The sequence below is a fragment of the Temnothorax nylanderi genome, unplaced genomic scaffold (genome assembly GCF_030848795.1).
Source record: "Temnothorax nylanderi isolate EJ_2023f unplaced genomic scaffold, tnyl_v1.0 TNYL_tig0015_pilon, whole genome shotgun sequence".
In the NCBI taxonomy this organism is placed as follows: Eukaryota; Metazoa; Arthropoda; class Insecta; order Hymenoptera; family Formicidae; genus Temnothorax; species Temnothorax nylanderi.
The window spans coordinates 139,624-255,000 of NW_027249077.1; the positions used below are offsets into that span (position 1 = coordinate 139,624).

The 115,377-nt window shown below is 39.2% G+C and overlaps 16 protein-coding genes and 3 long non-coding RNA genes across 38 annotated transcripts in view; 12 read left to right on the forward strand and 7 right to left on the reverse strand.

Annotated features, from left to right (window-relative positions):
* The first annotated feature begins 1,396 nt into the window (after positions 1–1,396).
* Sumo (Small ubiquitin like modifier) lies at positions 1,397–3,604 on the forward strand. Its single transcript, XM_071698137.1, has 3 exons — positions 1,397–1,634; positions 1,750–1,875; positions 2,317–3,604. Exons 1-3 carry the CDS (start codon positions 1,617–1,619, stop codon positions 2,452–2,454), a joined length of 282 nt encoding a protein of 93 aa, XP_071554238.1. The 5' UTR covers positions 1,397–1,616; the 3' UTR covers positions 2,455–3,604.
* Positions 3,605–4,229: 625 nt separating this feature from the next.
* On the forward strand, positions 4,230–13,346 carry Taf1 (TATA-box binding protein associated factor 1). 2 transcript variants are annotated; one of them, XM_071698138.1, is made up of 16 exons: positions 4,230–4,390; positions 4,473–4,907; positions 5,300–5,712; positions 5,820–6,065; positions 6,153–6,281; positions 6,362–7,536; positions 8,450–8,712; positions 8,876–9,237; positions 9,317–10,561; positions 10,679–10,921; positions 11,148–11,586; positions 11,686–11,828; positions 11,938–12,075; positions 12,225–12,354; positions 12,427–12,639; positions 12,912–13,346. In XM_071698138.1, the coding sequence occupies exons 2-16, from the start codon at positions 4,559–4,561 to the stop codon at positions 13,136–13,138; spliced, it is 5,715 nt and encodes a 1,904-aa protein (XP_071554239.1). In that variant the 5' UTR covers positions 4,230–4,390; positions 4,473–4,558; the 3' UTR covers positions 13,139–13,346. The 2 variants fall into 2 exon arrangements, with proteins under 2 accessions (XP_071554239.1, XP_071554240.1); XM_071698139.1 differs by having other exon boundaries at positions 4,237–4,390; positions 4,525–4,907.
* Positions 13,347–13,769: 423 nt separating this feature from the next.
* LOC139768195 (uncharacterized) lies at positions 13,770–15,416 on the forward strand. The gene has a single exon (XM_071698140.1). The coding sequence runs from the start codon at positions 13,810–13,812 to the stop codon at positions 15,367–15,369; it is 1,560 nt and encodes a 519-aa protein (XP_071554241.1). The 5' UTR covers positions 13,770–13,809; the 3' UTR covers positions 15,370–15,416.
* An 858-nt stretch (positions 15,417–16,274) lies between these two features.
* LOC139768196 (uncharacterized) lies at positions 16,275–20,614 on the forward strand. 3 transcript variants are annotated; one of them, XM_071698142.1, is made up of 6 exons: positions 16,296–17,034; positions 17,259–17,446; positions 17,516–17,692; positions 17,901–18,381; positions 18,980–19,039; positions 19,942–20,614. In XM_071698142.1, the coding sequence occupies exons 2-6, from the start codon at positions 17,264–17,266 to the stop codon at positions 20,385–20,387; spliced, it is 1,347 nt and encodes a 448-aa protein (XP_071554243.1). In that variant the 5' UTR covers positions 16,296–17,034; positions 17,259–17,263; the 3' UTR covers positions 20,388–20,614. The 3 variants fall into 3 exon arrangements, with proteins under 3 accessions (XP_071554242.1, XP_071554243.1, XP_071554244.1); XM_071698141.1 differs by having other exon boundaries at positions 16,275–17,034; positions 17,259–17,692; XM_071698143.1 differs by lacking the exon at positions 18,980–19,039 and having other exon boundaries at positions 16,303–17,034.
* A 3,061-nt stretch (positions 20,615–23,675) lies between these two features.
* Mah (solute carrier family member mahogany) lies at positions 23,676–27,416 on the reverse strand. Its single transcript, XM_071698144.1, has 9 exons — positions 26,883–27,416; positions 26,291–26,411; positions 26,020–26,132; positions 25,662–25,794; positions 25,451–25,585; positions 25,174–25,283; positions 24,730–24,936; positions 24,331–24,655; positions 23,676–24,172 (listed from the first exon to the last, which is right to left on the reverse strand). The coding sequence occupies exons 1-9, from the start codon at positions 27,013–27,015 to the stop codon at positions 23,779–23,781; spliced, it is 1,671 nt and encodes a 556-aa protein (XP_071554245.1). The 5' UTR covers positions 27,016–27,416; the 3' UTR covers positions 23,676–23,778.
* Positions 27,417–27,567: 151 nt separating this feature from the next.
* LOC139768368 (DNA-directed RNA polymerase II subunit RPB1-like) lies at positions 27,568–34,888 on the reverse strand. Its single transcript, XM_071698486.1, is given in 7 exon segments — positions 27,568–29,532; positions 29,640–29,831; positions 30,503–30,734; positions 30,861–32,198; positions 32,200–32,529; positions 32,901–33,170; positions 34,176–34,888. Coding segments are annotated over 7 exon segments (3,573 nt in total). The 5' UTR covers positions 34,254–34,888; the 3' UTR covers positions 27,568–28,399.
* Positions 34,889–35,869: 981 nt separating this feature from the next.
* On the forward strand, positions 35,870–38,600 carry LOC139768199 (uncharacterized). Of its 2 annotated transcripts, none has more exons than XR_011717297.1 (2): positions 35,870–36,451; positions 37,086–38,600. It is a non-coding gene; the product is annotated as an uncharacterized lncRNA (long non-coding RNA). The 2 variants fall into 2 exon arrangements; XR_011717298.1 differs by having other exon boundaries at positions 35,870–36,382.
* Positions 38,601–41,828: 3,228 nt separating this feature from the next.
* Kdelr (ER lumen protein-retaining receptor) lies at positions 41,829–43,494 on the forward strand. Its single transcript, XM_071698147.1, has 3 exons — positions 41,829–42,292; positions 42,422–42,611; positions 42,697–43,494. Exons 1-3 carry the CDS (start codon positions 42,202–42,204, stop codon positions 43,052–43,054), a joined length of 639 nt encoding a protein of 212 aa, XP_071554248.1. The 5' UTR covers positions 41,829–42,201; the 3' UTR covers positions 43,055–43,494.
* Positions 43,419–44,657, reverse strand: Dnapol-gamma35 (DNA polymerase subunit gamma-2, mitochondrial). The gene is made up of 2 exons (XM_071698145.1): positions 44,112–44,657; positions 43,419–44,004 (listed from the first exon to the last, which is right to left on the reverse strand). The coding sequence occupies exons 1-2, from the start codon at positions 44,655–44,657 to the stop codon at positions 43,570–43,572; spliced, it is 981 nt and encodes a 326-aa protein (XP_071554246.1). The 3' UTR covers positions 43,419–43,569.
* Gatc (glutamyl-tRNA(Gln) amidotransferase subunit C, mitochondrial) lies at positions 44,654–45,364 on the reverse strand. The gene has a single exon (XM_071698148.1). The coding sequence runs from the start codon at positions 45,167–45,169 to the stop codon at positions 44,654–44,656; it is 516 nt and encodes a 171-aa protein (XP_071554249.1). The 5' UTR covers positions 45,170–45,364.
* Positions 45,365–50,842: 5,478 nt separating this feature from the next.
* On the forward strand, positions 50,843–58,972 carry LOC139768203 (probable ATP-dependent RNA helicase kurz). 3 transcript variants are annotated; one of them, XM_071698150.1, is made up of 17 exons: positions 50,847–51,094; positions 51,868–52,047; positions 52,119–52,397; positions 52,470–52,842; positions 52,981–53,216; positions 53,317–53,668; positions 53,752–53,992; positions 54,069–54,252; positions 54,380–54,612; positions 55,118–55,335; positions 55,502–55,750; positions 55,844–56,033; positions 56,220–56,360; positions 56,430–56,633; positions 56,886–57,104; positions 57,184–57,281; positions 58,838–58,972. In XM_071698150.1, the coding sequence occupies exons 1-17, from the start codon at positions 51,020–51,022 to the stop codon at positions 58,900–58,902; spliced, it is 3,537 nt and encodes a 1,178-aa protein (XP_071554251.1). In that variant the 5' UTR covers positions 50,847–51,019; the 3' UTR covers positions 58,903–58,972. The 3 variants fall into 3 exon arrangements, with proteins under 3 accessions (XP_071554252.1, XP_071554251.1, XP_071554250.1); XM_071698149.1 differs by having other exon boundaries at positions 50,850–51,094; positions 58,826–58,972; XM_071698151.1 differs by lacking the exons at positions 56,886–57,104; positions 57,184–57,281; positions 58,838–58,972 and adding an exon at positions 56,729–56,816 and having other exon boundaries at positions 50,843–51,094.
* A 591-nt stretch (positions 58,973–59,563) lies between these two features.
* On the forward strand, positions 59,564–61,876 carry LOC139768204 (uncharacterized). Of its 4 annotated transcripts, XM_071698156.1 has the most exons (6): positions 59,564–59,790; positions 59,894–59,985; positions 60,243–60,425; positions 60,594–60,660; positions 60,778–60,881; positions 60,968–61,876. In XM_071698156.1, exons 3-6 carry the CDS (start codon positions 60,261–60,263, stop codon positions 61,658–61,660), a joined length of 1,029 nt encoding a protein of 342 aa, XP_071554257.1. In that variant the 5' UTR covers positions 59,564–59,790; positions 59,894–59,985; positions 60,243–60,260; the 3' UTR covers positions 61,661–61,876. The 4 variants fall into 4 exon arrangements, with proteins under 4 accessions (XP_071554257.1, XP_071554254.1, XP_071554255.1 ...); XM_071698153.1 differs by having other exon boundaries at positions 60,243–60,660; XM_071698154.1 differs by having other exon boundaries at positions 60,594–60,881.
* A 369-nt stretch (positions 61,877–62,245) lies between these two features.
* LOC139768205 (uncharacterized) lies at positions 62,246–64,171 on the reverse strand. Of its 3 annotated transcripts, none has more exons than XM_071698159.1 (5): positions 63,862–64,171; positions 63,598–63,748; positions 63,219–63,517; positions 62,882–63,075; positions 62,246–62,769 (listed from the first exon to the last, which is right to left on the reverse strand). In XM_071698159.1, exons 1-4 carry the CDS (start codon positions 63,868–63,870, stop codon positions 63,055–63,057), a joined length of 480 nt encoding a protein of 159 aa, XP_071554260.1. In that variant the 5' UTR covers positions 63,871–64,171; the 3' UTR covers positions 62,246–62,769; positions 62,882–63,054. The 3 variants fall into 3 exon arrangements, with proteins under 3 accessions (XP_071554260.1, XP_071554259.1, XP_071554258.1); XM_071698158.1 differs by having other exon boundaries at positions 62,246–62,593; positions 63,191–63,517; XM_071698157.1 differs by having other exon boundaries at positions 63,191–63,517.
* Positions 64,172–64,313: 142 nt separating this feature from the next.
* LOC139768206 (probable ATP-dependent RNA helicase DHX37) lies at positions 64,314–66,395 on the forward strand. 4 transcript variants are annotated; one of them, XM_071698161.1, is made up of 6 exons: positions 64,314–64,524; positions 64,579–64,694; positions 64,771–64,973; positions 65,069–65,280; positions 65,524–65,624; positions 66,170–66,395. In XM_071698161.1, the coding sequence occupies exons 4-6, from the start codon at positions 65,129–65,131 to the stop codon at positions 66,232–66,234; spliced, it is 318 nt and encodes a 105-aa protein (XP_071554262.1). In that variant the 5' UTR covers positions 64,314–64,524; positions 64,579–64,694; positions 64,771–64,973; positions 65,069–65,128; the 3' UTR covers positions 66,235–66,395. The 4 variants fall into 4 exon arrangements, 2 of the variants coding, with proteins under 2 accessions (XP_071554262.1, XP_071554261.1); XM_071698160.1 differs by having other exon boundaries at positions 64,315–64,524; positions 66,158–66,395; XR_011717299.1 differs by having other exon boundaries at positions 64,316–64,524; positions 64,579–64,699; positions 66,158–66,395.
* Positions 66,396–68,038: 1,643 nt separating this feature from the next.
* LOC139768207 (uncharacterized) lies at positions 68,039–68,557 on the reverse strand. The gene is made up of 2 exons (XR_011717301.1): positions 68,421–68,557; positions 68,039–68,315 (listed from the first exon to the last, which is right to left on the reverse strand). It is a non-coding gene; the product is annotated as an uncharacterized lncRNA (long non-coding RNA).
* Positions 68,558–70,489: 1,932 nt separating this feature from the next.
* Positions 70,490–71,483, forward strand: LOC139768211 (uncharacterized). Its single transcript, XR_011717303.1, has 2 exons — positions 70,490–71,172; positions 71,278–71,483. It is a non-coding gene; the product is annotated as an uncharacterized lncRNA (long non-coding RNA).
* Positions 71,484–71,763: 280 nt separating this feature from the next.
* On the forward strand, positions 71,764–82,255 carry LOC139768210 (uncharacterized). 5 transcript variants are annotated; one of them, XM_071698164.1, is made up of 14 exons: positions 71,764–71,965; positions 72,195–72,863; positions 73,878–73,939; positions 74,208–74,281; positions 74,789–74,873; positions 74,979–75,070; positions 75,151–75,437; positions 75,534–75,833; positions 76,072–76,200; positions 76,569–76,725; positions 76,990–77,289; positions 77,354–77,493; positions 77,580–77,938; positions 78,571–82,255. In XM_071698164.1, the coding sequence occupies exons 2-14, from the start codon at positions 72,792–72,794 to the stop codon at positions 79,292–79,294; spliced, it is 2,781 nt and encodes a 926-aa protein (XP_071554265.1). In that variant the 5' UTR covers positions 71,764–71,965; positions 72,195–72,791; the 3' UTR covers positions 79,295–82,255. The 5 variants fall into 5 exon arrangements, with proteins under 5 accessions (XP_071554265.1, XP_071554264.1, XP_071554266.1 ...); XM_071698163.1 differs by lacking the exon at positions 71,764–71,965 and having other exon boundaries at positions 72,015–72,863; XM_071698165.1 differs by lacking the exon at positions 71,764–71,965 and having other exon boundaries at positions 72,015–72,863; positions 76,656–76,725.
* Positions 81,463–97,998, reverse strand: LOC139768208 (alpha-1-inhibitor 3). Its single transcript, XM_071698162.1, has 25 exons — positions 97,720–97,998; positions 96,935–97,107; positions 95,293–95,534; positions 94,670–94,786; positions 94,420–94,586; positions 94,235–94,343; positions 93,819–94,052; positions 91,820–92,062; positions 91,253–91,584; positions 90,723–91,084; positions 90,240–90,391; positions 90,001–90,154; positions 89,761–89,908; positions 89,271–89,499; positions 88,264–88,469; positions 87,614–87,963; positions 87,296–87,540; positions 86,975–87,226; positions 86,470–86,862; positions 85,044–85,278; positions 83,921–84,093; positions 83,646–83,835; positions 82,774–83,118; positions 82,297–82,524; positions 81,463–82,185 (listed from the first exon to the last, which is right to left on the reverse strand). Exons 1-25 carry the CDS (start codon positions 97,809–97,811, stop codon positions 81,986–81,988), a joined length of 5,571 nt encoding a protein of 1,856 aa, XP_071554263.1. The 5' UTR covers positions 97,812–97,998; the 3' UTR covers positions 81,463–81,985.
* A 16,481-nt stretch (positions 97,999–114,479) lies between these two features.
* LOC139768212 (putative ATP-dependent RNA helicase rha-2) overlaps positions 114,480–115,377 on the forward strand; it is a 1,941-nt gene continuing 1,043 nt past the window's right edge. Inside the window, exons 1-3 of one of the 2 annotated variants that reach the window (XM_071698170.1) lie at positions 114,480–114,878; positions 114,955–115,156; positions 115,220–115,377. The exon at positions 115,220–115,377 is cut by the window's right edge and continues 54 nt beyond it. In XM_071698170.1, coding sequence (XP_071554271.1) covers positions 115,229–115,377 — 149 coding nt within the window. In that variant the 5' untranslated portion in view covers positions 114,480–114,878; positions 114,955–115,156; positions 115,220–115,228. The remainder of the gene's footprint in view (positions 114,879–114,954; positions 115,157–115,219) is intronic. The other variant, XM_071698169.1, reaches the window with a different exon arrangement.

Consider the following 115,377-nt stretch of genomic DNA (forward strand, 5'->3'; position numbering starts at 1 on the left):
ATTTAATACGCGTATCGAGTGATCGGTGTAAACTAGGCCAATGAAACTGCTACTTTTCTGTAAGAGCTGCAAGTTGATTGGCTTAAACCAAAACTTGGACACAGTTCTAGCATCGTGGACACCGGGCTTTAACTTCGGCGTAAATTGAGCCGTGTAAACGTAGCCATAAATCAACCTTTAGGCTGGGATTCATAAGTGTTGGGTACCTATTCTTGAAATTGTTTGTTATGAAACGGAATTCGTTTATGAACGAAAAGGTGAAGATTTCCCAGTTGACGCACCTTTCCGTTCATAAACAAATTCGTTTCATAACAAACGATTTCAAAAATATAGGTACCCAGGGGTGTGTTCCGATTCCCCACCTGGGCTGGGTTCGGATTCACCACCCGAGTGCCAAAAATCCTATAGTATATGTTACGTGCACTATAGATTTTCAGCACCTAGGTGGGGAATCGGAACGCACCCCTGGGTGCTGAAAATCTATAGTGCACGTGACATATACTATAGGATTTTTAGCATTCGGGTGGGAATCCGAATTGATCCGAACGCAGCCCAGAGTGTTAAGGCCCGGTCTACAATGGATGTCGTAACTGTCGTAAGTCGTGAGTCGTAAGAAATTGACCAATCATTAGTTGATTATTCTCCTCAAATTCGACTGTGTTTGGTCAATTTCTTACGATTAACGACTTACGACAGTTACGACATCCATTGTAGACCGGGCCTAAGAGCCACCGCACAAGACTCTCGTATTGTCACGTAGTGTAACGTAACGTGACTCAACGCACAAGAAACGTATCGGTTAAAGCGGGGAGCACACACTTCTGCACAACGCATAATGCGTAAGCATAAGAAAATTGATTGGTCCATACACATGTGCATAAGGAAATAGACCAATCAATTTTCTTATGCTTACGCATTATGCGTTGTGCAGAAGTGTATGCTCCCCGCTTAAGGCCTTCACACATAAAATCGCGTAAGGACGTAAAACGTAAGCGTAAGAAAATCGACCAATTCCAATCAAGTATTGTGCTGTCTGGAACCCCAGTAGGGGAAAATACTCGATTGGGATTAATCGATTTTCTTAACGCTTATCAAATGTCATTCAAATCTCCCGCGGTATGATAATCTAGATGTGATAACATTCATGTTGAAGAAAGACAGAAGTGAGATTTATCTGAGTTTTGATGTAAATGGAAAGCAACTAATGTGTGCGTTCCGGCAAGACACAACTGTTGCACAACTGTTGAGTTCGTCTTATCATCACTCTGCGTTAATTGGTTGGTTCTAAAAGTAAGAGCCAATCACGTTCGACTGCTACTGAGCGTCTTGGTCTGCTGAACACGACCAATCATCTGATTTCGAAATCCGCAGACTCGCGGCGGATCTTCGTATCGCGCATCATTCGAGCAAGATGGCGACGTCGTAGCCGCCGTTTTGAGGAAGAAGCGGGACTTTGCGGCGAGTTTACGCTACAGGAATCGTCAAAGTTTAGAGTAGTTTAGAGCAGTTCACAGCAGTTCAAACGCACAGATCGACTGGTCAGTTCTGTCATCGATCTCGCGACCGTCACGGTAACCCCTGGTAAACGCGATCAGCCTTTGCGGAACCACGGTACCATGTCGGACGAGAAGAAGGTAAACGCTCCCCCCCCCCCCCCGATCCAACCTAACCTATAATGCCGATTATTTACGATATACGTCGTGGCGTCTCCCGCGCGCAACTCACGACAATTGTCCTTTGTTTGTGCAGGAGACGAAGACGGAGTCGGAGCATATAAACCTGAAAGTGCTGGGTCAGGACAATGCGGTAGTCCAGTTTAAAATTAAGAAACACACACCTCTACGTAAACTGATGAATGCGTACTGCGACCGTGTAGTAAGTATTTACTTGGTATATCTTCCGTTTTATTTTTTTTTTTCTTATGTTTTTCTTATATATGTACCTTTAACACCACAATGCGGTTGTATAGCGCATGTGTATTTGTATTTATTCTTTAAAACTTTCTAATTTCTTTAATTGACCTCTTGTAAATCAAGTTGTATATGGAGTATATGGAGTCAGGATTGTATCTGAGACTTATCAAATGTCGGGTATGAATCAGAAGCTCTAATACAGAGCGTCACTCTTTTGATATCCCCATGAAATTGCAACTATGAATAGCTTTGTTCGTTGAGAGCTTTTAATGAGTTTTACATATTTTGAGATTGCTTTGCATGGAAGATATATATTTTTTTACATTATATTGAAGTGTATTGAATTGTAATATTTCCTAACACAATTTCTAACAATATTGTTATTATTGGTGCTGTTCTACAGGGCTTGGCGATAGCAGCAGTAAGATTTAGGTTTGATGGACAGCCCATAAATGAATTAGACACACCTACCACACTGGAAATGGAGGAAGGAGACACAATAGAAGTATATCAACAGCAGACCGGTGGTTTCTCGTGTTGAAACGCAATGCAGCGCGTTTACAAATGGACTAAATGAAATTTACCGTTCCAGCAGTGTTTATTAACAGAAAGCATGATTTATTTTTCTTTTGTTTATTTTCCTCTGCGCTCTGCGCGAGACTTCAATCCATTACATAATACGCGAGATTCACTTACGTGTACAATGTTTGATGCCTAATCTCGTTTTTATCTCATTGCTTTTTATCCATTGAGTATGATTACATATTTACTATTTCGAAATATTCGATATATTCTTTTGATATTTAAAGGTGTCCATTATGTCATCGATTGAAGTCTGTTTGGCCGAAATGGCCCTTTACTGTAAGTTTTAATACACATTCGAGTACAATCGTACACGCGATTTGGCGTGAAAATGCGAGTTTTTGTTACCGCCGAGAGAGAGAAAAGCGAAACACAAGTTATGTAAAGGGAACACCCATTACACCCATCGCCGTCAAGATCCTCTAAAAAATCTCGAGATTCCTCGTGTACATGAATTTTTACGTGAATATAACATTGTAATGACTTAACGACTTAGGCTGCGGTCCACTTGACGCTACAAATGTTTTGGAGCGTTCTTCTTCTCCTTCTTTCTTCATTGAAAGAAAAGAGAAGAGGAATGCTTCGAAGCATTTGTAGCGTCAAGTGGACCGCAGCCTTAATGCATTCTTTAGATATCCTCTTTCTATATTTGTAAAGGGTGTACAGGAGAATGGTATGTAGATTAAGGGCGTACATGTCCATGATGTGTGAGTAAGAAACTCTGCAAGGCTCTGGCTTTCGTCTGCTTCAGAAAACCGAATTTTGTACCCGTACTGTCATTATCTATAATTTCTACGTGGCCCACGTTACTTTGTACATGAACGAGAATAAATTGCACATTATCCTTTCTAAAAGAAAAAAAAAATCCGTCTTTTGACAAGCGGCTCTTCGCTGCTACATTCTTAATGCTGCAAGAGAGAAATCGATATAATTCGTTTTTTTTGTAAGCCGTATATATGCAATACATATTTTTATCAGGGTCTAAATATCGTTAATGTAAAGTGTATCTCGGATCCATTAATTATATTCGCTAAATGTAAGTTTTACATGAATGTAAAATACATGTATTTAAAGTGTTTGTGAAAATATAATTTAATTTTACACTCCAACTGTACGTGAGAGTAGCACAGATTTCAATGAAAAATTTAAAACGTATATCTCGCGATATATTTTTAATTTATTAATTTCTCCAGAAATATTTATTTACGGACTCAGATTTTCTTTAAGAATATTAACTAGAGAATATAAAGAAAGAAAATCTATGGAGTTTAAAGTATTAAATTAGAACGTATATTTGAATATGAGATAGAACGAGCTAAAGTAGGCTAGTAATTCAAATTTTAAAGACGAGTATCTGAACTTTGATTGGCTGACATTATAGATAAATATTTTAAATTTCCAAGATAGAAGTATTGAAGTGAGCTGCTAATTTAAATTTCAAGAATCTAGGGTAGGGGTTTTCTAACCTTTTTTGTCAAGAGAGCTATATTAAAATTTTTGCAGTAATCGGAGATTGGATAAGTTTTATTTTTTTAAATCTTTCAAAATTTCTTGGCGGGCCGAATAAACTTTCACGGGGGTCGGTTGGGGACCTCTAATCTAGGGTAATCATGATTTACAAAGTTCCTAGACATCGCTAGAACACAACGCGATTTTAATTTTAATTGATTCTACAGATGTCGCGACTTGCGACAAAGGAAAACCCGATTCGTTCTACGTATCTAGTATCCGTACGATCGGAGTTCCAGATAAATTCAGCGAGGTCGTGCTTTTGGTTATTAGTTGGTTCCCGTTTGTTTTGCGGATGGTTGATCATCGCGATGATATTTATGTAAACAAACTGCTGGACCGGGTTTCGTGCGCGAATCGCCGGTGCCGGGCATAATTCGCGTGAGGTAAGATCGATACTATTTTGCAAATTATGAGAGCGAATAAAAAAAGATGTTATTGTATTCTGATTTCGTGATTGACTTATAGAACTAGCGTACGTTCAGCAGGCAGACATTTATACGGGCTTTACATTGCAAAGGTTGAATTTACCGTTAAATCTCAACAAGGGAGAAATGGGGGATTCCGACGAGGAGAACGAGAAGGACTTGGCGTCTGGCCTCAACATCACTGGCTTCCTCTTTGGCAACATCGACGACAATGGTCAATTGGAGGATGATATCTTGGATCCTGAAGCTAAGCAACATCTAGCTTCACTCAGTCACCTTGGTCTGAGTTCGTTCATCAATGAGATGATGTCCAATGACAACAATGCCGAGGAGAAAGAGAACGGCAAAGCGGATGATAAGGAGGATCAAAACACAACTGTGAATGATACAGATGTGGATTACTTGGCAAAATCACCCACCGCACTAGATTTTTCGGATATAAATGAGTTAGCCGATGATACAAATGATGAGATCTGTTAGTAGCTGCATTGTGGTTTTGTATAGATGTCATATTTATATACAATTGATAATTATAGCATTAATGTAATGTTAAAATGTATATTATGCAGTAAACTATACACTATATTGGAGTATGCATTACCATGCTTAGCACCTGGGTAGCAAGAAGAAAAAGATGGATTGATTAGGGATTATTTCTATTTAACAAATTTTGATTAATCAATGGTTTTCTATTGTCCTTGAAGAGTACAGCAATAGAAAAAAAAACAGCTGGTTATAGTCTTCCATCTCTTTTCTCCCGTTTTCTTCTAGAATAGAGTTTACATTCCAGTATATAGTTGACTGATATTATGTGTCCCTATTTTCAATGATTAATGAAGAGTCATGAGTTTTAATATTTGTTTTTAGCTAAAAGTAATGGACTCGACAAGAAAGTTGACAAGGAGAATGCAGATTATGATGCCGACGATGAGGAGGTCATCAGCAAATCAGATACACAATTGATGCCACCTCCGCCAATACCAGAGGAGAAAGAGGCATTGACTGCAGAGGAAGCAGAGGCGGCGCGTCAACGTAAATTGGAGACGCCCCTCGCTTCCATGCTGCCATCCAAGTACGCTAATATCGACGTCACCGAATTGTTTCCAGACTTTCGCGCCAACAAAGTACTCAGATTCTCACGACTGTTCGGTCCAGGCAAGCCGAGCAGTCTGCCACAGATATGGAGAGGTGTGAGGAAGCGACGTAAGAAGAAAAAGCATCATGATGTCAGAGATTCTGATTCTGGCTCTGATCAGGATGACAAAAAGCCCAAATTTAAGGTATAATCTCTTCATATCAATCTCTTCTTTAGATCTGTGAAATTGCTAATTGCTATTGTTATTACACTGCTGAATACAGAGGGTTAATATTGCGTTATTTGTTTCAGGGTTGGATCATGCATTACGGTCCTGAGCCGAGCGCGGAAGCATGTCGCTCGGATGACGAAAACAAACTTCTGCGACCGGTAGAAGACAAGGAACAGACCGGTAAAACCGGCGAGAATGGAGAGAACGGTGACATGGGACCCAAAGTGGCTGACTGGAGATTTGGACCCGCGCAGTTGTGGTACGACATGCTGGAAGTTCCAGAAACTGGAGACGGGTTCAACTACGGCTTCAAGACGGTTGAAAAAGTGCGTTCTTATTATGTTGTGTTTAACATACTGATTACTATTGCGTAATTATCTTTAAACATTTATACTTTCTTGTTCTGAAATTAGGTGGAAGAGCAAGAAGGCGACAAACCAGAAACCCAAGATGAGGAGTTTGCTGATGACGCATTTTTGATGGTGTCCCAGTTGCATTGGGAAGATGATGTTGTCTGGAACGGAGATGACATAAAGCACAAGGTACAATTTTGTTAATAAAGCGGTCAGTATTATCACATGCTTGCCAAAAATAAGAAATAAATTTATTTCTTATTTAATAGGTAATGCAGAAGTTAAACAGTAAGAACAATGCTGCTGGCTGGGTGCCATCGAGCGGTAACAGAACCGCGCAAGCCTTCAGTCAGCCAGGAAAGGGTGCCCCGGTTAATGTAGCACCTAACGTTAGACTGGCCACTTCGCAAATTACAACGCCAATGCATATGCAATCTCAGAAGAATAAGATGAACATGGGTAAGGGAAATCAGCAACAACAGCGGGAGGAGGACGATACTTGGTATTCGATATTTCCGGTGGAAAATGAAGAGCTTGTTTATGGTTTATGGGAGGAAGAGGTCATTTGGGATCCTGAAAACATGAGAAAGATCCCAAAACCGAAGATACTTACATTGGATCCGAACGACGAGAACATAGTTCTAGGCATACCGGACGACATAGATCCCGCTCTTCTTCACAAGGATAATGGTCCGCAGCCCAAGGTAAAAATTCCGCATCCGCATGTCAAGAAGAGCAAACTACTGCTGGGCAAAGCGGGCGTCATCAACGTCCTTGAAGAAGACACACCTCCGCCACCGCCAAAGTCACCCGACCGAGATCCGTTTAACATATCAAATGACACGTATTACATGCCCAAGTCCTCAGAAACTACGTTGAGGCTGAAAGTCGGCGGCGGCAATTTGATACAACACAGCACTCCGGTAGTGGAGCTGCGCGTTCCTTTTGTACAAACGCACATGGGTCCAATGCGATTGAGAAACTTTCATAGGCCGCCGTTGCGAAGGTTCAGCCATGGGCCGTTGGCTCATCCAGGACCGCATGGTGTCTTGCCTCTACTAAAGCACATTAAGAAGAAAGCCAAGCAACGAGAGCAAGAAAGGATTGCTTCCGGTGGGGGCGATGTGTTCTTCATGAGAACACCTGAGGACTTAACCGGACGGGACGGCGAGTTGGTGCTCGTTGAGTTTTCAGAGGAACATCCACCGCTTATGAATCAGGTTGGCATGTGCTCCAAAGTGAAGAACTATTACAAGAGGAGGGCGGGCAAGGATCAGGGACCGCAGACGTACAGATACGGAGAGACGGCATACGCTCACACCAGCCCCTTCCTGGGAATTCTCACGCCTGGCCAAAGCATCCAGGCAGTCGAGAATAACATGTACAGAGCTCCCCTTTACGAGCACAAAATTCCCGAGACCGATTTCTTAGTTATAAGAACGAGGTAATTTGCCTTAATATACAATCATGTTTATATTCCTCCATTTTCTACGCTTGCCAATTTTTATATTATTTCTTGTGTACGGTCACCGGTAGGAATGCCTGGACATATACATATACATACGAAACATTACAGGATGTCCCAGGATTTAACCGACAAATTGCGGGAAGACATTCTACAAGTAAAAATAAGAAAAAAATGTTATATGAAGTTTAACTAGAAATGCCTTATTACAAAGTTATGAATAAATATTGAAATGGAACATAAAATAGGCAAAACTGGTCCTCTGATATTCGAGATCATCAGATTTAACGCCTCTTGATTTTTACTTATGAGAAATTAAAAGAAAAAGGTTTACAGTACAGAAGTAATCATATTGGCAACAAATATTGAAATAAAACATGAAATATAGATAACAACGGATTTTTCTACGTACAAAGTATGAATGAACCGACTTTTAGTAATGACAATTAGTAACGTATTTTAAAATGTCTGCATGACAATAGCACCTTGACATCGATGTAATACGAAACTTATTACAAATGCAACAAATTTCCTGAGAATTTTGTTGCATCTTACTAATTGAATTATTAATTCGTTGCATTAAATTTTCACGGGAAATTACTTCTGTACTGTAAACCTCATTTTTCAAAGTTCCCCGTAAGTAAAAATCAAGAAGCGGTGAATGGCGATCTCGGAGATCCATTTTTACCTATTTCATATTCCGTTTCAATATTTGTTTATAACCTTGTAATAAAGCATTTCTAGCCAAACTTCATATAACATTTTTTTTTTATTTCCACTTGTAGAATATCCCTGCAATTTGTCGGTTAAATCCTAGGGCACCTTGTGTATACATATACATATATCTATCGAAATGTTGTATTTATTTTCATTGATTTTGTAATCTTTCCAGACAGCAATATTATGTTAGAGAAGTGGACGCCTTGTTTGTTGCTGGACAGGAATGCCCACTTTACGAAGTTCCTGGACCTAACTCAAAAAGAGCAAACAACTTTGTACGAGATTTTCTACAGGTGTTCATATACAGATTGTTCTGGAAGTCACGCGATACTCCCCGACGAATTAAGATGGATGATATAAAGAAGGCCTTCCCATCTCACAGCGAGAGTAGCATCAGGAAGAGATTGAAGCTGTGCGCTGACTTTAAAAGAACCGGTGCGTAACCAATATCAAGTTGTTCGTTATTTTTTCTGCAATAAAAGCTGGAAGAAAGCAAAGTAAAAGTTGTATAAAAAAAGAGCGTTGTTGCTGTTATATTTCATTTCTAAACAAGTCTATAAACGTTTACATCACTCAGAAACCTTTTGATATTGAATAGGCATGGATTCCAATTGGTGGGTAATAAAACCGGACTTTAGATTGCCAACGGAGGAAGAGATCCGCGCTATGGTGTCGCCGGAGCAATGCTGCGCTTATTTCAGCATGATTGCGGCCGAACAGCGTCTAAAGGACGCCGGATACGGTGAGAAGTTTCTGTTCACTCCACAGGACGATGACGACGAGGATATGCAGCTAAAGATGGATGACGAGGTGAAGGTGGCACCATGGAACACGACGCGCGCATATATCCAAGCCATGAAAGGAAAGTGTTTACTGCAGTTGGCAGGTCCAGCCGATCCAACTGGGTGCGGTGAAGGCTTCTCTTATGTCAGAGTGCCGAATAAACCAACTATTAGCAAGGTTTGTTCTGACAAGTATCTATTAATTAAAAGTGTTATTCATATTAGAATAAATCATCATGAAATGTTGTTTCGGATAGGAAGAGCAAGAAGCTCAACCAAAAAGAACTGTAACTGGCACAGATGCAGACTTGAGGAGATTGTCCTTGAACAATGCAAAAGCGTTGCTGCGAAAGTTCGGCGTACCCGAGGAAGAGATTAAGAAGTTATCGCGTTGGGAAGTAATCGACGTAGTTCGAACTCTGTCGACAGAGAAAGCGAAAGCCGGTGAGGAGGGCATGACGAAGTTTTCACGTGGCAATCGTTTCTCTATCGCCGAACATCAAGAACGTTACAAGGAGGAGTGCCAACGAATCTTCGACTTGCAGAACCGCGTATTGTCGTCAAACGAAGTATTGAGCACAGACGAAGGCGAGAGCTCGGAAGAGGATAGCTCTGATATCGAGGAAATGGGTAAGAACATTGAGAATATGTTGTCGAACAAAAAGACCAGCACGCAGCTATCGCTGGAACGGGAGGAGCAACAGCGGCACGAGCTACGGAAGATGCTGATGGGCGAGGCGCAGGAGCAGGAGAGCAAGAAGGCCAAGGAGAGCAAAAAGAAGGACGACGAAGAGGATAGCCCGGTTAACAACTTCAATGCGCAGCAGGGTCGCGTATTAAAGATCTACCGCACGTTCCGTAATCCGGAGGGTAAGGAGTATACGCGAGTCGAGCTGGTGAGGAAGCCTGCTGTGATCGACACGTACATAAAGATCCGCAATTCGAAAGATGAGACGTTTATCAAGCAGTTCGCCACATTGGACGAGGCGCAGAAGGAAGAAATGAAGCGGGAGAAGCGTAGAATTCAGGAACAGTTGCGACGGATCAAACGGAATCAGGAGAGAGAACGTATGTTGGGTGGGCCGCCGATAGTGAACGGCAGCAGCATCAACAATTCGAGCAACAACATATTCGATCGCAGCAACACTAACACCCCGACTACCACTTCCTCAACTAGTATCCTTCCATTCTGTAATTTCCAATCCTCTACTTCCTCCACCCCCGCACCCAAACATCCTAAACCGGAGGTATCGCCTCCCAAGCGCAAAAAGCCTAAACTCAAGCCAGATCTGAAGCTTAAGTGCGGCGCTTGTGGCAACGTTGGTCACATGCGTACCAACAAGGCCTGTCCGCTCTACCAGAACAGCATTGCCACAGCACCGGTTAACGTTGCGATGACCGAGGAACAGGAGGAGGAAATTGAAAAGCAGCTAAATACCGACGATCAGGATCTAGTTAATGTCGATGGCACTAAGGTGAAGCTATCCTCGAAACTTATCAAGGTGAGTTGATGGCTATTGAAAATTTAATGACAGGGGCTCAATCTGAGGAATATTCATATCAATTACGGAATCCGAAGAATCTAAAATGAGCTGATCAAAATCTATGGTTTATTTTAGCATGCCGAGGAGATGAAGAGACGTACATTGTTGCTCAAAGTGCCGAAGGAGGCGGTGAATTCGAAGAAACGCAGGAAACCGCCCACAGATGACCACTGCGATTATTTGAAACGCCACCAAAGGCCGGTTAACAGGCGTAGGACTGACCCAGTTGTCGTAATGTCAACAATGTTGGAAAGCATTCTGAACGAGATGAGGGATTTGCCCGATGTGCAACCATTCCTGTTTCCAGTCAATGCTAAAGTAAAAGCTATTTTAACTTACGAGATTAAACTAAAAACTTCGATTGTGAATCGAATTGAAATAATATTAAATTTCAATTATAAGAGCTTTATATATATAAGTTTATATAAATATATAAAAGTATATATAAAAATTTAAACAGAATATTTGTGTAGTGGAAATATCTTAAAAATCGAAAAATATTTTTTTACGAATATATATCAATCGTGCTATTATTTGTCATCAGGTAGTCCCCGATTATCACAAGATCATACAGCGACCCATGGATCTGCAGACCATACGTGAAAATCTGAGAATGAAAAAATATCAAAGCAGAGAAGAATTCCTGGCGGATGTCAATCAGATCGTGGAGAACTCGACACTCTATAACGGAACGAAGAGTTCGTTGACTGTAGCCGCCAGGAGAATGTTGGATACGTGCGTCGAGAGGCTCGGTGAAAAGGAGGATCGTTTGATGAGGCTGGAGAAAGCAATCAATCCTCTTCTTGACGACAATGACCAAGTTGCCCTCACCTTCATCTTGGACAACGTTGTCAATAACAAATTGAAATCCATGACAGAAGTATGGCCGTTCATGAAACCTGTGAATAAAAAAATGGTGAAGGATTATTACAGTATTGTCAAGAGGCCGATGGACCTAGAAACAATATCTAAAAAAGTTTCTGGTAAGAAATTTTAATTTGTTAATGTATAAAAGATATAGATTTGTATGCTTGTAATTTATTTTCTTGAAAGTAATTTATCTATTTTTAAAACCCTTTCAGCGCACAAATACCACAGTCGTAACGAATTTCTTAGAGATATCGAACAGATTTTGGAGAATTGCACGCTTTATAATGGCAAGGAATCTCCGCTCACAAATAAAGCGGAGTTGCTGGTTAAAGTGTGTAAAGACACATTAGACGAGGTATAAATGTTTTTATGTTAATTAGATGAAAAAAAGTTATTAAGAGTTCTTAAAAATAAGAATAAGGAATTACTGGAATAGTTACAAACAATGATGAACTTTGTTTTAGTACGATGAACATCTAACGCAACTAGAGAACAATATAGTGCTCGTGCAAAAACGGGCGATGGAACAAGCGGACATAGATTCCTCGTGGCTTTGTCCGGATGAGGAAAACTATACTATCACAGAACCTGAATACAGAGGCGTAAGGATTATGTTTATTCTTATGTTTACTGAGCGTATATATTTCTTGCTTATAATTCACATTTTATTATTTCGTTACTTAATCTCCGCTTTTTCGATGCTCGACGTCTTCAATTTCTACATTTTATTCAATATTGAAATTTTCTTCAGAGTCAGACCAGTTCTCCGGAAAATCCATTTGGCAAATCAAATATGGATGACTTCGATTTTGTCGATGTAGAAGGAGACATGGAAGCGGATATGGATAGAAACTCGAAAAAGAAAGATGTACTCGAAGAAGGTAAAGCAGTATAATCCTAATTTTATTTTGTATCTATCGGAGTTTGATTAACAGTCTTTCTTTCTGTTACAGATCTTCAATTCTCCAGTGAAGATGAGTTCGATGAAGTGCCATTCGGCACAGACGAACATTCCGAGCAAAACGAAACGGAGGCACTGGAATTAAGTGAAGTCAGAGAAGAAGGTGTCGTATTAGCGGACGATGATAGTCAGCAAGCCGCCGAGGCGATGGTCCAGTTAGGCAACGTCGGTTTTTATATGGGCGAACAGCAGCTGCTTCAACAAGGTAAGAAGACAAAATTTCAAGTAATCAATAATTGATTTTCCTATCGCTTTGCTTGATAATCTACTCTTTTGAAGAAAATAGAAACCATACAGGAATATAGATAATTCAAGAGAAACCTATTACTATTTTTAATCGCGCGTAAACGAACGGTTTCAAGAAATACGAGGTATAACTCTTCAAAAATAAAACGACTTTTTCATTGGATTGTTTGCTCGATAATAAAGTTGTATCAATTTTTCGTTGACTCGTAAATTTTGACTTTCCACTCGTAGATGAGAGCATGGACGTCGATCCAAATTACGATCCGTCAGACTTCCTGTTGGCTGGTTTACCGACCAGAGACGATAAAGGCGAAAATAAGATCCAGGACGACTTGGCCGTTTCCGAAAGCGACGATGACGCCGAAAACACTACATTAAAGCAGGAAGTAGAAGAGCAGAATCAGCAGCAACAGCTGCCGCAACCGGACGAGGACGTCGGCGGTGATTTGTGGTTCTAAATACGAAAGCTTTGTTACATTTGTTAAAATAATATGCGAGTACCGTGTATTTAATATATTTAATAATGGGTTAGAGATATAGTTAAAGACTCGCGAATTCTTAAGTCCACTTTGTAAAATCGAGAATTTTGGGACGTACTCTTCGTACATTATGTGCATAAATGTATAGGAACTTGTAAATATAGAATAAAGTATTGTTTTTTATCTATGGACGTGTACCGCTATATTATATCGCTGTACTTATGTAAATAATATTTATTATAGACGTCGTTATTACTTATAGATCTTTTTATCGCGCTATTTTAAATTTAATACGTCGGCAAGAATAGGAGACAGGTAATATGAACATTAAAATTGTGGACTGGTAATTACACTGAAAAACATCACAACACGAATCTTTTAATACGAGGGGTAAGCTGCAATTTCACGTTTCTATTATAATCTTCCAAAAAAATTGAAAGTTGAATTTTAACCCGCATAAAATATTTTGGTTTTATTATTCCATATTTTTATAAATTTCAGTCTCTTCTACGTATTATATATAATATTATTCATATATTATTGCTCTCTATTATATTTCTATTTTTAATATCTCGTATTTCGTTTTTTAGGAACTCCGGCTTCTGTCACATTTCTCTTAAAATCTAAGCAACTTTGTATCGATTCTACGAATGATCACCGATGAAGAACTCGCACGAAGAATGGATGATATCTCTAAGAGCTTCTCGTCGACTGTTTTGCACTCCCCGGCGCTGCAGGATAAGACTTTGGATAAGATAACGATGATCGTTAGAAATGCGACGAAGAAGCAATTGCAGTCTCGCCATCCTCGCGCACTTGTCACGTGCCTCCTGAGGATCCTGTTGCACTATGAGAGCGTGCTGCACATGGATGGGTTTTGCGAATGGAAACGTCGACGGAAGTTCAGAGTCGCTCGAGACTGCTACCACTCCCTGCTGAAGAGCTACCTGCCGGAGAAGTCGCGGGAAGTTGTAGAGACGATCGTGGAAGCCGTCTACCACGAGCGACTCTGGAAATTCGAGACGTTCTGTTTCGAAGTGATGTACAGTCTACTGGACGTCAGTCCTGTTAGCGTCGGGCTGATCATCCACGCAGTCTGGAACAAGTTAACGCTACCGGAGATCGGCGTCGAGGACGCCCGCGGCCTCGTCAGAGTATTGTACGAGCTCCTTGACGTGTATGTGTGGCCGGCAACGCAGGATACAGTGGCGACGATAGAGAGGATGCTCGGGCTCTTTCACGCCAGCATCATCGCACGATTGACAACCATTTCCGACTCTTCTTCCTCCGCTTCCTTGGCGCCATTGCCGCCGCCACCGCTCGCAAGCCTCAAGAAGGGTTTGGAAGTTTGCCTGAGAAACACCATGAAGCATCTGTCGAATGATCAGCTACTGGTGGTCGTGCAGCACATGTGCTCGTGGACAGTAGCCGCAGGCACAACTGATGAATTCGTTCTGGAGTTTGGCAGCACCCTGGAATTTGCCGCTTATACGCATCAGGCGGATCTGTATGAGCAGACACTCACGCCGACGATCTTCCCGCTGTTAATGCGAATGGTGGGCTCGTCCAGTCGGTTGACCAGCCTTCTGGGCAACCGGGTGCTTCAGTACTTGATGGACCGCAAGGACAACCGTGCGATCTTCGACACGCCTAGAATCTTTTTCGAGCACACGCGTCTCTACCTGCGTGTCGCACAGTGTCGCAAAGAAGACAGGCTGTTCTTCAAGCTGCACCGCGAATTGCTGCACGACAGCCTGTTGAAGAGTCTGATAAACCACATGGACTCAAGGATGAATCTCGAAACGACGTACTGCACGGTGTGTCTGATTGCCGTCGAGGTACCATGCGGCTTCACGGCCGCTGCCCTGGTTTGCCTCGCAATGAACCTGCAGGAGATCATCCTGCAGCAGCAGAATAATCGCGTGGAGGTAGCCTGCCACGTGCACGCTACGATCATCTCCATTATGTCCCTCATCTGCTGGATACACAAGGCCGAAGTGTTCTACAGCTACGTGAACAGGATCGTGATGGAAAGGGCGCAGTGGGCGCCGCATCTGAACCCTCCCATCCAGTCCCAGTATAACTTTGCGTTGCATCACGTTCTCTGGAACAAGCCGGAGCTGTTCTTCATCGACTGGGAGGCGCGCTACGGCCTCTGGAAATGCTTCCGTCTCACCGACAGCCATGACGGCACTTCATTAATCGTTTGATATAAGCTCCACAAATCGAATGTGATTTCTGAAATAAATCAGGATTTCACAGATCTCTCTCTTCGAGACCAACTCTATTATATTTCGAATGAAGAAAGATCAATGGAAAGGTTAGAAATTATTTAGGGCACTCTGAATTTAAATATTGGAGAGGAAGAATGAAGAATTATATCTTACAATGTAAATAGATATTAGTAATAGGTATTAATAGAGAGATTATTGTGCAATAACAGACTAGTTCTGTTGTTATTTGTATCTTACTTTATAAGACGTTTGTAGAAAGTTACATTGATGCCCAGTTGAGCCTGTTGAATTATATGATAATTCATATACAGGGTGATTGAGGAGGAATCTGCAATATTCCGGGAGGTGATAGTATTGATGATTCTAAACAAAAAGGGTCATATGAACATATCCTATTCCTAACGGTTACCGAGATATTCTGGTTATAACGTGAAAAGGCAAAGAACGTCTCGTTCTCTACCATCAGCCTTAGTTGTTGTTGCACGACCGAATATCAAACGACTGACAGTACTGAAAACTGAAGAAGGTGGTGTAAACGTTGTCAGTCTTTGTCTTTCATTTCTATCCCTCCATACGCATGGTGCTTTTTTCACGTTATAACTAGAATATCTCGGTAATCAGTAGGAATAGGACCCATGTTCATATGACCCTTTTTGCTTAGACTCATCAATACTATCACCTCCCGGAATATTGCAGATTCCTCCTCAATCACTCTGTATTATATTATATGAATATAACTATGGCTGCGGTCCACTTGACGCTACAAATGCTTCGAAGCATTCCTCTTCTCTTTTCTTTCAATGAAGAAAGAAGGAGAAGAAGAACGCTCCAAAGCATTTGTAGCGTCAAGTGGACCGCAGCTTATATTGTGTATAATTAAAGCTAAAATATATACAGTGTGTTATTTCGTATGCCAATTATCTCCGCCAATTACCCCCCAAAAATGTAGGTTTTTATTTAAAAAATTTGACTTGGGCCCTACTGGGCTCAACACGGGTCTCGGACCCAAAATCTAATAAGATCGTCTATTGGCCTCCATTGAACCCTTTAACTTTTTTTTATCTGAAACATTTTTCCAATAAACCAATACTTTCTGATTGTGAGATAATTAGCGGAGATAATTGGCATATGAAATAAAACTCATCCTGTATTGTATATATATTATATATGTGTGTTTGTGTAAAATATGTAAATATCGTTGTATATATCATATCTCGACCGCATTGTTATTGGTCATTGTTGGTTGCGGCGCCATTGCGCGAGATTGCACGCGTCGCCATCTCGGAGCGCGACGAAGATCGCATGATTTATGGCGCACCGCTTTTGTAATTCGCGCATATCGAAGTGACTCAGGCCTCTGCGCGCGGGACCGCGTTCTAAACTGTCCTGATTGCGTCTTGCACAGTCTTGCATCTTGCACCTTGCAGCTACTACTCCTACGGTGCTCGAACGATCAGTCAGGCCTCGAATACTTGAAGTGCAGCTCTATACTTGCGATATAAACGATCTGACAATGTTATAGAGCAGTGTCGAAAGCATTGTCAGTTAATTAGTTTCGTCGTCATCGTTATAGTCATCGTCGCGGGGAGGATTCTTGTTAAAGGTTAACTTCCTCCGCTTGTAAACACGGAATCATCGAAGGTAAAGAAATTGTGGTTACTGTACCGAAGGATAACGTTATCTAGTTTTAAACGACACAAGTGTAATATAGCATAGTGTAATATAGCAGTTCATGCATTGACAATCGTAATGACAGTGCGTCATAGGTAGTTATAGAAGCAGCCTGATGCGGCACTCGCGAATTCTCTAGGCTATCTAACGTTCTCTTGCTTTTCTACCGAGTATACGAGATGTCTTTCACGTAGGAACAATGTCTGACGAACAATTCTCCTTGGTGTGGAACAGCTTCCCCACAAACTTGTCTTCGGGTTTGTACACTTTGCTGACAGACGAGCACCTTGTGGACGTCACGTTGGCCGCCGAAGGTCAGATCCTGCGAGCCCACAAGCTGATATTGTCGGTCTGCAGCACGTATTTCCGAGAGCTTTTCAAGGTATATTATTCTAGTAGTGACGGTTGTGCGAGCGCTTCTGCTGAAGCTCCAGTGATTTGTTGTACACAGGGAAACTCATGCAAGCATCCTATTGTCATCCTGAAAGATGTCAATTATCGAGATTTGTCAGCTATGCTGCATTTCATGTATCAAGGGGAGGTCAATATCAAGCAGGAGGATATTGCTGGTTTTTTGAAAGTTGCAGAGGCTCTACAAATAAAAGGACTGACTACAGAAGCAGATGAGGTTCGTTATACGGCTGGAATTATTTTTGCAAAGATAGAGAGTGCTTTGGGAAAGTGCTAATGTTAAAGTAACAATGTGTGGAATGTGAGAAAGAGTGCTATTACTTATAAAAGTTGTTACTCTTTTTCCAAATCAATTTCTATATAAACTCGAATAAAATATATTGAGAATGTGCAGTGCTTTTACAGAGCTGATTGTTGCATTGCAGAGATTCAGAGAAAGTCTTGGGAAGAATGACGAGGACTTTGAGGATCGTGATTTCTATGAGATGGAGAGGGACAAATGCGATCCCAGCGGTACGGATGAAAACGTTTCCACATTTGGCAGGCTGACGCATATTGTGAAAGAACAGTCGACAACGAGGCAGAGCACTTCGACAGACGATATCTCGATGAGAGAAAGACCATTTACCGTACAAACATCAACTGTCACTGACACTTGCCACTGGCAAAGTTGCACTGAAGCCGACTACAATGCTCCGGACGCACGGACGGCATTCAGCGAGAGAAGCAGAAGTACGGATGCGCCGTGCGAAGAACAGCCGTTGGATTGCACGTCCGACGTGAGTCAGCCACAGTCAACCAAGCACGAACCGCTGGATTACACGATGGACACGGACACGGATTCGGGATACAGATACACGGCGGAAAAAATACTCTATACCGGCAACGAGAACGTGCCGAAACAAGGTAGTGATTCTCCCCCCATCCTGTCGGCATCTCGTGTACTTTAAAGACAACGCTAACGGTAGATCGAATGACGTCGTCGGAACGTCATCCGGAGCTGAAACGCCCTTCGGCAAAGAGAAAAGTTTGCTGTACCAGCAGTATCGGCGCCCCAAAGGTTTGACGCACTCAAGTCTTGCCACGGATAGATGTGTACTTTGTTATTGAGACTCATTATCACATGTTTGATTGCGACGCAAGCTCCTAAGCACTTTTACGTACTGAATAATTAACCCCCGGTATTTCTAGCGTGGACATTTTTGATCTCATTGCCATCCTTCCAACAAGCGACTTGGTTTCTCTATCAAATTTCTAACGCATTACGATTTAGCAAGGAATATGGTCATTTATCACATGTAAAATCAGTTCGTTGAACCGCAACGCCGGGGGTTAAAGTCAATTTAATCTCTGTGATCAACGCAATATCACGTTTGCATGTTCACGCGAATGGGTGTTTCAAATCCGAGCAAACGATGTTCCTCGAATTATACTCTGCATAAGTTCATCAGGCACCTCATCTCATCGGTCATGAATGTCTAGAGAAAGCGATGTTATCTTACAGATATCACGCCAGATACGCAGTTAGTTCCCTACAATCAGAATTCACAAACTCAGCCGTTCGGTACGTTTTACACTTCTACCGCATTTCGCTTGTCGTTCACATTCTTCAACTTGTTCAGCAGCATGTACGGAGAGAGAACCAATTCGCAAGATACTTTTTTTGCAGGCGGATCATATATTGGCTAGTTTCATATCCCAGTACTCGTGAATTGGTTCTACGCTGACGATGGTCTTATCCTCTGTTTCTTTTTAAATCGCAAAACTATGCGTTCTCATGCTAATTTGTCACTTATCTCTTTAGATGATGACTCGACTGTATAATGAATGAAGCAATTTTGTTACAGGAAAAATACAAATTGCATCATTCACCTTTTTTATATTTATCTTTTTATATTTTATATTTTTATATTTATCAATCTTTAAATGTAAATATACAAGTCATACCTCGCCTTCTTTTATCGTATAAGTTATTTTCCGATGTCTCAGAAGTCGCATCTCTGCTATGCACATTGCTTATAAGTATATTAGATTGGTGCAAACTTTTGGTTGTCGCTTCCCTATCAAACTTTGTATTAAATAAAATTAGGAAACTTGAGTTCTTTGAAGATGGAATTAAAAGTTTTCTCTGTACATGAAAGAGGGAAGCCTATGATCTTGCTTCCACTTTACTGAAATTGCGTTTTTAATTTTATTTGACAAATACAAGTCTTTCGCAGCAATCTAATATTTCTCTCTCTCTTTCTTTCTCTCTCTCTCTCTCTCTCTCCTCTCTCTCCCCCTCTCTCTCCCCCTCTCTCTCTCTCTCTCTCTCTCTCTCCCTCTCTCTCTCTCTCTTTCTCTCTTTTTCTTATACATTTATGTACATCCTATTTAACACTCATCTTTCACACTCTTTATGTAGTTCCGTGATAGCTTTATCGAATCGAACGCATCTTTGATATTCTCTCACATCTTTCTCGCCAGGTCTGAGCGACACGGCGACTTATCCGAGTGATTTCACGTATGAGACGGCGAATTCCAGCAATAAGGGACGACGTACCGTCAAGGGTATCCCCGGCAGCAGCTTACCGTTGGAGACAACGTTACGTGTCGTTTCAGAGCTGGGACCGACGTTGCGCATGGAGCATGGCAAGGTAATACGTATGTACGCGTGCCCGTGGTGCTTGCGTCAGTTCACGCGCAAGGAGAACCTCAAGCTCCACGTCCGTTATATTCACGGCCCGCTTGAAAGTCTCACGTGTAAGCTTTGTGGTAATAAATATAAGAACAGTAACAGTCTGCGTGTACACTCCTACCTCTATCACAACGCCAAACGGGATAAGGGCAGCAAATCGCTGGCAGCCGGCGACGACGGTGTCAGCGTCGACGGCGATGGCGGTACCGGCGACAGCGGCGGTGACGGCATGTGAAGGGACAGTTGTCTCGGGAAGGTCTCCCTTCAACATGCCCGCCGAGAAAGGGCAACGAAGATTAACGAATGCTAACGAGACGGAGAGCGACGAGCTGCGACTGAAATTTATTATATTTATACTTGCGCACCATGCTACAACTCGCACAATCTAGACATAAGAAGTACTATTTCTATACGATGCTAAATGAGCGTGAGGTTTTTAGAAATAAAGCGCCTTATTGTACACGTTCTTGCAGAGCTATCTACCCTTTCCATCTACCGTCCGATATTCATCACTCCCACATCTTTTTCCGAAATTCATCGTCATTCTCACGATATGTGCGGGCGAATTAATACGAGTATTTATCGAGTACATTACTTCGTGTGTACAACCATTGCGGTGCAATCGCGAATATATGGGAATAAGTACCCATCTACAATAGGTGTTTTAAGCCCTAAGCCCTAAGAAATTGACCAATCACAGTCAACTATTCTCCTCAAATTCAACTGTGATTGAACAATTTCTTAAGGCTTAGGGCTTAAAACACCTATTGTAGACCGGTACTAAATATATATGGAAAAATTCAAAGGTCTCGTACAGCTTGGGCTTCTGGCAGTTTTTCTTAATTCTATATTCTCGTATTTTTCTTTTCAGGACAATTACATATTTTAAAACATTGTATCAATTCTAGTACATAGCATAAATGGATCGATCAATGCGGTAATTTTAATACGTATTACAAATAATTCATCGAACATACTGTAAAAAAATGGCAGTACATTTCGATTTCATCGCAACACATTCCATGCAATTCGAAGTACCTATATTACGATTTTCAAAATATTAAAATCATCGGACATAAAACGAGATAATCAAAATAATAAATTGCATACGTTTAACGTCGTAAAATAAAATTTCTAAGATCTTTCAGATATATATTAGATATAGAAAAATGATCGAATGTTGCATTGTGTGATATTTTCCTCATATTTTTAACGTAATCGAAAAAATTATCGATTTCTACGATGTTTCCGCAACACTAATAATGAGATTATAAATGTCGAATAGAACAAGAAAGAATTAAGGAGAACATGAAGCACGCGGTATAGGTATCCAACAAGTGTGAGAACAAAGAATGTTTCGAAGTCTGCTATTGGTGACAAGCGCCTGAATGTTATTGGTCGAAATACACGTGTCACGAAGCATGCTTTACACGTGCGTTGTCTCTTGGCGAGCTGCTAGCCTACTAAATCTGTTGCTTTAACAATTTTCAAGTTTTTTTAACACTTTAAACTGCCAAGAAAGCTAACTGTTTTATATTGTATCTGTATACATTTTTTATTCATTATTTGTTTTTATCATTCATATATGACCTATTATACGTACATAATTTATTAGTTTGACCGGCTTATGTACCGTTCGTACTCATCGGTTTTAGTCAGTATCCAGACCACCGATTTTTAATATAGTACGCTGGCGATTTTTCCACGAAAAACGAAGCATAATACTGGAATGAAGAACAGAAGACAGGCCTATGATTAGCGCAATGTTCATAAATCATATTTTGATTAGGCAAGTTTAATAAAGTTTACGAGAGATTCTTTTTGTAATAAATATGTCATCTATTGACGAAAAAGTAAAACATAAATTGAAGAGTTACATCATACGACAACATCAACGGAAGCAGCAGCAAGGTATACCGTTTTATTTGATTTTGTGTTTGTATTTTTGCCTTTTATATATTTTATTTCGGAACAGAAAATAAAGAGCAAACTCCAAACGCAGAAAGGTGTGAAATAGAGAGAAAAATCTGCTATGTGCAAAGGACGATTTCCGAACTAGAGAAGGAGAGACGTATGTTGATCCAGGAATTCAAGCAGGTATTGAATGAGGAGATCGAAATTGAAAAACGACGATATATATGGAGAGAATGAGGTTCGTACGCCGATTAAGATTCCTGTTCACTCACAACTATTATCTCAGATTGTGACGTCAGAAGTGAAAAAATATACAATAAAAATTCTTACTAAATATATTTAAATGGAAATATGTTTCAATAAAGCAACACTTACAATCGATGGAACCGACTTGTAAAATATACCGAAAATTAATTTTTTGTTTCGGGGAGGAATTAAATCATATTTATTTCTATATATTATTAATTTGACAGTTGTTATTAGCTGTGAACATAGCTTATTTCGTTTTTGATTATACATAATTAATTAACGAAACAAAAGGAGAGTTTTCGGTATATTTTACAAGTAAGTTCTATCGATTGTAAGTATTGTTTTATTAAAACGTATTTCCATTTTAATATTTAGCAAAATTTTTACTGTATATTTTCTCGCTTCTGACGTCACAATCTGAGTAGTGATGAGTGAACAGGAACCTTAAAATATCATTGCAAGATATCAAGTTTAACAATCATAGAATTATAATATGATTTTGACTTTTTAGTGCTTGCTTTGAAGACTCAACGATGGAAAATGGTTATGTGTGAAAGTAAGAACAAGAATCATCACATTCACCAGTGAATGCGTCTATGAGTAGAAAATGCTTTTTATATTTTAATTTTAAACTTTATGTATTCTATTTGTTGGATATCGTGTTTTTAATACGATTAAATATATCAACATATATGTGAGATTTTCCAACGATTGAACCAAATAAGAATACTAGTGATGTATTATTGCTCAAGCAGAGGGGCTCTTTATAAGCCAGTTTCAGACAGACAAATGATAGAAATAAAGTATTGTATACCAAAAGGAAATACGCCATGAGATTAATTGTATTTATTCGCGGATCATTATCATCAATGGCTCTACAGTTCAAGATCGAGTAGGTCGAGCCATGGCCTTCTGAAGTTTGGCCTTCAGGTTTCTTAACAGTAATTTTTAAGGGGGCAGGTTGTTAGTCTAGGCACCCAACTCTCAGTTTAGAAAACTAGCAATCACTATTATGGGGGGATACACATAGCAGTTGCCAGTTGCTATGTGTGGATCAACAGCTTAACGTCTCTTCCGAAAGACGGAGCCCAGTTTCTCCGCACGAGAGCCCCCCTTTATTTCTCGTACGGAGGGTGTAGTTTATAATATTAAAATTTCTGTGATCAGGCGGACTCAAACCTGGTTTTCCGTGGTTACAAGTCTGATACCCTACGCTAGACTGTCATCCCGATTTTTTGTTCGCGGATAGATATTCTAAAAAAGAAAGAAATATGATTTCTAGATTGAAATGAAATATGTAAGGATAAATTGCAGAATATCGCTTTACATTCTCACACTCACAAGATATCCAATCCTGGCATCCGATATTATCGCACTCTTCATATTCGACAGATATTATACAAAATACAAATGTTACAATTAATTGGTGAAACTAAACGAACATTGAGAAACTGTGCGAAGATTTAGCCCGCAGTAGCGTTAATGATGCACGGCGGCGTAAAACGCACGTAGCGTATGGTATTCCAAATGTTGACATATGTCGAAGACAGCGTGATCGCTATACCAATCATTACTATGAAGCAGCCGAAGTAATTAATCATCCTTTCCAGATTCCATAATTTCTTCCTCTTTGCAACCGTTCCTGCGGTCTCCTCTTGCGGATCACCTGTAGACCTGATTCGACTTCCGATTGGCTCTGCAGCATCGATAAGAAGCGGCTGGTCCTCCCGACGAGTTTTGGTCATTGGAATTTGAGTGGCTTCGTCCCTGCGTTCGCCCTCGTAACAATCAGCGGACTCGCCGCTCAAATGTGAATTTATCTCGTCATCCAAGTCGTCGAAGTAGAGATACGTGTAGCTAGTAAAAATTCAATATTAAAATTAAATATTAAAACGCTAAATGTAGGTCGAATGGATTTAACAAAGATAACATGCTTTGGAAAAATAAGTTTTTCAATTTACATATAGAGTTAATTAATAAAAAAAAGTATTTAGATATATCTAAGCATTCGATACCTGCGAGGATTATTTGTGGCACTCAGGAAACCGTAGTAAATTGAACGGGAATGAACTTCGGGATCCATCAAATGTTGCTCTTCGCCGTTAAGTCTTTTGCGAGAACCTGAATAAATCCGTCCCTCGACAGTTGGTACATGATTCGATTTTTTCTTTAAAGCTAATGCTCGAGTGTATATTAGAGGTGGTAAAACAAAGACCAATGATCCGGTTAACGAGCCACCGATCAGAGCCATAACGATGTCGAATCGCGATACCGATTCGCCTACAACCACGCTGAGAAAAACTACCGCCGATCTCATGGCGCATCGTTTCCATCCGAAAGCTGATTCAACATAATAGTAGGGTAAATTAATTATGGTTTTAATTAAATCACAGTTAAATGTAAAGTTTCTTTACTTCTTTGCACGCTCCATTGATCCTCCAGATGTTGAAAGAGTGCCGAGTAGCCAATTACGCTGGAGAAGCATAACTGAAGAGCGGCTAATAGAATGGCGATATTTGCAATCGATCCGGATGGCACACCCTCAAGAATATTGGCAGTCGTATTGCCGCCGTATTTCCACACGGCTAGGCAAGTGGTAATGGTGAACAACGATCCGCTTGCTATTGTAAACAAAAATTAATGTAAGGAATATGCTAACAGAGAGAGGAGTTGCAAGAAAAGAAAACGCTCGGAGCTATAAAATATTATTTCAATATTGAGGAAGTAGATGCGAAATTATTTAAGATTATAAAAAGTGGAAATTTGAATAAATGGAAGAAAAATATTTTATATTGTGACTCCGCCCCGAAGTATACAGAGACAAAATACAAGAAATAATTTTTTCCGCTATTTCTTACCCATGAAAGAAAAGAAGATGGCTTTATCGATGTCTCGAGGACTGCGCATATCAACCTGTATCGTCATTAAAGTAGGATGCACATCGAACTGAAAGGCTAGCATACCATATCTGAAAATTCGTTCAAGTAATTATTAAATAATTAATTAATAGATCGTTTGATTTGGCAAATTTATACTTAATATTATACTATAATATTAATTATTTTATGATGTACTTTGACTATGGAAAAAGCTCTCGCTAAATGCATATTTGTGTGATACAGGAATTGCACGTACCCGGAAATAAATTTATCCCACGTCGGGGAAGTGACAATTGGTGCGACATCAGATGTTCGGTCATCAGTTATAATGCTCCACCACGTTAATATCGCTGTTAAAGCGACCGTTATACTAGAGCACGTTGCGATCCATCTATAATAATTCAATAAATAGTATTCATTTCCGGGGTATACAAATTATAATAATGAAAAACAGTTTATTGACTTACTTCATGTCTCGCGGACTGCCCAGCCACATTAACGGGCAAAGTAAAAGGCCGACTATCAACAGCCAATAACAGAAGGAAAGATCAAAACGCTGTCCCGATATCTTGAGCCCGAACAGATGCAAGTTCTGTGAAGCTGAAAAATCATTTGCGTTTAACAAAATTATTATATGCAGGATATATCTCAGAATATCTTAGAAAAGTTTATTAAAAAATGCAATATAAAGAGGATATTCTTCTTTGCATTCGTTCAACGTATCAACGATGTCGAGCGCAAAGAACAAATTTTTGAACGGAATAAAAATTATTGTTACTTGTGTTTTAATGCATGAGTATAATTGCAAGGTACCCATTTACCTACCGACTAACAAATTCGGGATCCCGCAACCAAAAACTGTCAGATCCAAAAGCAGAGTAACGATGGATCGTGCGCGCTGCCCCATCGTTAATTCCGTCACAGCGGCGAGAGGATAGCTGCAATTTTAATTATATATCTAGACGTAAAATCTACATTTTTAAATGTCTTATTGGAAAACATTGAAGAATCTAATAGAAAGGTGTCTAAGAGAAATTTGTACAGACATGCGTACAGTTTTTAAATGTGTTATTCTAGATGGACGGTGGAGAGATACCGATTTTTTCGTGAAATCTGTGGATCCAGAGCAGTCGCGATAATCCATGATCTCCCCAACAGAATGGCCGTATAAATTTGCAAACCAAGAACAATAAGCACCAAAGGGATTCCGTACAGTCCTAATAACAAGTACACATATTTTTTCAACAAGTACATATTACATTCCATCCTTCTTTGTGTATTAATATATGTCCAATTTTTTCATTCCAAGGATTATATCTATCAACAAAACGGAATATAGGAAACCATTAACAAACGAACAATTTGTGCTTGGCGCTTTTATCGATAGATTAATACAGGAATCAATAATTATTACGCGATACTCTTTATTTTAATTAACATTAACTTATCGCTATATATAATGTCATCGTAAATATACAATCGTTACAAACACTCGTCGCAATCAAGCAAGCCTCTCTTTCGTTATACAGAGCTTCTCGTATAAATTCCTCTTTTATTTCTGGTAAATATTTTTAATTCATAATTGAGAAAGATCACAGAGATTTCTCAGGATGTTCGGTATTCTTGCAAAATATTCCATATCGTGAGAAACTTCTCTTAGCCCGATAAAAATTGCAGCGAGATCTCACCGCACTGGACAATCGATCGTGGTAACGCGATTATCGGGAATACGCCGAAAATATCGACGATGCACAGAGTGGCGAAGAGCAACGACAGCCCCGAATTCCCGTCCTTCCACAACGTTGCGCTTTTGGGATCCATGTCGCTCGCTGCGATGTCACGGTACTGAGACACATAATGTTCAACGTGGTAAGAATCTGGACCGGTTTTCGCCGCGATACGCACCGTACCGCAGCACCGAGGTAACCCGATACCGTATCGAACACGAGTGACTTAGCCCGGACTTGAGAGCTACGAAGAAGACCTACAATGTATATGACTTTTGTATTTAGCAAGCTATCGTAGACTAGACGATAGAATGTACTCGAAATGCTGTGTTTTACTTCGAATAATATAGTGGTTGTCATTCTTGATGTCACAACTATTTATTTTAAAAGCGAGTTAGAGTTAAAATTATACCGAGTGAATATACACTTTTTCTTCTATCATATGCTTCGTATTTCCGCATTTATTTGATCCTTATCTATATTTGTATATGTGTATTTGTATTTCAAGATATTGTCAGTGATTTCATCAATTTCTATCTTTACTATCTTTGGATTTATTTGTAACGAGAATATTGAAGCTTGTGACTTGATATACTCCAAGTCATAAGAATGATCGTTGTTGCATAAGAGAAACAAAAACGTTAACAATGCTTGCATAATACATTTATATAACTGAGATAATACAAAATAGTTTCACTTCAACGCAGATTTTCACTCGCGTTCTTCTAATAAAATCACAGATATCTATACCTAATAGAATAAACATCAATGAAGTACAGAGTTTTGAATGTACAACGTCGTGCAGCTTGCTAGATGTAGAAGATAAATTGTATCTCTACAAGAATAGTAGTCGTAATAACAGTATAGTTGTAATAAAGACGCATATACAAATGATCTCCCTGAATTTTTAGACATTTCTTGCATCAATAATCTCCCTGAATTTTTGCGTATTTTTTTATTTATCAGTACAGTCTTCCAGTAGCTCGTTTATTTTATCGATTGCTGGTTTACAAAATTCTGTGGTCCCTAAGATACTCTCATATACAATTCGCTTATAACACACGAATCAACACGCTCGCTTATAGCACACTCAAATTTTTCCCCCAGGTATGTACCTCACTCTTGTCATTATGTTTGTCACAACCTTCCTGGTACGAGTGGCGAAAGCGCATCATAATCTGTGCACTAATAATATAATTAACAGCCGAAATTATCGGCTACATATTTCTATTTGATAGATAGCAATTTTTTTTCATGTTTCTAATTTTCTCTTAATTGCCCTCGAATTTCTAACGTGACTGAACATGATCATGTTATGCCCAACTTATTAAGTACCAAAAAGGTCACATCTTAACAAACATATACGTCAAGTTCATTTGCAGTTATGTGCAACCACGATAATTACAATCGGACTTGAAATTAACTTACTAAAATAAGTATCTAAATATAATAATTTATGAAAATAACTTGAAAACAAATTACTCGTCTATCTCGTAAGCGGGTGAGTACGTGGGACTCGTGGACGAGTATCCCGGTACGGGCGGCGAGTACGTTGGACTCGTCGGAGAATAACTCGGGCTTGTGGGTGTGTACGTGAGACTCGTGGGCGAATATTTGGTGCTTGACGGCGAGTACTGCGGACTCGTGGGTGAGTACGTCGGGCTGGTAGGTGAATAATTCGGACTGCTGGGTGAATACCGGGTGCTGCCAGATGCGGTGTGCTGCGGCGAGCTCGGCGAGTACGATGGGCTTGTAGGCGAATATGTCGGGCTGGTCGGCGAGTACGTGGGACTCGCAGGCGTGTATTGCGGCGATGTACCGGCGAACGACGGCGAGGTAGGAGAATAACTTGGGCTCGTCGGTGAATATTTGGGACTGCTGGGAGAGTAGCTTGGACTCGCGGGCGAATATTGCGGCGAGCTTGGCGAATAACTGGGCGAAGTCGGCGAATATGAGGGTGAAGCGGGTGTGTAGTTGGGCGAGCTTGGTGAATAGCTCGGTGAAGTTGGCGAGTAACTCGGGATCGTGGGTGAATAGTTTGGACTTGTGGGCGAGTAACTTGGACTGGTCGGGGAATAACTCGGCGAGGTTGGCGAGTAACTCGGACTCGTCGGTGAATAACTCGGCGAAGTTGGCGAGTAGCTCGGCGATGTGGGCGAATAGCTCGGGCTAGTTGGCGAATAGCTCGGTGAGGTAGGCGAGTAACTTGGACTCGTCGGTGAATAACTCGGAGAAGTGGGCGAGTAACTTGGACTCGTCGGCGAATAACTCAGCGAAGTGGGCGAATAGCTCGGACTTGTCGGCGAATAGCTTGGTGATGTCGGTGAATAATTCGGGCTGGTTGGCGAATACGTAGGACTTGTGGGCGAATAATTTGGACTCGAGGGTGTCATGCTGGGCGATGTGGGCAGATACGCCGGTGATGTCGGAGAGTAACTAGGTGACTCTGCACCAGCTGGTGACATCGGGAATGGACTCATACTCGGACTCGGACTACCGGGACTTCCCGGTTGCGGTGAATAAGCCGAGTATGCTGGCGACAAGCCCGATGCATCTGAGGCTCCCGACGGTGAAAAGCATGCACCACCTGGCGTCATACCGCTGCTCAATGCTATAAAACAAAAAGAGAATAATTGTTAATATTGTTCGAGGCGCATTTAGAAGCTAAAAAACAGTTTTATTATTTTGTTTTAAAATTATATACTATACGAGACTTACCTGGCGACATACTTGATGCACCATAACCAGGAGTAGCTCCCATCCAAGGAGTCATCTGAGGACTCATGCTGGACATGCCAGTTACGCTGCCAAAGAACATTTCCGCCGTTCCCATCATTCCTGCGCCAACTGCCATAGGAATCTCGATACCAGATTTACATTTCTCAGCATCCAATAATAGATCAAAGCATCCTAAACACACGTATGAAACCATTGACATCGCATCACTATTATATATAGCAAATAACAGTCATTTGATAAAATACTGATCATAATCAAAGAGTTCAAAGAGTCCTAATGTCTTTCTTAGTACATCAACCGTTTCTTCGAAGGAACACCTAAAGAAATTCGATGTCTTACTAACTTTCGATCTATTATCTTCTATCATTGCGTAACATATATCTGTTCCTTAGAGGTAAAAAATTGTATCTCCAAGTTTTGTCATAATTCAAGTTAATACTTTTTTTTAATATACCAGGAGTTTTTAAATTGTATAAAGATAAAAGGTCTTATATATATCCATTATTACTAGTTTTTAAGATACAATGTTTAGAAAATGTCGCGTTGAAAATTTTCTAAAAATTAATAAACTTTAAATCCTATTTTCTTTAAATTTCTAAAAATAGAGAAACAATTCTTTATTTTTAAGGTATAGATATACTCCTTTCAAAGATCCCGATGAAAAACGAAACTCGTTTACTAACCTCATCAAAGCGCCGGTATCTTGTCTATTGATTCCGTGACGTGTTATCGCCATGAGATGACCTTTCGCTGTCATGACGTCGCAAAGTAAAGCGAGATGTCGGTAGTTCACGTAAAGACCATAGAACTGCAACACTGCGTTCATCTCCTTCTCTACCGACTTTCGCACGGCTTCGATGCCGAGCACTTGGAATATCTCGCAAATATCATTACTGAACGTTCGCACCGGAGATCCACGTCTCTCTCGCTCAACACCTTCATCAAGCTCGTCCCGTCGGTTTCCAAAAGCCATTCCGCAATGGCCTTGAATTCGCCGGTTTCCGTGATAACGATGCGTTTCTTGGAATCCGTTTGCGGCAGATGCATGTAAACTTTGCCGATAGCTTCAATACCCTGAAATATTCAATAGAAAACGTAAAAACAATTTTCTCTATAATTACATTAAACTAATTAACAACAGTAACTGAACAAAGATGCGAAAGACTAATTAGCGTTTACTTCAGTATACCTGCAGAGTCATGTCGCTGAGCATATTGGCTTCGATACACCGTAGAAACGTCCGCATACCTCGTGACCCAGCTCGAGCATACAGATGTGAAGCAAAGAACCGGCGGAGGTACCCAAAGTTTTTTTGCAGAGAATACCCATCACGAGTTCCCCATGTTCCACCATTACCTTGGTGTCACCCGGCGAGATCCATTTGTACGGACCATCGTCCTCCTCATCGGGATGCGTGCTATGCGTCCGTATCATGTTCACGTTACCTGGGATGATGAGGGAGAACAGCTGCTTTCCGGTCCATAGCGGTTTCGGCTTCAGAATACACGGTTGCGGCATCTTGCCGTCCCAACTGGGCAGAAACATAAGTAAATTCATCATTTGCTCCTTCTCGATGAACACATCACGCTTGGTCATCTTCCTCACAGCGGTTAGAGTGTCCTGTACAATTCCCATAACTGGCTTGTTCGCCTGTGGGGTGATAATCTGTCGTGGGGTCACGTGAATGTTCTCTACCTCCGCGCGGGTCTCCATTGACTGCGGAACGTGTAGATTCATTTCGTCGCCGTCGAAATCCGCGTTATACGGTGATGTACAGCTTAGATTCATGCGGAATGTGCTCCAGGGAAGCACCTTAACGCGATGGCCCATCATACTCATTTTGTGAAGAGTGGGCTGACGATTGAAGATCACAAGATCACCGTCACGGATATGTCGTTCCACTCGGTAACCACATTGCAGATGCAGATCCGAGGACTTGGGATGGAAACGCAGATCGATCCTCTCGCCATTGTCGCGAACTATATATTTCGCACCGGGATATTGCGAATTGCCGCGCCTGACTAACACCTGCATCTTGTCGATGTTGAAGGGCGTCACGATTTCGGGGAATGTCAAATTTTGCGCTATACTACGCGGCACGCCTACTTGATCAATGCGCAAGTTGGGATCCGGAGTGATAACAGTGCGCGCGGAAAAGTCCACGCGTTTACCCATCAGGTTTCCACGAATCCTACCCTCCTTTCCCTTCAGCCGAGCTTTGATCGCTTTGAGTGGTTTGCCCGACTTCTGCATCGCCCGGGGCATGCCGGGCATGTCGTTGTCGACAAGCGTCGCCACGTGAAACTGTAGCATCTTTATATTCTCAGAGATCACGTGTGCCGCCGCGCCGGATTGTTCGTTTCGTAGTAACTCGTTGTTCGATTTAATGATGTCCGCCAGTTTATGCGTCAGATCGTCTTGATTCTTGGCGGAACCGTACATAATGACCGCAGGTCTGACGGACAACAGCGGTACCGGTAACACCGTGACTATCATCCAATCCGGACGGGCAAATTTCGGGTCCATGCCCAAGATAAAAAGATTCCTCATCTTTAATGTGCTTCAAGATTTCCCAGGCCCTCTCGGCTGAGAGAATTATCTTCTTTTCTTGCGAGTCTTCGTTCACGTGCTTCCACTCTGCAGTGACGTCCAAGCCGGATCGTCTGAGATTAGGTTGATATCTACCGCAACCACCATGACCCGGTTTTCTGTCCATCAGTGGCTGGTTCTCTGCGTTCTCCTTGTTAATATCCATTTCATCTCCACCTTCACAGATATTTTTGCTTTTGCACAAATCATAAACGAATCCAAGTCGCTTCCGCGGCTGCCCCTTCGTCTTCATGACGATTTCTTTAATCTTTGGATTATGCTGAAAATTACAAAAGAGAAAACAGCATTAGTGTTCTGAGAAATTCTTTTATCTTTCTTTGATGTCAGTTAAAGATAACGTGCTTAAGATAATATAATTCAGTCATTAATTTTTTGGGGGACTCTAAAAAACTTAGATTATATTATTTTTTTTATAATCTATATATAATTATGTGTGATTTATTTATTTATAATCCATGTACTATTTTAAAATTATTTTTTTAAATTACTTTTAAATCTCTATAATCAATTATAAATTTTTGGAAAAATGTAGAATGTGAACAAATCAATTTAATGAAATTAAAATGTAAAAATTTCTGGATTCAATAGAGATAATATTTCTTCAATATATCTTGAATAATAACTACTTACAGGGTTGACGAGCAGTTTGGAACAGTAAAAACACACGCATCTCAATATCTTTATAGTTTTTGTAATGAATCCCACATAGAATACTGGTTTTGCTAGGTCTATATGACCAAAATGGCCAGGACATTCTGTCATATTCCCAGCACAAGTTTGACACCTGGAATTCCTGTCGATAACACCTTGCCTCGGGTCCATGAGGCCACCCAGTTTAGGGCGGCCCCCTTCCATTGTTTCCGGAAATCGTATGCCGCCATCAGTGACTGACATACGACGCTGCACAAAAGCATAACATCATGTAAGAAATCTTATAAAAAATATAAATTTAACATAGAACATTTTATTTTTAAAATTTTATAGAACATCTTACAAGAAAGTGAATCTAGATATATATGATTTTTTAATAATTTATCAAACAGATTGACACTTTGACTATTCTTGGCTCAATTCGAAAACTTCACTCAGGTCTACACCAGCGTCGCGCGCGCGTTCTGTCCTTGTTCAATTTTTAGTAAGTAACAAAGATAGAACAACGCAGTATGCACCCAAGTAATGTTTTCAAACACAAGCTCATTACCATATATTTTATACACAAGAAATAAGATTAATTCTTCTTCGTGTATATTACTTTCTGTTCATAAATCATTTTGCATACATATTTACGTTGAAAATTGCAATATTAGAGCAATGAATACTTTAAAAAGTCCTCATATAAAAAATGTACTTTGAGAATCTTTATTGATATCATATAGCTTTCTCATAATTAAATACAAATATGTAGTAGTTGAATATACATTTTAAATATAAATAAAGTTATATTCAATATTTATAGTCGCATTGTCTTTCCTGATATTTTCCCATAACTTCATAATTCTCAATAATACTTTTCAATAATCAACTTGACAAAAGTATGATAGCCAATATATGGGCACTAATACACCAATATTTTACACACAATTTTATTATTGGTTTCCATTAAACTGACATCACAAACAGCAATGAAATCAAAATTCGCAAATACTACGGTTGCGTTCCAAAATTCACTCTGGGTAACTAAAATTTATAGTTTACGTCACCACCACGTACGCTATAGCATTTTAGTTAACTAAAGTGAATTTTGGAATGCAGCCTACGATATCTACGACAAGCGTTTCGACGGGAAAGTTCTCGCAAGCGACCAACGTGCTAGGCGCGCGGGTTGCACGACATTGCGCCATGAAGCTCCAGGACAGTGCTTTCTGCGAGAATTTTGTTTCGCGAGTTATCGTACAGTTTACTTACTATCTCGTCGGGCGAGAGGGTGCCGAATTGGACGCGTTTCACCGTCCTCAGAGGTGCCTTGGAGTCGGACGTTGCCATTTTGCTTCGATTCACAGAAGCTCGCTCGAACACTGTTCAACCATTTCCAACGCCTTCTGCGTCGTGACTCCACAATACTCCACCATACTCCACACCACACTCCACACGACGACACCGTCTCCCACCGCCTTCCGCTAGAAATACGTTGATCCCCCACCACCTTCATTCGGTCACAAAGCCGCAGGCGAACTCGATCAGCGTCGATAAAGAAGTGCTCACCGACTATATCTGTCCTTGTATAGACAAGGATATAGACAAGGATAGCACCTAACCTTGCATCTTCCACTGGTCTAAGTAATATCTTTTTTTTTAGGCTTCAAATCTTACTTCTAATTGCACGATATTATTCCTGACAGTTTTTTGTAGAGGGCTGCATCACTATTTTCTATAGAAAAACTGCAGAATTTTTGTATAAAGCAAATATTGTCGTCAGGTGAAGACAATATTTATAAAAATAAAATTTTTTTTTAGTTTATCAGAAAAAATCATGTACAGCCCTCTACATTTTTGTGCGTACTTTAATCGTGTAAAAGGATTTTCCATTCTGTTCAGCCAATTCAAAGATATTGCTTAGACCGATTATGCCTTGTCGCTGTCACTCCAGGATCCCCTTAAGGGGATGCTAAAGTGACTCAAATTACCGACAATTACAGTCAACGCTCGTTCTTTGAAATGGCTTTATAGATCGCAAAATCCTTTTACAGGAGTAAAGTAGAGGTACTAATGAAGGGTGGGATTGTCAAATAATTAGTAATAATTGAAAAAAATTTTTTCTTCATACCTCGGTCGAAAGTACGTACTTTCGTCCCTAATAGCAGGGACGAAAGTTTAACATTTACTCCCTGTGAGAAGTACACGCGCGCCCTCTATAACCTTAAACCTTAACGCCCTTTAACCTTAAAAATAATCATCAATATTGTTCTGTCGTCAGTTAATTTAATATTAAAATATTATTAAAGTCAATTCAATAATCTAGCAAAAATGAACAATATGTCATCTGATGAATCCGTAGACGAGGAAGAAGTTATACGAAATTTCGATGCAGAAGCGCGATTGATAATAAATACAGATACGTTGCCAAAGAAATCTGTTGATCGATACAATCTTGTTTACAACACGTATAAAAAGTGGCAGATAGAACACAAAACTTCACTGTCAAACTGTGAAGAAAATAATTTGATTGTGTATTTTAAGGACCTATCTAAAAAATTAAAGCCGTCAACTTTATGGAGTGTTTGGTCAATTTTGAAAAGCACATTAAATTCAAGAGACAATGTTAACATAAATAATTTTCAACAAAATATGACAAGACTTGACTCTTCGAATGTATTTGATGCCTGCCCCCACGACCAGCAGCACTCGCTTCGCTCGTGCCGCAAATGTCGGGGGCAGGCATCAAAAACATGCTTATTCCCAGATAGCCAAATCTGTTCGAACAAATAATGCCAAATACCCCAGATAGCCAAATCTGTTCGAACAAATAATGCCAAATACTTGCTACAAATTTTGGTTTCAGAAATGGTACAAATTTGCATCAAAATTTGTTTTATCAAATGTTGTCGACAAACTGCTAGCAAATACGTATCAAAACATGCGTACACAATTAACGCCAAATTGATACCAAATATCGAGCAAAGCTTAGTAGTACCTGATAACAAATTGGCACCAAATTGCTGTTAAAGTTTGTTGACTAAACCTAACGCCAAATTGATGCCAAATATTGAGCAAATTTTGGTAACAAAACTTAAGAACAAATTGACGCCAAATACCAAGCGATGTTTAGGGCGTTTCATTCAGATGGCGCGACACGTGAGTCGCCACTTTCAACGCGCCCCCACCTCCTTCCTCGCTCTTGTTCAGTGTCATGGCCGCTCTTGCTGCGTTTCTTCGGACGAGACGAGTACGTTTTCCTTCTTTCGTAACTGATTGAGCTAAGCGGCACGTATTCTGGAGACCAACCGAGCGAGATTCGACTTCCCAAGGAGAGCTCACCGCCAGGAAAAGGAGAGCTTGAGGGAGGATTGAGGCGAGGAGTCCGGTCCAGCGAGCAGGGCCCTTCCGATATTCTCATTTGGGACGCCATATTGGAAGATCGACATTGATCGTGGTAGTACAAGGGGCTCTGCAAGGTTAATTCTCGTCTTAAGATCTGGAATTGCTCTCATTCTTGTGGCTCTGGTTTATATTCTAGCCCTAATGTAATTTTAATATATGCATTACAATTTTACACTGTCAAATAATAAATAATATCGTTTGATAATAATAACAACAGTATAGATAATAGTAACAATTTTATTACTTGACTTATTTCATTCTATTTTTGACAACTCGTATATACATTAATTGTGGCTAAGGTCTATACTATGTCATAGTGTAGATCTTAGCTACATTTCTGGCAAGTCAGTCCAAAGTATGCGGCTTTGTTCTCTATCCTTTTTATCTGTAGCAATTTTATTTCTTTTTATTTTTTAATTATTTTTTATGTATTATCTCTTATGTATCAGGTTTCTGAAGAAGACTAAGTATATAAAGTCGAAACGTAAAACGTTAATTGTATTTAAAATTTGTTTAATTAAACGAGATTTTGTTTTTAAATTTAAATTGATGACCTTTTTATAACTCGAGAAAATCAGCCAGCCTTCCATCCTATAAGTTTATTTTGTACTGTTAGTTTAATTAATTTAGTTATATTTTTTTCCATTAACATTTCATTTGTTATAGTAATTGTGCAGTAGAAAATCTGAAAAAATAAATGTTTTTAAAGAGTAAAGATAGTATATATTTTGAAATCTATGTATTTTATGTAAACATAACATTTAAATTTATTTACAGTTTATTTTAGAACATGCCAAAAAACACCGTTTCATAAGCTTTCTAAGAAAGTTAAAAGGCAGAAAGTGAATGTTGAAGTTGTAGAAGAACTCAATTCAACAGATTCTTTAATTGAATTCGATCAGTCGCATATTCAGCAAGCACATGCTTCCGTTAAAAGCCAAAGTTCCGTAATACCAGATTTTCTTCATAATCAAAAAGAATCTGAACTTTCTCATTATTCTTAACTTTTTCATCATTCTGAACTTTCTCACCATTCTGAATTTTCTAATAATTCTGATCATTTTGAGTACTCTGAACACTTTGATTTCGAAAATAACGATAATTATAGAGATATATTTAACATTAACAGACACACCGGCAACAATAACGAGGCTCATTCAGATGACAACGATGATAATTCTGAAAACTGCGAGAATAGTGATGAGAATAAAAAATATTCGAAATGTTTCGTGAAAATAAGAGTTATAAAGAAGAGTTATAAGAGTATAAAGAGTTATACTCTTATAGTCTTAAAGAAGAGTTATAAGAGTATAAAGAATATGTAATATTATGTAATAAAATGTTTCATTCTACTTGCCGTTTGAATCTGATTAAGGCAAAATTGTAATATTAGTTTAAAATAGAAACAATTTAAAACAATTTAAAATACAAGGGAAATGCTTTAGTTTTATAACTATTATATTCTTGCAATATTAAAAATTTTACATATTCTTTCTTTGATTAAAATATTTCTCAAAATAATCTTGGAACTGTTGATGAAATATCGTGTATTTTTTTATCTGTAAAAGTTTAAAGTTTTGTTTGAATAGTTTAAAAGTTTTGTTTGAACGGTTTAAAAGTTTTGTTTGAACAGTTTTTTTCTGCTGTATATTAATTTCTATTACATCAAACACTACAAAATTCACTTCGGTTGCTTGCACCTAAATGATGTATATTATTCTTTTGTTATTTCTTTCTGACAACAGTACTGCATTATTCCATCGTAATCGACGAACTATGCACATTGTGAACATTTGTTTATTTCAATTTTGCATTCTTGCAAATAATAAATCGTGTTTCAAGTTTGAACTAGTTGTTTAAATATGCACGGTAGTTATTATTGTATGATTAAAGAAAGGAAAGTTAGTAGTATTAGGCTTATAAGAATATTGTTTTAGATGCATTTTCATAGAAATTATACTCGTGTTTTCAGTAAGATTCTATAAATCCTTCTTATACCGGCCAATGCATTATCTGCGCACGGAGTATGTGTTACAGGCATTATATAAGATTCTCGAGTGTTTACAAATATTGTATGTGCTGTTGACAAAGTTAAATGTTTGCATATGTCAGTAAATTCACATTGTATAACATTTACTGTAATTAATATATAATTAATTACTTTATTGCCACCGTTAGATTTTATAAATGTCTTATAATGTTTTATAAATATAAAGATTTCTTTTAACATATGTAACATATGTATAAAATAATTTATTGTAAATCAATAACAAATTATATGCTTTTTTATAATTTAATGCTTTTAATTTTTCCTAAAAAAAAAAAAATATTTTAGTATTTATTAATGGCTACGTAACAAGGCTTGCTGCAATTTGGCGTCAAGCTGTGTCATCAAGATTTGCTCGGTATTTGGTGTCAATTTGGCGTCAAGTTCTTTCGTCAAGGTTTGCTCGCAATTTGGCACAAATTTGCTGTCGAGCTTTTGTTGGCAAGCCTTGTTCACAATATGGCGCAAATTTGCCGTTGAACTTTTGCTGCCCTGTTTTGCTCGATATTTGGCGTCAATTTGGTGTCAAGTCATGTACACCAGCTTTGCTAGCAAAACACAAGCGTATTGCAGACACAGATCGCACCGAATTTGTCGACAAGTTTTGCGCGTATTTGGTGTCAATTTGGTTACAATTTGCTGACAAATTGTTTACTGGGATTGCATCCTACAAGTGATTTATACATATAAAAAAAATACATATAAAAATACATATAAAATATAAGTAAGTAAGTAAGTATAAGTAAGTAAGTAAGTAAGGGCCAATTCCTTTTAGTGACACAAGTCGACACAAGTGTCGTTCTGTCTTTGTTATTCATTGAATGCCAAGAAGGATAGAACGATGTTTGTGTCGACTTGTGTCACTAAAAGGAATTGGCCCTAAGTAAGTATATAAGTAAGTATATATATAAGTTTATATATAAGGCCATCTTGACGCCGACGGCGGCGCGTATGGGGGCGCGTATGGGGGCGCGTATGGCGGCGCGTATGGGGGCACGTATGGGGGCGTGTATGGGGGTGCGTATGGGGGCGCGTATGCTTTTGCCACAACTGTAGCCTTAGGAGGCAATCCTTGTGATGAAAAATATTCCAAGGACGTAAAGTGCATGAGACAACACTTTATGAAAATTATAGAGGGAGATGAACTGTTGCCTTTCACAAGATGAAAACATACGATCTAATATTATTTAGAAAGTTACGTACACTGTAATAATATTTAGAAAGATATTTGAATATCGAAAACATACCTGGGTAAAAAAGTAAAAATAAAATAAAAATAAATGTCAGAAGCGTCTATTCGGACGGTACTGATTGTAATAAAAATCAGATACGTTTATTCTGACGGTACTGACAAAATGCCAGAAGCGTATGTTGTAACGTTACTGATTTTTACAAATGTATCATTTGTAAATAAAATTCGGAGAGACGAAAAAAAGATATTGGTTGCGTTCTCACGGAAATGGGCGTTGGAGGGGCCCATAATACAAAAATAAAATAAAAATAAATGTCAGAAGCGTCTATTCGGACGGTACTGATTATAATAAAAATCAGATTCGTTTATTGTGACGGTACTGACAAAATTAATGCCAGAAGCGTCTGTTGTAACGTTATTGATTTTTACAAATGTATCATTTGTAAATAAAAATCGAAGAGACGAAAAAAAGATATTGGTTGCGTTCTCACGGAAATGGGCGTTGGAGGGGCCCATTTTATATTCTCAATATTCAAAATCACAATTTATAAATATACATAGATATGTATTTGTAAGAAATAAGTTTGTACATATATATATATATATATATATATATATATAAGTATATGTAAAACATATAATTATTGTGTAGCACGTAATGCAATAATTAAATTATTTATTTCAAACAAATAATTTGTAAAATAAGTAATTTATCTGAGATTATATATATATATATATATATATATATTCGTAATTTTTTTACGAATTAGTAGAATTTAGCCAAAATATCGAATGAATCTTATTCCATTTAGGATATTTTTAATCAGTAAGCTCATATGTAGTTCCCTACACAGCCCGATTTTGCATTTTTGCTCTTAAACATTTATAATAAATAAAATTCGAGTTAAAGTGTGCACTTAGTGCATAAAGTGCACTGCCGCTATAGGATCCCCTTAAGGTGGATTTTCATGAGTAGGCTGCGGTCCATTTGATGTTACAAGTGCTTCGAAGCGTTCTTTTTCTTCTTCTTTCTTCGGCTGCGGTCCACTTGACGCTACAAATGCTTTGGAGCGTTCATCTTCTCCTTCTTTCTTCATTGAAAGAAAGGAGAAGAAGAATGCTTCGAAGCATTTGTAGCATCAAATGGACCGCAGCCGTAGTGAAATTGTGAAATGCAGCAGCAGCGAGCAGCAGCGAGCAGCAGTCTAGTAATTTCCTAGAAATTACTGGCCTAGTTTACATCAATCACTCGGAGCCAATGGGCGCATTCAGCAGAACAAACCGCTCAGTAGCAATCGAACGTGATTGGCTCTTAGGCCCAGTTTCACAGTGGCCAGTTAGCTTAACTAGTAGTTAACTCTCACTCTCTGTCTCTTTCTAACCTCAAAGGTTAGAAAGAGACGGAGAGTGAGAATTAACTACTAGTTAAGCTAACTGGCCACTGTGAAACTGGGCCTTAGGCTGAGTTTCCAATGAGCGCGTCACGCGTCGCGTCGTCTGTCGTTAACCAATCCAAACATTCCATCACAAATAATGTAATAAAATTGGATGTTTTGATTGGTTAACGACAGACGACGCGACGCGTGACGCGCTCAGTGGAAACTCAGCCTTACTGTTAGGGTGCGGTCACATGGACTGATATTTTCCGCGTAACGCGTATCACGTAACCAATCAGAAGCGCGAATATGCGTAAAGCCCGTATCAGACTACGGATTGGGATTGAGATTGGATTGAAATTTAATCAATCAGAACAGCGAAAACTGATCTCAAGTTTAGTAAACTTTGCTCTGATTGGTCAAATTTCAATCCAATCTCAATCCCAATCCGTAGTCTAATACGGGAATAAAGCCTGTATCAGACTACATATTGGGATTGAGATTGGATTGAAATTTGACCAATCAGAGCAAAGTTTACTAAACCTGAGATCAGTTTTCTTTATTCTGATTGATTAAATTTCAATCCAATCTCAATCCCAATCCGTAGTCTGATACGGGCTTAACCGAAAATGCGAAACGCTTCTAATTGGTTACGCAGTTACGCGTTACTCGGAAAATACATGCCATGTGACCGCACCCTTATGGCGTTTTCGATTTGCTACTCGACCCGACTCGGGTCGCATCAATGGACGTGGAATACATACACAGATATGTATGTATTCCACGTCAATGATGCTAGAGTCCTGTATACATGATGCGACCTGAGTCGGTTGAGTTGCAAATCGAAAACGCCATTAGACCCAACAAATCAACGTAGCGTGTTGATAAGACGACACTCAACAGTTGTGTCTGCTGAACGCGGCCTATGGCAGCTTTCCAGCAAGCGACACAAGTATCGTTTTATCTTTGTTACTCATTGCCAAAAAAGAAAGATAGAACGATGTTTGTGTCGACTTGTGTCGCTTATTGGAAAGCTTCCTATCATACTGAAAATTGAACAAAGATAAAACAATACTGGTGTGCAGTTGTGCACCCGAGTGAAGTTTTCGAATGCAGTCCAACACGGTTCAATCTGATTTGGGAGGGTCGGCCATCTGCTTTAGCCGCAGTCAGAGCCACGTCATATTTGTGTGCCGCCGTCGAGCGAGCTGCGCGAGCTGGCTCTCTGACTCCTCCGCGGGTTTTTTTACGTAAAATCACACCCCCGCGACCGTAAGCATGAATATATTCCGACTGCTGGGCGACCTGTCGCACCTTTTAGCCATTATCATCCTACTCCTCAAAATATGGAAGACACGGAGCTGCGCCGGTGAGTGAACCGCCTTGATCGTTTCGCTCAGGGACGCGCGTGTTCATGACGAGCTTGATGTGTTACGACCGAACGCCGGTGACGTTCCGCTCCACTGACAGCGATTATCGACGCTTGAACTGTTCGCAGGTATCAGTGGCAAATCGCAGATCCTCTTTGCGATTGTTTATACCACCCGTTATTTAGACCTGTTCACCACATTCATCTCGGCGTATAACACGTTCATGAAGATCATATTCATCGCCACGTCCCTCGCCACGGTCTTCTTGATGTACGTCAAGTTCAAAGCCACGTACGATCATAATCACGATACGTTCAGGTGAGGCCCAAGATTGTTATCGAGAAGTTGTCCAGGGCGTTTTCACTGTGGATACTTCCATTGACAGACGGGCTTTCTGTTGCAGGATCGAGTTCCTGATCTTACCCGCGTTTGTCCTGGCACTGTTAATCAATCATGAGCTGTCCCCTGTCGAGGTCTTGTGGACGTTCAGCATTTACCTAGAGTCAGTGGCGATATTACCCCAGTTGTTCCTGGTGTCAAAAACAGGCGAGGCGGAAAGCATTACCAGCCACTACTTGTTTGCATTAGGATCATACAGAGGCCTGTATCTGTTCAACTGGGTCTACCGCTACTACGCTGAGGATCACTACGACTTGATCGCTATAGTCGCCGGATTGGTGCAAACAGTTCTCTATTGTGACTTTTTCTACCTCTATATTACCAAAGTACTCAAAGGCAAGAAGCTACAACTACCTGCTTAGCTTCAGTTGAGAGTATTATCCTCGTGTATCAGAGAAACAATCAACTGCCTCTGTGGCATCGCCAATTCGAGATAAATTCGGGCAATCCTGGGCGGCTCGTCGAACGTGCACGGTAGTGTACGTTTCAACCAAGTATGAAATATCTGGCAGCGTTCCCTTCCCAAACATTTTCTTCCTTCCTTCCGTCGTCCTTCGTACAATGCCACGTGCTGCGTCTCCTTTCCCAGGACGAGAAAAGTCTAAGTTGCCTTTATTATTTTCTTTCGCGTACTTCATTTCAAGTAAGTGTATCGCAAGATCAAGAGATAGCTGTTTATCTTAAAATTCAGAGAGTCAGCAAAATAGGGATAAAGAGGAGAGAATGTAGAACCAGAATTTTCACTTATATTTACAGTTTATATCGTTGTAACTGTCAGTAATAAATATAGTTAATAATTAAATATAGTTACATGATAGCAACATCTCATGATTGGTAACATCGATCGAAAAAAATCCGGTTGTGCCATTGTAGCAAATCAAGAAGAACGCAAACTAATATACTTTACCAAGTCGGTAATATGAACCGTTTCGCTAAGAGTCGTCGAGCGATTTTTAACATGTACAACGCCATTCTTAAGACTAGTCTTATCCACCGACACGACGTGCGGGATCAGGCACATTTCTATGATTTGTTCTGTATTCGTCAATATGGTAGAGATTCCTCTCGTCCTAAGCATATTGCTTAAGTATAGCACAAAGCGATTTAAGTCTTCTATATCCGAATCAGTTTCATTCTCCTGTCTCGCTATGTGGAACGTAATTTTGTATGGGGATAACTTAGGATGAATATACGCTCTATTTGATTTATCCAACATGTGGCTGTCGCAGAGTAACGCCAAGCAGCCCCAATCCAAGGAAGCGACATGCTCGACCATATGCACGTCTGCAGCATTATCTTTATTATTTTCGGCCTGTAAATAAATACCCCATTTAAATAATTCTCTCTCTTTCTCTGTCTCTCTCTCTATTTCTCATTATGTTATCGATATATCGCAGTTTATTAAGAAAGCGTTATTACCTGAGGATACAACTTGCGTACGCCAGGATAATGAGTGATCGTTTCCACGATAATATTTCCAAAGGAAAACCGCGCCTCTATCTCCGTCACGTCGAGATTCCGTGTCTTCTTCGCCTCAGCGAGCACAAATCTCGAGGGGTGCTGGGCGAGTTTGCGCCACCACACTTTGCGCTCCCTCTGCTTCTTGTGTAGCAGACTCTTCGCGTCCGGCGCATCGACGAACACGTTGATCTTGGCTGTTCTGTGGGACGGTATCCTACCACCTGCCGACAGCAACGACTCGTTCCACCCGCTTTTGGATGTCGCAAGCGTGGCGAGCGCGAATGGCAGTACCTCGTCCATCGAGTTGCTCCGCAGTAGCTGCAACGTGTCTACGATCACGTCGCATGGAAACACGTTGTAGTGTGGCATCGTGACGCAGTGTGTAAACCAGTGCTCCTCCAGGTTCCTCAGTAGCAACTTGCCCTGGGGCCCGTACACAAACATTCGCTCGGACAGACTAAGGAAATGTGGGCCAACAGCCTTCAACACAGCTTCTAGACTCATCGTTTCGGCTCGCTCTCCTTTTCCTTGTTTGTCGCCAGTGGCGCGACAAAGTACTCTTCTTCTAACACTGCGGCGTTCTTCAGTATCTCGCGCCGATCGACGTCGTGTCGCGCCACGTCGTCCCGCAGGTGAATACAATCGTTCTCCAGGGTGCTGTACATCGGACGCACGGTCTCGTCGATGCCGACCGTCCGCAGCCGCTCGGTGAACGCTATTGCCTCCTCCAGCACCCGTTTGTTCTGCCTGTACTCGAAGCCGACCAGCGCCAGTCTCTCAATCCTCCGGATCGTCGTTTCGTCGATAACCGGTTTCTTGTCACCGCTCGACCGACTGTCGCAGTTTTTCACTTCGTTATTGGTCTCTGGTTGTTGATGCTGTTGCTGTCTCGCTGATGCCGTCGAAAAGCAGCACGTTCTGAAAGATGGAACAGCGTTACCTCGACGCGAAAAGATGACTACGACACCTTCGCCGAAGAGTCTGTATGCTGGTTGAATTCGTCGAAGCAAAGCCATGCTCGACGACGTCCCGCTGATCTGATTTGACTCAGGATTCCAGAGCCTCAGATTTTAAATTTTTAATGCGTGTCCGAGAATATGCTCCCTTCGATTCCTTTTGGGTACACTTTCTATACTGTTCTATACTCATAAAACCTCTCGTTCCAGTCGTTCCTCTCGTCTTTCTCTTTTCTTTGGACTTTAAGGGGATGCTAAAGGCCATGGCACATAAAAGAACTTCCTCGACGTCGGTAATGTCAACTAAAGCAAAGGCCGAACTCCGACGCGAAAACGCCACCACGTAAGGTGGTGACCACTGGTGGTGACAACGCGAAACTCCGTACATGTACACACACCACTGAATTGCTCACACGCACGGTGGTAGAGAGACATATGCTATAGACGCGGCAACGCCGCGCGGCGTTGCCGCGTCTATGGATTCTTAGCAATACGGCCTGAACCTGAAAATGCTTTCTGGCCGTCCGTAGCAGAAGGCAGTAACGTATCAAGGCTAATAAGCACCCGCTTTTTATAAATTACATATATTCTTATGCACACATGTGCGTATATATATATAATATGTATCTAATTATTATGTGTATGTTTATAATTGTCTGATGACAAATAATAACAGTAGCATAATTGAGAATGTGAATTAGTATACATAGTATGTATTGACGCGGGTATTTATTAGACTTGGCAATTTACTGCATCTCTTGCACGTCTAATAATTTTTTTCTTGTAATGTAAATGAATGATGTAAAACTCTTTCAAAGGATCTATCCATTCTTGATGGGGTAAAATAATAACTTCTATAACAAATGCAATAAATATTAAATTTATAGTATTGATTTATATAACTAATTTTATTCTGTCTTTATATAGAAAAATATACCTCAGTCTTAGCATCAGAGTAGAGGGTAACGGCAGCTGATGAACAGTATAGATAACAAACTGAATAAAAATTTTAATTATTATAACATAATGATATTAATAAGATTTTTATTCAGTTTGTTATTATATCTATACTGTTCATCAGCTGCGTTACCCTCTACTCTGATGCTAAGACTGAGTGTATATATTTTTCTATATAAAGACAGAATAAAATTAATTAGATAAATCAATACTATAAATTTAATATTTATTGCATTTGTTATAGAAGTTATTATTTTACCCCATCAAGAATGGATAGATCCTTTGAAAGAGTTTACATAAAAAGCTCAGCGTTGGAAACCTCATATTATTCATAATTCTCCATTATTTGTTTAAATCTACGCAGGTTCCTTTTCAGTAAGATTGATAGTCTGAAGTAATAGGTGATGGCAAAAAATCTGAAATTATTGCACTATCATGCAGAAGCACTAAGAATTTAAATATATTTTTTTATGCATATTAAAAGATATATTAGCAATCAGTCTAATTAGAAAAAAGATGTACCAGATAATATAAAAGAAATTGTATATAAAAAAAATGGTTTCTAATATGTATTCAGAGAATGTTGATTTATCATATTATTCTTTCAAACTTGCTTTCCTCCTTTTGAAAATTTACACCAAGAGAAACTTTTGTAACATATTACTTTGTATTGATTTTTTTTAACATCTTTATTTCTTAAAAAGGAAACGAAAACCGTAGAAGAAAATTATTAAACTTATTTTTATCGTGTTGAGAATTCATTCAATTTTATCGCTACGTGTCTCAACTTCTCTTGTTCAAAACAAAAAACTAATTTATAGCTTTTGATTTTATATATAATTGTTAAATTTCAGTTTTGTCAGATGCGATTTGTGCGAGCTTATTTCGTGGAGCAAATATTTTGTTGCGTTTTCGAGAGTGTTTATCCGATCATTAGCGAAGCGACGCGATGCATTTATATTTGATCACGAGGGACTATGCGCAAATTTTCGCATTGTTTGCGGATTTTATAACTTTATTGACGAATATAAGATCTAATATCTTTCGCATAATTGATTTACGATTACTCGCGTTTTATTGAGGCTCAGTTGTACACCCGTCTGCATCACGTCAATAAAAATCTGGCAGGAAAATGTGTATGAATTTATTCGTTTAGCAAAGGATGCGCGTTGACCTTAGAAGCGCACGTTGGAATTTCATCCGGAGGGAAAAAACTTTGTCGCGTTTTTTTAATCTTTCTGATTCTCAAAATAAATTCTTCGTGTATATTTTTTCGCGCTTATAATATTATTTGATTTTTGCAGATTAATTTTCTTTTCACGCATGAAATATATTTTGGCAACTATGCCGCCTATAGGAAGAAATCTGTCGGACTGTGCTAACTCGGACCACGTGCGTTTCTGACGTTTAGATATTAGTGAAATTCGGTTAGAAAACAAAAAAATGACCTGTCTCGTTTCTTGATAGAAATTCGAGATGCTAAATACTAATTTATTGGGTGCGTTCGGGAAGACACTATTAGTGCTATTTGCTTATTTTATCCTTGTTTTACACCTGATGAACGATAAAGGCTGCGGTCCACTTGACGCTACAAATACTTTGGAGCGTTCTTCTTCTCCTTCTTTCTTCATTGAAAGAAAAGAGAAGAGGAATGCTTCGAAGCATTTGTAGCGTCAAGTGGACCCCGCAGAAAGATAGAATGATGCAATAGCGCTAATAGCGCGGTGTTCCCGAACGCAGCCATTGTGTTATAAATTCGACGTTCGCTTTTCGCGTGAGACTGGCATCGGCTTCCTATGTCGCTAAACGGGCCTTTTTCAGTTGGATACGTTTTTTTCATTATAATATACAGAGGAGAAGAAGCTAGGGATAGTGGGATAGGTAGACATACATTTTGTACGACAATATCGGGGGTCTATCGTTAGTACGATTATTTTTTCTCTGGGCCCGGAGCCTCGTCCACGATGATAATATCGCGGACACGGGACGTCTCCAGAATCGTGCTCCGATTACTTTGTACTAAGAATAATTCTGCATAAATTTCTTTTGTGCCTTTATATCATATGTATTTTTCAAGCAAAGTTCATTTGCAGAATTTACGCGATGGAAGATATATGTATACATATATAAACACACACACACGTGTGTGTGTGTGTGTGTGTGTGTGTGTGTGTGTGTGTGTGTGTGTGTGTGTGTGTGTGTGTGTGTGTGTGTGTGTGTGTGTGTGTGTATACATCTTCCATCGCATAAATTCTGCAAATGCACTTTGCTTGAAAAATACATATAAAGGCACAAAGTAAAAAAAGTTTATGCAGAATTATTCTTATTGTTAGTACAAAGTAATCGGAGCATGATCCTGGAGACGTCTCATGTCCGTGATATCGTCATCGTGGACGGGGCCTGGGGCCCACAGAAAAAATAATAAAAATAATATGTATGTGCGTATGCGTATGTATATATGTGCGATTGCGTATGCGTGTGCGTGTGTATGTATATCTATGTTCAATTGCATTACTGGTTTTATGTAATATTATTTACTTTCGACAGTAACAATAAAAAAAATAATATATTTCATTTATACATGTATTTTCGTTTATATTTCCCAACATTTTATCAACGAAATAATAAATACAGTTTCTTGTCCTAAATAACATTACCGTTTTTCTTTCTTCAAATATACCCTGGAATCCTAACACCACTTCCAAAAAATCCTGATTTTACCATACTAATACGCTATCCAGTATACTAAGAGAGAGAGGGACAGGGATGTAGAGAGGGAGAGAGAGAAAGAGAGAGAGACAGAGAGAGAGAGAGAGGAATAAATGGGTGCATGTAAATTACATACATAGGAGAGAAAGGAATGGGCGCGTTCAACAGACCAAGCCGCTGAGTAGCAATCGAACGTGATTGGCTCTTACTTTTAGAACCAACCAATCAACGCAGAGTGTTATAAGACGAACTCAACAGTTGTGTCTGCTGAACGCGGCCAATAATACGAGAAATATCTGTTCTTGTCTAACGAGGCATCTGTTACGACATATCTGCCAAAGCTCATTCTTTGAAACGGCTTTATAGATCGCAAAATCCTTTTACAGGAGTAAAGTATAGATACTAATGAAGAGTGGGAATATAAAAAAAGTAGTGATAATTGGAAAAAATGTAAAAATGCCTAACGAGATATCTGTACCACATATCTTTCAAAGCTCGTTCTTTGAAACGGCTTCATAGATCGCAAAATCCTTTTACAGGAGTAAAGTTTAGGTACTAATGAAGGGTGGGATTGTAAAATAATTAGTAATAATTGAAAAAAATGTAAAAATGCCTAACGAGATATCTGTACCACATATCTTTCAAAGCTCGTTCTTTGAAACGGCTTCATAGATCGCAAAATCCTTTTACAGGAGTAAAGTTTAGGTACTAATAAAGGGTGGGATTGTAAAATAATTAGTAATAATTGAAAAAAATGTAAAAATGCCTAACGAGATATCTGTATCATATATCTGTCCTGGTTCGATTGCTGTGTAGGAATCAGACAATGTAGCCAACCCCGAAACTGCCCACAGCTGCGTGCGCCATCGCGCCGTCTCTCGCAAGATCCGTGAACTACTGCTGTGACATGATTGCTGCTCTGCGTGAATATTTTTGTGAAAAATATACACGATTGTTTCAAAGCTCCCATTTTTATTCTAGGCTTTCAATCTCAATTTTAAAGGTACGTTATTGTTTGTGCACGTCTTCTGAAGGGGAAGTTTAATTTCGTACATATTACGTATACAACTGTTTATATTAGAAAATAAGGTTATGAGGTGACAGCATTTTAAAAATTTTTTCAATTATTACTAATTATTTGACAATCCCACCCTTCATTAGTACCTCTACTTTACTCCTGTAAAAGGATTTTGCGATCTGTAAAGCCGTTTCAAAATAGGAGCTTTGACTGTTTTTGTCGGTAATTTGAACGGCTTTAGCATCCCCTTAAAGCCCCGGACACACACTTTTTCGTAACAGTAACAGTAGAGTTTCGACCAATCGCGTTGCTCGATTCGGGAACGTACGGCCGTACGTTCCCGAATCGAGCAACGCGTTAAGGTGCGATTTCACGATGACGCTCGACGCTGGATTCGAGCGTCAAACAGCGCCAAAAAGCTAAACTGTGTTTAGCTTTGACACTCGACGCTCGAATTCAGCCAATCCAGTGGTTAGGTTATATTTCGCGTCCCTCTGAATCTATCACGTGACCAGATTTGACGCTCGAATCCAGCGTCGAGCGTCATCGTGAAATCGCACCTTTAGGTCGAAATCCTACTGTTATGCTGGGTCTACAATGCGAGTCGCAAAGTCGTGAGTCGCAAGAATTGACCAATCACAGTCGATTATTCTCCTCAAATTCGATTGTGATTGGTCAATTTTTGCGACTCACGACTTTGCGACTCGCATTGGGAGCTTTCCAGCAAGCGATACAAGTCGACACAAGCATCGTTCTATCTTTCTTTTTTGGCAAATGAGTAAAAGATAAAACGATACTTGTGTCGATTTGTGTCGCTTGCTGGAAAGCTCCCATTGTAGACCTAGCATTACTGTTACGAAAAAGTGTGTGTGGCCAGCTTAAAACTTGAAGTGCAGGTGCACGTACTATAGGATCTATTTCATGAGCAGCAAAAATTTGCGCCGGAAGTGAGCCAAACCAGGTTAAGTAATTTCTAGGAAATTACTAAACTGTTGCTCGCTGCTGCTGCTGCATTTCACTGCCCATGAAAATCCACCTTTACTCTTTGAACCTAACCTTTAACCAAAACCACATTTTTATTTTCTATTTTTATTTTCAAGACTCTAACCTAAAAGTGTCATCTTATTTTATGTTTTGAAAACTTTGGTTTTCGGGAGGAAAGAGAGCCGAATGACTACATTCCCAAAATCCGAGATTGAACTGGGCTACTTTTTCAATTCTTAACAATGGGGAAAAAACGTTATAATTCGAAGTCAAGAGCTGTTGCAAACGTGGAAGTCGATAATTCTACCACTAAAGAGGTAAATTTACTTGTAATTACTTACATTCGTTTTGTTTCCTCATGAAAAAGATAAATTATTGTTTGTGTAACACTTGTAACTTATATATACTGTCTATAGTATTTTTATTGCGTAAAATGTTTATCAAGTTGTTTAAAGTCATTTTTGTTGTTGCTTTAAATATATTACTTATTAAGGATGTATGTGTGACAAATCAAATCCATTACCAAAAATCTAAAAATTTCATATAGATTGTTCTATTATTACGTCTAAGTATCTGTGTAAAATTTCAGCACAATTCTCTTACTGGTTTAAAAGTTATTGTAATTAAGGATGTATTGGAGGTATTTCAAATATATTCAGAAAGTGCTGTAAATTGTTTCTAAATTAAATTTAAAATACTCTGTAAAATTTTGAAGTTATTTAAGAGTTATTTAAGTTTAAAGTTGATAAAATTAACATTATCCCTTATAGAGAATCGACACTTTGCTGTAAATATAAATAAAATATAAATAAACCATTAAGATATTTCTTAAACTTTTTTTATATGTAAAACATACATCATTGATATTGTATTTTAAATTTCAATTTTTTTTGCCACAAAAAATTTTTTTTAATTGTTTAAACAATACTAATTATTTAAATAACAAAAAATCATACTCAAACTGTTAACGGTAATCCCTTTTAACATATAAAACATTTTGAGTTTGACATACATGCAAAGTCTTCAATCAAGAAAACAAAATTATACTACATATAGCTATAGGTAAAACATTCTTAAACACATTTGCCAGATTGTAGTGGACATTGAGCATCGCACTGAGAATTATGACAGTTGCAATGCGCTTGTCCTGCCCACTCAAAAGAGAAAGACAAAAAACATAGATAAGAAGGTAACAACTACTCGATTGTTATCAAAGAAGCGCAGGAAACAACTAGAAAAAGTAGTAGAACGAAAGAAGAAAAAGTTACAGGTACCATAATTTTATTCTATATAAACAACGTAAAACGTTTACTTGAATTCTTTGAATATAATATTTTGTAGAGAGCAACGTTGTTAGAAGATCTGGCAAAAGTGCAAGCATCTCCTACCGAACTGCAACAGTATGTGAGCCTAACATCCCTGCAAAACAAGGGCTTAAAGCGGCATTTTCGAGAACTTGAGATGCCTGTTGAAAAATTAAAGCGCAAAGCGGATGAGGAGGCAAGCGATTTGATAAAGTCTGTAAATTCTATTAAAATGAGCAAGAAAAAAAGATTAGCTATTCTGGACGGTGTAAAACAAGACGAAGCTAAGCTTGATCCAAATATAGTTGGGTTTGAGGTAAGTTTGAAATAGCGACGATGGAAATTTATAAAGTTATAGTACAAGTAATCGAATAATGTTTATTTTAAGTCCAGTGATAGTAGCAAGGAAGAAGATAGTGATAACGAAGAAGAAAATGAAACACATGTTCTTGATAATACTACTGGTTCTAATGTGACAAGTGAAAAGGCCGAAATAAATGAAAAGAAAGATGAGAAGAATTTCACGAGAGATGCGGAAAAGGAAACACTTTCAGCTAAATCTCAGGAATCTAAAAAATCAGTGGAAGAAGTACAACAAAATGTTCCCAAAGTCCACACGCCAGCTGTCTTTATACTTGTAAATAGAAAGCCTGAAATACAAGCAGCCAGATTGAAACTACCCGTTGTTGCGGAAGAACAAATTATAGTTGAAACAATAAATGAGAATCCAGTAGTCATAATAACTGGAGAGACGGGAAGTGGTGAGTAAAATTACACAATTAACAGACACTTTAACAAAGTCTTTGTTAATTTTTTAGGTAATATAATAATATTAGGCCAAGCACAATTTTTCATGTGCATTATCTTAATTATTGTTTAATAGTTCAATCTCATTATAGGGAAGACAACGCAAGTGCCTCAATTTTTATATGAGGCTGGATATGCGCAAAATAAATTGATTGGAATAACCGAACCAAGAAGAGTGGCAGCGATGTCAATGAGCAAGCGTGTAGCTGAAGAACTGAATCTTTCCGAAAAGGAGGTTTCGTATCTGATTCGTTTTGAAGGAAATGTTACGGAAGAAACGAAGATCAAGTTCATGACTGATGGTGTTTTACTGAGAGAAATTCAAAGTGTGAGTGATATATCTTAAATTGTCGCAGTACAAACAATTGTGTACATATCTGATATATAATTATTATATATCTAATATGATCTCTCAATTTTTTTAATAGGATTTTCTATTAACCAAATACTCTGTCATTATACTCGATGAAGCGCACGAACGTAGCGTCTATACCGATATTTTGATCGGTTTATTGTCGAGGATTTTTCCGCTTCGTAACAAACGCGGCAACCCTTTGAAACTGATAATTATGTCAGCTACGCTGTCCGTGAAGGAATTCGTAGAGAATACGAGGCTGTTTAAGGTAAAACCACCGGTAATTGAGGTCAAAGCGCGACAGTTTCTTGTAAAGATACATTTTAATAGAAGAACAAGCAAGGATTACGTCAATGAAGCATTGCGAAAAGCGATAAAGATACATACTCGCCTTCCAGAAGGTGGCATACTAATATTTTTAACAGGTAAATTATCGAAAACGTCTCTATTTTTATATACTATTATTACAGTACAATCTTCGTATTCTTAACGAATTTGTTTATTGCAGGTCAGCAAGAGGTGCATACTGTTGTGCGTAAATTACGCAAATCGTTTCCATTGAGGAATAATAAAAAGCCCCAAGTTAAAGTGGTGCAAGACTCTGAGAAAAATGAAACGACAGAAGCACTGGATAAAGAACATAGCGAACAAGAAGATTCCGAAGATGATTTCGATGCTAAGGAAGCGTTGCGCCGTAATAAACAGAGGCAGAAGAAACAGATTATACTCCCGACTATTAATCTCGATGAGTACGTATATTCGTATCGCCATATTTTAATCTTTCATATTTTTCTATAATTTATCATAACAAATATTTATGTTTAGCTATTTGATAAATCCTATTGATGACACACACGAGGATTTAATCAATGCGCAGGACGATGAAGAGAACTTTGACGAGGATGAAGATGAAGATGAAGATGTTATTGATTTCAGGGGACTGACAAACGTGCAGCCATTATGGGTCTTACCCCTTTACTCCCTTTTACCTGGGCACAAACAGGCTAGAGTAAATATGTAGTGCATAATGATAAATCAATTGTGATCCTTTTGATGTTAACACTCTCTGTAGTAAATTAAAACAACAGACCTATTTTGTGATGAAATAATTAATTTTAAATTTAATATGATTTTAGGTGTTTGAGTCACCACCAGAAGGATGTCGCTTGTGCGTGGTATCTACTAATGTTGCAGAAACCTCGCTGACAATTCCTAACATCAGATACGTTGTAGATAGCGGGCGTTGTAAAACTAGGCTGTATGACAAGGTGACAGGTGTAAGCACGTATCATATTAGCTACGCGAGCAAAGCAGCGGCCATCCAACGTGCCGGCAGAGCCGGTAGAACTCGACCTGGTCATTGCTACAGGTATCTCGAAACATCCCGCAATTTACATGCATGAAAATCTTTAATAAGGTGGACCTTACAAATTATAGATTTAGGCCGGTATTTATAGTCGGTTCTTATTTCAAGACCGTCTTAAGTAATGTCTTGAGATGCTAATACGGCTCTGTGATTGGTTAATGACATCTTAAGATTGTACTTAAGATGTACTATGTTTACGCGAGCGTTACTTCTGTAGTAACTTACGATAATTTCTTCGCGTAAACGGGATTTTGTAGTAACTTTTACGATGATTTACTCCGCGTAAACGAGTGAATTATCGTAAGTTACTACAGAAGTAACGCTCGCGTAAACGTAGTAACGGTCTTACATATAAGAACCGACTATGAATATCGGCTTTGATCATTTTTTCTTAGAAATTTTCAAAGTTCTTTTTTCTTAGAAACTTTATATTTAAAGTATAGTCATATTAATTATGCACTTAATCTTTTGCTTTGCAGTCTTTATACATACATTTCTTTTCGTATAGATTATACTCATCGGCTGTATACGACAACGATTTCGAGGAATACAGCCAGTCGGAGATTCAGAGAAAACCAGTGGACGACTTATTACTGCAGATGAAGGCGATGAATATAGACAAAGTCGTGAACTTTCCATTTCCTACGCCACCAGATGTCGTGCAGTTGAAGTCTGCGGAGAAACGGCTTACGATACTTGGAGCATTAGAGCCGCCTTCGAAGAAAGGTAATCGAACGGGGACATTATATTGTCATTTAGACGGCATTGCAAAATTTCAATGCGTAGAGTTGAAGCACTCGGAGCTTATTATATGAAACGTCAAATTATTCTTTTATATTTAAAATATTATTACATTGTCTAAAGCACAGAATTAATGTTTCATCATATTTAGAGATATACTGCGCGAAAGTGACGCCGCTTGGACGCAGTATCGCCGCGTTTCCGGTTTCTCCGCGTTACGGCAAGATGCTGGCACTGTCACATCAGCACAACCTCCTGTCGAAATATACGATATGCATGGTAGCGGCTCTTAGCGTACAAGAAGTGCTTATAGAAGCTCGCGACATGGAGGGTCCAACTAAGAGCAAATGGTTGCAAACGCGCCGTTACTGGGCCGGGATTGGCAATAATTTGCTCCTCGGTACGTAATCTCGAATTCATTTTCCGTTCATATAATTTCCACTCATATAATACGAATATGAACGATAAACGATACGTTTCTGTTTGTGAACAGGTGATCCAATGGTTCTGATAAGAGCTATCGGAACTGCCGAGTACGCAGGATCGAAGGGAAAACTGTTGCCTTTCTGCGAGGAAAATGGTTTGAGACATAAAGCTGTGGTCGAGATCAGGAAACTTAGGCAACAGCTCACCAATGAGATTAATTTAAATGTGCCAAATCTAAATTTAATCATTGATCCCAAGTACGTATCTTTTATTTATTACAAATGCCTTTATTCGGACCATTCTAAAAGATAAATCCTAAACTGTATAGAGTTCAGTAATCTTTTGGAATAAAGGGAATGCTCAACCTCGATTAGATCAGAATGCTGGAATTTGACTGTATGCAATATGTTTGAGACGGTTGTCTACAACAAGAATTGTTACAGAATGCCGTTACCAACCGACATGGAAGCGAAATTGCTGCGCCAGATAGTCCTTGCAGGTATGGCGGATCAAGTCGCGAGAAAGGTTTCGCCCGACGAGGTAAAAGAGGATCAGGATAAGGCCAAGTGGAAACACGCTTACAGGTGTTATTAATTATCATCGATAATTAAGACCTATTGAATGCGACCTCTCCATTCTGAACCATCTTTCAGAACACCAGAAATGGAGGAACCTGTGTTCATGCATTCTTCGTGCGTTCTACGGAAAATCAGTCCGGAATGGGTGGTTTATCAAGAGGTGTACGAAACAAATAAGATGTACATGCGAGGTGTCACGGCGATAGAACCCGAATGGTTGCCGAAATTCGCTCCCATGCTATGCCATTTTAGTGAACCATTGGTTGATCCACCGCCAAGGTATTTTTATCACAATTCTTGCTTTATAATGTTTTTCCTACTTATTTATAAAGATATTAATCTTCATTATGATCGAATATTACTCTTATTTGGAGGGGTTAAAGCCATAGTGGTGTAAGTCAATTTTTTTGACCACTTTTTTTTTCTTCTTTTTTCAACATATCTGCATGTGTAGACTGCATCTATGAACTTAACTCGATAGGTTAAAAAAAGTGACTTACACCACTATGGCTTTAACCCCTCCATTTATAGATATAATCAAGAAACCGGGAAGATCATCTGCCGCGTGTCTGGTACATTCGGAAAGGCCGGATGGGCACTACCATCGATGGATATAGAGCATCCGTTGACGGTGGACGGTGTCAAGTGGTTCGCGTATTTCTTCTTGGAGGGTCAAGTGTGCCCTAAGCTGAAACTATTTGTCCCGTCGCTGCTGACGACACCTGGGAGCATCACCAAGTCATGGGCCAGGTAAATCGTTATTCTATCTCCTTTCGATTTCACGTTGATTCATCGAATAGATTACGTCAATTTAATACGATTTTTTCAGGTTGATACCACGCACTCAAGCAATAGTACAAACGCTGCAGTCGCAGGGAGTCGTGTCCAAAGACAAACTTCTAGAAATCTGGGGTTCGGATAAAAAATGTGAGATTTGAACTTATAAAATAATATTTAGATATTATCATAGACTTCTATGCAATACTAGACCGCTAACAGGCATCTCGGCCGTGATGCTTGCCGCCATATTGATTTTAGTCAAGATATGCTATACTACAGATTCTATACAAGTGGTTCTATACAAGATTTCTATACAATAGTCTGGCATATACAGAATGTTCAAAAGAAAGGGTTTAATACTACAGGAGTAGTGGTTCGATTTCGGCATCCAAGTACGCTACATGTCGAAGGCACGATTACAAACTTATTGATAACATGTACCAATATTTAACACAAAAACATTCGCCTGCTTCGTTACGTAGTGTAATAACGAAACGCAGATAAACGCATATTATAAGCAATTGAACACCCGATAGTGACTCAATTCAATATGGCCGCACCCTTTACTACCACTTGCACCTCGCACTCGCATCAGCTTTTCGGCTGTGCGTCCATAGATGTTAGTGGTCTAGTATAAAAGAGTCTGTGGATATTATATATTTACAATATTATATATATATTATATATATATATAACAATATTATTATATACTAGCTGGTTACCCGGGCTTTGCCCCGGAGGACATATGTAATAAGACACGCAAATAGTCTCTCTCTCTCTCTCTCTCTCTCTCTCTCTCTCTCTCTCTCTCTCTCTCTCTCTCTCTCTCTCTCTCTCTCTCTCTCTCTCTCTCTCTCTCTCTCTCTCTCTCTCTCTCTTTCTTTCTCTCTCTCTCTCTCTCTCTCTCTCTCTCTCTCTCTCTAAAATGCTATAAATTGAAAAATATTACTTTTTTATCGACTGAAGTTCAATTCCGTCGTATACAATTCTTTGAGATTCACTCAGTTATTTCCTAAAAAATTGGAAAAATTTCGTAACCGATTTCCAAAAAGATACCGGTTCCCAAAAAGATCGGTAACGAAAAACTATACAGTTTGTAGCACTCCCCGAGAAATTCTACCCCTGTTTTATATACAATTCTTTAAAATTCGATCAATTATTTCCCAAAAAATTCGTCAAACTTCTGATACCAGTTTCCAAAAAGATCGGTAACAAAAAATTATATACTTTATAGCACTCCCCGGGAAATTCAACCCCTACTTTATGTACAATTCTTTGAGATTCGGTCATTCGGAACCGGTTTCCAAATAGATCGGTAACAAAAAATAGTACACTTTATAGCACTCCCCGGGAAATTCTACCCCTACTTCATGTATAATTATTTGAGATTCAATCAATTATTTCCCGAAAAATTAGAAAAATTAGAAAAACCGGTTTCCAGAAAATCGGTAACAAAAAACTATACACATAGTGGCACTCCCCGGAAAATTCTACCCCTATTTCATATACTTTTGGTAAAAATTCGGTTCAGGGGTTTGGGCTGGGCGTTGATGAGTCAGTCAGTCAGTCAGGACATCTTCCTTTATATATATAGATTTACAACATTATGATAATAATATGATATATATTATATATATTTATATAGCTAATTTTGCATATTCGCGATTAACGCTGGAATGTTTTAATTTTAGTTCTGTTGTCAGCTTACCAGAAGTGGCTGCCGGAATCCGCGCACGCAGAAGTGGCACAGATATGGCCGCCTTTGTAATTAAGAATAAAACATTAGGATTGTAATTATACAGTTTTTTAAATTAAATTATTTTATATATGAAAAAAAATCGAAATGCATCAGTTTTAGCCCTCCAGCAAGGGGTCGATTGTGTATCTTGAAATAATGAGGTAAAAATTACAAAAGTGAAAAAATTCATTAGCGTATCTACGATTTTATTTATCAAAATCTAATAAAATCTGTTAACTTTTGTCATTTTCACCTCGTTTCAAGATACACAACCGACCTCCAGACGTACGCGGCGGTTTATTTTATCGACTTTAAAAGTTGGCGGGAAGTCGACTTTTCGTCATGACGGGAAGTCGACTTTTCGTCATGACGGGAATTCGACTTTTCGTCATGACGGGAGTTCGACTTTTCGTCATGACGGGAAGTCGACTTCTTGTCATGACGGAAAGTCGACTTTTAATCGGTGATTTTTGAGACATTCGCCGACTTCAAGTCGACTTTCATCCTTGTGTAAGTTTGCAATAATGCTTTTTCACAGTAAATTTTTTTGTTTAGAGTCTAAACCTAATTCTGACAACGGTATCGTATTTTTGGATGTAATCCGCAGGGCATGCCACAGTCTTTTTATAACAATACATTGTAGAATTTTTATATAAAGCGAATTTAGCGCTTCCCTAAGAGCACAGTTGACGGAAAGTCGACGGCAAGTCGACTTTTAGGGTGCAGTCCCATGCACAGCGAAAAATCGGAAACGACAAAAAGGGAACCGCAAAATGGAAATAGAGCATGCGCAGCTGCACAGCGCGTCGTCTGCTTATTCCGTTACTTTTTTTCAACTTCAGGCGTCCCATGCACGCTAAAAAATAGGAAAATTGAAGAAAAATCAGATCTTGTTAAAATCGGAAATGCTATTTAAAGGTAAAAAGTAATAAAATGTATTATTTATATAAAGAAAATAATTATTATTAAACATTTGTATAACAACTACACTCGAAATTACTAATTTTTCGGTTCTATGAAGAAAAATTGGTTAAAGAAAGAGGTTAGAGTACCATTCCTTGTTGAAAAAGCTGCTCCATGGGACGCTAGAAATCGAAAAATAGAAACGGAAAGGTACGCAAAATTATATTGATTGAAAATTTAAGTTAAAAAAAATTTTTATTTATTCTATAAATATTCTGTAATAATAGTGTCAATTAAGGCTGATTTATAGAGGCCGTAACCGTTGATTTAAGCCGTAATCTTTAAGAAATTGACCAATCACAGTCGAATGTGAGAAGAACAATCGACTGTGATTGGTCAATTTCTTAAAGATTACGGCTTAAATCAACGGTTACGGCCTCTATAAATCAGCCTTTACCATTGTTTAGGTACGTGAATAATTCATAATGAGATCAAAAGTTTATTTGATGCTAATACTGCAAAAATGCAGACAGTTGCAACAAATGCCACAAACACCTTGGCAATCTGAAATAAATTATGAACAAATTAACAAGATGTACTGCCTTTATCTTTTACTAAAAAGAAAAGAACTTGTTAAACGAAGATTCTGGGTAAGACCCATATTTACAGAAGAAATGAGATTATTACAAGGGTTTAGCGATAACTTAATTATTGAAATGATGCATCGTGATGAAGAAAAATATTTTGATTTTTTCCGTATGCATTTGCAAAGTTTAAATGAATTATTTACTCTTATTGAACCACACATTACAAAACAGACTGTGGTGAGGACTCCCATACCATCTAGAACTCGTTTTGAAATCTGCATTCGCTATTTAGCTACAGGTGATAGCTTTCAGTCTCTTAGTTATGCTTTTCGAGTAGCACCAAATACAATATCTAAAATTATATCAGAAACTTGTCAAGTTATTTGGGATGTTCTGGCTGAAATAGTTTTTCCAGAACCAACAGAACAGTTGTGGTATCAGAAAGCATGTGATTATGAAGATTTGTGGGACTTTCCTAATTGCATTGGGTCTATAGACGGTAAACACGTTGTCTTACAGGTATTTATGAATTTAAAAATGACCAACTATACATATACTGTATAACAAATTATTATGAAAAAAATTAACAAAAATTTTATTTACAGGCACCATATAAGAGTGGTTCTACCTATTATAATTATAAAGGTCAACACAGTATTGTATTGCTTGCCATAACAGATGCAAATGGATTATTTACTGTAGTAGACATAGGAGCAGAAGGAAGACGTAGTGATGGAGGAATTTTTATGCACAGCGATCTTGGTATCAGTCTAAACAATAATGAAGTCAGTTTGCCTCCATCAAGACAATTAGAAGAAAATGGTCCAAATTTACCTTATGTGCTAGTTGGAGATGAAGCATTCGCTCTTACTAACTACATGATGAGACCATATTCTAGAAGAAATGATTTAGATCTTTCTGAAAAAGTGTACAACTACAGACATTGTAGAGCCAGAAGAAGTGTTGAATGTTCTTTTGGAGTGTTAGCAGCACGGTGGAGAGTTTATCGTAAACCCATGGAAACCTCAGTTACTACTTCTGTTAAAGTTGTTCAAGCAACAGTATGCTTGCATAATTTTCTAATGGCTAAAGATATAACTCGATCATTTCAAGAGAGGCAATATTCGCAACTTCTTCCAGCAGAAAGAGATGCACCTGCACATGCACTTCATGATCTGCATGTTCAATATGTAAATATAAATAATGCTACTGGGATAAGAGATGCATTTAAGCAATATTTTAATACAACTGGTGTTATTGAACAACAATGGGAGAGAGCATTGCAAAATAATTTTTAAGCTTAATTTATACAAAGAACAGTTTATTTAAATTTTTTAATAATTGTAACATGAATAAATTGTACATTATAACAAATACATGTTTGTCATACTTAAGTTTAAATATGTGCTTATTACATAATAAAGTGCATTTTAATATAATATTCAATAACCATATATGTATTTGTAACATTAAACTTAAATTAGTTTGTAATACAACGAAAAATCTTATAGTTATAGCTTTCTATTTATTTAGCCTATCTCCACTTAGTTTGGCATTTAATTTTGGCATTAAATTATTTATTAATAATATTGCTGATGGTTTAAAATAAAGGAATTAGGCATCAATATCTTGTAAATCTTTTTCTTGTTGTAAGCGAGTCAAAAAATCTATTTCTACTCTTGCTCTAGCTTTATAAGAAAGTCGTCTCATTCCAGCAGCTAACCTCATTGCAAAACTATCTATTTCATCCATCTTTTTGGGCTCTGTTTTTATATGTTTCATTATTTCCTTTTCTACATCGGCAGTTCTTTTCTCTGTTAATAAACAATGTTTTATTACAAATAATACAAGTTTAGAGTATGTTACAAAATAAAGGTACTTACTATTGGAACTACTTGATTGCCCTTGTGAAGGTAGATTTTGAGTACGATTATTTGAAGATGATGGAAATAATGTTCTACAAGCACTTTGTACCTCTCGTTGTATTAATACATTGTCTGCAGGCCTTTGTTGAAACACACGTTGTAATTGGGATTGTGCTCCTGTACAAGATTTTTCACTCGGAGAGAATTGCATTTGAGTAATACCATGTGGTGTTGACGTATTCGATCGTGCTTGTGATGAAACAGTGGAGATTATAGATCGAGATGGAGATGGAGAAACTTCTGGCATGATTGCAGACTGTGATATTGGAGAAACACACGACCGCCTGCTATCGTTACTGGAAGATCCTGAAGCAACAGTATTTATTGTATCTGAGATATTACTTAATGCTGAAATTGGTCGAACAAATCTCTCTTTAGAAATACTGTCGTGAACAAGTGTCTGTTGTGAATTGAATTCCATATTTTCTTTATTTGATGTACTGTTTGCATTCTTTCTCTTTAACTTCAATGATGATATTGTTCTAAAAAACAAAAAGTTTAAAAAGATATTGTTTAAACTCATATTTAAAATAAAATGTTTTGGAATAAATGTTACATGTACGCGTGCGTGTGTAGATATATACATATACGTACGACTTGTATGTTAAAGGTTCATTCAAAAAACTCATTGTCTCATAGTATCTAAAAGATGTTTAAATCATCATTAGCTGCAGCTCCACTTCTTTCAAAAGCTGCCTTCTCTTTCATTAGTTTATTTCGAGCTTTACAATAACATCCTCTTAGATATGCCCAGCGCCTAGAAGCATTTACAGGTGTAAAATCACCTCCTGGAAAATAAGAAAATATATTTTAAAATATCTGTATTTTATGTTTTAATATGATACATCTTAATACATAAAATAATACATATATTTTAAAATACACTATCTCCAAAACTATTACTTATTAATTTCCATAAATCAGCTTTTACTTTCTTTGCTCTCTGCTTGGCAAGAAGTCTTGAGTCATAAAGCGCAGGCTTAAGTTGCACCTGGCCAATCAGACTTTCATCGTACTTGCCAGAAGCAAAAGGACCGTATACTTCCACAGCTTTACCAAGCTTTTTTCCTGATGGATCATTTTTCATCATATCATCATAATCATCATATTTATTATCAGAAAATTCACCATTTTCCACATCATCTGCTTCATTTAATTCATTTCCATCAAGTTCTTTATTTATGCATTTACTGGAACTGTCATTTCCTACTGATATTTCTTGTTTATTAACTGCAAACAATGTGATAATCATTATAAAATGTTTGGGGTACAAATACAGCGTTACACTATTTACAACAAACAATATTTACCTATTACTAACATTCCAGTCTTATCCATACAAAATTCATGCAATTCACTGTCATATATTTCTTGGTAACAACTGTGTTTTAATAAATTGTTCAAAAAACCATTCATAATATATCCACAATAGCCACATTTTATCGGATTATTCACTATTTGCTAAAAGAAAAATTTAAATATTACTTTCTTATTAAATAAACACGTTCGTATTAAAATTATCTATATTATACAATTTTTCATTAATACAGACAAATATTCTTAAAATTACTTACTTCTGACATTTTTAATCGCTATCAATTTGCTCGCTCGTACTTTTAGCTTATGCCTTCTTTTTTTAGGTTTAACGTGCATGGACCTGCATTTAGGTATATTGCACTCTTGTTCTTTATTCTTTTCAAAACGATGTGAATCTTTTAGCTTGTGCGCAGCGTCTAAGGTTATGTTTACAATCTGACGTAGATCACGTAGATACAAGATTGTAATTCTGCACAGTATGCACGCGCGTCCATTCCCCTTTTGTCGTTTCCGATTTTTCGCTGTGCATGGGACTGCATCCTTATAAGTCGACTTCTAGTCGACTTCTAAAAATGGCGGAAAGTCGACTAAAAGTCGACTTCTAAATAGTCGACTTATAAAAATGGCGGAAAGTCGACTAAAAGTTGACTTCTAAATAGTCGACTTATAAAAAGACGGAAAACAGTCAAGCGGCGCGTCTTGCATCATCAATATGGCGGCGAATCTCGAGGAGGCTGGAGGAGCAGAGCTTACGCGAGTGCGAGGAATACGTGCCGCGAGACAGGACACGATAAGACGTCGTAAAGCGCCGCGCTATCAACCACCGCCACGAAACGTCGTCGTCGTCGTCATTCACAGTCCTCGTCATCATTGTCTTCCCGTTGACTTCCTCGATTAGATCAGAATACTGGAATTTGACTGTATGTACGTTGCAATATGTTTGAGATGGTTATCTACAACAAAAATTGTTACAGAATGCCGTTACCAACCGACATGGAAGCGAAATTGCTGCGCCAGATAGTTCTTGCAGGTATGGCGGATCTAAAAGAGGATCAGGATAAGGCCAAGTGGAAACATGCTTACAGGTTAGGTATGGTGTGTTATTAATTATCATCGATAATTAAGACCTATTGAATGCGACCTCTCCATTCTGAACCATCTTTCAGAACACCAGAAATGGAGGAACTTGTGTTCATGCATTCTTTGTGTGTTCTACGGAAAATCAGTCCGGAATAGGTAGTTTATAAAGAGGTGTACGAAACGAATAAGATGTACATGCGAGGTGTCACGGCGATAGAACCCGAATGATTGCCGAAATTCGCTCCCATGCTATGCATCTTAGTGAACCATTGGTTGATCCACCGCCAAGGTATTTTTATCACAATTGTTGCTTTATAATGTTTTTCCTACTTATTTATAAAGATATTAATCTTTATTATAATCGAATATTATTCTCATTTATAGATATAATCAAGGAACCGGGAAGATTATTTGCCGCGTGTCTGGTACATTCGGAAAGGCCGGATGGGCACTACCATCGATGGATATAGAGCATCCGTGGACGGTGTCAAGTGGTTCGCGTATTTCTTCTTGGAGGGTCAAGTGTGCCCTAAGCTGAAACGATTTGTCCCGTCGCTGCTGACGACACCTGGGAGCATCACCAAGTCATGGGCCAGGTAAATCGTTAAGGCTCAGACGCAATGACAAAAATAAGGAATAAGATAAAGGAATAAGGAATAAGGGAATGTCGCGTCTCACTTCAGTACACGTACATTAAAGTGAGATGCAACATGCCTTATTCCTTATTCCTTTATCTTATTCCTTATTCCACTCATTGTGACTGAGCCTTTATTCTATCTCCTTTCGATTTCACGTTGATTCATCGAATAGATTACATCAATTCAATACGATTTTTTCAGGTTGATACCACGCACTCAAGCAATAGTAGTACAAACGCTGCAGTCGCAGGGAGTCGTGTCCAAAGACAAACTGCTAGAAATCTGGGGTTCGGATAAAAAATGTGAGATTTTAATTTATAAAATAATATTTAGATATTATCATAGACTTCTATACAATACTAGACCGCTGACAGGCATCTCGGCCGTGATGCTTGCCGCCATGTTGATTTTAGTCAAGATATGCTATAGGTACTACAGATTCTATACAAGTGGTTTTATACAAGATTTCTATACAATAGTCTGGCATATACAGAATGTCCAAAAGAAAGGGTTTAATACTACAGGAGTAGTGGTTCGATTTCGGCATCCAAGTACGCTACTCGTCGAAGACATGACTTACAAACTTATTGATAACATGTACCAATATTTAACACAAAAACATTCGCCTGCTTCGTTATGTACTGTAATAACGAATGCAGATAAACGCACATCATGAGCAACTGAACATCCGATAGTGACTTATTGTTAATTCAATATGGCCGTACCCTTCACTAACACTTGCACCTCGCACTCGCATCAGCTTTTCGGCAGTGCGTCCATAGATGTTAGTGGTCTAGTATAAAAGTCTGTGGATATTATATATTTATAATTTTAGTTCTGTTGTCAGCTTACCAGAAGTGGCTGCCGGAATCCGCGCACGCAGAAGTGGCACAGATATGGCCGCCTTTGTAATTAAGAATAAAACATTAGGATTGTAATTATACAGTTTTTTAGATAATTAAATTATTTTATATATGAAAAAAATCGAAATGCATCAGTTTTAGCCCTCCAGCAAGGGGTCGATTGTGTATCTTGAAATAATGAGGTAAAAATTACAAAAGTGAAAAAATTCATTAGCGTATCTACGATTTTATTTATCAAAATCTAATAAAATCTGTTAACTTTTGTCATTTTCACCTCGTTTCAAGGTACACAACCGACCTCCAGACGTACGCGGCGGCTTATTTTATCGACTTTAAAAGTTGGCGGGAAGTCGACTTTTCGTCATGACGGGAAGTCGACTTTTCATCATGACGGGAAGTCGACTTTAAGTCGGTGGTTTTTGCGACATTCGCCGACTTCAAGTCGACTTTCGTCCTTAAAAAAGTCGACTTCTCTGCCAAGTCAGTTTCGGTAGAAGTCGACTTCAAGTCGACTTAAAGTCGACTTTTTGCTCTTAGGGTTTTTTAGCATCCCCTTAAGCCGTGATCAGACTACGGATTGGGATTGAGATTGGATTGAAATTTGACCAATTAGAGCAAAGTTCACTAAACTTGAAGTTAGTTTTCTTTATTCTGATTGATTAAATTTCAATCCAATCTCAATCCCAATCCGTAGTCTGATCACGGCTTTAAGCCCGTGTCACACTACGTATCGCGGACGCGGATTCGGATTGGGATTACGGATCGCGGATCGGATTCAGCCAATCACAGATGAGCCGCTCGTCTACGATTGGCTAGATTACGATCCGCAATCTCAATCCGATCCGTGTCCGCGATACGTAGTGTGACACGGGCTTTAGGGGATGCTAAAGCCGTCTGTAATCCCGACACTTGTTTTAACCTCAACTTGCGAAAACATTCGCTTTATATAAAAATTCTACAATGTATTGTTATAAAAAGACTGGCATGCCCTGCGGATTACATCCAAAAATACGATACCGTTGTCAGAATTAGGTTTAGACTCTAAACAAAAAAATTTACTGTGAAAAAGCATTATTGCAAACTTACAAAAAAGTCGACTTTTCTGCCAAGTCAGTTTCGGTAGAAGTCGACTTAAAGTCGACTTTTTGCTCTTAAGCCTTGTGTACACGATACTAGAAATCGGTCCGAGTTTCGGTTTAAGCCAATGAAACTGCTGCTTTTCTGTAAGAGCTGCAAGTTGATTGGCTTAAGCCTTGTGTACACGATACTAGAAATCGGTCCGAGTTTCGGTTTAAGCCAATCAACTTGCAGCTCTTACAGAAAAGCAGCAGTTTCATTGGCTTAAACCGAAACTCGGACCGATTTCTAGTATCGTGTATGTACACAAGGCATTAAACCGAAACTCGGACCGATTCCTAGTATCGTGTACAGTCGTTCACGGAAAGGTTGCAACACTTTTTTTTTGATGATTTTTGGAACGCGCAGAAATTTTGAGATCGCGATCCACCATCTCTGTATACACGTAGTGAACGGTTATGATAGCTGTCAAAGTGAGCTATACAAGGTGGAGGGTGGAGGTTCACGAAATGTATCTTGTGCGCCGCGGAAAATCTTAAGATATCAACTGGATACTGTAATATCGGGGTTAGTATAAAAGAATAAGCTAAATAGACCATTTTATTTTATAAATTAATTTTTATTTTCAAGACATGTGTAACATTAAAAATTAATGTAATATAAACATATTAATATAATTATTTATAATAATTATATTAATTATTATAATAATTATATTAATTATTATAATAATTATATTAATTATATTAATTATTTATAATAATTATATTAATATATTGTGTTATATGTTATGTTAATTTTAATTACATAATTAATTACATAATTAATAACATTAAAATTACAATAATTAATAACATATTAATTTTAATACATAATATTAATACATAATTAATATAACAGTAAAATTAACCGGTGTCTGGATTAATGTTCGGCAAGCAGAGGACATCAGTCGATTGAAGAAGCTGCCGTGGAAGACGTGGATGCTGAGACTGCGAAACCACATCAATGCTTCAAAGCCAATCCTTCTCGTCAAATAACGATGAAGTAATCTTTCTAAAAAATTACAATTATAAAAATTAATTACTTGCAAATTCTGTTTTAGTACAAAATCATTATTTTATTATAATTATATTAAGTTGAGGAGATAGATTTACTTACATAAAATTGCCAGATCGCTGATTACTATTGACTGTTCAGTAAGAACAGATCAATCGCAATCTGTTGTCCGCTGCAATCCAGAGCGAATCTCTTGTAGAAATTCGTTGTGGGATTAAGATGTGCATGTCTTTGTTCACTCTAGTACTGGGATCTTCTCTCGGCTGCAGGGCCCCTGGACCGATATTAGGCAGGCATGTTTGGAAAACGGCGATACGCCCTCGGGTGGTAGAGAGGAGTTTGTGAACAGCTTGACGACCGGCACCAAGGGCGTTGTTATTATTAAGAGTGCCACAGAACTTGATGGGCAGCTAGGCGAGAAGGTCGCGGAATCGGCAAGCCCATAGATATTTCAGATGACTTTTGCCTTGTGCCGTGTTCATTCAAGATTTTCATTCCTTCATTCGTTCATTTATTAACGAGAGTTGTTCACGTTAAAATCATTCAATGTCAAACATATTATTCATTTATTCATACATCATCTTGGTGAAAAAACTTCTCATATTTTCTCAGAAATTTTGCAAGAATTGGAACTTATAAAAAATTCTGAAGAAGTATATGATATTTCTCAGATACTTTCAGAAATAATTGAAGATTTTTAGAATATTTCAATATCCGTATATATGAAAATTTCTGATAAATTGCACAGATTTTCTCATATTTATTCAAGTTTCTACAAGGATATATTAGCGAAAAATATTTTATTCTTATTTTGTCTGAGTTTTTCAATTTGTATAAAAAATCTGAAAATTTCTAAGTATTCTAAAAAAATCTAAAAATGTTTATAGAAATTTTGATTAATAATGTGAAAAATTTTGATATTTTTTCACCAAGGCATCCATGGAAAGTATTAATACCGTGTGACACTTCCATGATTCTCTATTACTGCATTTAATCTTTGGGGCATAGATAAATTTTAAAATAATTCAGGCCTTGCGCGAAAACCTTCCCATACGTTGAGAACATGTTGCGCTAATGCCTCGCGTCTACGTGGAAATTGGGGATTCCATATTTTCTGAGTAGCTTGTTCCTCTCGTTTTTCATAATGTTACACGCTCAGATTCATCCGACGAAAATACCTTCTCATTCGAGAAAATGGTATTTGTCCATTCATGCTCCCATGCCAAATGCTGCAAGGCAAAAGCCATCCGTTGTTCTTTGTGGCGTTCAATTAATTGTTTATATGGAGCCAGTTTATATCGATTATATCTCTGTTCCCGCTCTCTGCGCCGCACGGTTTGCGCTATCGCATATTAGGAGCCTATCTCATAATAGGGGACTTTCCTCTACATTGCAAAGAAGTACGGTATACAAATTAGTGCGACAATTTAAAATAGACGGCCATATAAATTCTCGGCCAATAACAAGGCGTCCACGATGCACTACCGTCGAGGAAGATCAACAACTTTTAAATTTAGTTCAGAAGACCGGATTCCGCTCAGCGGCGCAGCAAACGGTAGCGGAAGTTGGTTTGAATTGTTGCGCGCTAACCGTGCGACGCAGATGGCGGGAACAGAGATACAATCGATATAAACCGGCTCAATATAAACAATTAACCGAACGCCACAAAGAACAACGGATGGCTTTTACCTTGCAGCATTTGGCATGGGAATATGAATGGACAAATACCATTTTCTCGAATGAGAAGGTATTTTCGACGGATGAATCTGAGCCTGTAACATTATGGAAAACGAGAGGAACAAGCTACTCAGAGAATATGGAATCCTCAATTTCCACGTAGACGCGAGGAATTGGCGCAACATGTTCTCAACGTATGGGAAGGTTTCCGCGCAAGGCCTGAGTTATTCTGAAATTTAGTTGCATCTATGCCCCAAAGATTAAATGCAGTAATAGAGAATCATGTCACACGGTATTAATACTATGTGATCTTCCATGGATGTCCTGGTGAAAAAATATCAAAATTTTTCACATTATTAATCAGAATTTCTATAAAAATTTTCAGATTTTTTTTTTGAATACTCAGAGAAATTTTCAGATTTTTTATACGAATTGAAAAACTCAGACAAAATAAGAATAAAATATTTTTCGCAAATATATCCTTTAGAAATCTGAATAAATATGAGAAAATCTGTGCAATTTATCAGAAATTTTCACATATACGGATATTGAAATATTCTATAAATCTTCATCTAATTAATTCTGAAAGTATCTGAGAAATATCATATACCTCTTCAGAATTTTTCATAAGTCCCAATTCTTGCAAAATTTCTGAGAAAATATGAGAGATTTTCTGAGAAATTTTTTCACCAAGGTGATGTATGAATAAATGAATGATATGTTTGACATTGAATGATTGTAACGTGAACTCTCGTTAATGAATGGAATGAATAAACGAATGAAGGAATAAATCTTGAATGAACACGGCACAAGGTAAAAATCATCCGAAATATCTTTGGGCCTGCCGATTCCGCAACCTTCTCGCCTAGCTGCCTATCAAGTTGTGTGGCACTCTTGATGATAACAACGCCCTTGGTGCCGGTCTTCAAGCTGCTCACAAACTCCTCTCCACCACCCGAGGACGTATCGCCGTTTTCGAAACATCCCTGCCTAATATCGGTCCAGGGGCCCTGCAGCCGAGAGAAGATCCCAGTACTAGAGTGAACAAAGACGTGCACATCTTAATCCCACAACGAATTTCTACAAGAGATTCGTTCTGGATTGCAGCGGACAACAGATTGCGATTGATCTGTTCTTACCGAACAATCAATAGTAATCAGCGATCTGGCAATTTTATGTAAGTAAATCTATCTTCTCAACTTAATATAATTATAATAAAATGATGATTTTGTACTAAAACTGAATTTGCAAGTAATTAATTTTTATAATTGTAATTTTTTAGAAAGATTACTTCATCGTTATTTGACGAGAAGAATTGGCTTTGAAGCGGTGATGTGACTTTGCGGTCTCAGCATCCACGTCTTCCACGGCAGCTTCTTCGATCGACTGATGTCCTCTGCTTGCCGAACATTAATCCAGACACCGGTTAATTTTACTGTTATATTAATTATGTATTAATAATATGTATTAAAATTAATATGTTATTAATTAATTTTAATGTTATTAATTATGTAATTAATTATGTAATTAAAATTAATATAACATATAACACAATATATTAATATAATTATTATAAATAATTAATATATTGTTAATATAATTATTATAATAATTAATATAATTATTATAAATAATTATATTAATATGTTTATATTACATTAATTTTTAATGTTACACATGTCTTAAAAATAAAAATTAATTTATAAAATAAAATTGTCTATTTAGCTTATTCTTTTATACTAACCCCGATATTACAGTATCCAGTTGATATCTTAAGATTTTCCGCGGCGCACAAGATACATTTCGTGAACCTCCACCTTGTATAGTTCACTTTGACAGCTATCATAACCGTTCACTACGTGTATACAGAGATGGTGAATCGCGATCTCAAAATTACTGCGCGTTCCAAAAATCATCAAAAAAAAAAGTGTTGCAACCTTTCCGTGAACGACTGTACACAAGGCTTTAGGGTATATATATATATAGCATTTCACTGCCCATGAAAACCCACCATAAGTGTCGATGTAGCCAACCGTAGCCAATCGCAGTGCTTGCACTCTATGCAATCCGGAAGATGTTCCCCATCTGTCACTCTCTCTCTCCTTTTCTCTCTCACTCTCTTTTTTCCTTGTCCGTCTCGCTCTTCTTCTTGGGATAACGATTAGGCATATACCGAATAACATCGATCCCGATTTCTAGAACGGGGTCACCACCAGTCACCACGCAGGGGGCAACGATCCAGTACGGTGCGACGTCCGCGAAAAATAGATTCGCGCGCGAAGCGAGCAAGCTCGTCCGTCCATTCGTCGACGATCGCATCGTGCGAGACGCCGCGCGTGTTCCCCGTCGTGTCGCGTGTTGTGTTTACAGCAGTTTACAGTGGTTTACAGCGAGCGTCGAGGAGAGAAGAGATTCACCTCGCGCGCCTGTCGCTGGTAAAGTCTATTCTCGCGGATTCTCGCATTGACAACGACCTCCTCGCGTCGTGGACGCGTCCACGTTTCGCCGCTGTCATCCTATCCAAATCCAATCCTATCGCGGTTTCCCTCCCCCGTCTCGTTCTCTTCCCCCCTTCTGTCTCTCTTTCTCTCTGTGTCTTCCTGTGTGCGTGTTGCTTTCTCCGTCTCTCGTTCCCGCACGGTCGAGAATGACGGGCCGCACCGCTTGTCCCCGCTGGCGACGGTGCGTCGTTTCCGTCAACGTCCATCGCGTCGACGACGCGGAGTGAACTTCGCGTAAGCGCGTTCGAGCCCCCCCGAGTCGTTGGAGCCAGGCCAGCCCTGGAAAGCAAGGAAGATGGATGCGACGATAGAGCGGGAGTGCAGCGCGTTGGGTGGTTTGTTCCAGCAGATCGTCACTGAAATGAAGGTGAGAAACGTCCGTTTCACTTGGGCTCGACCGACCGCGCTCGACGCTCTTCACATTTTTCGCGTATGCGATGTTCGGTCGGGGCGATGTTTACTTGGCCCCCCCCCCTTGGTTTAGAGATTTCATGACCCTTAGATTTTATTCCGTTATCCCACTATGATTGGTTCACAGATTTTTTTTGTTTTGGAAGGAATGATATTTTGGATACTTTGTATTATAATGTTTAATGTTGCAAATGCAATTTGCAAGACGTATAAAATATATCAGATCGTATGAGTGAAAGTGGAGCAACTGCTGTTTGAGTGTTTGCAGGGAATAAAATCAAAAGTGTTCCTCTTGAATGATGAAGAGAAGAGAGAAACGACAGCCTATGTTTCATATGATTCTTTTGTTTTGTAAGACGTCTGTTTATAGTTCAAAGCACTTGCAAATGTCACTGTTGTCATGACAAATACTAATGTTCTAATAATGCTAATGTTCTAATTCTCTCCATTGTTCATTTTTCATTGATTTTTCTGTAATTTCTTGTGAGAATAAATGCTTCAATTTTAAGCACAAGCAAAAAATCTCAATATTGTTATTTTATTGTTTTAAGTGTTATTAAATTTTTTTTAAGGAAACAGGAGCAAAAGCATTGATTCTACTTTATTCGTGCGAGTTAGTTTCTCCTATGAGTCATAGGCTGCGGTCCACTTGCCGCTACAAATGCTTCGAAGCATTCCTCTTCTCCTTCTTTCTTCATTGAAAGCATTTGTAGCGTCAAGTGGGCTGCAGCCATAATATTGCATTAGGAAATATATTCTATACTAGTATTTTATATACACACATACACACACATATTATATATATGATTGAACAAAATGTATGGGCGTGTATGATTACATTATCTCTTACCAGTATATCAGTCTAGATTGCTGTTTGCCTAACACTATAGAAACTAATATTAGAGCTGTGCCAATATCAATAAATGGAATTGAACTTGCATGCGTTATAACACTTTGTTTCTTTTTATAGAACGGAGCACCACTTTGGGAAGATTTGATTTCGAAAGCTACCAAGTTACACGCGAGCTTGAGGTGAAGAGATTTGTATAATTTCGAATACATTGTTATTATACTTTATAATAATTACGCAAGTTCAAATGTATAGGAAATTCTTTTGTGCTTAAGATTTTTCAACGGTATATTTTATTGTATTTATTATATATTTATGCTGTCTTCAACGTGTTAATGTGAAAGATTCTACATGTTTATTTTATGTTGTACTTTTGATAAAATAAAGTTTGAAAGTATTCAGGATGCTTTAGACATTTTTATCTTTAACATGAGATATATATTATTGCAGAGCTGCCATCTTGGCTATTTCCGCTTATCTTGAGGCTTTTCAGAAAATAGCAGATGCTGCGACTAATGCCAGAGGTAAGTCCTAATTGATTAATTAATGATAATGAAACTTTTATTGCCTATATAATTCTGTACCTTAGAGGTAAAGAATCGTATTTCCAGGTTTTAGCAAAATAGAGTTAATACATTTCTCAATATACCAGGAGCTTAAATTGTATAATGGTAAAGGGTCTGTTATAATTAGTTTTTAAGATACAATGTGTATGTGTGTTTAGAAAAAGTCGTATTGAAAATTGTCATAGTGTCTTAATTTTGGGTATAACGTGTTATTAGCAGTTGCACTATTAAACATGTCAGTTAAATTACTTTATTAAAAACTCAAATCAAGTTGCTTATTTTATTTTATATCTAAAAAATACACCATTTCCCTATCTAAAACTTTAAACCTTGTTTTCTCTGAATTCATAATAATGAAGATACGATTCTTTACCTCTAAGATACAGAATATAAATTGTTAAATGCATCAAATACATTTAAATGAACAAAATAAAGTAAATAAATGTTGAAATGTTTGCTATTAAGGTGCAACTAAGGAAATTGGAACAGCACTGACACGAATATGTCTAAGACATAAAGCGGTAGAAACTCGTATGAAATCATTTACTAGGTACGTTAAAATGTTCTGTACAGCTTAATTAAAATTTTTTAAAATTTCCATTCAGTAATTTCAAAACATTCTTTACACTCATATCTACTGTTTGCTTCTTTCAAGCGCTATTATGGACTGTTTGGTGCTGCCTTTACAAGAGAAATTGGAAGATTGGAAGAAGTCTTTAATCAATTTAGACAAAGAACATGCCAAAGGTTAACGATTGTAGTACTCTGATAAACTACATTTTCATGAAGAGTCGTTCTTCTGTAATCCGATATCTCGCTATTTTTAGAATTTAAAAAGGCAAGAGCGGAACTAAAGAAACGTTCTACCGACACTCTGCGTCTGCAAAAGAAGAAAGCACGAAAGGTTCAAGTTCACTTACACGTTCAAGGACAGTCTCAAACCCACGGGACCTGTTCCGATGTGGAGCTCAATAGGATGCTAGAGTCATCAGCAGCGGTTGTTCAGGAGAAAAGACTGAGTTTAGAAGAAACGGAACGAAAAGCCGTCCGTGCGGCCCTTCTCGAAGAGAGGGGCAGATTTTGTCTCCTTGCCCGATTCCTGAAACCCGTACTCGTTAGTAGATGCATTCTAAAGATATACACGTATATACAATTCGTTAACCAATGTACAAAGGCGATGATATATATAAATGCATAATCAACCGTTTAGGACGAGGAGATAGCGATGTTAATGGAATTGACGCATCTGCAAGAGGTCTCCGATCAATTGCAAAGACACGCCGCGTCGCCGCATCACTTACCGCCTGCATCCGAGCAGGTAATAACGGACATAAAAGGTTGCGACGTTACTCAGTGGTCATTGGCTACGCCGCCGTCGAGTCCGTCATTGTCTCTCGGATCGAGGAAGAGTTCTATGTGTTCGATCAGTTCTCTAACTAGTAGCAGTAGTGGATCTTGTAAAAGCCATCCGAGCCCATCTGGACACCCGTGGCACAGATCGCTTTCTCAGGTAATTACGCGCCGATAGTATTTTTTGTTTCCTCCGTCTTTTTCTTCTTTCTCGGTTTTCTCTATGGATTGATCTATTAGATGTTTTTTATTTATGTCGCATGACATAGTGACACCGTTAATGCATCAGCTGCAATGCACCTAAGTAGTTACAAACATAGATTTTATAGCACGAACTAATCGCTACATTTGCCCGCCGAGCTTATTGTATGTGGTAGTCGATGTTGTACTCATTGTAGCCAGTTGGTGTCAGGCCTGCCAGCATCAGCGGCATTGCAACGCTGCGCCACTTGACCAGCGGTAGTTCCCGTGACTCCGGTTTTACATCACAGGACACATTGTACAACCAACCGATTTCCGAACATCAGGTAAGGTCGTTTAGCGATTAGCAGAACTACGATGAGTAGTCTTCTCGGGACGGACGATGTGTGCAGCGAAAGCCAGTCGTCTCTCTTCAACAACGAGCTCTTTAAAAGAACATTCAGTTTTTGACTAAATATCGATTTTATAAGTTTCAAGAAATGTACACATTAAAATTTCATAGCACAGTGTAGAAAATTCAAAGTGTAAGACCTTACAAATTTCCACTGCCTAGTGATCATGTTGCTAGATTTGCTTATGTTCCCAGTTTTGAACGAATTTTGTAGCTTAACTTTAAGAATGCATTTTCGTACGTTATTTCTCATTTTGTTCCGCATTGTTGGCGGTCGATTAAAGAGGCGGCTCGTGTTTTTAGGTATCGAATGTGTCTTCTCTAAGTAATCAAAGTACCGGTTGCACTGTAACACGACCCGTGACAACTTCTACTTGGCCTGATTTGCAGGAAACGTCCGCTCAGTACGACCGGCAAAATCCGAGTGCGGTGAACGAACGGCCACATACTATTTCCTCTGGTAAGTGAGATTTACATACATGTTCGTCATGTAATCGGGGGCTCGATTCTTGAATTTATTCGTGAGAGAAACGTATGCGAAAATTCTGCTCTTACAGAAACGTTGCAAATTGATTGGTTAAAAGCTATGCGATAGCCAATCGACTTGCAACTTTTCTGTAAGAACAACATTTGCACATACGTTTCTCTTGCGAATGAATTCAAGAATCGAGCCCCCGATTTGCTAATTTCGATTCAATCATGTTATTTTTTTCATCTATTTTAGCGTACGAAAAGGGGCATCAAAGACCGGCGCTCAGCGTCTACACATTCCAAGCTCCGGATCGCGACGGTAGCAGTTGTTGCCACAGCCAACCAGCCTCTCCGGTTTCTTCTTCCTCTTCATGTTCTTCCTCGAATCAGCAGCTATCTAGGGTGCAGCTCCGTAGAAATAATAGCGGCAATCGTCCACCTATACCGAATAGATGTTCCAGTTTGGAACGACCGACTATTCCGGTGAAGAACGAGCCGCCTGGGAGTCCTCGAGGAAAACCGAAGTTACCGCTTCCGGCTCATTTGGCGAAAGGTTCGTATAACATCACTACGTATGTTTCGACGCTAGATTTACCGTTATAACGATTTTGATGCAGAATTGGCGACCCATCAGCTCCAACAACCGATGTATGTAAACATGCACGAGTTAGCGAATCTAGCTGCCAGTCGTGCTCAGGAGATGCAGCTTCCACTGCCTCCCCCTCCGGCATCGTTAACGGCTCCAGGAACTGTCAAGGTACATGAGCAAGTGCGACGAAGTGTACGATGTACAATATTTTAAAACAAATACTTTTGTCGCTTATGTTCCGTCGAATTGTACAGACTGACGTCCCGGAGAAAGACGCCGGCAGTCAAACATCCGAGTCCAGTTTGGAATCCAGCAGCGGATACGGAAGCCAAAATACTTTGCCGCATTCTCATTCGCTTCACAATCAAAACGAGAACACATGGAATGTATCTGGCGCCGCGGCCACGTTAACGACACGCAGAGGGTCGACACAGCATGTGAGCAGACCGCCGCCGCCGACAAGACGCACATCCACTGTTATCAACGCACCCCCCACTTCGTCCGTTAATGAAGATCGGGGCGAGAACGTTTGTGACGAGACAGAGAACCTTCCTCCTCCGCCTGCGTTCCTTCTCGAAAGCTCTTCACCCACAGTCAGCCCTACGCCTCAGAGGTAGAAATCGACGTTGCTCTTTTTTTTTAGTTGTAATAAATTGCTCTACAATTGAAGACTTTAAGGAGGTTCGACTGTTTCCTATATATAGTATAATTTTGTTTTCATGATTAAACAGTATAAAGGTAGTTTCAGAAATAATTCATAAACATGTTATCATTGAGACCGAAAAAGAAGATAAATCGCAATTTTGTCCCATTTTTATATTTGATATTGTTTAAATAAATTATTTAAACATGAAAAAATACAACTTAAAAAATTAAAAAACCGTGATTGCAATTCTCGATGTCACAGAAGTGTAACATAAATTAATTCATTTTTACCGCATAGAAGCAGAGATACATAATATGATATTTACTTGGGGGGGGGGGGGGGGAGTATATCTATACATGTATATACAATTTCTGTAACTTTTAAAGCGAATATCTTAGAAACGCGACGGTAAATTGTTTTGCAATTTCACTCACGGTAAGATTATACACATTCCAAGACTTACACAAAAATTTCAAATCAGTAAGTTGGATTTGACCTGATAATCGAACCTCCTTAATACGATGATAATTTAATCTTTTTCCGTTTCTTTATACAAGTCCGCACTTCTATCTAATTCTTTTTTTCTTCTTTTCCGTTAGATCCATCTCGGTTTCCGAGACGGTAAGGACTCTGACCGAACTCCGTCATACGCCAGCCAGTCCGTCGCTCTTACGGAAGGCTACCGGACAGCAGCAGGCGCATAGTAATCCTGCGGGTGTCATTCAACACAATACCGTGCTACATATAACTCGTTCGTCAGTGGAACGCTCGGCTGCCCGTTCGACATCCCAAGAACGCGGATCTGTCGGCGCGCAAACGACCAATGTATCCAGTAATGCTACCGTCAGCCAAGCTGGTCAAGCTGCGGGTCAAGGGCAGGGACCGGGTGGCGTGGGCCAGGGATTCATGGCAGTGCTCAACGCTAAACTTATCGGTACCATAAGCAGCAATGCCGCGGCGGGCGTGAATGCGAGCGGCAGTCCGAAATCTCTCAGGAAACAGTCGCTCTCGGAGCAGCAGCAACAACAACAGCAGCAGCAACAACAGCAGCAACAGCAGTCCAACAAGAACGTCAAAGCGGCGGCTCCCGGCTTCCTCGAGACGTTGAACGCTAAACTGGCACAGCAGCAACAAGCCCTGCAGCAGACGGGAAACAACGGCACGAGCAGATCCGCGAGTATCAGGCGCATTATGGGTAATCGCGTGCCCATTATGGACCCTCTGCAAATGAGAGACTCCCTCATGGATCAGATTAGACGGGGTACCCCGTTGAGGAAGACCAGCGGCCCGATCAACGATCGTTCGGCGCCCAAAATCTACTGAGTAGTCCAGCAGCGATCTTCGCGTAAGTTCGTAATAACGTCGCGTTGCTTTACGAGCAACGTGTTGTTCTCATTCTGACATGATTGACGCGCGAGATACGATAAAAATCAGTCGGATAGAAACCAGTATCTTCCGATTCTTCATCTATATTTTTTGCGCATTAGTTTTGAATTTCATGCGTAAATGTACCGAGGCCGCCGTTTACGTTTATTGCGTCGCTGTAATTTTAGTCCGCCCGTTGAAATTTCCCTGATAACACGCAGGCTCCATATTAAATCGATATATGATTTATTGTACAATAACGAGGCGCGTGATTGAAACAACGCGTGATTAAGTAAGAATCGAATCGGGAGTAACTTTGCGTAGGTTTAACGGTGTTATATATATATATATATAGCGATTATATTGTAGCGTAATATCTCTCCGAAAAGAATGCAGCATGTAGGAAGATTTTTATAATGCGTATTAATATTTATAAAGGAAACTGATTTGATTAGGGAATTGTCTCATAAGATCCATACCGATACAACGACAATACTTCAGTACAACTTGTGTCTTATAGTTCTATATTTTTTCTGCTTAACACAGCTTGACACGAACAATTTTCTTATTGATCTATTATCGCCACTGCTTAGCCTATAAAACGAATATACGGATCCTTGCGATCCCGCGAGAAAGTCATACATAATTTAATATCGAGCTTGTGTATTCGAGTCGTGAAACTTATAAATGCATATCCGCGTAAGATGTTAAAGACGTTTACACACGAGTTTTTTTCATTTTTATATGAGAGGCGCGAGTCTGTTTTGCTAGTTTTTGTTTTTTTTTTAAATTTAGTATTCCATGTTTAACTTCGTCGAGATGGCCGTTTTCCGGTAGTGTATTCTCCGCCGTCGAGGTGTATCTCTCGGTTACGAATCGGTGATACATGTACTAATAGTATATACTATACGACATCTTTCTCAATGTCGATAAATGTTAATAAGCGTATGTGTCGCGCCTTCGCGAAGGTGATGTATTTTACGGTTGTCATCGCTTGCAAGCTACATTCACTGCGTTTCTTGGCGAGTTTAAAAGAAAAAGAAATGTGTCTCTCTCTCTCTTTCTCTCTCGATCGGGCGAACGCTCCGAAATCGAGCATCGCTCCGTTATCAAATGTTAGACGTCACGTTGTTAGAATATTCTTTTTTACATACTGTATCTTTATGCGCGTCGTTTTGCGTTACTCGTCGTTCTTGCCAATGCATGCTCGTCGCAAATGTACACTGCCTACTCCTGTCTTGGACATCCGCAGTCGAAAACACGTGTTTCAGTCATCTAACGCGAGATAGACGGCGAATATTGATTATTACTGCCAATTACATTCATCTTTTCATTCCTTACGTAGTTAAGTTCTCAATGGTATTGTAGCGAGCCAGCGCGATGGATAGTGTATAGTAAGCAATAGTATATGTTTATTTATTTCAAGCATTTAACTGTATACAGCGTGAATAAATAATAATACTTCCAGAGAATCTCTATCCATTTGATATTTAATAGCTCGTCCTTTGCAAAATACGGGGTTTAATGTAGTAACACACGGAGAGTAGATTCGATTAAAATATCGTTTTGCTGGTGGCAGATTCGATCTTATCAATGTTAAATGTCAAATGGACAATATAATCACGGATTAAAATTGTATTAAATAAATAATCGTACATACATTATAACGAAACACTATTTAATGTAGCGAGAATTCGATTCGGGTGATTGTTAACTTGTAATAACTATTACAATGCGATCAAACATGGGCAACAAATAAAAGATACAATACATGCGTTTGAAATTCAAAATATTTTCACACTCTTCTTGCTTGCTTCTATCATTCTCGTACGCGTGAAAGTAATTCAAATCGAATTCAGATTTTTCTTCGTTTAGAAAGGGGATCATTTCTTTTTTCTATAAGAGTGTCGCTTCTTGGCTCTCTAGGATCAAACTCGTACAGTAAATTTATCTGGAAAAATCAATTCTCAAATGTTTAAGAAAACTTATATGCAAGCTAATAATAGTAAAAAAAATTGACGTTATTATATGTACATACCCATTTTAAGGCATAGTGTACGTTCAAATTGGTAATAGGGAATATGACACTAGAGGCTAACATTTTATGGATGCATTAAATTACCCAATTATTATATCATAAATCGCTGTGCTTTATTTACAGTTTATTTAATTCATTAGTTATTTGCTATTCACAATTATGAGAGTTGAACGCATATAACTTTCGCTGTAAAAATGACACTTTATTTTATTACATATTGTGTTTACTCATCGCACTGTTAACGTAGAGTTTGTGATGTTGTGAGGATATGTTGTACGGAGGGAGCTGCAGAAGAGATTTGCGATGGAAATTCAGAGTGTATTCGACATTGATTACAATATCCTGTGTAAAATTTACTTCTTCAAACTACATACAAGGCGTGCTAAAATTAACGAGTCAGATTATAATGAAGAATTTCTTGGTTCAAATCGCCTTGTATAGATCTTATTGTACTTTAAAATTTAAATGTGTGTGTATTTAATTATTATACGCCTGAAAGCGATCGAGTTCTTCTCTCGATTGTTGAGTTTTGTTAATATGATACGTGACGTGTATTCTGTTATCTGTTATGTCTATTCGTATTTAGTATATTCTTGGCGGAACGCCGAAGATCAGTCAACCGTAGGAAGATTAAGAAATGCGCTATTATCTCGATTCGCACACGTTGCTCGAGCGTCCGTTATCTCACGTGGAACCCCACCAACCGGTGGTAATCCGTATATAGAAACCTGTTCGTCTAAGACATATCGATTATGCGAACTCTTAGCAAACTCGCCGTCCTCGAAATGCATCAACAGTGCCAGACTTCCAGCTGTAATATAATTCAAATTACAAATAACAAGATAATAATAGTGAATATATAATATGTAATAACGATAGTATATATGTAGTTGTTCTTGATTATTCTCAGTTATATACTTACGGTTATCTAAAGGCGGGCAAGAACAGTTGGGTCTTAAGACAAATGTGATCGTCGAATGCAGGCGTTTGACGTCTTCGTGCGACGGTTGTATATCTAATAGGAGTCTTGCCTTTCGCAATCGTCTAATCGCCGCTTTTACAACGGTACTGGCGGAGCAATAAAGATCATTAATGTTCGACGGTAGTTCGTCGGCGCATACAGGGCAGGACTCGTTCGAACCAAGAGGTGCTAAAATAAAAAAAATTAATCGGTTTGGTATCGCCATTTATAACGAAGAAGATTAATCTTGCCAATTAAGATTGATCTTTCCAATTTCAAAAAGAGTAAATATAATAATGAGTATAAAGTGAATTGAAGCAAGCGTGGGCTATACTGTACGTTATTTTTAAGATCCAAATTCTCTGAAGAAGGGAGAATCAAAACGTGATTTCAACTTTATATAATAATTTTCACGTCTATTAGTTTGAATTCACGTACGTAATGTTTGCGCATTGCTCAGATCCACTTCTATCTTCTGTTCCGTTTCATTAGTCACATTCAACAGTGGATTGTCGTCAAAATGTGTGATGTCGGGTTTCACGGAAACCGGCACGGGCCCTTCGACCCCTTCGGGAGTCGCCAGTTCGTGATCGACCACAACGAAGAGCGGATTTCCGTCGAAATCCGTCCCAAAGGAATTTTGTCCCTGTCTGATAAGAGTTGAGAACGGTGCCTCCATATCCTCGAGATCTATGCTAGGAGGTCCAAGCCTGTCGAAAACGGGGTTCAGATTGATGTCTGGTTCGTCCGGTGCCTGGCCGCTTCCAGCTTCTCTTTGTGGTACTGAGAAATTTGGAAAAGTCAGAAAATTGCGAAGAAAGCATTGCGTAAAAAGAAGATTTATCTCGAAAATAACGAGAACAATTTAGCCAAAAGTTTCGCCTATCAAGCTTATTATTGATATGCAATTGAATGTGATTTCGTAAAATATGTTTCTTCTGGAAATGTGTACTGGAAGCATACTTTACGCGTTTTTATTTAATCGCGTAAATCATTCAAGTATATAACTTTAATAAGAGATTTCGATATACTAATCCTCCTCATTACTCTCGAATTGTGTACGTAATTTTCATCAATTATCCATATTATCAGACATGATGTTGTTATTGTTAACTGCGCGAAAGTTTACAACGGTATCCATATCGTCGCTATTTATTTCGAAATTGAAATTTTCTACCGAAGGAACATCTTCGCTTCTAAATTGTATGCCGGTCACTGATTTTCCGTTGTTACTTTGTTGTGGAATTGCTCGGCCGAATCAGTTTGTGGCTTTGGCTGACAATGAAACACAGTGTTCTAAGTCGCGTTACCTATCTGCTCTATAGTTCCATTTCGATCGTCCGGGGTTTCGGCCGCTTTTTCGACTGTCTCCTCTTTTCCCACGGTATTCTTCTTCGCGTTGTCCTTGCCTATTTCTTGCACTTCTATTGGCACTGGATTAGGAATCTCCACTTCTTCGCTCGGAGTGGCACTGCTGCAAGTCGCCGCGAAGCTATAGCTCTGAAAAAATATATAATGCATATATATTATAAAATATACTTATTCTATATTTAATGATTATGAAACAATATATTTGTGAACTTACGCTAGATATCGTCAACTCCTGTTGGTAGTAATCGTAAAGTTTTGCATTCGCCGGTTCAAGTCTGTCCACGATATTTTCTCTGGTCACCGTAAACGATATACAGGTTTTCTGATTGATTAACTTGTCGAAGTAAATGGTGACGATACCGCGATCCTCTTCGAAACGTTTCACTTCTGCAAATATTCATATATTGGATGAATTGGGGAATAAATATTATCTTAATATCCCTTAATATGTGATAACCAATATTATTAGCATATAACAGCGACATCATCCCTTGGTTTACCCGGGCGTTTTTTCGGGAATTTTGAGATTGCTCGCTCGCGATGTACACAGAACCTCGATATTTCACTTACCGATTACCGATTTTATCCCTTGGTTTTTTAAGTGAAAAATCGAGGTTCTGTGTACATCGCGAGCGAGCAATCTCAAAATTCCCGAAAAAACGCCCGGGTAAACCAAGGGATGATGTCGCTGATCGGTAAGTGAAATATCGGAAAAGCGGAAATGACTCAATAGTGTGAAACTCGAGTAGAAAAAGACCGGTTACGACATGTTTAATCCATGAAAACATTTATGCGGTCCGATTTGAAATTAGAGGCATTTAGTTATGATTCAAATTACGAATATCAATTTCATCCGAGAGTAATAATTGGGAAAATGGATGCAATATGTGATCATTGTCAAGCAAAAAAGTTTAAAACTTAAGCACCTAGAATGTGTTATTCATGCGGAAAAGTTAAACTACCGTCTTTAAATCAACCACCCGACACACTCCTTATGTTTGTCCACAATAAGGATATTGAAACACAAATGAAGTCGTTTGAAGAAAAACGACTCCCGGGCGAAGCCCGGGTAACCAGCTAGTAACAGTATAATTGTGATTTCGCAATGTTTCTTATTATAAATATGATCGCTATAAAATAATTATGAAAGTAATGATTATCATTTATCAAATTTATTACAGAGTGTCTTAGATTTAACGAGCCACTTTTATTTGTATATTTATTTATAGATTTCTTTGATCAATTTGGAATTTTTCTTTTCGAAAAATTGTGACGTCTAATTTACGATGTCACAATTATCCGGATTGATTTTAACATATTCTCGGTTGCACACTCACTCGTAGCCGGATCCTCCAATAGAGAATGAAGACTCGTACGATCCGGGACGTATCCACTTATCATGTCGATCTCTAGCAATGCCATGTTACTTTCCCCATCTGCCATTTTATATCGCGTACAGATTGTAATTTTTTGCATCGAGCATTCGTCCAGCCATGTCGCGGGAGCGGCATTAACCGAGAGATCAAATGCTTCGGAGCCGGTTGCGCGTGCAACGTTGTATTTTATATTGCTCTGAAAAATTACGGTTTTTTATCAACATTTAAATGTTCTCAAGGGACCATTTCCCACTTACGCGAACTTTTGGCTTAAAGGAGACAACCAAAATCCTTGACCTCTTGAGTTTTGCTAAATTTTTAATGTTACAGTATATCCTATTCACTAATATAAGGTACAGTAACTCTGTCTAGAGGGAGAGGGAGAGGGAGAGGGAGAGAGGGAGAGAGAGGGAGGGAGGGAGAGAGAGAGAGGAGGGAGGGAGGGAGAGAGAGAGAGAGAGGGAGAGAGAGAGGGAGAGAGAGAGAGAGAGGGAGAGAGAGGAGAGAGAGAGAGAGAGAGAGAGAGAGAGAGAGAGAGAGAGAGAGAGAGAGAGAGAGAGAGAGAGAGAGAGAGAGAGAGAGAGAGAGAGAGAGAGAGAGAGAGAGAGAGAGAGAGAGAGAGAGAGAGAGAGAGAGAGAGAGAGAGAGAGAGAGAGAGAGAGAGAGAGAGAGAGAGAGAGAGAGAGAGAGAGAGAGAGAGAGAGAGAGAGAGAGAGAGAGAGAGAGAGAGAGAGAGAGAGAGAGAGAGAGAGAGAGAGAGAGAGAGAGAGAGAGAGAGAGAGAGAGAGAGTTAAATGCGCAATAATAGTTTATGAAATATTAATGTTAAAAATTTTTTGTGTGCATAATTGTTTTAAAATTCTGTAAAATAAACTTTAATTTATGTACTATAATTATATTATATTATAAATAAGAAAAATATAACTATATAATGACATTACAAAGAAGTACATCACAATTAACAAAAATACATTACATGACAATTAATCTTCGGTGTCGGGACTTTCAATTTGTGCACTATCAATATTATGATTATAATGTGTACACGTTTTTGGATAGTCATATCTATCATAGAAATATTTAAAACACATTACTAATTTACACCAAGCGCATTTTATGAATGCAACTTCTTTGCATAAACATGGTTTATTTATCATTGATATCGAAAGAAACATTTTGAACATTAATATTTCCTAAACTATTTTGGTTTAGGGCCAAATAGTGATCCTAAACCAAACCATTTTGGACAGAGTTACTGTACCTTGTATTAGTGAATGGAGTGTACTGTAACATTAAAAATTTAGCAAAATTCAAGAGGGGTCAAGGGTTGGTTGCCTCTTCATTAGACGAAATATCTTATGATATTTCTGTGAAAATGCAAAGCTACCTGCACTAAGACGCAGCCTTCACCCTCAGCGAAGATCTCGACTATTGTGGGTATTACGGGCAAGCGAATCTGCGTGAGGACCATGCGATTGTCGTTGTGCATTCTATACACCTGGTCCACCTCGCCGGCGGTCACAAGTACCGAGAGATCAGTGGCGTTGCTCGACATCGTGGTGGCGTACTTGGTGAGCGCCTCCAGGCCGAGCACAGTGTCCTGCGTGGACGTGAAGCCGCCCTCTGCGTTGCGTTGTTTTGACATCCAACGGACTGCCTTCAATGCCTCGACCATGTTCGTCTCGCCACCTAATTTCACTAATGACAGCACAGCGTACGCCGTCATCTCAATGCTCAATCCTAGAGACGGTTTATACTTGTCCTCCCACCAGAGAAGATCCTAGCGAACGAAAATTTGCTATGAAGATTACATCGACTGATTGTGAGATTTGTTGCCTCGCAAGAACTGTTTTCGTTAACATTAAAATTAGCGTCAACTTTGTTATACTTACGTTGTTCCGCGTGGCACGTTTCATAAGCGATTTCATGCTATTGTTCGCTTTCGGGTGCTCCAATAACGTTAAGGCGTAGGTGGATAAAGCTGCCGTGTACGTCGTACCGCCGTCGTCCTCCATTCCTTTCTCCAGGCAATGTAGAGCGTTATTAATGAGCGATGCTGTTAACGGTACGCCCGATTCTAAGAGCGAGATCAGGATATAAGCCGTTAACGCCGAGGAAGAATTGTCGTCATCTTGCAAACCACCCTACGAACACGTTTAAGGGTGTTAGGTATCACTTTTTGGAGGAAGAATCACAAATGTCGCTTGTAATACCTTCATATCCTTGTGGAATATCCTGCCGATCACAGGGAAGCATCCATTTTCCAATTGCTTCTTCACCATCCATTTTACAGAAATTTTAAGATCTCGTTCGTCGATGTGAATTATACTCTTCGCCTGAGCGAAAGATTTGATCACAAATGCGGTGAGCCAAATCGAGCTGCCGTCTTCCGAGCTTTCCGGACCGAACGCGGAGTACGAACCATCCGGATGTCTGTATATCAATTCGCGCTGGTATCCTGTGTCGCACGACCAAATGTAAAATCTATTCTTAATTGCGAATTAAATTCGGATCAAGATCAAAGCACGTACCTTTCTCCATATTTCTGATCGCTTTCGCTTTCAGCTCTGGGTTCTCGACTCCGGTCGCGTCCAAGTAGCCGATCACGTGGATGTTAGGAACAAAGAGAATCATATTTTGCTCGCCGCATCCCATCGGCAAGCGAACAAGATTGTCTAGATTTTCAAGGACCGGACCTAGGATATCTCCTATCAGGGACACGTATGCTCTCGCGCTTTCGGGCACCAAATCGTCGGGTAGATCGAGATTCCAAGTTATGGTGGAGTCGTCGCTAAAGTCCTTCGGACAGATGAACGCGGATTTCGTTATTTCCACAGGAAAGCCTTCCGGTAGAACCAGTATCGGCTTTACAATCACGTCCCTGAAAAAGTGTACAAATTGCTAAATACTGTCGAATGTTTTATTTACGATTTCTATAATCTTTTTTTTAAATATTTAACCAATTTTTTAAATATTTAAACAATCCAGAATTATATTTGACAAAATCATATTTTTCTTATTTCGATAAAATATTGGAAATTTTTAATTCCCCGATATATGTGTGCGGGTATGGTCTAAAATTATATTTTCGTCAAGTTCACTGCATAAAAAAAACTACGTATTTTTATAGAATTCTTAAATATTAATAATTGCGAAGAAATATTCGATTGGTTCCATTTACCGTGTATACAGAAGCATTTCCGGGCCGCATGGTTCAGCGTAATCAGAGTCGATCGAAGCGGAGACTGTGATATTAACATCGCCAAGAACTCGCGGTCTGAGAATATATTCGTGCACCACGCTGTCTCGCGGTTTTACGCAGAACGAAGCTACTGCGTGCGACAGATGCAAGTCGAGCCCCGTTGCATCTTCCAACTTGATCTTGACCTACGAACGTCAAAGCATCGTTCAATCAGTTATAATATATTGATTAGTTATTGTCATTGTGATTAATATGCATTTAACATCTCTCAATTAATTTATTAAGTTCTAGGAGGTCGTCTTTTTGTCTTAAATCTTTGTATAACTTAAATCCTAATTAAAATTTTTAGACTGCAATTGGTATTTAGGGATAAAAAGAAAGAGGTGCTCCGAAAATCTGTAGTTGGTGATAGGGTGGAATATATATCTGAAAAAAGATATAAAATATATGGAGGTAAAAAAAGTAAATGACCCCTGTCTTTTTACTAACAAATATATTTAATTAATAAATGATTTTGTCTACCTTTTTGAGTAGAATAAATCGATACAATTATTATTTGAGTAATCTACAACAAAAATTCTACTCAAAAAGGTAGAATAATAGACGAAATCATTTGATAGTTCAATATTTGTCAGCAAAAAGATAGAGGTCATTCATTTTTTTATCTCCACGCCAACTAGATTTTCGAAGCAACTCTTTCTATTCCTAAATACCAATTTGGTCTAAAAATTTTGATTAAGCTCCGAGTTACAAGTATTTAAACAGAAAAGCGCGTAGGAATCGATCTCCTAGGACTTAATCGATTATAATCAAAGACCGTGTAACGTGTAATGTGTATGAAAATATGACTCATCAATATGCAATTTATATTTCGTCACAATTTTTTTTATTAATACTGAATTTTATGAAAATTTTACGTGGGGTGCTTGAAGATAGTGGAACGAGAGTGAAACGAATGTCGAATGCTCGCGACTGTTGCAACTTACCGGTAAACTGTGTTGCATGTAATTAAACAAGGAAACTTTCATGCGCAACATTTCTCCGCGTTTCACGCTATATGGTAAGCTGTAATCGAGAAAAAACGGCTGGAATCCGGTGATGGTTGTCGGTGGTGCTATTCCGAGACCGTGCGTAGGTGAGATACACGCGGTGTATCCAACCCAATCGGTAATGGTATGAGGCAAAGTACGTTCCACCGTCACTTTGCCTTCTTTTCTGTAAAATGTAAAGGAAAAGAACATACATATAAAGCAATATTAATCAAACAAACGAAAGCCGAAGATGCTTTTTGTATTGTAATTGTATTAAAAAGTGTAAGAATAACTTGCTAATGTATTCTCTATAAAAAAAAAAAAAGGAAAGGAAAAAAGGAAAATAAGATAAAATTTAAAAATTAGTCGGGGAAACGATTATCACGGAGTTGTCTTTGATTAAAGATAATTATGCATATAGTAAGCTACGAATTTAAATGTATACCCTGTCGGCACTAATTCCCACAGCCATGTTTCGGGGAAGTAAGATCTGAGAGCAGGTTGATCGGGTACTTGATCCATATATCCCTGTTCGGGCCCCACATTTAATAATGGATACGCCATAGGCAGTGTCTTCGCCATTTTAAACATTCCTATCGAGATAATACGACAGTATGATAATTAATTAAGTTAGCTTAAGAAAAAAAAATTATCTATGGACAAGCCATTTTTCCTAAAAACGCACCAGCATCCGTTTCCAGCTCCGCGGATGCTGAGAGGAAAGGAATCGGGGCCATGCTTTTCAGGCTCACGTTCATACTCCTGCCTCTACCTCTGCGAAGCTGATGGCAAGGCCGCGTTTCGAGTATCAGATCACTCATCACGACGGCTCCGAAGTCCTGAAATACGGGGAAAGATCCAATGGACATATAATTGTCTTTCTTACAATCTTAGAATTTATTTACATTTCCAGAAAGTTCTCACATCGAACGCTTGTATGGCGTCCACGTAATTCACAAGCGCGCCGTTGTACACCGTTCTTCTTCTCCTTTTGCGTGCCCATGCGGGTGACTCTTCAAAAGCGGGAAGTGGCAAATGATCGAATTCCGTGTTGGTTGTTTCTTCGTGCGTTGCAACTGTGAAGGATTTATATGCCGTATCACGTGAATTGTTTCACGTTAACCGGATATCGTAATAACTTTACATTAACCCAAGTGGGATATTAGACAATCACATAAATATCCAGACACTTATTTCGTAAAAATGAGAGATCCGAATAAAAAACAGAAAAATAGAAAATCAGTTGCGAGTATCATATTTGAATAATAAGTTTATCAAGTTTATCATTATAGCAATTTGGAATAATATGCATTAAAAGATCTAATAAAAAATATATTAAGAGAGGAACTAGGGATTAATGCATTGTTATATTCGACTATCTGTATTGTGTCTTATCATTTTGTATACCTTTGCAATGAGTCCACGTCCAAATAGGACGCGGCTCTGGCTCGATATGGAATCTCTTCAGCTGCGCGAAAGTCTGATCAGCGTCGATCAGGTTCGCTTTGGCTCCTGCTAAGAAACGAGTCGACTTGTCGACTGCCGAGATACCGCAGAGAGACCAGGGGGCGGCTTCCACGTGGTACTGAGTGGCTGTTCCCGGGGTCTGAGCGTCGGTATGCCAGGCGGTCTTCACTTTATTCTCGAAGCAGTGTCCGACTTTGATGGAATACGTGGTAGCGACGACCTCGCCGTCCGAACGAACGTAGTATAGTAACAATTCGGAGACAGGTGCCATTGACGGGGTGATCTTGACGCTGAGGGGGAATCTGGAGAAACGAGAAGTGTCGATGTGAGAAACCTTGAAATCTACGATCCCTTAATTGTTTTCTAAATAAACAAAAGATAGTTCAGAGCGCGTCCAAAGGTTTCCAAAAATATATTTGCGGGATATTCATGAGATCGGCAAATAAAATATTATTTAATTGAAGTATTACCTATGAGCGATGGTACCCTGATCCGTCTTATTTCCTGGTGATTCGACGGCACCTAACAAGTTCCGGAATTCCGAATAATTCAAGACCGTATCTCTGGTCGGCCGGTGTTTCACGTGACCATATATTAACAAGTCCCCCTTAGAATTGATCGAGTAATGGAAGGAAATGGACTCGTTGGTTTTACTTTTCACCGGCACCGTGTACATGACGTTGAACGAGTACTTTTCACCGCAAACGATCGGTTGATAACCCCGGGCTACCGCCAAATAGCTATCTGACGGTGAGTACCAAGGATTCACTTCGATATGCGCCGACGGTTGATCCATGAAGACCTAATTACGATTTACAATAAATTATAAATGCACGAACGACCTTATGCTTATACAAAATGTTTTAAATAAACAATGTACTCGAAGATTGTGTCTCAATCTCTTCTTTAGAATAAATCGTCTTCAGATTAATCAAATAAATCATAAAAAAATAATCTAATAAAAACAAGACATTCTGTATATGTTCGGAAAGTATGTAACTCTTTTTTTCAAAATATGTAACAGCTGCTCGACGTACTCGCCAACGCGTATCCGGCGAATAGTATTTCGTGGGATAGTCGACACCGGTCGCGACGAAACTCAGCAGGACGATGTTCCTATGCGGCGGTGGTACGACGAAGTCGACAAAACCGTCGGACGAAGATGTGAAGTTGCGGCATTCAACCACCACGCGAAGCCATTCGTCCTTACCACGTACTCGCACGCAGAGTTGAATCTTCTCGTGCGGTGCCGGGGTGTCGTCGTGCCGCGAGACACGTAACTGTAAAAGAGATTTATTTCGTACTCCATAAAGATAGAGATCTGCAAGTCAAGGATTTTTTTTATGTCGAATCAAATTTTATTTCTTTTTTCGAATTTGAATCGACAAAATTTTATTCGAATTGAAGCGAATCGAATCGTTAAAATATCAATTTTAATTAACAATATAATTATTCGATCCAAGCCTATAGGTCTTTGACGGCCTTATATTAGTTTCTGTATACATATATGTCTATATATATACATATGATTTTTCCAACAAACTGCGCACCGATTATTTGTCGGACTTAAAACACAGTTATTGTTAGAATTAAAACCCTTCCCTCCCCGGAATTAAATCGATCCCGGGATCAACTTTAATTCCGGGGAGGGAAGAGTTTTAATTCTAACAATAACTGTGTTTTAAGTCCGACAAATAATCGGCGCGCAGTTTGTTGGAAAAATCATATGTATATATATAGACATATATGTATACAGAAACTAATATAAGGCCGTCAAAGACCTAGGCTTAATTGGATCGCATGGCTTTTGATTCTAGCAAATTGAGAGTTATCTCGCCAGTAAGTGAAAATAATTCAGCTTAGGTGTATCTTCATTCGACCCAACTGGCCAACTTTATTAAATAGCACGCTACGTTTCGACCTCGGGTTTAGGTCCTTATCAAGCATTACAAGTACAAACTATTAATTAGTTAGGCATAATGCCTGCTACGCCACATCTAAAAACTAATGATAAAAAATATTACGACATGTGACATATATAGTTCACAGTTAATAAAAACAAAGTGCTTACATAATTTGTTCGTTGATAATTAAAATATATAGAAGACCGTTGACACGGCATATTTGATCGTTTATAAAGAACTTGTCGAGTCGGATGCTTGATAAGGACCTAAACCCGAGGTCGAAACGTAGCGTGCTATTTAATAAAGTTGGCCAGTTGGGTCGAATGAAGATACACCTTTTGATTCTAATTGATTGTATATCGTTACGATCCTATTTCTCTTATTATTAATATAATTATTATTAGATTGAATTTTAACACGTAGATAATAAGAGAATATTTTGATGTGGAAAAATAATATTGATTATATAATATGAATTCTTTTTAAGGCAAAAAACATTTAAATATTTAATATAAAATTAATAAAATATTATTTAATGCATGTCTCAGTAATTGAAACAATTAGCCAAAAAATTATAGATAAATTATTAAAATACTCTAATGTAGTATCCAATAACATTGTCCAATTACGTACACAGAAATTCAAATATAATAATATATAATTTACTTTATTATCAATACTCATAGCTTACTATTTTTTATGTATATTCAAACTTTTACTTACAATTCGAATTAGATAATCAAAAATTAGAAATAAACTTTTTTATTGCTACTTACAATTAACCGCTTATGGTGAGAGATTTTAATACTTAATGCACTCACTAAATGCACTTATTAACATGACCGTACTGTTTTGGTTATTAACAGGAAATATAATTTTTATAAGATTGACAGTATATGATTCGTATAATTCGAACCATCTAGATTCGAAATTTTTGAATAGTTCAGATTCGAATTATAGAAATTCGAAGAATTCGAATCAAATCGAATCGAGTGAGATTCGTATTCGAATAGTTCGCACATTTCTACATAAATAGCATACTTTTATTCAAATTCATGAAGCAAAGATCCCGATCAAAGCTTATAAGTCTCAGAAGAAGTTAAAATGATTATCGATTACTTGCGATCTTTACCTTTCCGTGATATGGCAAACCCAGTTTAAAATATTTCGGCGTGTACGGCAGGAATTCCAGTTTTAGGGCCTGATGCACGACTACGGTCCGACTAATCGTCGTCTCTACTATGCCGGTACCGGTCTCGGTGAAATTAGCTATGAGGACGATATTGTTCGGTGCCACTTTCCATTGAGCGAGCCCGAGCACCGCGCCCGATAGAACAAATTCGGTGCAACCATCTGGCGAATCCAGCTATAATAATTGGCTAGTTTTAAATCCGTCGCGAGATATGTCGAATTTACATATCACATTACGTTTATAAAATATTTGAGTTAGATTTTTATAAATCAAATATGATTGGAATCATTTAAGTAGCGATTTTGTAACTTATAAAATAAACATTAATTTGTCGACCGACCGAAGGGGTTACTGACCTCCGTTTCATAATGTATTTCCGGGAGATTAGGCTTCCGTCTCCATGTCGGTATTTGAGGCGTCGATTTCAAGAGTAATTTACCCTTGACCGGTTTGCCATAACTGTATCTGTAAATAAAATGTAAGATAGTTTCGCGCAGTAAATGCTTCGATTCCCCGATTAATTATCAAAACGAGCATTTACTTAGCACATATGTTCCACGTAACGTTCTCCGCATCCGCGAGAATGTATCCCGGTGAAGTTATGGTCACTTGGAATCTGGGAAGGACATATTTCTTCACTTCGAACACGGTTGTATGGACCAATTGCGGTTGCGATCTCCTCTTTTCCACTTTAATTTTCCAGGCACCCTATAGCACAAATAAGAATTCTTAGCATTGTCGTTATCACGCTCTTCGTTACATGCTCTCGTTTAGAATCACGATCGTATTACCGGACTTGGTTCCGGAGATAGAGCGAATTTTAGTTGTGCCATTCCATTTTCGGTACTGACGTTAGCCCACTGTGCCACTCGCACCTCGGATGGATTCTCAATCCATACTTTTGGTATCTAGAAAGAGAGGCAAGCTCGGCATTATTAAATAAAAGTTCTTCTTTTCTTTCTATTTGAGTCTATAAATTAGAACTCTATACGAATAAATTGTCTCTCCTTAGAGAATATATCTGTACAGTAAAAGTAAAAAATCATATCTCTATTATTAGGAATTTAGAGAAAACAGGATTTAAAGTTCATTTATTATTTCTATTTATTATAGTTATATTTATTATTTCTATGAAAATTGTCAATACGATTTTTTCTAAACATTGTACCTTAAGAACTGGTAATAGTGGACATAAGACTCTTTACTATTATATAATTTAAATTCCTTGTGTATTGGAAAAAGTATTAACTCTAATTTTGACAAAACCTGGAGATACGATTCTTTACCTCTAAGGTACAGATATACATTATATTATTACTGTTGAAATATTACTACTGAAATATATTATTACTACTGCTCAGTTATTATTGCATTAATATTTATTTTATATATTAACGGATAGCGAGCGACGAACCGTTTTCTTCCATGGCTTCAGGTCGTGCTTGAGCATGAGGATTCTAATGTTCACATCTTGCCCGGGTTTATAGACCGGCTTATCTGTCTCGACAAATGTGATTAGGGAATCGTGCTCGATATAAACTTCCTTCTCCGTTTCCACGATGTAGTCGGGATATTTGTCGAACTTTATTTTCAGTCGCAAACGTCCGTTGAAATATTTCGTGAAGGGCACCGCCAGTTCTAGACATGTTTCTATTCCTACGAATGAGCAAACGAATTAACAAAGCCAATATTTGAATTTACTTACTTCTACTTTCCAAGCGTAAACGTTCGAGTAATGAAAAGAAGAAGAATAAAATATTTAATGATAGTCGCGAACAAATCGCTAATAGCATAAGGATAATAGCGTACAATTGTATAAGTTGATTCGCTTAATCGACGTGCCTATAATCGCGATTGAATTATAGGTATACCAACGCAATTCAAACTATTCGAGTTGAAATGATCGAGTTTAGGGTAGATATTTTTAATGAAATAGAAAATATTTTATTTTTGGTATCTGATACAGATACTTGCATAAATATATATGGATAGGCATATAGATTGCAGATTGCGCTTGTTGGCGCAAGTATATGGATACCGAAAGATGTATTAAGAGAGAAATATTTATACGTTAAGCATTTTAGATCACTGAATACTTCGCCAAGTTTACTACCAGCGTATTTTTTAGCGATTCATCAATAAATCTTTCCGCGCGTCCGCCGGCATCATAATACATATATATATATATATATATATATATATATATATATATATATGATAAACTCGGTCCTTGATCAAGCTCCGTACTTGTTGTTCACCCCGTGCCTAACAATGCAGATGGGTTTCCCATGTGATCCCGAGCGATTACTTATTTCCCCTTCGGAGAGAGACTCGGCTCATTTAGCTCCCCCGCAGGAAGCGGCGACAATTTCAATTTATGATTTGTTTAAAGCGTCCGATTCGAGCTGCGGAGGGAAGAAGGAGGAAAGACCGGGACGCGATTCATTGGGCGTAGCCGGGATTTTCGCCGCGCGAAAGTAAATTCTCCGTTAAACTCCTGCTCAAATGTAAATTTATCAATTTCCCGATCGTTCTTTAAAGATCGGCCGTTCGTTCGGGTAATCGCATCCGAAAGTATCCGAATCCGCGCTTCCTGTTGTCATCTCATCGCTACGTCCCTGAATTCAACATAGGAATCCGCGTGGTATTTTCGACGATTATGCGTTATCGCGTCGCGTGCGCGATAACACATCGGGTCACGTTCGAATATTCAATTATCCACAGGCGCAAATTGACCGTGAAACTCTCAACAGAGTTCTCAGGTAACAACCTGAGAAATAAGAGAACGTGCAAGTCCATCAGGGATCGTAGGATATAAAAAAATGCTAAAGGCCTCTATAAAATGACAAACAACCTGAAAATTCGACTCATCTTTGAAAACTCTAAAAACTGAGGTATTCAAATTTTACATTATAGGTATCTTTTTATGTTTCGTCACTTCTCTATGTGTGTTTCGAGATTATAATACCACGAGACCATTTGAAACAAAACTATCCAACTATATCGGATGGTATCATCGATTGATAAAAATCCGAGGAAGGAAAAAATGTACTTGCCTGTTTTGACGACGCCACTCGTCCTGGTCAGTACCTCGTCATCCACGCCCGTACCCGCTGGAGACAGCAACTCCAGGATAACGTGCGCCGGCGGTTCGAGATTGTGCAGCGACAAACAGCCGCTCTCGGTTTCGCCGGTCAAAAATCTCCTCGGCGCAGTAAATACATATCCTCTAAAAGAACAAGCCGATTAAACCACATAAACGCGAGGGACAACGAATACTGGTTTCGGGGGAACTCTGGAATAATTTCTTTTACGATAACTTGGGGATAATAATTACTTGGTGGATCAGTAAAGAATGCGACGTTTATTATTGTAGCGTGAGTCAAAATCACTCAAAGAAAGCCCAAGTTCCTTTATCTCTTGGTATTTAAACGGCAAAGCATAAAAGATGTGTTCAGCCACTTCGAGATTTTCCCAAGATTCGGGTTACGATAATTTAAGTATATCAGATATTAAACGTATCAATCAGATTTTTGCAATATGTACTGTTTTGAACGTCTTTAAGAGATCTCTTAGACTTTTATGGCTAGTTTCTTAACGGTATCTTATACCGTCGAGTTTATCGCGAAAAAAAATCGATGTGGCTATTATTAAATTAGCGCATAATAACGAGCATCGCGAGTATTAGTCTCGGTCGGTCGGCGATAACGGAGAATCTGCGAGAAGAGTCCGATGTCCGCGAACGCATAATCGATAATCGAGAATCAGAAAGAGAAAGAACTGGCCAATTGTTATCTTTGAAATGGGATTTGTGAAATGGGATGCTAAGGGGTGTCTTTACCGATTGGTAACCGCAGTCGCGTCGCCTTCGCAGGGTCGAAGGCATGGGTAGAACAGGCAGAGAAATGCGCAAGACACGATTGTCTTATACATTATCGTCTCGGGGTTTCACACCGTTTGACGCGCGTACTCGTGGTTTTTGAAAAAAAAAATCTCAGATCGTCACGGGCATATTAACGAGAGGCACGCTTCCTCCTCCTCGCGAGAGAAACGTTTGAGAGAGCGGCGGGGAAGCAACAGCCAACAGAGAGGCTGCGGACCGACTGAAGGCGTGATGTTCGTGCCGGCTACTTTTATCATTAACCCCTCGAGCCCGTGCAAGGAGGAGAGGGTTACGCCGGGCGCGGATTAAATCGCGAGAACCGGCCACGTCGCGTCGTCGCGCCGGCCACCGACCGTGCGACGTGCGACGCTCAGTATCCTTTCCTACGTCTCGCCGGCTTCGCCGAATTCCTTCCCGGGAATCGCTCGTCGACTATCCACGAGCCTCTGCCTTTACCTCCCGCGATCCTCTCTTTTTCTTTCTCCGTTGCCGAACTTTGCTCCTCCGCGCCTCTTCCAAATCCTTGCGAAGACATCACCAACGTTGGAAAATCCGCTCTTAAAGTTTGATCTCTTACAAGAGGCATGTCTTAAATAGAAAATAGTCCTAAGAAACAAATGCATCCTAAAGAAATCCCGAAGACATTTGCGCTTATGATCCAATGATATCTCGAAGATATTCGACTTGCCTCAACAATTTCAACTTTCAGAAACTGGATAATTAGCCGTGATTAATTGCTCGCTTATTTACGTCCGGATAGTAATAGGAATAGAGACGCATCTCCGGAAAGATCCTCGCGAATGTATTCGACGAATCGAATGGAGACGTATTCGTCTCCCGTCCTTGGAGATCGTGTTTTGCTACATCTAACGATCATCATAGGTATCACGTGCATCGAACTTCCTGCGAATGTTATTCCAGATTTTCCAATGATTCATCAACGTAACTCTCGTAACTCCGATAACCCTCGCCGTATCGCTGAGACGCTGTGTCTGCGGGTTATCGTGCGCTCATTCGCGATCTCGGCTCCTCTTGTTCCCGGAACGCACGATTGCGCGTTTATTGGGAAATTAGAAGGAAATTAGAGGCGGAAAATCTGCGACGCACGTCTCCCTTTCATCTATATTCTATAGATAGATTGAGGAATTTCAAGTAAATCGAGAAATCTGTCATTAAGATGCGATTCTAGAAGTTCTTTTTTTTAAATTAGGGGAACTGCGCGAAATTACGAGTACATTGCGTCAATACGTACGTATTTACGCACGTCGTTGCGCGCATAAACATGGGATCATAAACCCTACGTTACTCGCGTGGGATATAAAACACACCCCAGCTTTAGAAACCTCTCTATTAAATTTGCTCTATTAAATTCACAGAGTAAAATTTTTTTATTTTTTGATCGACTGCCGCACAAATTTTACAATTGAAGAACTTTTACGCGTTATCTTTATCTAGAAAATGTATATGTATAATATCTTTATTCTTTATTTAATTGTAACTCATCAACGAGAATAATGCAAATTAAAATATAATGTTAAGCATTAAAAATGTAACCGTAAATAAACCGTTAAAATAAATCTTATTTGTTCCGTACGGATGATACAGATGCCTTAATCAATATATAGCTATATTAAATTACGCAGTATCAAAACAACGATCCTGTTCGTCGAGGAAGGCCGGGACATCGTACGCGATTCATTCATCTGACAATTATCATACTTGTTATCGTTTTATCACGGATATTTCCGATAATTGTCAAGGTTTGTCGATCAAAGACGTGTTTCTTCAGAATTGCAGGGCAAAGTAATTAACCCACTCGGCATGTAATATTTCAGAAACATTTCTGCAAAATTCCATTTGAAATATTACACCTTTCATCAATATTTCAGAAATATTTCACGACCGTTTCTGCAACATTTCTGCAATGTTTCAATTGGCACAATTATTTCAAATGCAACTTTGCTGAAAGATTTCGGCAATATTTCTGAAATATCTCTGAAATATATCTACGAAATATTGCAGAAACACTTCAGAGATATTTCAAATACATTTTACACTGAGAAAAATGTTTTGTATTAGCAAACAAAATTTTGTTACTGACGCAAAAACTATTTGTTGATATGTGAAAAATGAAATATTTTGTTACCGGAACAAAAAAATATATATTAAGCCATGTGCGTATAGCCGCCGCGCATTTGTCCGAAGAAATCCACTCTCTCAGCCGGTCACCCATCCAAGTAGTATACCGGCGCCTTGTTGCTTGGCATCGATGATCGAACAGGGTAGTGGTGATCCTCTGACTCTGGCGCTTCTTTCTTTCTTATACTTGCTTATTTTGGTGAGCATAAAGCTATCGCATAAAAATAAACAATACAGATATACGAATAAATCTTTTTTGCCAGTCAGCGTCGAATATTATTTTATATTAAATATTATTAAATATTATATTTTATATTAAAAATGCCATATGACAAAATTTGGAATATTAAAAAATTCTTAATAAAAGAGAAAAAATGCAATAAAATGCAATATTATATAATAATAAATTTAATTTTTTATAAGTTCTAAAGTCTGTCAGCAATTTTTCGAAAATATTACAAATACAATGTTGTATGTGAAACATTCAAAAATATAACGCGTGCAATGTAAACGTAATAATAGTTTTATCATGTATCAGAAATGTTTCTAAACCATTACATCTGCAATATTGTAGAAATTCACTGCCTGCAATTCAATTTTTCATTATCTACGCAATCTTTCAGAAATTTTTCAGAAATATTTTAAATGCAATGTTGCGTTTGATATGTTACAGAAATATTATTCGTGCAATGCAAACGTAATATTACTTTTATAATGTTTCAACTAATTGGCAGCCGAGAGAACAGAATGACGCTAGTAAGGCTGAATAGATGGGAGGACAAGAGAGAGGTAATAGTAAAGAGAAAGGAGATGGGGAAGGAAAAAAAGATATTCATAGATGATGACATGACAGTAACGGAGAGGAAAATCCAAAAACAATTATGGAGTATAGTGAAGGAGGAGAGAGAAAAGGGAAAAAGAGCAACTTTAGGATATCAAAAAATATGGATAGACGGCCACGAAAAGAAATGGAATGAAAGCGAAGAAAAGCTGGAAGACGGAAAAATATTTCGGAGAGAGCCAAGAGGAGCAGAGACGGGAGGAAAATGAGAAGAAGAATGTACGGAGGAGAAGAGAAAGAAGGAAGAGGAGAAGAGTAGAGGGAGGGAAGAAACGGATGGGAGAAGGGCAAGCGGGAATGACAGTGGGCTTCTGGAACATAGCAGGGCTAAAAGGGAAAAATGAAGAGTTTTGGAAGGTAGTAGAAGAGTGGGACATAATAACGCTTCTGGAAACGTGGGTGGAAGAAAAAGAGTGGAGCAAAATAAAAAGAATAATGCCAGAGAGATATATATGGAAATGTCAGCCGGCGATAAGAGAAAAGAAGAGAGGAAGAGCAAGAGGAGGGATAATCACTGGAGTAAGAAAAGGGCTTGAAGTAGAAGGAAGAATAGAGAGAGAAGAGGAAGGAATAGTGGAAAGAATTGTAAGAACAAAGGAGGGAGAATGGAAGATTATCAGCGTATACGTAAATAATGACATTGACAAAAAAATAAGAATAATAAAAGACTATACGAACGAAGGAAGTATAGGAGAGCGAATAATAATTGGAGGCGACTTTAACGCAAGAACAGGAGAAAAAGGAGGAATCACGGACATCTTTGGAGAAGAAAGAAGATCAAAAGACAAAGAAATAAATGCAGAAGGAAGAAAACTGATAGAATTCCTGGAGGAGGAAGGGCTGGGAATATTGAATGGAACCAAGGGAGATAAAGAAGGAGAGTTCACCTTTACCAGAGGGAGAGGAGAGACAGTAATAGACTATGTAATAGGAAATCAAGAGCTATGGGAAAGAACAGAAGAGGTAAGAGTTGGAGAGGAGATAGAATCAGATCATCAATATGTAGTATTAAAAGTAGCAGAGGAAATAGAAGAAGGGAAAAGAGAAGAGAAGAAAGTGAAAAAAGTAATGGACTGGTCTAAAGAAGCGGCAGAAAGATATAGAGAGAAGATCGAAAAAAAAACTATAAATGGGACGAGCCCGGAGGAGCTCATAGAAGAAATAAAGAACGCAGTAACACGAGCGGCAAGCTGGAGAGAAATTAGAATAGATAATAAAGCGAAGAGAAAAAATAGATGGTGGGACGGACAATGCGCAGAGCTAAGAAGAGAAGCAAAAGAGAAGTTAAGAAAATGGAAAAAGGGGGAAGGAGAAAAAACAGAATATATAAAAAAGAGAAAAGAATATAAGGAAAAGATAAAAGAAAAAAAAGAGAAGGAAAAAGAACAAATTATAAAAGAAGCGAAGGAGGCAAAAAATGAAAAGGAGGTCTGGAGATTCATAAATAGAGAAAGAAAACACAGAAGAGAGGTGAATGAGGAAATAAGCGAAGAACAATGGACCGAGCATTTTAAGAAGCTGCTAGGAGGTGTAGGAATGAAGCAGGAGACAGAAAAGGAAAAACAAGAAACAGGAGATGGTAACGAAGCTCAAGAGGAAATAAGGAGGGAGGAGATAGAAGAAGTAATAGCGGAGATAAAAAATAAAAAAGCAGCAGGAACGGATGGAACACCAAACGAGGTATGGAAAAACGGAGGAAACAGATTAAAGGAAGCAATATGGAAGATATGTGACATAGCCTGGAAGAAAGGAGAAATGATAGAAGACTGGAATGAAGGAATAATTGTACCAATAGTAAAGAAAGGGGAAGGAAAAGAAGCAGGAGACTACAGAAGTGTGACGCTGATGAACACGAGCTACAAAATATACGCAGCTATTTTAGCAAAACGACTAGAAAAAGAGGTAGAAGAGAAGAAGCTAATACCGGAGACGCAAACAGGATTCAGGAAAGGAAAAGGAACGATAGAAAATATATACACATTGAACTATGTAATAGAAAGAGCGATTAATAAAGAAAAAGGGAAGCTAGTGGCAACATTTATAGATTTGAAAGCGGCATTTGACTTAGTTGATAGGGAAATATTATGGAAGGTAATGGAGAAAGAAAGGAATAAGCGAAAGGCTGAAAGTTAGAATTAAAGAGCTGTATAAGGAAACAAGAAACGTGATTAGATGTAATGGAGAGAAAGGACCGTGCTTTTGGACAGTCAAAGGAGTAAGGCAGGGATGCCCTCTGAGTGCGCTGCTGTTTATATTGCTGTTGGCGGACATGGAGGAAGTAATGAGAAAAGGGCAGGAGGGAGGAGTGGTTATAGGAGATACAAAATTCTGGACGCTTGCATATGCGGATGATGTGGTAGCAATTGCAGAGGAAGAAGAGGAAATGAAGCAAATGATAAAGAGGTTGGAAAAATACTTTGACAAAAGGAAACTAACAGTGAATGTGGGAAAAACAAAAGTCATGAGATTTAGGAAAGAAGGAGGTAGAATCAAGGAGATGGAATGGAAATGGAAAGGAGAGCAAATAGAAGAGGTAAAAGAATTTTGCTACTTAGGATACATATTCCAAAGAAACGGCGGACAAGAAGCGCATATAAAGGAGAGAGTAAGAAAATCCACAGTAGCGATGAGGCAAGTATGGGGTATAGGAAAAAGAATTTTTGGAGGAGATTGGAGAAGAAGAATGAAGCTCTTTGACTCGCTGGTGGCAAGTGTGGCGATGTATGGAGTAGAAATATGGGGATGGAAGGAAAGAAAGAGTATAGAAAGGATACAAGAGAGATTTATAAGATGGACATTAGCATTGGACTGGTGCACGCCCGGTTATATAATAAGAGAAGAAACTAAAAGAGTTATGATGAGAACAAAAGCGGCAAAAAGGGCAATGGCATACGAAGAAAAATTAGAAAACGGAGGGGGAAACGAAATAGCAAAAGCATGCTGGAAGGAAATAAAGAAAGACGTAAGAAAAGAAAAGTCAAAATGGGAAATAGAACGTAGAAAGTTTTACGAGTGTAGAGGATATGCAGCGGAAGAGAGAAGAAGGATGGAGCAGTATAGAAGAGATAGGGTGCAGAGATAGAGATATACAAATACAGGAGATAGATGAAAGGATAAGAGAGTCAAAGTACAATAGATGGTACAAAGAGATAGTGGAAATCGGAAGACCTGAGTATTTGGAAAGAAGAGGAAAGGAAAAATCGATGACAAGGATAGCAAGATTCAGACTAGGTAACGAGATGCGTAGCGGAAAACACTGGGAATCAGAGGGAAAAAAAAGATGCAGAGTATGTGAAGCAGAGGAAAAAACCTGGGAACATACACTGGAGAGATGCGCGAGGGAAGAGAGTGATGACATGGGGGAAGGAATAAGGGAGAGAGTAAGAAAAATTTTGAATGGTAAGGGAGAGGGAGAGAGATGGATGGTGAAGTTGGAGGAAAGAAGAGAAACACGAAATGTAGAGACAAAAGACTGTTAAAGTAATAATATTCTATTTTGTTTGTTAATTATATGTATGTATGATTGTAAAGTTTATATGTATGTATGATTGTAACCCATTTCAAGCCGAAAGGCAGAAATAAAGTATTCTATTCTATTCTATTCTATTCTACTGGGAAAACTAGTGCAACACTGATGCACACTGATTGTAAGTGCAATTTTATTATTCCAATGTGAAAATCAGTTCACATATTTTCAGTGTTTATTGCGTTATTCTTTGACAGATGTACCGCCCCAGTCAAACTCCCCGCCTGGCAGTGTCCTCAAATCGGATCACGCGGGAGTATTAACGGCGATCGGCCGCGAGGCCTCACGCCACTCTGACACGCTTGGCTCTAGAACACCGTGACCGCCGGGGCACGAAGCCCTCGGGGCACGCGCTCCGCCTAACCGAGTAAGTAAGGAAACGATGAAAGTAGTGGTATTTCACCGGCAATGTTGCCATCTTCCACTTATGCTACACCTCTCATGTCTCCTTACAGTGCCAGACTAGAGTCAAGCTCAACAGGGTCTTCTTTCCCCGCTAATTTTTCCAAGCCCGTTCCCTTGGCAGTGGTTTCGCTAGATAGTAGATAGGGACAGTGGGAATCTCGTTAATCCATTCATGCGCGTCACTAATTAGATGACGAGGCATTTGGCTATTTATATCACGCCATCGGCGCGTCTTACCGCTTCGGGACAGTGCGGTTCCTGCTAACAACGGGACCTGGCTGAGCGATCCTGCAGGTTAACGATTGGATCGCTCATCTTCGCAACAGGTTGCCCAAACAGTAAGGATATGAGATCCAGTGTAACTTTCGTTCTAATTCCATCCTATCTATATTGACTGGGCCTATCTAGCACTCTTGGCAAGTCCTCCCGCAGGAGGGAAACCCATCTGACTGATCTGCCGCGGGATTCCTGCGCACGGGCTGGAAAAATTGTGAAGCAGAGTCCCCAACATGGGGAAGCGGAACTTGGCCGGCTTAGTGTTGCCGTTACCGCGGGGAGCCACGTGGAGGCGTCCGCCCGTACGCCGTGGCGGTCGGTCGCACGGCTCTGCCGCCGTTCGGTGCCCATGGGCATTGCCCATCCGAACGACTCGCATCACTGATGTCAACGGCAAAAGTGCCGGCATAGCTTAAAATTGGGAGTGTAGAAGGCTCCCAAATAAATAAATAAATAAATAAATATTGCATGGGTGGATCAGATCCCAGACCATCGTTAGTGTATAAAAATTACATCAGTGAGCTAGTGCCAAGAGTTTTTAATCAGCAGCATCGCTGTTGTTAAGGCGCAACGGCGCATTATAGTCCATAAACATATGGAAAAGTTCCACTGAGCTCCTGAGCGCTTGCAGTGTTAGCGTTCTCAGCGAGCCTCTGTCTCTAATTTGCAGTTCATGTAGACAGGTAACAGTGTTTCTGGGCATTGCTCCTCTTGTCCCGATAACTATCGGGAGGATCGTACAGTCTTTCGCCCCTAATTGAGCTTTAAGCGGGGCTACGAGGGACGCATATTTAGCGAGCTTGTCCCTTCTACCTCTGTCAAGAAGATCACCATCCTCATGGCAGACTGTGATGTCAACCACAAAGACCCTTTCCCGATACTGTATGATCAGGTCTGGTTGGAGATTCCTCAGATGAGGGTCCTGCAGTCTTGCCTCCTTCGTTACTGCCATTCCACGCTGCCCCAAGACGTGTCGTTCAATGCAGTCTCGAATATCGTTGTGTCGTTTAATTCTACCGGACTTGGTATAAGTACACTGCCCCAGTATGTGGCCTAGCGTCTCAGGCTGCGCCTTGCATTTTCGGCACATGACGTTGCCGGTTTTAGCGACTCTATTGAGCGACACCTTGTTCGCCGCTACATTGGCTCTCAGCTTGAGCGCCGTAATATACCTGGACGATTTCAACAGGTTAGGACGGTATAGCCACTCGTTGCCTATTTTGTCGTTTCTATAGGCTTGCACTCCTTTGCCTTGGGAGGGCAAATCCGCCCATCTCTTCCATTCGTCTGCTTTGGCTTTGAGCTTGTAGCCGTCAATCTGTTTGGTCGACTGTAGTGGCCAGCCAAGTTTGGCTACATGCGCAAGGCGCTTTAGTTTGTTCTCCAGCCCTGACGCTACTACTAGAGCCTGTATTGCCGGGTCGCTATTAGTTAGAAAGCGAAATCCAGCTTTTAGAGTTGCGGACGTTACAACAATTTCGAGCTTTGGAAAGCCCATGCCGCCATCGCGTTTGGATGCGTATAGCAGACCATCTGCCGTAGACTGTGGGAGGTGCAGATAGTCTTTCACCGCCGTCCTCAGTGCTTGGTCCATATCGCTTAGCACTGCGGCACTTATAGTGCCCGCGGTGAAGGCGTACAGAAAGTGCGGCAATACATACCGCGCTAAGAGTTCGACTTTTTGGTGAGGCTTCAGGGGTAGCCTTTTAATTCTTGGGAGCGTGTCCCTTAGCCGTGCGATTGCACGCTTAATAACTACTCCTTCCCATGGAGTAATCTGTATGCCTAGGTATTGCATTGACTGCGCAGGGCCGCAGTAGGCGATCTTCTCGCCATTACTGTATATTTCAGGGTCCACCATATACCAGCTATCTTTGGTGGTGACAATACCAAAGGCAACGCACTTCCCAATCAATAGTGCCATTCCCCAACTTGGGAGGAAGCCAACAAGCTCATCCATAAGCCGACTCGCCGCTATTCGATCATTTGCTATTAGAATTATATCGTCGGCAAAGGCCAAGCACGATATGCTAAGGCCTTCCTTAACTTGGAAGCCTTCCATCCTTTCCAGCTTGTCAATGATTAAATCCATACAGATATTAAAGATGAGTGGAGACAGAGGGTCACCTTGTTTGACACCTCTTCTCAACTCTATGTCGAACATTTCGTTACGACATTTCATGGTCGTTTTAACTCCTTTATACGAGTCCATTATCAGTGCGACCACTTCCTTCGGCAACCCTTGGCTAAGTAAAGAATATTTAATAACTGGGTGCGGAAGGCTATCAAACGCCTTGGCAATGTCCACCTGAGTGACAACGATTCCTTTGCCCTTTTTGGCTGTTGCAAGGACTTCATTTAGCAAGTTGATGTTATTATAACATCCCATTTCTGGTACAAAGCCTTTTTGCCGTGCGTTTAGGTGAACCACGTTTCTTAGGCGTTGGTCCATAATACCCCAATACAATCTACTCAGTATCGAGGAGATAGTAATTGGCCTGTAGTTAGCCGCTACTGAGGGATCCTTGCCCTCTTTGAGCAACAGCGTTGTTCTATTGCAGCGCCATGCGCTTGGCTGTTTCAGTGCCAGCATGATTACGTTAAAGATCGCTTGGAGGATGTATCCTCCCTCATTTCTCATCAGATCTCTCTTGCGGAGTCCATCAGGCCCGGCTGCCACCCTCAGCCGTGTAGACCTGAAACGCTTCAGAACCTCCGCACTGGAGATAGGGTGTAGAATTTCTGCTGGGTTATATGGCACTGTGGCCTCTCGCTTCTCCTGTTCAACATCACATCGACCGGGCTTTCCCCACAGCCCTTCGTAGAGCTCCTTGACGCTCTCCACTGATGGACTCACCGATTCACCTGTATCTTGCGCTTGAATGTCCATACCCTCTCTTACCATTTTAGCGAGCATAGCGGGGTTGTTTCTATATAACTCTTGCGTAAGGGCATAGGCTCGGGCTTTGCGTTCGCTTCTACCCGAGAGCCCTTTCCTCCGACTCCGATGCTTCCGGGAATTACCACCTTTCTTCCCAGTTGCAGGGGCGTGGAACAAACTGACCACCAGCTCGTAAGCTGCGTCTACTTCCACCTGCGTTATTGCCTGACCTTCACTCTTTGCCGTCAGGAGCTCGATAATATGCCGTTGTACTTCCAGCGTTTTCTTGAGCTCACTACTCTTGAGCTCCTTAAGCACAGCCGCAATGCTGGCTTGCCTCCAACTCATGGTTGACATAGACTCCTCAAAGCTGTAAATATCGCCTGGTGTCTCTTCCGCATCCAGGAAAACATCCTCGTTCTCCTCTACATCAACAAAAACCTCGTCGACCTCTAGTGGTGCACCGCCTACTTGCTGGTCCTCTTCCTTGACAGCCTCTTGATTAGAAAGTGTACTACTGAGGCGTTGTTCTCTCCATCTTTTGTAACACGACTCATTTCTTTTGTCCCTTATTTGCTTCAGGGTTTTCTCCGGCATAAACGGAACCATAGCTCTCGCTATGTTCCTCTCGTCCATGAGCTCCACTTCGAGTTCGAGCATCCTGCTGATATCTTCGGCAGAAAAAACTCTGCCCCGTCTTTGTTCATTTACCTTCGGAGCTGTTTGCTCTGATCTCAATCGGTTCCTTGTTACCGGGTGCGCCAGCCTTTGGTGTTGCGACAGCCCTCGTTGTGAAGTGAAATTTCTGTCACACTCCGGGCAGTCGAACCGGCCCTGCTTTAAGGTTCGCTGCCCCTCATTTATCCTGGCTGCTGGGCACTTTGGCAGGTGGCATGCAGCCGCATGGTACGACGCATACGACTTGCCACACCATTCACATTTATATCTGACGCTTAGGTGAGGGTGCACTTCCTCGATATGCCGGGCCTCATCTTTGATAGTGAGAGCCATATATTCGCCCACTCCGGCGCAACTTTCGCACCGCCTTCGATTGAAGGGGAGCGATAATTCACAGACCTGTATCTCTTGCCTTGGTTGTCTTCGAATAGCCCCCTGGCCGTGTTCCAGGGGAATGGGGCCGTGTTCCCCATCGTTCGAGACCAGTGTTTCTTGCCTTGGTTGTCTCCGTATAGCCCCCTGGCCGTGTTCCAGGGGAATGGGGCCGTGTTCCCCATCGTCCGAGGCTTTGCCATTTCTATATTTAGCGACTTTAAAATAAGCCAGCCGGGGTTGCTAGCCCGTGACCAGCTATATTGCCCTGACGGGAGTGATACCCGCTGGCACCGGTCGGAACCGGCCGAGAGCCCAGGGTGTGCTCTCGTTATTACCCTGGCGGGAATGAACCCGCTGGCACCAGTCGGAACTGGCCGAGAGCCCAGGGTATGTTCTCGATGTTGTTGCCCTGACGGGAATGAAACCCGCTGGCATCGGTCGAACCGGCCGAAAGCCCAGGGCATGCTCCCGTGTCGCCTGAACCCCGTTAGCTCCCCGGCAAGCCGGGTACCCAGCGGACACCGATCTTGGAGGTGGGGCAGACTTGGGGCGCAGACAACAGGCTGCGCCCCCTTGTGAACGAGCAACTATGACTCCCATCCAGGAGGACCCGGTTCCCAGGCGGGTCTCCTCGCTCCCCCTGAGCCGGCCTAAATTATTGGTACAGCGCATGGCGGGTTGCGCGTATTTACCTTCCATAGTCCGAAATAAGAAAACCGTCGGCAAAACAGTCCGAGTGCAGCCTTATAGCTTGCATAAATCTATTGCCAAAAGGATGTTATGTTTGACCCCGGCCAAGGGTTCCCCTTCCCTGGAGACCGCCCAGAGCTTGTGGTAATAGTCGGTCCATGTAGAAGAGAATGAAAAGAAAGAGAAAATCAGAGCGCCCTACGCCTTAAGAGAGTCATAGTTACTCCCGCCGTTTACCCGCGTTTGCTTGAATTTCTTCACGTTGACATTCAGAGCACTGGGCAGAAATCACATTGCGTCAACACCCGCGAGGGCCATGTTCTACTGTGTTTAATTTGATAAATTTTTGTCAGTAGAACATTAAACACTGAAAATATGTGAACTGAATTTCATATTGGCACAATAAAATTGCACTCAGTATGCACCAGTATTGGACTAGTTTTCCCAGTAGAAAAACGCTATTAGGTTGTCGGATTTGAACCGATTAAGTTCTAAATAGGGTTAATTGATAACTTGGGTTTGAATTATGTAATAAAAGTGTTTTTATTCTTTGTCTAGCTACGTGTCCTACGAGTGGAGATATTGCGATGCAAAGTCTGAAATGTTTAAATTTTACGTTAGATACGTCATTATCATCGTCTATTGTCCCTTTCACTTTTTCGACATTATGCAGCGTTAGCAAGTAAGATTTACTCACTAATGCTGCATTGAAAAAATTGTTGACAATTATATCGCCAGCGTCTCTATAAGTCTCTATGGCAACGTCCCTACTGTATCTATTACACGCACATATGAGTAGACTGAAAAGCAATATTTTTCTTGAATCACGCGCGCGTTGTTATCGACTTTTTTTTTGCGTTAGGGTGAAAAATGCCTACGCATACCCTGAAGCCGTCTCCAGGGTTATGCCGGGCTTACACCAATTAAAAAAACACCCTCGTGCAACCAACTCGAGGTTTATGCCACAAATCCGGGAGAGCCTGCTTTCGCATTACACCGGACCCGCGGCAAGTTATCGACCTAGGCTGCGGTCCACTTGACGCTACAAATGCTTCGAAGCATTCCTCTTCTCTTTTCTTTCAATGAAAAAAGAAGGAGAAGAAAAACGCTCCAAAGAATTTGTAGCGCCAAGTGGACCGCAGCCCTAGCAGGTAAATTAGGCCGATAAGTCAGGTCGCGGGAGAAAAGATTACACTTTATATATTTTTAAGTATAAAATATTTCCTTTTACACAGCCAGCTCCGATGACCTTGACCTTAACATATGTTGTCATGACCCTGAGTAACTTTTCCTTATAACTTAATCGTCGCTCATTGCTTATTTCCCAGACAGCACACAATATTTATGATAAATGTTCATAAATATTTTATACATATTTTATATACTTTAAGAGAAAAAAATCATAAAAACTTTATTCGACATATTATTAAAATATAGAATAAATATTTTATATAATATTTATAATAAATAAAAAGTAAATATTTGTATTAATATTTTGTAAATATTTTTCAAATATTTGCTAGAAACGCCACCTGTTTCATAGAGTACAAATTAGCATCCGGCTGTAATATGTACTTAGCTAATAAAGCAAAATATACTTTGCTTCTATAAGAGTACAAGACATAAAAGAGAGCACGTGGATGTGAATCTTTTGCATATTAAAGAGGTAAGAAACATATTACTTATTATATATGTACATTTGTGAAATTCTTTTTTATATAAACATCAGTAGGGAAGACCGGGGCGGGTTGTCACACTTTTCAAATACTGATTTTTAAAAAAATGTTAGCAATATTTTATAATATTGTATAGTACTTTATAATGTAGCTACATCCTTTAGGTATAAGAAAAAAAATATTAGACTTATATATATTTATACACAAAAAAGTTATTTAATTCTAAGGGTGGAGTCCCATGGAGCGGATTACGCGGAAGCGGAACGAGCGGATCACCAATCACGGGATCATTCTGATAGAACTCTTTCAAAGATTCCGTCGAAACGGTCCTGTGATTGGTGATCCGCTCGTTCCGTTTCCGCGTAATCCGCTCCATGGGACTCCACCCTAAGCAAGATCGTGAAAATGTGACGATTTACCCTATACCCAGGGTTGGTTGTCACACGACTCTGGGTTGGTTGTCACATATCTTTTATATAGAGGAAACGACAAATAGTTCCTGTTTTAATCTTCTCCTGCCATTTTATTTTTCATCCAGGATGCAGGCATCTCAATTGAATTATTGCAAGCTAGATTATAAGCCAAAGTTCTGATTTCCTTGGGAGAGAGACCAAAATAAATATCCGAAGCACGTAAAATATAATTTACCAATTCTTGTTCTTGAGACTTATTAAAAATCGGTCTAGCTTTAGAATAACCCACAGAAATCGTTGGAGTAGCAATATTTTCAAATACATAGTTTTCCTCTGGAATCTTCTTGCAATAGCGAGCTAATGTACGATAATTGATATCGAACTCTAAAGCAGCTTGTCGGATTGACAGGTTATGTATTTTCACAGCTCTGACAAAGCTTTAAGCATAATATCGAGTGGAGTTGTACCTCTAGCTGTTTTTCTTTCGCGATTTCGAGCCATGGAGAAAACAACAAAAATCTGTCTAAAAACTATTTTATCGCGTAATCGCTTATTGTATACGGATAAGGGCCAAAGCACGTTGGTTCGGCGATCATTTCACACGCATGCGTAACCTCACGTAACCTACACAGTCCAGTCAAATTAGATCAAAATATAGCAAATAGAAAAAATAACCGGTAAAAAGCTATAAATTGGTGGAGACCTTTATCTCGGCATACTATTAAACATACTAAAAGTCCGGACCTCTATCTGCAGGGCTCGATCCGCCATCTTGAAAAAAAGGTGCTCCAATTCAGTTTTTCCCTCATATTTCGGTAATCGTTAATCCTATCGTAATGAAGGTTATTATAAAAAATGAAGCTTATTAAATTCTCTATAAAAAAGGTCCAATACATTTTTGACGTAGAACTACGTCTTTGTCGACAGTAAGGGGGGGTAAATTCAAACACAGATGCAACGTTTTTTTGCAACGTTTTCCGCGAACTATTCATTTGTTAATAGACCGAATTTTAAAGAATTATAAATGAAACAGGGGTAGAATTTTTCAGGAATGGCGGTGGTGGGGTTAATTTTTCAATACCGATTTTTTTTAAACCGGTTGCGTAGTTTTTTGTTATATTTTCGAAAATAATAATCGTAGAGTAATAAATAAGTTGTCATTCGATAGCTTATATAGTCTCATTTTCTCTCTAAAGTCTATAAAGTCTCCAAAAAGGGTTACCGATTTCTATCTTAACAAATCTCCATGATTGCCATGCTATATTGTTATATCTTCGAAACTAATAATCGTACAGTAATAAATAAGGTGTCATTCGATAGCTTATAGAGTCCCATTTTCTCTCTAAAGTCTCCAAAAGGGGTTACCGATTTCTATCTTAACAAAAATGTCACATTTTGAACGTTTATATCTTCGAAACTAATAATCGTAGAGTAATAAATAAGGTGTCATTCGATAGCTTATATAGTCCCATTAAGGTTGATATTGAATTTGTTGTCGATCGGTGAAGGGGATACCGATTTATGCCTAAATAGAGTATAAGTTATAGGGGAAGTGTGTGTAAAACGGCCCCCTTAAGGAATAAATTGATTTTACTTCTAAAGGAAACCATATTTGGATTCAAAATACCGTCAGAAGTTTTCATTGACATCTTTGTTAATTGAAAAAGTGGAATATAAGCATCCCCTAAATTTTCAAAATTAGTAGCAAACAAAAAACTGCAGACATGCATTTTGGCCGGTTTACCCACACCCTATGGGTAAAACGGCCCCGGTATATAATTTTATTTCTATTTTATATGTCTTTGTGATATATATATTTTATATATTGTGATCTAAACTACAAAAAAGGTAGGCTTACTTTAAAATAAATTTAGACGTAATTTGATAGGTAAATATTTACTTTTTACTTGCAAAAATCACAGATAACATTTTCTGTTTCTGTGTTGGCGCACTCCTCATGCAACCATTTTCTACAGAAGATGCACTGAACCCATTTCTCTCCACTTACTGAATTTATGAAATTTTCTCCACAAAAAAGACATTCGACGTCGTTCTCTTTATCTTTACTACAGCTTGGCGTTTTACCCACAATTGCAACTGTCTCAACAAAGTCTAAACAAAATGTTTACTTAACCTTAAATAAAAAATTTCTGAAAATATTCGGCTTACAAGATCACTACAGATATTTAAAAAAATATAAGCGACTAGGAACATCGCATGGGAAAGAGAAGAACACTTAATAAAGCTTGGACTTACTTTAGATCAGACGTAACGAAAGTAGGAAAATTGCGCAAAATTGCGTTTTGCGTCCGTACGAAGTTTGTTATTGATGCCAAAATGCACGAGGCACGTCTGTGACATGTGAGCAACCTAACCTACTGAGTCGCCAGACGGCAGCACTGCGTATTTCTGAGAAACTAGGGGGAGGCCGTTTTACTCGGCGGGGCCGTTTTACACACATTTCCCCTACATGTATTCTTACATATTTTTTAAAGATTTATCTTTGTTTTCTGGAAAAATTTTAGTACTGGTTTCATGAAAATCGGTTTATAATGAAAAAATTACTAATTTATTTTATGGGGAGACGGCTGGTCTAGTGGGTAGAGCGCCAGATTCGTAATCCGGGGAACCGGGTTCGAATCCCGCTAGGCCGCTGAGAATTTTTCTCAGCCTTACAAACGCTGCCCCCCCCCCATCTAGCGGATAGATCCAAAGGATACAGTATCCCTAGATAATAAGCTGGGCTCCGTCTTTCGGAAGAGACGTTAAATCGTTGGTCCAAAAAAGGAAGTAGGAACCCTAAGAGCACAGTTGACGGAAAGTCGACGGCAAGTCGACTTTTATAAGTCGACTTCTAGTCGACTTCTAAAAATGGCGGAAAGTCGACTAAAAGTCGACTTCTAAATAGTCGACTTCTAAAAATGGCGGAAAGTCGACTAAAAGTCGACTTCTAAATAGTCGACTTATAAAAAGACGGAAAACAGTCAAGCGGCGCGTCATGCATCATCAATATGGCGGCGAATCTCGAGGAGGCTGGAGGACCAGATGAGTGGACCAGAATTTACGCGAGTGCGAGGAATACGTGCCGCGAGACAGGACACGATAAGAAGCCAGATAGTTCTTGCAGGTATGGCGGATCAAGTCGCGAGAAAGGTTTTGCCCGACGAGGTAAAAGAGGATCAGGATAAGGCCAAGTGGAAACATGCTTACAGGTTAGGTATGGTGTGTTATTAATTATCATCGATAATTAAGACCTATTGAATGCGACCTCTCCATTCTGTATCATCTTTCAGAACACCAGAAATGAAGGAACCTGTGTTCATGCATTCTTCGTGCGTTCTACGGAAAATCAGTCCGGAATAGGTGGTTTATAAAGAGGTGTACGAAACGAATAAGATGTACATGCGAGGTGTCACGGTGATAGAACCCGAATGATTGCCGAAATTCGCCCATGCTATGCCATCTTAGTGAACCATTGGTTGATCCACCGCCAAGGTATTTTTATCACAATTGTTGCTTTATAATGTTTTTCCTACTTATTTATAAAGATATTTATAGATATAATCAATGAACCGGGAAGATCATTTGCCGCGTGTCTGGTACATTCGGAAAGGCCGAATGGGCACTACCATCGATGGATATAGAGCATCCGTGGACGGTGTCAAGTGGTTAGCGTATTTCTTCTTGGAGGGTCAAGTGTGCCCTAAGCTGAAACG

Coding starts and splice junctions, on each gene's coding strand:
- LOC139768210 (XM_071698164.1), top strand. CDS start 72,792: ATGGATGCGACGATAGAGCGGGAGTGCAGCGCGTTGGGTGGTTTGTTC. Junction 76,726..76,989: donor GCCACATACTATTTCCTCTG/GTAAGTGAGATT, acceptor CATCTATTTTAG/CGTACGAAAAGGGGCATCAA. Junction 77,290..77,353: donor TCCGGCTCATTTGGCGAAAG/GTTCGTATAACA, acceptor ATTTTGATGCAG/AATTGGCGACCCATCAGCTC.
- LOC139768205 (XM_071698158.1), bottom strand. Junction 63,518..63,597: donor GACTGGAATGTTAGTAATAG/GTAAATATTGTT, acceptor CATTGTTTGCAG/TTAATAAACAAGAAATATCA. Junction 63,076..63,190: donor TGATTTATGGAAATTAATAA/GTAATAGTTTTG, acceptor CTTATTTTCCAG/GAGGTGATTTTACACCTGTA.
- LOC139768195 (XM_071698140.1), top strand. CDS start 13,810: ATGATCACCGATGAAGAACTCGCACGAAGAATGGATGATATCTCTAAG.
- Taf1 (XM_071698138.1), top strand. CDS start 4,559: ATGGGGGATTCCGACGAGGAGAACGAGAAGGACTTGGCGTCTGGCCTC. Junction 5,713..5,819: donor ACAAAAAGCCCAAATTTAAG/GTATAATCTCTT, acceptor TATTTGTTTCAG/GGTTGGATCATGCATTACGG. Junction 7,537..8,449: donor TTCTTAGTTATAAGAACGAG/GTAATTTGCCTT, acceptor TAATCTTTCCAG/ACAGCAATATTATGTTAGAG.
- LOC139768196 (XM_071698141.1), top strand. CDS start 17,264: ATGTCTGACGAACAATTCTCCTTGGTGTGGAACAGCTTCCCCACAAAC. Junction 17,693..17,900: donor TGACTACAGAAGCAGATGAG/GTTCGTTATACG, acceptor GTTGCATTGCAG/AGATTCAGAGAAAGTCTTGG. Junction 18,382..18,979: donor CGAGAACGTGCCGAAACAAG/GTAGTGATTCTC, acceptor GTTATCTTACAG/ATATCACGCCAGATACGCAG.
- Sumo (XM_071698137.1), top strand. Junction 1,876..2,316: donor ATGCGTACTGCGACCGTGTA/GTAAGTATTTAC, acceptor GCTGTTCTACAG/GGCTTGGCGATAGCAGCAGT.
- LOC139768206 (XM_071698160.1), top strand. CDS start 65,129: ATGGGCACTACCATCGATGGATATAGAGCATCCGTGGACGGTGTCAAG. Junction 65,281..65,523: donor ATCACCAAGTCATGGGCCAG/GTAAATCGTTAA, acceptor CGATTTTTTCAG/GTTGATACCACGCACTCAAG. Junction 65,625..66,157: donor CTGGGGTTCGGATAAAAAAT/GTGAGATTTTAA, acceptor TTATAATTTTAG/TTCTGTTGTCAGCTTACCAG.
- Gatc (XM_071698148.1), bottom strand. CDS start 45,169: ATGGCTTTGCTTCGACGAATTCAACCAGCATACAGACTCTTCGGCGAA.
- Dnapol-gamma35 (XM_071698145.1), bottom strand. CDS start 44,657: ATGAGTCTAGAAGCTGTGTTGAAGGCTGTTGGCCCACATTTCCTTAGT. Junction 44,005..44,111: donor TACGCAAGTTGTATCCTCAG/GTAATAACGCTT, acceptor ATTTATTTACAG/GCCGAAAATAATAAAGATAA.
- Kdelr (XM_071698147.1), top strand. CDS start 42,202: ATGAATATATTCCGACTGCTGGGCGACCTGTCGCACCTTTTAGCCATT. Junction 42,293..42,421: donor GAAGACACGGAGCTGCGCCG/GTGAGTGAACCG, acceptor AACTGTTCGCAG/GTATCAGTGGCAAATCGCAG. Junction 42,612..42,696: donor CATAATCACGATACGTTCAG/GTGAGGCCCAAG, acceptor TTTCTGTTGCAG/GATCGAGTTCCTGATCTTAC.
- LOC139768204 (XM_071698152.1), top strand. CDS start 60,261: ATGAGATCAAAAGTTTATTTGATGCTAATACTGCAAAAATGCAGACAG. Junction 60,882..60,967: donor GTAAACACGTTGTCTTACAG/GTATTTATGAAT, acceptor TTTTATTTACAG/GCACCATATAAGAGTGGTTC.
- LOC139768208 (XM_071698162.1), bottom strand. CDS start 97,811: ATGTATAAGACAATCGTGTCTTGCGCATTTCTCTGCCTGTTCTACCCA. Junction 94,587..94,669: donor TATCTCCGGAACCAAGTCCG/GTAATACGATCG, acceptor TTTGTGCTATAG/GGTGCCTGGAAAATTAAAGT. Junction 87,964..88,263: donor GAAATGCTTCTGTATACACG/GTAAATGGAACC, acceptor ACACTTTTTCAG/GGACGTGATTGTAAAGCCGA.
- Mah (XM_071698144.1), bottom strand. CDS start 27,015: ATGGATCCCAAAAGCGCAACGTTGTGGAAGGACGGGAATTCGGGGCTG. Junction 26,133..26,290: donor CAGATTTCACGAAAAAATCG/GTATCTCTCCAC, acceptor TTAAAATTGCAG/CTATCCTCTCGCCGCTGTGA. Junction 25,586..25,661: donor GGCAGTCCGCGAGACATGAA/GTAAGTCAATAA, acceptor GAATTATTATAG/ATGGATCGCAACGTGCTCTA.
- LOC139768203 (XM_071698149.1), top strand. CDS start 51,020: ATGGGGAAAAAACGTTATAATTCGAAGTCAAGAGCTGTTGCAAACGTG. Junction 52,843..52,980: donor AACTGGAGAGACGGGAAGTG/GTGAGTAAAATT, acceptor ATCTCATTATAG/GGAAGACAACGCAAGTGCCT. Junction 53,993..54,068: donor CCGACTATTAATCTCGATGA/GTACGTATATTC, acceptor ATTTATGTTTAG/CTATTTGATAAATCCTATTG.